The sequence below is a fragment of the Dendrobates tinctorius genome, unplaced genomic scaffold (genome assembly GCF_039654945.1).
Source record: "Dendrobates tinctorius isolate UK_male_01 unplaced genomic scaffold, ASM3965494v1 ptg000300l, whole genome shotgun sequence".
Lineage (NCBI taxonomy): Eukaryota > Metazoa > Chordata > Amphibia > Anura > Dendrobatidae > Dendrobates > Dendrobates tinctorius.
Genome location: NW_027361967.1, coordinates 775,622 through 903,461, shown reverse-complemented (window position 1 = coordinate 903,461; position 127,840 = coordinate 775,622). Strand labels below are relative to the sequence as shown.

At 35.4% G+C, this 127,840-nt stretch overlaps 28 non-coding genes across 28 annotated transcripts; all 28 read right to left on the bottom strand.

The window, feature by feature from the left end:
* Nucleotides 1-15,346: 15,346 nt before the first annotated feature.
* On the bottom strand, nucleotides 15,347-15,419 carry TRNAF-GAA (transfer RNA phenylalanine (anticodon GAA)). The gene has a single exon. It is a non-coding gene; the product is annotated as a tRNA-Phe (tRNA).
* A 1,919-nt stretch (nucleotides 15,420-17,338) lies between these two features.
* TRNAF-GAA (transfer RNA phenylalanine (anticodon GAA)) lies at nucleotides 17,339-17,411 on the bottom strand. The gene has a single exon. It is a non-coding gene; the product is annotated as a tRNA-Phe (tRNA).
* Nucleotides 17,412-20,326: 2,915 nt separating this feature from the next.
* TRNAF-GAA (transfer RNA phenylalanine (anticodon GAA)) lies at nucleotides 20,327-20,399 on the bottom strand. The gene has a single exon. It is a non-coding gene; the product is annotated as a tRNA-Phe (tRNA).
* A 3,849-nt stretch (nucleotides 20,400-24,248) lies between these two features.
* On the bottom strand, nucleotides 24,249-24,321 carry TRNAF-GAA (transfer RNA phenylalanine (anticodon GAA)). The gene has a single exon. It is a non-coding gene; the product is annotated as a tRNA-Phe (tRNA).
* Nucleotides 24,322-27,236: 2,915 nt separating this feature from the next.
* TRNAF-GAA (transfer RNA phenylalanine (anticodon GAA)) lies at nucleotides 27,237-27,309 on the bottom strand. The gene has a single exon. It is a non-coding gene; the product is annotated as a tRNA-Phe (tRNA).
* Nucleotides 27,310-52,065: 24,756 nt separating this feature from the next.
* On the bottom strand, nucleotides 52,066-52,138 carry TRNAF-GAA (transfer RNA phenylalanine (anticodon GAA)). Its single transcript has one exon. It is a non-coding gene; the product is annotated as a tRNA-Phe (tRNA).
* Nucleotides 52,139-57,013: 4,875 nt separating this feature from the next.
* Nucleotides 57,014-57,096, bottom strand: TRNAL-UAG (transfer RNA leucine (anticodon UAG)). The gene has a single exon. It is a non-coding gene; the product is annotated as a tRNA-Leu (tRNA).
* Nucleotides 57,097-58,998: 1,902 nt separating this feature from the next.
* On the bottom strand, nucleotides 58,999-59,081 carry TRNAL-UAG (transfer RNA leucine (anticodon UAG)). The gene has a single exon. It is a non-coding gene; the product is annotated as a tRNA-Leu (tRNA).
* Nucleotides 59,082-60,074: 993 nt separating this feature from the next.
* Nucleotides 60,075-60,147, bottom strand: TRNAF-GAA (transfer RNA phenylalanine (anticodon GAA)). The gene has a single exon. It is a non-coding gene; the product is annotated as a tRNA-Phe (tRNA).
* Nucleotides 60,148-60,982: 835 nt separating this feature from the next.
* On the bottom strand, nucleotides 60,983-61,065 carry TRNAL-UAG (transfer RNA leucine (anticodon UAG)). Its single transcript has one exon. It is a non-coding gene; the product is annotated as a tRNA-Leu (tRNA).
* A 1,903-nt stretch (nucleotides 61,066-62,968) lies between these two features.
* Nucleotides 62,969-63,051, bottom strand: TRNAL-UAG (transfer RNA leucine (anticodon UAG)). Its single transcript has one exon. It is a non-coding gene; the product is annotated as a tRNA-Leu (tRNA).
* Nucleotides 63,052-66,987: 3,936 nt separating this feature from the next.
* On the bottom strand, nucleotides 66,988-67,070 carry TRNAL-UAG (transfer RNA leucine (anticodon UAG)). The gene has a single exon. It is a non-coding gene; the product is annotated as a tRNA-Leu (tRNA).
* A 3,935-nt stretch (nucleotides 67,071-71,005) lies between these two features.
* Nucleotides 71,006-71,088, bottom strand: TRNAL-UAG (transfer RNA leucine (anticodon UAG)). The gene has a single exon. It is a non-coding gene; the product is annotated as a tRNA-Leu (tRNA).
* Nucleotides 71,089-72,989: 1,901 nt separating this feature from the next.
* On the bottom strand, nucleotides 72,990-73,072 carry TRNAL-UAG (transfer RNA leucine (anticodon UAG)). Its single transcript has one exon. It is a non-coding gene; the product is annotated as a tRNA-Leu (tRNA).
* A 1,901-nt stretch (nucleotides 73,073-74,973) lies between these two features.
* Nucleotides 74,974-75,056, bottom strand: TRNAL-UAG (transfer RNA leucine (anticodon UAG)). The gene has a single exon. It is a non-coding gene; the product is annotated as a tRNA-Leu (tRNA).
* Nucleotides 75,057-76,959: 1,903 nt separating this feature from the next.
* TRNAL-UAG (transfer RNA leucine (anticodon UAG)) lies at nucleotides 76,960-77,042 on the bottom strand. The gene has a single exon. It is a non-coding gene; the product is annotated as a tRNA-Leu (tRNA).
* A 3,922-nt stretch (nucleotides 77,043-80,964) lies between these two features.
* Nucleotides 80,965-81,047, bottom strand: TRNAL-UAG (transfer RNA leucine (anticodon UAG)). Its single transcript has one exon. It is a non-coding gene; the product is annotated as a tRNA-Leu (tRNA).
* A 1,890-nt stretch (nucleotides 81,048-82,937) lies between these two features.
* TRNAL-UAG (transfer RNA leucine (anticodon UAG)) lies at nucleotides 82,938-83,020 on the bottom strand. The gene has a single exon. It is a non-coding gene; the product is annotated as a tRNA-Leu (tRNA).
* Nucleotides 83,021-84,013: 993 nt separating this feature from the next.
* On the bottom strand, nucleotides 84,014-84,086 carry TRNAF-GAA (transfer RNA phenylalanine (anticodon GAA)). The gene has a single exon. It is a non-coding gene; the product is annotated as a tRNA-Phe (tRNA).
* An 835-nt stretch (nucleotides 84,087-84,921) lies between these two features.
* Nucleotides 84,922-85,004, bottom strand: TRNAL-UAG (transfer RNA leucine (anticodon UAG)). The gene has a single exon. It is a non-coding gene; the product is annotated as a tRNA-Leu (tRNA).
* Nucleotides 85,005-88,939: 3,935 nt separating this feature from the next.
* Nucleotides 88,940-89,022, bottom strand: TRNAL-UAG (transfer RNA leucine (anticodon UAG)). The gene has a single exon. It is a non-coding gene; the product is annotated as a tRNA-Leu (tRNA).
* Nucleotides 89,023-90,912: 1,890 nt separating this feature from the next.
* On the bottom strand, nucleotides 90,913-90,995 carry TRNAL-UAG (transfer RNA leucine (anticodon UAG)). The gene has a single exon. It is a non-coding gene; the product is annotated as a tRNA-Leu (tRNA).
* Nucleotides 90,996-92,896: 1,901 nt separating this feature from the next.
* Nucleotides 92,897-92,979, bottom strand: TRNAL-UAG (transfer RNA leucine (anticodon UAG)). Its single transcript has one exon. It is a non-coding gene; the product is annotated as a tRNA-Leu (tRNA).
* Nucleotides 92,980-94,881: 1,902 nt separating this feature from the next.
* On the bottom strand, nucleotides 94,882-94,964 carry TRNAL-UAG (transfer RNA leucine (anticodon UAG)). The gene has a single exon. It is a non-coding gene; the product is annotated as a tRNA-Leu (tRNA).
* Nucleotides 94,965-102,744: 7,780 nt separating this feature from the next.
* Nucleotides 102,745-102,827, bottom strand: TRNAL-UAG (transfer RNA leucine (anticodon UAG)). Its single transcript has one exon. It is a non-coding gene; the product is annotated as a tRNA-Leu (tRNA).
* Nucleotides 102,828-110,978: 8,151 nt separating this feature from the next.
* Nucleotides 110,979-111,051, bottom strand: TRNAF-GAA (transfer RNA phenylalanine (anticodon GAA)). The gene has a single exon. It is a non-coding gene; the product is annotated as a tRNA-Phe (tRNA).
* Nucleotides 111,052-112,970: 1,919 nt separating this feature from the next.
* Nucleotides 112,971-113,043, bottom strand: TRNAF-GAA (transfer RNA phenylalanine (anticodon GAA)). Its single transcript has one exon. It is a non-coding gene; the product is annotated as a tRNA-Phe (tRNA).
* Nucleotides 113,044-119,808: 6,765 nt separating this feature from the next.
* On the bottom strand, nucleotides 119,809-119,891 carry TRNAL-CAG (transfer RNA leucine (anticodon CAG)). The gene has a single exon. It is a non-coding gene; the product is annotated as a tRNA-Leu (tRNA).
* Between the last annotated feature and the right edge of the window lie 7,949 nt (nucleotides 119,892-127,840).

Sequence of the window (127,840 nt, the reverse complement as noted above, 5' to 3'; positions counted from 1 at the left end):
TTTTCAAAACCACATTACATGCCTCCAGGGGAGACTGCGACCTGAACGCAGCGCCTTAGACCGCTCGGCCATCCTGACTTCGATATGCAATTGGAACTTAACTCCTTCCATGCTAGTCAGCAGAAATGTTACCATTCCTTGTGATTAAAAACTTGTCACACCACCCCAAAAAAGTCAATAAATAACATTTTTTATATGCGTACTTTTCGTCTGCATTAATTTTTAAACCTCCATTTATTTTGTTTGGATATTAGAAATGTTAGATTTCTCACAAATGCGGTGATGCACATCTCCTTAAAATGTAAATGGTGAAGAAAAAGCATTTTGCCAAAACCCGGGACCTTTAGATCTTCAGTCTAATGCTCTCCCAACTGAGCTATTTCGGCCATATCTATACATTTTCTGGGGGGTATGACACTCTGCAAATGTCAAGTGTCACACCTGGAGGGATATATTATAATTTTTCATTTGAGTGTTTTTTGAAGCATGATTTCTATTTGAAACGCCTTCCATTTTGCTGTACATATTTAATAACATTCATTAACTATTTGTGAATGAGTAGAAAAAGACAGCAATTTTGCCATTGAATTTTTACATTTTCAGTTTGTCTCCATGCACCAGTATAATTCTGACCCTGTGCTTCTAGAATAGGTCATGGTCGCACATAAAACACAATTTGCATGCATAATGTTACATCAAGTTTTATTTTTTATGAGATGCAAACAATTGGAGCAAAAAAGAGACAAAAATTTAGAGAAAATATTTTATTGATTGTTAAAAGTGAGACCATTTGTCCCAAAATGTGCTGAAACATGTCAGAATGATATGGGCATTTCACATTTTTTAAACTATGATTACCTACTTGTTAAGTTTTTGTTTATTAAGTATCGTTATGGTCTATTGATGTATGAGGTGAAAACTATGAAAGTAGACTTACCAGCAAATCCGTTTCTAGATATATTTCATGACAGCACTGTAGAAGGTTGATTCCCTACCCTAATAGGGACAGAGAACACAAAGAGGTGAAATAGTCCCTCCTCATTGACTGTCCAAAGGATTTTTCTAGTGCCAAAAGAACAACAGACATATGCACAAAAAATGTGTTTGATGTTCCTAGAGTTCTTTTTTGAGAGGACAAATTCAGATTCACTCCAAAGACTCTCAGGAAATTTTTCAAAACCACATTACTAAGTTTTGTTTGACCTCATCTAATCAATAAATGAAGATAAAGTTTCTTGAAATTAAATGTTGATGTCAGAAGTGGGATTTGAACCCACTCCTCCAGGGGAGACTGCGACCTGAACGTTGCGCCTTAGACCGCTCGGCCATCCTGACTTTGATATGCAATTGGAACTTAACTCCTTCCATGCTAGTCAGCAGAAATGTTACCATTCCTTGTGATTACAAACTTGTCACACCACCCCAAAAAAGTCAATAAATAACATTTTTTATATGCGTACTTTTCGTCTGCATTAATTTTTAAACCTCCATTTATTTTGTTTGGATATTAGAAATGTTAGATTTCTCACAAATACGGTGATGCACCACATTTCTTCAGAAACTACTGTTTGGCCACACAGCAGGGCTTTGAAAGGAAGAGCCCTATTTGGGTTTTGCAATGCAGATTTTGCAGGAATACCTTGCAGATGAAATTTGCAGAGTACCAAAATAGCAGAAAACCTCCCAAAGTGACCACATTTTAGAAATTATTTTGCACAATGAGTTAATCAACACCTGCAATTACTATTGTCAGCCTATAGGTGTTTTCACTCTGAACCATCCAGCATTGCAAGTATGCCAGTTTAGTGCCCAGCTTTTGCTTGCAGAGGCAAGCAACCCATACATTTTTAAGTGGGCTCTACTCACTGGAGCAATGTCAAATATGTAGATGCTTTGTCTCACCATTAAAGTAGAAACCTCCTATATTTCAAATTAAAGATGACGGACCTGTGTGGAGCTTGTGTTTTTTGCCTTTTTGACTTTGTCCACAGCATATTTTTTAAGGACATTTGTCTCAGTAATGCCTCAGTGTTTCAAAGTCAAACAAGCTGACTATAATCATTCAGCTAGTGTCTGATAAGTGCTGTCTGTTTCAGCTATCAGGTTACCTTTTAATCCTCTTACAGCTAAGTCAATCTGAAATAAAACAAAATAGAGGAAAAATTACTAAAAAACATTCATGTGTTCAAAAGGAAAAAGTTACCGTTTCTCAAATTTTTAACATTTTGTTTTCTGTAGATAGTTAAGATTTTTAGGCCTTTTGATCATGATCAGTCCATGTGCTTTGTTTAATATCTCCTTAAAATGTAAATGGTGAAGAAAAAGCATTTTGCCGAAACCCGGGACCTTTAGATATTCAGTCTAACGCTCTCCCAACTGAGCTATTTCGGCCATATCTATACATTTTCTGGGGGGTTTGACACTCTGCAAATGTCAAGTGTCACACCTGGAGGGATATATTATAATTTTTCATTTGACTGTTTTTTGAAGCATGATTTCTATTTGAAACGCCTTCCATTTTGCTGTACATATTTAATAACATTCATTAACTATTTGTGAATGAGTAGAAAAAGACAGCAATTTTGCCATTGAATTTTTACATTTTCAGTTTGTCTCCATGCACCAGTATAATTCTGACCCTGTGCTTCTAGAATAGGTCATGGTCGCACATAAAACACAATTTGCATGCATAATGTTACATCAAGTTTTATTTTTTATGAGATGCAAACAATTGGAGCAAAAAAGAGACAAAAATTTAGAGAAAATATTTTATTGATTGTTAAAAGTGAGACCATTTGTCCCAAAATGTGCTGAAACATGTCAGAATGACATGGGCATTTCACATTTTTTAAACTATGATTACCTACTTGTTAAGTTTTTGTTTATTAAGTATCGTTATGGTCTATTGATGTATGAGGTGAAAACTATGAAAGTAGACTTACCAGCAAATCCGTTTCTAGATATATTTCATGACAGCACTGTAGAAGGTTGATTCCCTACCCTAATAGGGACAGAGAACACAAAGAGGTGAAATAGTCCCTCCTCATTGACTGTCCAAAGGATTTTTCTAGTGCCAAAAGAACAACAGACATATGCACAAAAAATCTGTTTGATGTTCCTAGAGTTCTTTTTTGAGAGGACAAATTCAGATTCACTCCAAAGACTCTCAGGAAATTTTTCAAAACCACATTACTAAGTTTTGTTTGACCTCATCTAATCAATAAATGAAGATAAAGTTTCTTGAAATTAAATGTTGATGTCAAAAGTGGGATTTGAACCCACGCCTCCAGGGGAGAATTCGACCTGAACGCTGCGCCTTTGACCGCTCGGCCATCCTGACTTCGATATGCAATTGGAACTTAACTCCTTCCATGCTAGTCAGCAGAAATGTTACCATTCCTTGTGATTACAAACTTGTCACACCACCCCAAAAAAGTCAATAAATAACATTTTTTATATGCGTACTTTTCGTCTGCATTAATTTTTAAACCTCCATTTATTTTGTTTGGATATTAGAAATGTTAGATTTCTCACAAATACGGTGATGCACCACATTTCTTCAGAAACTACTGTTTGGCCACACAGCAGGGCTTTGAAAGGAAGAGCCCTATTTGGGTTTTGCAATGCAGATTTTGCAGGAATACCTTGCAGATGAAATTTGCAGAGTACCAAAACAGCAGAAAACCTCCCAAAGTGACCACATTTTAGAAATTATTTTGCACAATGAGTTAATCAACACCTGCAATTACTATTGTCAGCCTATAGGTGTTTTCACTCTGAACCATCCAGCATTGCAAGTATGCCAGTTTAGTGCCCAGCTTTTGCTTGCAGAGGCAAGCAACCCATACATTTTTAAGTGGACTCTACTCACTGGAGCAATGTCAAATATGTAGATGCTTTGTCTCACCATTAAAGTAGAAACCTCCTATATTTCAAATTAAAGATGACGGACCTGTGTGGAGCTTGTGTTTTTTGCCTTTTTGACTTTGTCCACAGCATATTTTTTAAGGACATTTGTCTCAGTAATGCCTCAGTGTTTTAAAGTCAAACAAGCTGACTATAATCATTCAGCTAGTGTCTGATAAGTGCTGTCTGTTTCAGCTATCAGGTTACCTTTTAATCCTCTTACAGCTAAGTCAATCTGAAATAAAACAAAATAGAGGAAAAATTACTAAAAAACATTCATGTGTTCAAAAGGAAAAAGTTACCATTTCTCAAATTTTTAACATTTTGTTTTCTGTAGACAGTTAAGATTTTTAGGCCTTTTGATCATGATCAGTCCATGTGCTTTGTTTAATATCTCCTTAAAATGTAAACGGTGAAGAAAAAGCATTTTGCCGAAACCCGGGATTGGACCAGCGACCTTGAGATCTTCAGTCTAACGCTCTCCCAACTGAGCAATTTCGGCCATATCTATACATTTTCTGGGGGGTTTGACACTCTGCAAATGTCAAGTGTCACACCTGGAGGGATATATTATAATTTTTCATTTGACTGTTTTTTGAAGCATGATTTCTATTTGAAACGCCTTCCATTTTGCTGTACATATTTAATAACATTCATTAACTATTTGTGAATGAGTAGAAAAAGACAGCAATTTTGCCATTGAATTTTTACATTTTCAGTTTGTCTCCATGCACCAGTATAATTCTGACCCTGTGCTTCTAGAATAGGTCATGGTCGCACATAAAACACAATTTGCATGCATAATGTTACATCAAGTTTTATTTTTTATGAGATGCAAACAATTGGAGCAAAAAAGAGACAAAAATTTAGAGAAAATATTTTATTGATTGTTAAAAGTGAGACCATTTGTCCCAAAATGTGCTGAAACATGTCAGAATGACATGGGCATTTCACATTTTTTAAACTATGATTACCTACTTGTTAAGTTTTTGTTTATTAAGTATCGTTATGGCCTATTGATGTATGAGGTGAAAACTATGAAAGTAGACTTACCAGCAAATCCGTTTCTAGATATATTTCATGACAGCACTGTAGAAGGTTGATTCCCTACCCTAATAGGGACAGAGAACACAAAGAGGTGAAATAGTCCCTCCTCATTGACTGTCCAAAGGATTTTTCTAGTGCCAAAAGAACAACAGACATATGCACAAAAAATCTGTTTGATGTTCCTAGAGTTCTTTTTTGTGAGGACAAATTCAGATTCACTCCAAAGACTCTCAGGAAATTTTTCAAAACCACATTACTAAGTTTTGTTTGACCTCATCTAATCAATAAATGAAGAAAAAAGTTTCTTGAAATTAAAAGTTGATGTCAGAGGTGGGATTTGAACCACTTGTAAACGGTGAAGAAAAAGCATTTTGCCGAAACCCGGGATTGGAACAGGGACCTTTAGATCTTCAGTCTAACGCTCTCCCAACTGAGCTATTTCGGCCATATCTATACCTTTTCTGGGGGGTTTGACACTCTGCAAATGTCAAGTGTCACACCTGGAGGGATATATTATAATTTTTCATTTGACTGTTTTTTGAAGCATGATTTCTATTTGAAACGCCTTCCATTTTGCTGTACATATTTAATAACATTCATTAACTATTTGTGAATGAGTAGAAAAAGACAGCAATTTTGCCATTGAAGTTTTACATTTTCAGTTTGTCTCCATGCACCAGTATAATTCTAACCCTGTGCTTCTAGAATAGGTCATGGTCGCACATAAAACACAATTTGCATGCATAATGTTACATCAAGATTTATTTTTTATGAGATGCAAACAATTGGAGCAAAATAGAGACAAAAATTTAGAGAAAATATTTTATTGATTGTTAATGTTAAAAGTGAGACCATTTGTCCCAAAATGTGCTGAAACATGTCAGAATGACATGGGCATTTCACATTTTTTAAACTATGATTACCTACTTGTTAAGTTTTTGTTTATTAAGTATCGTTATGGTCTATTGATGTATGAGGTGAAAACTATGAAAGTAGACTTACCAGCAAATCCGTTTCTAGATATATTTCATGACAGTACTGTAGAAGGTTGATTCCCTACCCTAATAGGGACAGAGAACACAAAGAGGTGAAATAGTCCCTCCTCATTGACTGTCCAAAGGATTTTTCTAGTGCCAAAAGAACAACAGACATATGCACAAAAAATCTGTTTGATGTTCCTAGAGTACTTTTTTGAGAGGACAAATTCAGATTCACTCCAAAGACTCTCAGGAAATTTTTCAAAACCACATTACTAAGTTTTGTTTGACCTCATCTAATCAATAAATGAAGATAAAGTTTCTTGAAATTAAATGTTGATGTCAAAAGTGGGATTTGAACACACAACTCCACCTGAATGCAGCGCCTTAGACCGCTCGGCCATCCTGACTTTGATATGCAATTGGAACTTAACTCCTTCCATGCTAGTCAGCAGAAATGTTACCATTCCTTGTGATTAAAAACTTGTCACACCACCCCAAAAAGTCAATAAATAACATTTTTTATATGCGTACTTTTCGTCTGCATTAATTTTTAAACCTCCATTTATTTTGTTTGGATATTAGAAATGTTAGATTTCTCACAAATGCGGTGATGCACCACATTTCTTCAGAAACTACTGTTTGGCCACACAGCAGGGATTTGAAAGGAAGAGCCCTATTTGGGTTTTGCAATGCAGATTTTGCAGGAATACCTTGCAGATGAAATTTGCAGAGTACCAAAACAGCGGAAAACCTCCCAAAGTGACCACATTTTAGAAATTATTTTGCACAATGAGTTAATCAACACCTGCAATTACTATTGTCAGCCTATAGGTGTTTTCACTCTGAACCATCCAGCATTGCAAGTATGCCAGTTTAGTGCCCAGCTTTTGCTTGCAGAGACAAGCAACCCATACATTTTTAAGTGGGCTCTACTCACTGGAGCAATGTCAAATATGTAGATGCTTTGTCTCACCATTAAAGTAGAAACCTCCTATATTTCAAATTGAAGATGACGGACCTGTGTGGAGCTTGTGTTTTTTGCCTTTTTGACTTTGTCCACAGCATATTTTTTAAGGACATTTGTCTCAGTAATGCCTCAGTGTTTCAAAGTCAAACAAGCTGACTATAATCATTCAGCTAGTGTCTGATAAGTGCTGTCTGTTTCAGCTATCAGGTTACCTTTTAATCCTTTTACAGCTAAGTCAATCTGAAATAAAACAAAATAGAGGAAAAATTACTAAAAAACATTCATGTGTTCAAAAGGAAAAAGTTACCGTTTCTCAAATTTTTAACATTTTGTTTTCTGTAGATAGTTAAGATTTTTAGGCCTTTTGATCATGATCAGTCCATGTGCTTTGTTTAATATCTCCTTAAAATGTAAACGGTGAAGAAAAAGCATTTTGCCAAAACCCGGGATTGGACCAGGGACCTTTAGATCTTCAGTCTAACACTCTCCCAACTGAGCTATTTCGGCCATATCTATACATTTTCTGGGGGGTTTGACACTCTGCAAATGTCAAGTGTCACACCTGGAGGGATATATTATAATTTTTCATTTGACTGTTTTTTGAAGCATGATTTCTATTTGAAACGCCTTCCATTTTGTTGTACATATTTAATAACATTCATTAACTATTTGTGAATGAGTAGAAAAAGACAGCAATTTTGCCATTGAATTTTTACATTTTCAGTTTGTCTCCATGCACCAGTATAATTCTGACCCTGTGCTTCTAGAATAGGTCATGGTCGCACATAAAACACAATTTGCATGCATAATGTTACATCAAGTTTTATTTTTTATGAGATGCAAACAATTGGAGCAAAAAAGAGACAAAAATTTAGAGAAAATATTTTATTGATTGTTAATGTTAAAAGTGAGACCATTTGTCCCAAAATGTGCTGAAACATGTCAGAAGGACATGGGCATTTCACATTTTTTAAACTATGATTACCTACTTGTTAAATTTTTGTTTATTAAGTATCGTTATGGTCTATTGATGTATGAGGTGAAAACTATGAAAGTAGACTTACCAGCAAATCCGTTTCTAGATATATTTCATGACAGCACTGTAGAAGGTTGATTCCCTACCCTAATAGGGACAGAGAACACAAAGAGGTGAAATAGTCCCTCCTCATTGACTGTCCAAAGGATTTTTCTAGTGCCAAAAGAACAACAGACATATGCACAAAAAATCTGTTTGATGTTCCTACAGTTCTTTTTTGAGAGGACAAATTCAGATTCACTCCAAAGACTCTCAGGAAATTTTTCAAAACCACATTACTAAGTTTTGTTTGACCTCATCTAATCAATAAATGAAGAAAAAAGTTTCTTGAAATTAAAAGTTGATGTCAGAGGTGGGATTTGAACCACTTGTAAACGGTGAAGAAAAAGCATTTTGCCGAAACCCGGGATTGGACCAAGGACCTTTAGATCTTCAGTCTAACGCTCTCCCAACTGAGCTATTTCAGCCATATCTATACATTTTCTGGGGGGTTTGACACTCTGCAAATGTCAAGTGTCACACCTGGAGGGATATATTATAATTTTTCATTTGACTGTTTTTTGAAGCATGATTTCTATTTGAAACACCTTCCATTTTGCTGTACATATTTAATAACATTCATTAACTATTTGTGAATGAGTAGAAAAAGACAGCAATTTTGCCATTGAATTTTTACATTTTCAGTTTGTCTCCATGCACCAGTATAATTCTGACCCTGTGCTTCTAGAATAGGTCATGGTCGCACATAAAACACAATTTGCATGCATAATGTTACATCAAGTTTTATTTTTTATGAGATGCAAACAATTGGAGCAAAAAAGAGACAAAAATTTAGAGAAAATATTTTATTGATTTTTAATGTTAAAAGTGAGACCATTTGTCCCAAAATGTGCTGAAACATGTCAGAATGACATGGGCATTTCACATTTTTTAAACTATGATTACCTACTTGTTACGTTTTTGTTTATTAAGTATCGTTATGGTCTATTGATGTATGAGGTGAAAACTATGAAAGTAGACTTACCAGCAAATCCGTTTCTAGATATATTTCATGACAGCACTGTAGAAGGTTGATTCCCTACCCTAATAGGGACAGAGAACACAAAGAGGTGAAATAGTCCCTCCTCATTGACTGTCCAAAGGATTTTTCTAGTGCCAAAAGAACAACAGACATATGCACAAAAAATCTGTTTGATGTTCCTACAGTTCTTTTTTGAGAGGACAAATTCAGATTCACTCCAAAGACTCTCAGGAAATTTTTCAAAACCACATTACTAAGTTTTGTTTGACCTCATCTAATCAATAAATGAAGAAAAAAGTTTCTTGAAATTAAAAGTTGATGTCAGAGGTGGGATTTGAACCACTTGTAAACGGTGAAGAAAAAGCATTTTGCCGAAACCCGGGATTGGACCAGGGACCTTTAGATGTTCAGTCTAACGCTCTCCCAACTGAGCTATTTCGGCCATATCTATACAATTTCTGGGGGTTTTGACACTCTGCAAATGTCAAGTGTGACACCTGGAGGGATATATTATAATTTTTCATTTGACTGTTTTTTGAAGCATGATTTCTATTTGAAACGCCTTCCATTTTGCTGTACATATTTAATAACATTCATTAACTATTTGTGAATGAGTAGAAAAAGACAGCAATTTTGCCATTGAAGTTTTACATTTTCAGTTTGTCTCCATGCACCAGTATAATTCTGACCCTGTGCTTCTAGAATAGGTCATGGTCGCACATAAAACACAATTTGCATGCATAATGTTACATCAAGTTTTATTTTTTATGAGATGCAAACAATTGGAGCAAAAAAGAGACAAAAATTTAGAGAAAATATTTTATTGATTTTTAATGTTAAAAGTGAGACCATTTGTCCCAAAATGTGCTGAAACATGTCAGAATGACATGGGCATTTCACATTTTTTAAACTATGATTACCTACTTGTTACGTTTTTGTTTATTAAGTATTGTTATGGTCTATTGATGTATGAGGTGATAACTATGAAAGTAGACTTACCAGCAAATCCGTTTCTAGATATATTTCATGACAGCACTGTAGAAGGTTGATTCCCTACCCTAATAGGGACAGAGAACACAAAGAGGTGAAATAGTCCCTCCTCATTGACTGTCCAAAGGATTTTTCTAGTGCCAAAAGAACAACAGACATATGCACAAAAAATCTGTTTGATGTTCCTAGAGTTCTTTTTTGAGAGGACAAATTCAGATTCACTCCAAAGACTCTCAGGAAATTTTTCAAAACCACATTACTAAGTTTTGTTTGACCTCATCTAATCAATAAATGAAGATAAAGTTTCTTGAAATTAAATGTTGATGTCAGAAGTGGGATTTGAACCCACGCCTCCAGGGGAGACTGCTACCTGAACGCAGCGCCTTAGACCGCTCTGCCATCCTGACTTCGATATGCAATTGGAACTTAACTCCTTCCATGCTAGTCAGCAGAAATGTTACCATTCCTTGTGATTAAAAACTTGTCACACCACCCCAAAAAAGTCAATAAATAACATTTTTTATATGCGTACTTTTCGTCTGTATTAATTTTTAAACCTCCATTTATTTTGTTTGGATATTAGAAATGTTTGATTTCTCACAAATGCGGTGATGCACCACATTTCTTCAGAAACTACTGTTTGGCCACACAGCAGGGCTTTGAAAGGAAGAGCCCTATTTGGGTTTTGCAATGCAGATTTTGCAGGAATACCTTGCAGATGAAATTTGCAGAGTACAAAAACAGCAGAAAACCTCCCAAAGTGACCACATTTTAGAAATTATTTTGCACAATGAGTTAATCAACACCTGCAATTACTATTGTCAGCCTATAGGTGTTTTCACTCTGAACCATCCAGCATTGCAAGTATGCCAGTTTAGTGCCCAGCTTTTGCTTGCAGAGGCAAGCAACCCATACATTTTTAAGTGGGCTCTACTCACTGGAGCAATGTCAAATATGTAGATGCTTTGTCTCACCATTAAAGTAGAAACCTCCTATATTTCAAATTAAAGATGACGGACCTGTGTGGAGCTTGTGTTTTTTGCCTTTTTGACTTTGTCCACAGCATATTTTTTAAGGACATTTGTCTCAGTAATGCCTCAGTGTTTCAAAGTCAAACAAGCTGACTATAATCATTCAGCTAGTGTCTGATAAGTGCTGTCTGTTTCAGCTATCAGGTTACCTTTTAATCCTCTTACAGCTAAGTCAATCTGAAATAAAACAAAATAGAGGAAAAATTACTAAAAAACATTCATGTGTTCAAAAGGAAAAAGTTACCGTTTCTCAAATTTTTAACATTTTGTTTTCTGTAGATAGTTAAGATTTTTAGGCCTTTTGATCATGATCAGTCCATGTGCTTTGTTTAATATCTCCTTAAAATGTAAATGGTGAAGAAAATGCATTTTGCCGAAACCCGGGACCTTTAGATCTTCAGTCTAACGCTCTCCCAACTGAGCTATTTCGGCCATATCTATACATTTTCTGGGGGGTTTGACACTCTGCAAATGTCAAGTGTCACACCTGGAGGGATATATTATAATTTTTCATTTGACTGTTTTTTGAAGCATGATTTCTATTTGAAACGCCTTCCATTTTGCTGTACATATTTAATAACATTCATTAACTATTTGTGAATGAGTAGAAAAAGACAGCAATTTTGCCATTGAATTTTTACATTTTCAGTTTGTCTCCATGCACCAGTATAATTCTGACCCTGTGCTTCTAGAATAGGTCATGGTCGCACATAAAACACAATTTGCATGCATAATGTTACATCAAGTTTTATTTTTTATGAGATGCAAACAATTGGAGCAAAAAAGAGACAAAAATTTAGAGAAAATATTTTATTGATTGTTAAAAGTGAGACCATTTGTCCCAAAATGTGCTGAAACATGTCAGAATGACATGGGCATTTCACATTTTTTAAACTATGATTACCTACTTGTTAAGTTTTTGTTTATTAAGTATCGTTATGGTCTATTGATGTATGAGGTGAAAACTATGAAAGTAGACTTACCAGCAAATCCGTTTCTAGATATATTTCATGACAGCACTGTAGAAGGTTGATTCCCTACCCTAATAGGGACAGAGAACACAAAGAGGTGAAATAGTCCCTCCTCATTGACTGTCCAAAGGATTTTTCTAGTGCCAAAAGAACAACAGACATATGCACAAAAAATCTGTTTGATGTTCCTAGAGTTCTTTTTTGAGAGGACAAATTCAGATTCACTCCAAAGACTCTCAGGAAATTTTTCAAAACCACATTACTAAGTTTTGTTTGACCTCATCTAATCAATAAATGAAGATAAAGTTTCTTGAAATTAAATGTTGATGTCAGAAGTGGGATTTGAACCCACGCCTCCAGGGGAGACTGCTACCTGAACGCAGCGCCTTAGACCGCTCTGCCATCCTGACTTCGATATGCAATTGGAACTTAACTCCTTCCATGCTAGTCAGCAGAAATGTTACCATTCCTTGTGATTAAAAACTTGTCACACCACCCCAAAAAAGTCAATAAATAACATTTTTTATATGCGTACTTTTCGTCTGTATTAATTTTTAAACCTCCATTTATTTTGTTTGGATATTAGAAATGTTAGATTTCTCACAAATGCGGTGATGCACCACATTTCTTCAGAAACTACTGTTTGGCCACACAGCAGGGCTTTGAAAGGAAGAGCCCTATTTGGGTTTTGCAATGCAGATTTTGCAGGAATACCTTGCAGATGAAATTTGCAGAGTACAAAAACAGCAGAAAACCTCCCAAAGTGACCACATTTTAGAAATTATTTTGCACAATGAGTTAATCAACACCTGCAATTACTATTGTCAGCCTATAGGTGTTTTCACTCTGAACCATCCAGCATTGCAAGTATGCCAGTTTAGTGCCCAGCTTTTGCTTGCAGAGACAAGCAACCCATACATTTTTAAGTGGGCTCTACTCACTAGAGCAATGTCAAATATGTAGATGCTTTGTCTCACCATTAAAGTAGAAACCTCCTATATTTCAAATTTAAGATGACGGACCTGTGTGGAGCTTGTGTTTTTTGCCTTTTTGACTTTGTCCACAGCATATTTTTTAAGGACATTTGTCTCAGTAATGCCTCAGTGTTTCAAAGTCAAACAAGCTGACTATAATCATTCAGCTAGTGTCTGATAAGTGCTGTCTGTTTCAGCTATCAGGTTACCTTTTAATCCTCTTACAGCTAAGTCAATCTGAAATAAAACAAAATAGAGGAAAAATTACTAAAAAACATTCATGTGTTCAAAAGGAAAGTTACCGTTTCTCAAATTTTTAACATTTTGTTTTCTGTAGATAGTTAAGATTTTTAGGCCTTTTGATCAAGATCAGTCCATGTGCTTTGTTTAATATCTCCTTAAAATGTAAACGGTGAAGAAAAAGCATTTTGCCGAAACCCGGGACCTTTAGATCTTCAGTCTAACGCTCTCCCAACTGAGCTATTTCAGCCATATCTATACATTTTCTGGGGGGTTTGACACTCTGCAAATGTCAAGTGTCACACCTGGAGGGATATATTATAATTTTTCATTTGACTGTTTTTTGAAGCATGATTTCTATTTGAAACGCCTTCCATTTTGCTGTACATATTTAATAACATTCATTAACTATTTGTGAATGAGTAGAAAAAGACAGCAATTTTGCCATTGAATTTTTACATTTTCAGTTTGTCTCCATGCACCAGTATAATTCTGACCCTGTGCTTCTAGAATAGGTCATGGTCGCACATAAAACACAATTTGCATGCATAATGTTACATCAAATTTTATTTTTTATGAGATGCAAACAATTGGAGCAAAAAAGAGACAAAATTTTAGAGAAAATATTTTATTGATTGTTAATGTTAAAAGTGAGACCATTTGTCCCAAAATGTGCTGAAACATGTCAGAATGACATGGGCATTTCACATTTTTTAAACTATGATTACCTACTTGTTAAGTTTTTGTTTATTAAGTATCGTTATGGTCTATTGATGTATGAGGTGAAAACTATGAAAGTAGACTTACCAGCAAATCCGTTTCTAGATATATTTCATGACAGCACTGTAGAAGGTTGATTCCCTACCCTAATAGGGACAGAGAACACAAAGAGGTGAAATAGTCCCTCCTCATTGACTGTCCAAAGGATTTTTCTAGTGCCAAAAGAACAACAGACATATGCACAAAAAATCTGTTTGATGTTCCTAGAGTTCTTTTTTGAGAGGACAAATTCAGATTCACTCCAAAGACTCAGGAAATTTTTCAAAACCACATTACTAAGTTTTGTTTGACTCATCTAATCAATAAATGAAGATAAAGTTTCTTGAAATTAAATGTTGATGTCAGAAGTGGGAGAAGTGGGAGTCTGCGACCTGAACGCAGCGCCTTAGACCGCTCGGCCATCCTGACTTCGATATGCAATTGGAACTTAACTCCTTCCATGCTAGTCAGCAGAAATGTTACCATTTCTTGTGATTAAAAACTTGTCACACCACCCCAAAAAAGTCAATAAATAACATTTTTTATATGCGTACTTTTCGTCTGCATTAATTTTTAAATCTCCATTTATTTTGTTTGGATATTAGAAATGTTAGATTTCTCACAAATGCGGTGATGCGCCACATTTCTTCAGAAACTACTGTTTGGCCACACAGCAGGGCTTTGAAAGGAAGAGCCCTATTTGGGTTTTGCAATGCAGATTTTGCAGGAATACCTTGCAGATGAAATTTGCAGAGTACCAAAACAGCAGAAAACCTCCCAAAGTGACCACATTTTAGAAATTATTTTGCACAATGAGTTAATCAACACCTGCAATTACTATTGTCAGCCTATAGGTGTTTTCACTCTGAACCATCCAGCATTGCAAGTATGCCAGTTTAGTGCCCAGCTTTTGCTTGCAGAGACAAGCAACCCATACATTTTTAAGTGGGCTCTACTCACTGGAGCAATGTCAAATATGTAGATGCTTTGTCTCACCATTAAAGTACAAACCTCCTATATTTCAAATTAAAGATGACGGACCTTTGTGGAGCTTGTGTTTTTTGCCTTTTTGACTTTGTCCACAGCATATTTTTTAAGGACATTTGTCTCAGTAATGCCTCAGTGTTTCAAAGTCAAACAAGCTGACTATAATCATTCAGCTAGTGTCTGATAAGTGCTGACTGTTTCAGCTATCATGTTACCTTTTAATCCTCTTACAGCTAAGTCAATCTGAAATAAAACAAAATAGAGGAAAAATTACTAAAAAACATTCATGTGTTCAAAAGGAAAAAGTTACCGTTTCTCAAATTTTTAACATTTTGTTTTCTGTAGATAGTTAAGATTTTTAGGCCTTTTGATCATGATCAGTCCATGTGCTTTGTTTAATATCTCTTTAAAATGTAAACGGTGAAGAAAAAGCATTTTGCCGAAACCCGGGATTGGACCAGGGACCTTTAGATCTTCAGTCTAACGCTCTCCCAACTGAGCTATTTCGGCCATATCTATACATTTTCTGGTGGGTTTGACACTCTGCAAATGTCAAGTGTCACATCTGGAGGGATATATTATAATTTTTCATTTGACTGTTTTTTGAAGCATGATTTCTATTTGAAACGCCTTCCATTTTGCTGCACATATTTAATAACATTCATTAACTATTTGTGAATGAGTAGAAAAAGACAGCAATTTTGCCATTGAATTTTTACATTTTCAGTTTGTCTCCATGCACCAGTATAATTCTGACCCCGTGCTTCTAGAATAGGTCATGGTCGCACATAAAACACAATTTGCATGCATAATGTTACATCAAGTTTTATTTTTTATGAGATGCAAACAATTGGAGCAAAAAAGAGACAAAAATTTAGAGAAAATATTTTATTGATTGTTAATGTTAAAAGTGAGACCATTTGTCCCAAAATGTGCTGAAACATGTCAGAATGACATGGGCATTTCACATTTTTTAAAATATGATTAGCTACTTGTTACGTTTTTGTTTATTAAGTATCGTTATGGTCTATTGATGTATGAGGTGAAAACTATGAAAGTAGACTTACCAGCAAATCCGTTTCTAGATATATTTCATGACAGCACTGTAGAAGGTTGATTCCCTACCCTAATAGGGACAGAGAACACAAAGAGGTGAAATAGTCCCTCCTCATTGACTGTCCAAAGGATTTTTCTAGTGCCAAAAGAACAACAGACATATGCACAAAAAATCTGTTTGATGTTCCTAGAGTTCTTTTTTGAGAGGACAAATTCAGATTCACTCCAAAGACTCTCAGGAAATTTTTCAAAACCACATTACTAAGTTTTGTTTGACCTCATCTAATCAATAAATGAAGAAAAAAGTTTCTTGAAATTAAAAGTTGATGTCAGAGGTGGGATTTGAACCACTTGTAAACGGTGAAGAAAAAGCATTTTGCCGAAACCCGGGATTGGACCAAGGACCTTTAGATCTTCAGTCTAACGCTCTCCCAACTGAGATATTTCAGCCATATCTATACATTTTCTGGGGGGTTTGACACTCTGCAAATGTCAAGTGTCACACCTGGAGGGATATATTATAATTTTTCATTTGACTGTTTTTTGAAGCATGATTTCTATTTGAAACGCCTTCCATTTTGCTGTACATATTTAATAACATTCATTAACTATTTGTGAATGAGTAGAAAAAGACAGCAATTTTGCCATTGAATTTTTACATTTTCAGTTTGTCTCCATGCACCAGTATAATTCTGACCCTGTGCTTCTAGAATAGGTCATGGTTGCACATAAAACACAATTTGCATGCATAATGTTACATCAAGTTTTATTTTTTATGAGATGCAAACAATTGGAGCAAAAAAGAGACAAAAATTTAGAGAAAATATTTTATTGATTTTTAATGTTAAAAGTGAGACCATTTGTCCCAAAATGTGCTGAAACATGTCAGAATGACATGGGCATTTCACATTTTTTAAACTATGATTACCTACTTGTTACGTTTTTGTTTATTAAGTATCGTTATGGTCTATTGATGTATGAGGTGAAAACTATGAAAGTAGACTTACCAGCAAATCCGTTTCTAGATATATTTCATGACAGCACTGTAGAAGGTTGATTCCCTACCCTAATAGGGACAGAGAACACAAAGAGGTGAAATAGTCCCTCCTCATTGACTGTCCAAAGGATTTTTCTAGTGCCAAAAGAACAACAGACATATGCACAAAAAATCTGTTTGATGTTCCTACAGTTCTTTTTTGAGAGGACAAATTCAGATTCACTCCAAAGACTCTCAGGAAATTTTTCAAAACCACATTACTAAGTTTTGTTTGACCTCATCTAATCAATAAATGAAGAAAAAAGTTTCTTGCAATTAAAAGTTGATGTCAGAGGTGGGATTTGAACCACTTGTAAACGGTGAAGAAAAAGCATTTTGCCGAAACCCGGGATTGGACCAGGGACCTTTAGATCTTCAGTCTAACGCTCTCCCAACTGAGCTATTTCGGCCATATCTATACAATTTCTGGGGGGTTTGACACTCTGCAAATGTCAAGTGTGACACCTGGAGGGATATATTATAATTTTTCATTTGACTGTTTTTTGAAGCATGATTTCTATTTGAAACGCCTTCCATTTTGCTGTACATATTTAATAACATTCATTAACTATTTGTGAATGAGTAGAAAAAGACAGCAATTTTGCCATTGAAGTTTTACATTTTCAGTTTGTCTCCATGCACCAGTATAATTCTGACCCTGTGCTTCTAGAATAGGTCATGGTCGCACATAAAACACAATTTGCATGCATAATGTTACATCAAGTTTTATTTTTTATGAGATGCAAACAATTGGAGCAAAAAAGAGACAAAAATTTAGAGAAAATATTTTATTGATTTTTAATGTTAAAAGTGAGACCATTTGTCCCAAAATGTGCTGAAACATGTCAGAATGACATGGGCATTTCACATTTTTTAAACTATGATTACCTACTTGTTACGTTTTTGTTTATTAAGTATCGTTATGGTCTATTGATGTATGAGGTGAAAACTATGAAAGTAGACTTACCAGCAAATCCGTTTCTAGATATATTTCATGACAGCACTGTAGAAGGTTGATTCCCTACCCTAATATGGACAGAGAACACAAAGAGGTGAAATAGTCCCTCCTCATTGACTGTCCAAAGGATTTTTCTAGTGCCAAAAGAACAACAGACATATGCACAAAAAATCTGTTTGATGTTCCTAGAGTTCTTTTTTGAGAGGACAAATTCAGATTCACTCCAAAGACTCTCAGGAAATTTTTCAAAACCACATTACTAAGTTTTGTTTGACCTCATCTAATCAATAAATGAAGAAAAAAGTTTCTTGAAATTAAAAGTTGATGTCAGAGGTGGGATTTGAACCACTTGTAAACGGTGAAGAAAAAGCATTTTGCCGAAACCCGGGATTGGACCAAGGACCTTTAGATCTTCAGTCTAACGCTCTCCCAACTGAGCTATTTCAGCCATATCTATACATTTTCTGGGGGGTTTGACACTCTGCAAATGTCAAGTGTCACACCTGGAGGGATATATTATAATTTTTCATTTGACTGTTTTTTGAAGCATGATTTCTATTTGAAACACCTTCCATTTTGCTGTACATATTTAATAACATTCATTAACTATTTGTGAATGAGTAGAAAAAGACAGCAATTTTGCCATTGAATTTTTACATTTTCAGTTTGTCTCCATGCACCAGTATAATTCTGACCCTGTGCTTCTAGAATAGGTCATGGTCGCACATAAAACACAATTTGCATGCATAATGTTACATCAAGTTTTATTTTTTATGAGATGCAAACAATTGGAGCAAAAAAGAGACAAAAATTTAGAGAAAATATTTTATTGATTTTTAATGTTAAAAGTGAGACCATTTGTCCCAAAATGTGCTGAAACATGTCAGAATGACATGGGCATTTCACATTTTTTAAACTATGATTACCTACTTGTTACGTTTTTGTTTATTAAGTATCGTTATGGTCTATTGATGTATGAGGTGAAAACTATGAAAGTAGACTTACCAGCAAATCCGTTTCTAGATATATTTCATGACAGCACTGTAGAAGGTTGATTCCCTACCCTAATAGGGACAGAGAACACAAAGAGGTGAAATAGTCCTTCCTCATTGACTGTCCAAAGGATTTTTCTAGTGCCAAAAGAACAACAGACATATGCACAAAAAATCTGTTTGATGTTCCTACAGTTCTTTTTTGAGAGGACAAATTCAGATTCACTCCAAAGACTCTCAGGAAATTTTTCAAAACCACATTACTTAGTTTTGTTTGACCTCATCTAATCAATAAATGAAGAAAAAAGTTTCTTGAAATTAAAAGTTGATGTCAGAGGTGGGATTTGAACCACTTGTAAACGGTGAAGAAAAAGCATTTTGCCGAAACCCGGGATTGGACCAAGGACCTTTAGATCTTCAGTCTAACGCTCTCCCAACTGAGCTATTTCAGCCATATCTATACATTTTCTGGGGGGTTTGACACTCTGCAAATGTCAAGTGTCACACCTGGAGGGATATATTATAATTTTTCATTTGACTGTTTTTTGAAGCATGATTTCTATTTGAAACACCTTCCATTTTGCTGTACATATTTAATAACATTCATTAACTATTTGTGAATGAGTAGAAAAAGACAGCAATTTTGCCATTGAATTTTTACATTTTCAGTTTGTCTCCATGCACCAGTATAATTCTGACCCTGTGCTTCTAGAATAGGTCATGGTCGCACATAAAACACAATTTGCATGCATAATGTTACATCAAGTTTTATTTTTTATGAGATGCAAACAATTGGAGCAAAAAAGAGACAAAAATTTAGAGAAAATATTTTATTGATTTTTAATGTTAAAAGTGAGACCATTTGTCCCAAAATGTGCTGAAACATGTCAGAATGACATGGGCATTTCACATTTTTTAAACTATGATTACCTACTTGTTACGTTTTTGTTTATTAAGTATCGTTATGGTCTATTGATGTATGAGGTGAAAACTATGAAAGTAGACTTACCAGCAAATCCGTTTCTAGATATATTTCATGACAGCACTGTAGAAGGTTGATTCCCTACCCTAATAGGGACAGAGAACACAAAGAGGTGAAATAGTCCCTCCTCATTGACTGTCCAAAGGATTTTTCTAGTGCCAAAAGAACAACAGACATATGCACAAAAAATCTGTTTGATGTTCCTACAGTTCTTTTTTGAGAGGACAAATTCAGATTCACTCCAAAGACTCTCAGGAAATTTTTCAAAACCACATTACTAAGTTTTGTTTGACCTCATCTAATCAATAAATGAAGAAAAAAGTTTCTTGAAATTAAAAGTTGATGTCAGAGGTGGGATTTGAACCACTTGTAAACGGTGAAGAAAAAGCATTTTGCCGAAACCCGGGATTGGACCAGGGACCTTTAGATCTTCAGTCTAACGCTCTCCCAACTGAGCTATTTCGGCCATATCTATACAATTTCTGGGGGGTTTGACACTCTGCAAATGTCAAGTGTGACACCTGGAGGGATATATTATAATTTTTCATTTGACTGTTTTTTGAAGCATGATTTCTATTTGAAACGCCTTCCATTTTGCTGTACATATTTAATAACATTCATTAACTATTTGTGAATGAGTAGAAAAAGACAGCAATTTTGCCATTGAAGTTTTACATTTTCAGTTTGTCTCCATGCACCAGTATAATTCTGACCCTGTGCTTCTAGAATAGGTCATGGTCGCACATAAAACACAATTTGCATGCATAATGTTACATCAAGTTTTATTTTTTATGAGATGCAAACAATTGGAGCAAAAAAGAGACAAAAATTTAGAGAAAATATTTTATTGATTTTTAATGTTAAAAGTGAGACCATTTGTCCCAAAATGTGCTGAAACATGTCAGAATGACATGGGCATTTCACATTTTTTAAACTATGATTACCTACTTGTTACGTTTTTGTTTATTAAGTATCGTTATGGTCTATTGATGTATGAGGTGAAAACTATGAAAGTAGACTTACCAGCAAATCCGTTTCTAGATATATTTCATGACAGCACTGTAGAAGGTTGATTCCCTACCCTAATAGGGACAGAGAACACAAAGAGGTGAAATAGTCCCTCCTCATTGACTGTCCAAAGGATTTTTCTAGTGCCAAAAGAACAACAGACATATGCACAAAAAATCTGTTTGATTTTCCTAGAGTTCTTTTTTGAGAGGACAAATTCAGATTCACTCCAAAGACTCTCAGGAAATTTTTCAAAACAACATTACATGAAGATAAAGTTTCTTGAAATTAAATGTTCATGTCAGAAGTGGGATTTGAACCCACGCCTCCAGGGGAGACTGCGACCTGAACGCAGCGCCTTAGACCTCTCGGCCGTCCTGACTTCGATATGCAACTGGAACTTAACTTGTCACACCACCCCAAAAAAGTCAATAAATAACATTTTTTATATGCGTACTTTTCGTCTGCATTAATTTTTAAACCTCCATTTATTTTGTTTGGATATTAGAAATGTTAGATTTCTCACAAATGCGGTGATGCACCACATTTCTTCAGAAACTACTGTTTGGCCACACAGCAGGGCTTTGAAAGGAAGAGCCCTATTTGGGTTTTGCAATGCAGATTTTGCAGGAATACCTTGCAGATGAAATTTGCAGAGTACCAAAACAGCGGAAAATCTCCCAAAGTGACCACATTTTAGAAATTATTTTGCACAATGAGTTAATCAACACCTGCAATTACTATTGTCAGCCTATAGGTGTTTTCACTCTGAACCATCCAGCATTGCAAGTATGCCAGTTTAGTGCCCAGCTTTTGCTTGCAGAGACAAGCAACCCATACAGTTTTAAGTGGGCTCTACTCACTGGAGCAATGTCAAATATGTAGATGCTTTGTCTCACCATTAAAGTAGAAACCTCCTATATTTCAAATTAAAGATGACGGACCTGTGTGGAGCTTGTGTTTTTTGCCTTTTTGACTTTGTCCACAGCATATTTTTTAAGGACATTTGTCTCAGTAATGCCTCAGTGTTTCAAAGTCAAACAAGCTGACTATAATCATTCAGCTAGTGTCTGATAAGTGCTGTCTGTTTCAGCTATCAGGTTACCTTTTAATCCTCTTACAGCTAAGTCAATCTGAAATAAAACAAAATAGAGGAAAAATTACTAAAAAACATTCATGTGTTCAAAAGGAAAAAGTTACCGTTTCTCAAATTTTTAACATTTTGTTTTCTGTAGATAGTTAAGATTTTTAGGCCTTTTGATCATGATCAGTCCATGTGCTTTGTTTAATATCTCCTTAAAATGTAAACGGTGAAGTAAAAGCATTTTGCCGAAACCCGGGACCTTTAGATATTCAGTCTAACGCTCTCCCAACTGAGCTATTTCGGCCATTTGTATACATTTTCTGGGGGGTTTGACACTCTGCAAATGTCAAGTGTCACACCTGGAGGGATATATTATAATTTTTCATTTGACTGTTTTTTGAAGCATGATTTCTATTTGAAACGCCTTCCATTTTGCTGCACATATTTAATAACATTCATTAACTATTTGTGAATGAGTAGAAAAAGACAGCAATTTTGCCATTGAATTTTTACATTTTCAGTTTGTCTCCATGCACCAGTATAATTCTGACCCCGTGCTTCTAGAATAGGTCATGGTCGCACATAAAACACAATTTGCATGCATAATGTTACATCAAGTTTTATTTTTTATGAGATGCAAACAATTGGAGCAAAAAAGAGACAAAAATTTAGAGAAAATATTTTATTGATTGTTAATGTTAAAAGTGAGACCATTTGTCCCAAAATGTGCTGAAACATGTCAGAATGACATGGGCATTTCACATTTTTTAAAATATGATTAGCTACTTGTTACGTTTTTGTTTATTAAGTATCGTTATGGTCTATTGATGTATGAGGTGAAAACTATGAAAGTAGACTTACCAGCAAATCCGTTTCTAGATATATTTCATGACAGCACTGTAGAAGGTTGATTCCCTACCCTAATAGGGACAGAGAACACAAAGAGGTGAAATAGTCCCTCCTCATTGACTGTCCAAAGGATTTTTCTAGTGCCAAAAGAACAACAGACATATGCACAAAAAATCTGTTTGATGTTCCTAGAGTTCTTTTTTGAGAGGACAAATTCAGATTCACTCCAAAGACTCTCAGGAAATTTTTCAAAACCACATTACTAAGTTTTGTTTGACCTCATCTAATCAATAAATGAAGAAAAAAGTTTCTTGAAATTAAAAGTTCATGTCAGAGGTGGGATTTGAACCACTTGTAAACGGTGAAGAAAAAGCATTTTGCCGAAACCCGGGATTGGACCAAGGACCTTTAGATCTTCAGTCTAACGCTCTCCCAACTGAGCTATTTCAGCCATATCTATACATTTTCTGGGGGGTTTGACACTCTGCAAATGTCAAGTGTCACACCTGGAGGGATATATTATAATTTTTCATTTGACTGTGTTTTGAAGCATGATTTCTATTTGAAACACCTTCCATTTTGCTGTACATATTTAATAACATTCATTAACTATTTGTGAATGAGTAGAAAAAGACAGCAATTTTGCCATTGAATTTTTACATTTTCAGTTTGTCTCCATGCACCAGTATAATTCTGACCCTGTGCTTCTAGAATAGGTCATGGTCGCACATAAAACACAATTTGCATGCATAATGTTACATCAAGTTTTATTTTTTATGAGATGCAAACAATTGGAGCAAAAAAGAGACAAAAATTTAGAGAAAATATTTTATTGATTTTTAATGTTAAAAGTGAGACCATTTGTCCCAAAATGTGCTGAAACATGTCAGAATGACATGGGCATTTCACATTTTTTAAACTATGATTACCTACTTGTTACGTTTTTGTTTATTAAGTATCGTTATGGTCTATTGATGTATGAGGTGAAAACTATGAAAGTAGACTTACCAGCAAATCCGTTTCTAGATATATTTCATGACAGCACTGTAGAAGGTTGATTCCCTACCCTAATAGGGACAGAGAACACAAAGAGGTGAAATAGTCCCTCCTCATTGACTGTCCAAAGGATTTTTCTAGTGCCAAAAGAACAACAGACATATGCACAAAAAATCTGTTTGATGTTCCTACAGTTCTTTTTTGAGAGGACAAATTCAGATTCACTCCAAAGACTCTCAGGAAATTTTTCAAAACCACATTACTAAGTTTTGTTTGACCTCATCTAATCAATAAATGAAGAAAAAAGTTTCTTGAAATTAAAAGTTGATGTCAGAGGTGGGATTTGAACCACTTGTAAACGGTGAAGAAAAAGCATTTTGCCGAAACCCGGGATTGGACCAGGGACCTTTAGATCTTCAGTCTAACGCTCTCCCAACTGAGCTATTTCGGCCATATCTATACAATTTCTGGGGGGTTTGACACTCTGCAAATGTCAAGTGTGACACCTGGAGGGATATATTATAATTTTTCATTTGACTGTTTTTTGAAGCATGATTTCTATTTGAAACGCCTTCCATTTTGCTGTACATATTTAATAACATTCATTAACTATTTGTGAATGAGTAGAAAAAGACAGCAATTTTGCCATTGAAGTTTTACATTTTCAGTTTGTCTCCATGCACCAGTATAATTCTGACCCTGTGCTTCTAGAATAGGTCATGGTCGCACATAAAACACAATTTGCATGCATAATGTTACATCAAGTTTTATTTTTTATGAGATGCAAACAATTGGAGCAAAAAAGAGACAAAAATTTAGAGAAAATATTTTATTGATTTTTAATGTTAAAAGTGAGACCATTTGTCCCAAAATGTGCTGAAACATGTCAGAATGACATGGGCATTTCACATTTTTTAAACTATGATTACCTACTTGTTACGTTTTTGTTTATTAAGTATCGTTATGGTCTATTGATGTATGAGGTGAAAACTATGAAAGTAGACTTACCAGCAAATCCGTTTCTAGATATATTTCATGACAGCACTGTAGAAGGTTGATTCCCTACCCTAATATGGACAGAGAACACAAAGAGGTGAAATAGTCCCTCCTCATTGACTGTCCAAAGGATTTTTCTAGTGCCAAAAGAACAACAGACATATGCACAAAAAATCTGTTTGATGTTCCTAGAGTTCTTTTTTGAGAGGACAAATTCAGATTCACTCCAAAGACTCTCAGGAAATTTTTCAAAACCACATTACTAAGTTTTGTTTGACCTCATCTAATCAATAAATGAAGAAAAAAGTTTCTTGAAATTAAAAGTTGATGTCAGAGGTGGGATTTGAACCACTTGTAAACGGTGAAGAAAAAGCATTTTGCCGAAACCCGGGATTGGACCAAGGACCTTTAGATCTTCAGTCTAACGCTCTCCCAACTGAGCTATTTCAGCCATATCTATACATTTTCTGGGGGGTTTGACACTCTGCAAATGTCAAGTGTCACACCTGGAGGGATATATTATAATTTTTCATTTGACTGTTTTTTGAAGCATGATTTCTATTTGAAACACCTTCCATTTTGCTGTACATATTTAATAACATTCATTAACTATTTGTGAATGAGTAGAAAAAGACAGCAATTTTGCCATTGAATTTTTACATTTTCAGTTTGTCTCCATGCACCAGTATAATTCTGACCCTGTGCTTCTAGAATAGGTCATGGTCGCACATAAAACACAATTTGCATGCATAATGTTACATCAAGTTTTATTTTTTATGAGATGCAAACAATTGGAGCAAAAAAGAGACAAAAATTTAGAGAAAATATTTTATTGATTTTTAATGTTAAAAGTGAGACCATTTGTCCCAAAATGTGCTGAAACATGTCAGAATGACATGGGCATTTCACATTTTTTAAACTATGATTACCTACTTGTTACGTTTTTGTTTATTAAGTATCGTTATGGTCTATTGATGTATGAGGTGAAAACTATGAAAGTAGACTTACCAGCAAATCCGTTTCTAGATATATTTCATGACAGCACTGTAGAAGGTTGATTCCCTACCCTAATAGGGACAGAGAACACAAAGAGGTGAAATAGTCCCTCCTCATTGACTGTCCAAAGGATTTTTCTAGTGCCAAAAGAACAACAGACATATGCACAAAAAATCTGTTTGATGTTCCTACAGTTCTTTTTTGAGAGGACAAATTCAGATTCACTCCAAAGACTCTCAGGAAATTTTTCAAAACCACATTACTAAGTTTTGTTTGACCTCATCTAATCAATAAATGAAGAAAAAAGTTTCTTGAAATTAAAAGTTGATGTCAGAGGTGGGATTTGAACCACTTGTAAACGGTGAAGAAAAAGCATTTTGCCGAAACCCGGGATTGGACCAAGGACCTTTAGATCTTCAGTCTAACGCTCTCCCAACTGAGCTATTTCAGCCATATCTATACATTTTCTGGGGGGTTTGACACTCTGCAAATGTCAAGTGTCACACCTGGAGGGATATATTATAATTTTTCATTTGACTGTTTTTTGAAGCATGATTTCTATTTGAAACACCTTCCATTTTGCTGTACATATTTAATAACATTCATTAACTATTTGTGAATGAGTAGAAAAAGACAGCAATTTTGCCATTGAATTTTTACATTTTCAGTTTGTCTCCATGCACCAGTATAATTCTGACCCTGTGCTTCTAGAATAGGTCATGGTCGCACATAAAACACAATTTGCATGCATAATGTTACATCAAGTTTTATTTTTTATGAGATGCAAACAATTGGAGCAAAAAAGAGACAAAAATTTAGAGAAAATATTTTATTGATTTTTAATGTTAAAAGTGAGACCATTTGTCCCAAAATGTGCTGAAACATGTCAGAATGACATGGGCATTTCACATTTTTTAAACTATGATTACCTACTTGTTACGTTTTTGTTTATTAAGTATCGTTATGGTCTATTGATGTATGAGGTGAAAACTATGAAAGTAGACTTACCAGCAAATCCGTTTCTAGATATATTTCATGACAGCACTGTAGAAGGTTGATTCCCTACCCTAATAGGGACAGAGAACACAAAGAGGTGAAATAGTCCCTCCTCATTGACTGTCCAAAGGATTTTTCTAGTGCCAAAAGAACAACAGACATATGCACAAAAAATCTGTTTGATGTTCCTACAGTTCTTTTTTGAGAGGACAAATTCAGATTCACTCCAAAGACTCTCAGGAAATTTTTCAAAACCACATTACTAAGTTTTGTTTGACCTCATCTAATCAATAAATGAAGAAAAAAGTTTCTTGAAATTAAAAGTTGATGTCAGAGGTGGGATTTGAACCACTTGTAAACGGTGAAGAAAAAGCATTTTGCCGAAACCCGGGATTGGACCAGGGACCTTTAGATCTTCAGTCTAACGCTCTCCCAACTGAGCTATTTCGGCCATATCTATACAATTTCTGGGGGGTTTGACACTCTGCAAATGTCAAGTGTGACACCTGGAGGGATATATTATAATTTTTCATTTGACTGTTTTTTGAAGCATGATTTCTATTTGAAACGCCTTCCATTTTGCTGTACATATTTAATAACATTCATTAACTATTTGTGAATGAGTAGAAAAAGACAGCAATTTTGCCATTGAAGTTTTACATTTTCAGTTTGTCTCCATGCACCAGTATAATTCTGACCCTGTGCTTCTAGAATAGGTCATGGTCGCACATAAAACACAATTTACATGCATAATGTTACATCAAGTTTTATTTTTTATGAGATGCAAACAATTGGAGCAAAAAAGAGACAAAAATTTAGAGAAAATATTTTATTGATTTTTAATGTTAAAAGTGAGACCATTTGTCCCAAAATGTGCTGAAACATGTCAGAATGACATGGGCATTTCACATTTTTTAAACTATGATTACCTACTTGTTACGTTTTTGTTTATTAAGTATCGTTATGGTCTATTGATGTATGAGGTGAAAACTATGAAAGTAGACTTACCAGCAAATCCGTTTCTAGATATATTTCATGACAGCACTGTAGAAGGTTGATTCCCTACCCTAATAGGGACAGAGAACACAAAGAGGTGAAATAGTCCCTCCTCATTGACTGTCCAAAGGATTTTTCTAGTGCCAAAAGAACAACAGACATATGCACAAAAAATCTGTTTGATGTTCCTACAGTTCTTTTTTGAGAGGACAAATTCAGATTCACTCCAAAGACTCTCAGGAAATTTTTCAAAACCACATTACTAAGTTTTGTTTGACCTCATCTAATCAATAAATGAAGAAAAAAGTTTCTTGAAATTAAATGTTGATGTCAGAAGTGGGATTTGAACCCACGCCTCCAGGGGAGACTGCGACCTGAACGCAGCGCCTTAGACCTCTCGGCCGTCCTGACTTCGATATGCAACTGGAACTTAACTTGTCACACCACCCCAAAAAAGTCAATAAATAACATTTTTTATATGCGTACTTTTCGTCTGCATTAATTTTTAAACCTCCATTTATTTTGTTTGGATATTAGAAATGTTAGATTTCTCACAAATGCGGTGATGCACCACATTTCTTCAGAAACTACTGTTTGGCCACACAGCAGGGCTTTGAAAGGAAGAGCCCTATTTGGGTTTTGCAATGCAGATTTTGCAGGAATACCTTGCAGATGAAATTTGCAGAGTACCAAAACAGCGGAAAATCTCCCAAAGTGGCCACATTTTAGAAATTATTTTGCACAATGTGTTAATCAACACCTGCAATTACTATTGTCAGCCTATAGGTGTTTTCACTCTGAACCATCCAGCATTGCAAGTATGCCAGTTTAGTGCCCAGCTTTTGCTTGCAGAGACAAGCAACCCATACAGTTTTAAGTGGGCTCTACTCACTGGAGCAATGTCAAATATGTAGATGCTTTGTCTCACCATTAAAGTAGAAACCTCCTATATTTCAAATTAAAGATGACGGACCTGTGTGGAGCTTGTGTTTTTTGCCTTTTTGACTTTGTCCACAGCATATTTTTTAAGGACATTTGTCTCAGTAATGCCTCAGTGTTTCAAAGTCAAACAAGCTGACTATAATCATTCAGCTAGTGTCTGATAAGTGCTGTCTGTTTCAGCTATCAGGTTACCTTTTAATCCTCTTACAGCTAAGTCAATCTGAAATAAAACAAAATAGAGGAAAAATTACTAAAAAACATTCATGTGTTCAAAAGGAAAAAGTTACCGTTTCTCAAATTTTTAACATTTTGTTTTCTGTAGATAGTTAAGATTTTTAGGCCTTTTGATCATGATCAGTCCATGTGCTTTGTTTAATATCTCCTTAAAATGTAAACGGTGAAGTAAAAGCATTTTGCCGAAACCCGGGACCTTTAGATGTTCAGTCTAACGCTCTCCCAACTGAGCTATTTCGGCCATTTGTATACATTTTCTGGGGGGTTTGACACTCTGCAAATGTCAAGTGTCACACCTGGAGGGATATATTATAATTTTTCATTTGACTGTTTTTTGAAGCATGATTTCTATTTGAAACGCCTTCCATTTTGCTGCACATATTTAATAACATTCATTAACTATTTGTGAATGAGTAGAAAAAGACAGCAATTTTGCCATTGAATTTTTACATTTTCAGTTTGTCTCCATGCACCAGTATAATTCTGACCCCGTGCTTCTAGAATAGGTCATGGTCGCACATAAAACACAATTTGCATGCATAATGTTACATCAAGTTTTATTTTTTATGAGATGCAAACAATTGGAGCAAAAAAGAAACAAAAATTTAGAGAAAATATTTTATTGATTGTTAATGTTAAAAGTGAGACCATTTGTCCCAAAATGTGCTGAAACATGTCAGAATGACATGGGCATTTCACATTTTTTAAAATATGATTAGCTCCTTGTTACGTTTTTGTTTATTAAGTATCGTTATGGTCTATTGATGTATGAGGTGAAAACTATGAAAGTAGACTTACCAGCAAATCCGTTTCTAGATATATTTCATGACAGCACTGTAGAAGGTTGATTCCCTACCCTAATAGGGACAGAGAACACAAAGAGGTGAAATAGTCCCTCCTCATTGACTGTCCAAAGGATTTTTCTAGTGCCAAAAGAACAACAGACATATGCACAAAAAATCTGTTTGATGTTCCTAGAGTTCTTTTTTGAGAGGACAAATTCAGATTCACTCCAAAGACTCTCAGGAAATTTTTCAAAACCACATTACTAAGTTTTGTTTGACCTCATCTAATCAATAAATGAAGAAAAAAGTTTCTTGAAATTAAAAGTTGATGTCAGAGGTGGGATTTGAACCACTTGTAAACGGTGAAGAAAAAGCATTTTGCCGAAACCCGGGATTGGACCAAGGACCTTTAGATCTTCAGTCTAACGCTCTCCCAACTGAGCTATTTCAGCCATATCTATACATTTTCTGGGGGGTTTGACACTCTGCAAATGTCAAGTGTCACACCTGGAGGGATATATTATAATTTTTCATTTGACTGTTTTTTGAAGCATGATTTCTATTTGAAACACCTTCCATTTTGCTGTACATATTTAATAACATTCATTAACTATTTGTGAATGAGTAGAAAAAGACAGCAATTTTGCCATTGAATTTTTACATTTTCAGTTTGTCTCCATGCACCAGTATAATTCTGACCCTGTGCTTCTAGAATAGGTCATGGTCGCACATAAAACACAATTTGCATGCATAATGTTACATCAAGTTTTATTTTTTATGAGATGCAAACAATTGGAGCAAAAAAGAGACAAAAATTTAGAGAAAATATTTTATTGATTTTTAATGTTAAAAGTGAGACCATTTGTCCCAAAATGTGCTGAAACATGTCAGAATGACATGGGCATTTCACATTTTTTAAACTATGATTACCTACTTGTTACGTTTTTGTTTATTAAGTATCGTTATGGTCTATTGATGTATGAGGTGAAAACTATGAAAGTAGACTTACCAGCAAATCCGTTTCTAGATATATTTCATGACAGCACTGTAGAAGGTTGATTCCCTACCCTAATAGGGACAGAGAACACAAAGAGGTGAAATAGTCCCTCCTCATTGACTGTCCAAAGGATTTTTCTAGTGCCAAAAGAACAACAGACATATGCACAAAAAATCTGTTTGATGTTCCTACAGTTCTTTTTTGAGAGGACAAATTCAGATTCACTCCAAAGACTCTCAGGAAATTTTTCAAAACCACATTACTAAGTTTTGTTTGACCTCATCTAATCAATAAATGAAGAAAAAAGTTTCTTGAAATTAAAAGTTGATGTCAGAGGTGGGATTTGAACCACTTGTAAACGGTGAAGAAAAAGCATTTTGCCGAAACCCGGGACCTTTAGATCTTCAGTCTAACGCTCTCCCAACTGAGCTATTTCGGCCATATCTATACAATTTCTGGGGGGTTTGACACTCTGCAAATGTCAAGTGTGACACCTGGAGGGATATATTATAATTTTTCATTTGACTGTTTTTTGAAGCATGATTTCTATTTGAAACGCCTTCCATTTTGCTGTACATATTTAATAACATTCATTAACTATTTGTGAATGAGTAGAAAAAGACAGCAATTTTGCCATTGAAGTTTTACATTTTCAGTTTGTCTCCATGCACCAGTATAATTCTGACCCTGTGCTTCTAGAATAGGTCATGGTCGCACATAAAACACAATTTGCATGCATAATGTTACATCAAGTTTTATTTTTTATGAGATGCAAACAATTGGAGCAAAAAAGAGACAAAAATTTAGAGAAAATATTTTATTGATTTTTAATGTTAAAAGTGAGACCATTTGTCCCAAAATGTGCTGAAACATGTCAGAATGACATGGGCATTTCACATTTTTTAAACTATGATTACCTACTTGTTACGTTTTTGTTTATTAAGTATCGTTATGGTCTATTGATGTATGAGGTGATAACTATGAAAGTAGACTTACCAGCAAATCCGTTTCTAGATATATTTCATGACAGCACTGTAGAAGGTTGATTCCCTACCCTAATAGGGACAGAGAACACAAAGAGGTGAAATAGTCCCTCCTCATTGACTGTCCAAAGGATTTTTCTAGTGCCAAAAGAACAACAGACATATGCACAAAAAATCTGTTTGATGTTCCTAGAGTTCTTTTTTGAGAGGACAAATTCAGATTCACTCCAAAGACTCTCAGGAAATTTTTCAAAACAACATTACATGAAGATAAAGTTTCTTGAAATTAAATGTTGATGTCAGAGGTGGGATTTGAACCACTTGTAAACGGTGAAGAAAAAGCATTTTGCCGAAACCCGGGATTGGACCAAGGACCTTTAGATCTTCAGTCTAACGCTCTCCCAACTGAGCTATTTCAGCCATATCTATACATTTTCTGGGGGGTTTGACACTCTGCAAATGTCAAGTGTCACACCTGGAGGGATATATTATAATTTTTCATTTGACTGTTTTTTGAAGCATGATTTCTATTTGAAACACCTTCCATTTTGCTGTACATATTTAATAACATTCATTAACTATTTGTGAATGAGTAGAAAAAGACAGCAATTTTGCCATTGAATTTTTACATTTTCAGTTTGTCTCCATGCACCAGTATAATTCTGACCCTGTGCTTCTAGAATAGGTCATGGTCGCACATAAAACACAATTTGCATGCATAATGTTACATCAAGTTTTATTTTTTATGAGATGCAAACAATTGGAGCAAAAAAGAGACAAAAATTTAGAGAAAATATTTTATTGATTTTTAATGTTAAAAGTGAGACCATTTGTCCCAAAATGTGCTGAAACATGTCAGAATGACATGGGCATTTCACATTTTTTAAACTATGATTACCTACTTGTTACGTTTTTGTTTATTAAGTATCGTTATGGTCTATTGATGTATGAGGTGAAAACTATGAAAGTAGACTTACCAGCAAATCCGTTTCTAGATATATTTCATGACAGCACTGTAGAAGGTTGATTCCCTACCCTAATAGGGACAGAGAACACAAAGAGGTGAAATAGTCCCTCCTCATTGACTGTCCAAAGGATTTTTCTAGTGCCAAAAGAACAACAGACATATGCACAAAAAATCTGTTTGATGTTCCTACAGTTCTTTTTTGAGAGGACAAATTCAGATTCACTCCAAAGACTCTCAGGAAATTTTTCAAAACCACATTACTAAGTTTTGTTTGACCTCATCTAATCAATAAATGAAGAAAAAAGTTTCTTGAAATTAAAAGTTGATGTCAGAGGTGGGATTTGAACCACTTGTAAACGGTGAAGAAAAAGCATTTTGCCGAAACCCGGGACCTTTAGATCTTCAGTCTAACGCTCTCCCAACTGAGCTATTTCGGCCATATCTATACAATTTCTGGGGGGTTTGACACTCTGCAAATGTCAAGTGTGACACCTGGAGGGATATATTATAATTTTTCATTTGACTGTTTTTTGAAGCATGATTTCTATTTGAAACGCCTTCCATTTTGCTGTACATATTTAATAACATTCATTAACTATTTGTGAATGAGTAGAAAAAGACAGCAATTTTGCCATTGAAGTTTTACATTTTCAGTTTGTCTCCATGCACCAGTATAATTCTGACCCTGTGCTTCTAGAATAGGTCATGGTCGCACATAAAACACAATTTGCATGCATAATGTTACATCAAGTTTTATTTTTTATGAGATGCAAACAATTGGAGCAAAAAAGAGACAAAAATTTAGAGAAAATATTTTATTGATTTTTAATGTTAAAAGTGAGACCATTTGTCCCAAAATGTGCTGAAACATGTCAGAATGACATGGGCATTTCACATTTTTTAAACTATGATTACCTACTTGTTACGTTTTTGTTTATTAAGTATCGTTATGGTCTATTGATGTATGAGGTGATAACTATGAAAGTAGACTTACCAGCAAATCCGTTTCTAGATATATTTCATGACAGCACTGTAGAAGGTTGATTCCCTACCCTAATAGGGACAGAGAACACAAAGAGGTGAAATAGTCCCTCCTCATTGACTGTCCAAAGGATTTTTCTAGTGCCAAAAGAACAACAGACATATGCACAAAAAATCTGTTTGATGTTCCTAGAGTTCTTTTTTGAGAGGACAAATTCAGATTCACTCCAAAGACTCTCAGGAAATTTTTCAAAACAACATTACATGAAGATAAAGTTTCTTGAAATTAAATGTTGATGTCAGAAGTGGGATTTGAACCCACGCCTCCAGGGGAGACTGCGACCTGAACGCAGCGCCTTAGACCTCTCGGCCGTCCTGACTTCGATATGCAACTGGAACTTAACTTGTCACACCACCCCAAAAAAGTCAATAAATAACATTTTTTATATGCGTACTTTTCGTCTGCATTAATTTTTAAACCTCCATTTATTTTGTTTGGATATTAGAAATGTTAGATTTCTCACAAATGCGGTGATGCACCACATTTCTTCAGAAACTACTGTTTGGCCACACAGCAGGGCTTTGAAAGGAAGAGCCCTATTTGGGTTTTGCAATGCAGATTTTGCAGGAATACCTTGCAGATGAAATTTGCAGAGTACCAAAACAGCGGAAAATCTCCCAAAGTGACCACATTTTAGAAATTATTTTGCACAATGAGTTAATCAACACCTGCAATTACTATTGTCAGCCTATAGGTGTTTTCACTCTGAACCATCCAGCATTGCAAGTATGCCAGTTTAGTGCCCAGCTTTTGCTTGCAGAGACAAGCAACCCATACAGTTTTAAGTGGGCTCTACTCACTGGAGCAATGTCAAATATGTAGATGCTTTGTCTCACCATTAAAGTAGAAACCTCCTATATTTCAAATTAAAGATGACGGACCTGTGTGGAGCTTGTGTTTTTTGCCTTTTTGACTTTGTCCACAGCATATTTTTTAAGGACATTTGTCTCAGTAATGCCTCAGTGTTTCAAAGTCAAACAAGCTGACTATAATCATTCAGCTAGTGTCTGATAAGTGCTGTCTGTTTCAGCTATCAGGTTACCTTTTAATCCTCTTACAGCTAAGTCAATCTGAAATAAAACAAAATAGAGGAAAAATTACTAAAAAACATTCATGTGTTCAAAAGGAAAAAGTTACCGTTTCTCAAATTTTTAACATTTTGTTTTCTGTAGATAGTTAAGATTTTTAGGCCTTTTGATCATGATCAGTCCATGTGCTTTGTTTAATATCTCCTTAAAATGTAAATGGTGAAGAAAAAGCATTTTGCCGAAACCCGGGACCTTTAGATCTTCAGTCTAACGCTCTCCCAACTGAGCTATTTCGGCCATATCTATACATTTTCTGGGGGGTTTGACACTCTGCAAATGTCAAGTGTCACACCTGGAGGGATATATTATAATTTTTCATTTGACTGTTTTTTGAAGCATGATTTCTATTTGAAACGCCTTCCATTTTGCTGTACATATTTAATAACATTCATTAACTATTTGTGAATGAGTAGAAAAAGACAGCAATTTTGCCATTGAATTTTTACATTTTCAGTTTGTCTCCATGCACCAGTATAATTCTGACCCTGTGCTTCTAGAATAGGTCATGGTCGCACATAAAACACAATTTGCATGCATAATGTTACATCAAGTTTTATTTTTTATGAGATGCAAACAATTGGAGCAAAAAAGAGACAAAAATTTAGAGAAAATATTTTATTGATTGTTAATGTTAAAAGTGAGACCATTTGTCCCAAAATGTGCTGAAACATGTCAGAAGGACATGGGCATTTCACATTTTTTAAACTATGATTACCTACTTGTTAAGTTTTTGTTTATTAAGTATCGTTATGGTCTATTGATGTATGAGGTGAAAACTATGAAAGTAGACTTACCAGCAAATCCTTTTCTAGATATATTTCATGACAGCACTGTAGAAGGTTGATTCCCTATCCTAATAGGGACAGAGAACACAAAGAGGTGAAATAGTCCCTCCTCATTGACTGTCCAAAGGATTTTTCTAAAGAACAACAGACATATGCACAAAAAATCTGTTTGATGTTCCTAGAGTTCTTTTTTGAGAGGACAAATTCAGATTCACTCCAAAGACTCTCAGGAAATTTTTCAAAACCACATTACTAAGTTTTGTTTGACCTCATCTAATCAATAGATGAAGATAAAGTTTCTTGAAATTAAATGTTGATGTCAGAAGTGGGATTTGAAACCACGCCTCCAGGAGAGACTGCGACCTGAACGCAGCGCCTTAGACCGCTCGGCAATCCTGACTTCGATATGCAATTGGAACTTAACTCCTTCCATGCTAGTCAGCAGAAATGTTACCATTCCTTGTGATTAAGAACTTGTCACACCACCCCAAAAAAGTCAATAAATAACATTTTTTATATGCGTACTTTTCGTCTGCATTAATTTTTAAACCTCCATTTATTTTGTTTGGATATTAGAAATGTTAGATTTCTCACAAATGCGGTGATGCACCACATTTCTTCAGAAACTACTGTTTGGCCACACAGCAGGGCTTTGAAAGGAAGAGCCCTATTTGGGTTTTGCAATGCAGATTTTGCAGGAATACCTTGCAGATGAAATTTGCAGAGTACCAAAACAGCAGAAAACCTCCCAAAGTGACCACATTTTAGAAATTATTTTGCACAATGAGTTAATCAACACCTGCAATTACTATTGTCAGCCTATAGGTGTTTTTACTCTGAACCATCCAGCATTGCAAGTATGCCAGTTTAGTGCCCAGCTTTTGCTTGCAGAGACAAGTAACCCATACAGTTTTAGGTGGGCTCTACTCACTGGAGCAATGTCAAATATGTAGATGCTTTGTTTCACCATTAAAGTAGAAACCTCCTATATTTCAAATTAAAGATGACGGACCTGTGTGGAGCTTGTGTTTTTTGCCTTTTTGACTTTGTCCACAGCATATTTTTTAAGGACATTTGTCTCAGTAATGCCTCAGTGTTTCAAAGTCAAACAAGCTGACTATAATCATTCAGCTAGTGTCTGATAAGTGCTGTCTGTTTCAGCTATCAGGTTACCTTTTAATCCTCTTACAGCTAAGTCAATCTGAAATAAAACAAAATAGAGGAAAAATTACTAAAAAACATTCATGTGTTCAAAAGGAAAAAGTTACCGTTTCTCAAATTTTTAACATTTTGTTTTCTGTAGATAGTTAAGATTTTTAGGCCTTTTGATCATGATCAGTCCATGTGCTTTGTTTAATATCTCCTTAAAATGTAAACGGTGAAGTAAAAGCATTTTGCCGAAACCCGGGACCTTTAGATATTCAGTCTAACGCTCTCCCAACTGAGCTATTTCGGCCATTTGTATACATTTTCTGGGGGGTTTGACACTCTGCAAATGTCAAGTGTCACACCTGGAGGGATATATTATAATTTTTCATTTGACTGTTTTTTGAAGCATGATTTCTATTTGAAACGCCTTCCATTTTGCTGTACATATTTAATAACATTCATTAACTATTTGTGAATGAGTAGAAAAAGACAGCAATTTTGCCATTGAATTTTTACATTTTCAGTTTGTCTCCATGCACCAGTATAATTCTGACCCTGTGCTTCTAGAATAGGTCATGGTCGCACATAAAACACAATTTGCATGCATAATGTTACATCAAGTTTTATTTTTTATGAGATGCAAACAATTGGAGCAAAAAAGAGACAAAAATTTAGAGAAAATATTATATTGATTGTTAATGTTAAAAGTGAGACCATTTGTCCCAAAATGTGCTGAAACATGTCAGAATGACATGGGCATTTCACATTTTTTAAACTATGATTACCTACTTATTAAATTTTTGTTTATTAAGTATCGTTATGGTCTATTGATGTATGAGGTGAAAACTATGAAAGTAGACTTACCAGCAAATCCGTTTCTAGATATATTTCATGACAGCACTGTAGAAGGTTGATACCCTACCCTAATAGGGACAGAGAACACAAAGAGGTGAAATAGTCCCTCCTCATTGACTGTCCAAAGGATTTTTCTAGTGCCAAAAGAACAACAGACATATGAACAAAAAATCTGTTTGATGTTCCTAGAGTTCTTTTTTGAGAGGACAAATTAAGATTCACTCCAAAGACTCTCAGGAAATTTTTCAAAACCACATTACTAAGTTTTGTTTGACCTCATCTAATCAATAAATGAAGATAAAGTTTCTTGAAATTAAATGTTGATGTCAGAAGTGGGATTTGAAAGGAAGACTGCGACCTGAAGGCAGCGCCTTAGACCGCTCAGCCATCCTGACTTTGATATGCAATTGGAACTTAACTCCTTCCATGCTAGTCAGCAGAAATGTTACCATTCCTTGTGATTAAAAACTTGTCACACCACCCCAAAAAGTCAATAAATAACATTTTTTATATGCGTACTTTTCGTCTGCATTAATTTTTAAACCTCCATTTATTTTGTTTGGATATTAGAAATGTTAGATTTCTCACAAATGCGGTGATGCACCACATTTCTTCAGAAACTACTGTTTGGCCACACAGCAGGGCTTTGAAAGGAAGAGCCCTATTTGGGTTTTGCAATGCAGATTTTGCAGGAATACCTTGCAGATGAAATTTGCAGAGTACCAAAACAGCGGAAAATCTCCCAAAGTGACCACATTTTAGAAATTATTTTGCACAATGAGTTAATCAACACCTGCAATTACTATTGTCAGCCTATAGGTGTTTTCACTCTGAACCATCCAGCATTGGAAGTATGCCAGTTTAGTGCCCAGCTTTTGCTTGCAGAGACAAGCAACCCACACAGTTTTAAGTGGGCTCTACTCACTGGAGCAATGTCAAATATGTAGATGCTTTGTCTCACCATTAAAGTAGAAACCTCCTATATTTCAAATTAAAGATGACGGACCTGTGTGGAGCTTGTGTTTTTTGCCTTTTTGACTTTGTCCACAGCATATTTTTTAAGGACATTTGTCTCAGTAATGCCTCAGTGTTTCAAAGTCAAACAAGCTGACTATAATCATTCAGCTAGTGTCTGATAAGTGCTGTCTGTTTCAGCTATCAGGTTACCTTTTAATCCTCTTACAGCTAAGTCAATCTGAAATAAAACAAAATAGAGGAAAAATTACTAAAAAACATTCATGTGTTCAAAAGGAAAGTTACCGTTTCTCAAATTTTTAACATTTTGTTTTCTGTAGATAGTTAAGATTTTTAGGCCTTTTGATCATGATCAGTCCATGTGCTTTGTTTAATATCTCCTTAAAATGTAAACGATGAAGAAAAAGCATTTTGCCGAAACCCGGGACCTTTAGATCTTCAGTCTAACGCTCTCCCAACTGAGCTATTTCAGCCATATCTATACATTTTTTGGGGGGTTTGACACTCTGCAAATGTCAAGTGTCACACCTGGAGGGATATATTATAATTTTTCATTTGACTGTTTTTTGAAGCATGATTTCTATTTGAAACGCCTTCCATTTTGTTGTACATATTTAATAACATTCATTAACTATTTGTGAATGAGTAGAAAAAGACAGCAATTTTGCCATTGAATTTTTACATTTTCAGTTTGTCTCCATGCACCAGTATAATTCTGACCCTGTGCTTCTAGAATAGGTCATGGTCGCACATAAAACACAATTTGCATGCATAATGTTACATCAAGTTTTATTTTTTATGAGATGCAAACAATTGGAGCAAAAAAGAGACAAAAATTTAGAGAAAATATTTTATTGATTGTTAATGTTAAAAGTGAGACCATTTGTCCCAAAATGTGCTGAAACATGTCAGAAGGACATGGGCATTTCACATTTTTTAAACTATGATTACCTACTTGTTAAGTTTTTGTTTATTAAGTATCGTTATGGTCTATTGATGTATGAGGTGAAAACTATGAAAGTAGACTTACCAGCAAATCCGTTTCTAGATATATTTCATGACAGCACTGTAGAAGGTTGATACCCAACCCTAATAGGGACAGAGAGCACAAAGAGGTGAAATAGTCCCTCCTCATTGACTGTCCAAAGGATTTTTCTAGTGCCAAAAGAACAACAGACATATGCACAAAAAAATCTGTTTGATGTTTTTTGAGAGGACAAATTCAGATTCACTCCAAAGACTCTCAGGAAATTTTTCAAAACCACATTACTAAGTTTTGTTTGACCTCATCTAATCAATAAATGAAGATAAAGTTTCTTGAAATGAAATGTTGATGTCAGAAGTGGGATTTGAACCCACGCCTCCAGGGGAGACTGCTACCTGAACGCAGCACCTTAGACCGCTCGGCCATCCTGACTTCGATATGCAATTGGCATTTAACTCCTTCCATGCTAGTCAGCAGAAATGTTACCATTCCTTGTGATTAAAAACTTGTCACACCACCCCAAAAAAGTCAATAAATAACATTTTTTATATGCGTACTTTTCGTCTGCATTAATTTTTAAACCTCCATTTATTTTGTTTGGATATTAGAAATGTTAGATTTCTCACAAATGCGGTGATGCACCACATTTCTTCAGAAACTACTGTTTGGCCACACAGCAGGGCTTTGAAAGGAAGAGCCCTATTTGGGTTTTGCAATGCAGATTTTGCAGGAATACCTTGCAGATGAAATTTGCAGAGTACCAAAACAGCAGAAAACCTCCCAAAGTGACCACATTTTAGAAATTATTTTGCACAATGAGTTAATCAACACCTGCAATTACTATTGTCAGCCTATAGGTGTTTTCACTCTGAACCATCCAGCATTGCAAGTATGCCAGTTTAGTGCCCAGCTTTTGCTTGCAGAGACAAGCAACCCATACATTTTTAAGTGGGCTCTACTCACTGGAGCAATGTCAAATATGTAGATGCTTTGTCTCACCATTAAAGTAGAAACCTCCTATATTTAAAATTTAAGATGACGGACCTGTGTGGAGCTTGTGTTTTTTGCCTTTTTGACTTTGTCCACAGCATATTTTTTAAGGACATTTGTCTCAGTAATGCCTCAGTGTTTCAAAGTCAAACAAGCTGACTATAATCATTCAGCTAGTGTCTGATAAGTGCTGTCTGTTTCAGCTATCAGGTTACCTTTTAATCCTCTTACAGCTAAGTCAATCTGAAATAAAACAAAATAGAGGAAAAATTACTAAAAAACATTCATGTGTTCAAAAGGAAAGTTACCGTTTCTCAAATTTTTAACATTTTGTTTTCTGTAGATAGTTAAGATTTTTAGGCCTTTTGATCATGATCAGTCCATGTGCTTTGTTTAATATCTCCTTAAAATGTAAACGGTGAAGAAAAAGCATTTTGCCGAAACCCGGGACCTTTAGATCTTCAGTCTAACGCTCTCCCAACTGAGCTATTTCAGCCATATCTATACATTTTCTGGGGGGTTTGACACTCTGCAAATGTCAAGTGTCACACCTGGAGGGATATATTATAATTTTTCATTTGACTGTTTTTTGAAGCATGATTTCTATTTGAAACGCCTTCCATTTTGCTGTACATATTTAATAACATTCATTAACTATTTGTGAATGAGTAGAAAAAGACAGCAATTTTGCCATTGAATTTTTACATTTTCAGTTTGTCTCCATGCACCAGTATAATTCTGACCCTGTGCTTCTAGAATAGGTCATGGTCGCACATAAAACACAATTTGCATGCATAATGTTACATCAAGTTTTATTTTTTATGAGATGCAAACAATTGGAGCAAAGAAGAGACAAAAATTTAGAGAAAATATTTTATTGATTGTTAAAAGTGAGACCATTTGTCCCAAAATGTGATGAAACATGTCAGAAGGACATGGGCATTTCACATTTTTTAAACTATGATTACCTACTTGTTAAGTTTTTGTTAATTAAGTATCGTTATGGTCTATTGATGTATGAGGTGAAAACTATGAAAGTAGACTTACCAGCAAATCCGTTTCTAGATATATTTCATGACAGCACTGTAGAAGGTTGATTCCCTACCCTAATAGGGACAGAGAACACAAAGAGGTGAAATTAGTCCCTCCTCATTGACTGTCCAAAGGATTTTTCTAGTGCCAAAAGAACAACAGACATATGCACAAAAAATCTGTTTGATGTTCTTTTTTGAGAGGACAAATTCAGATTGACTCCAAAGACTCCCAGGAAATTTTTCAAAACCACATTACTAAGTTTTGTTTGACCTCATCTCATCAATAAATGAAGATAAAGTTTCTTGAAATTAAATGTTGATGTCAGAAGTGGGATTTGAACCCACGCCTCCAGGGGAGACTGCGACCTGAACGCAGCGCCTTAGACCGCTCTGCCATCCTAACTTCAATATGCCAGTCCTTCCATGCTAGTCAGCAGAAATGTTACCATTCCTTGTGATTAAAAACTTGTCACACCACCCCAAAAAATTCAATAAATAACATTTTTTATATGTGTACTTTTCGTCTGCATTAATTTTTAAACCTCCATTTATTTTGTTTGGATATTAGAAATGTTAGATTTCTCACAAATGCGGTGATGCACCACATTTCTTCAGAAACTACTGTTTGGCCACTCAGCAGGGCTTTGAAAGGAAGAGCCCTATTTGGGTTTTGCAATGCAGATTTTGCAGGAATACCTTGCAGATGAAATTTGCAGAGTACCAAAACAGCAGAAAACCTCCCAAAGTGACCACATTTTAGAAATTATTTTGCACAATGAGTTAATCAACACCTGCAATTACTATTGTCAGCCTATAGGTGTTTTCACTCTGAACCATCCAGCATTGCAAGTATGCCAGTTTAGTGCCCAGCTTTTGCTTGCAGAGACAAGCAACCCATACATTTTTAAGTGGGCTCTACTCACTGGAGCAATGTCAAATATGTAGATGCTTTGTCTCACCATAAAAGTAGAAACCTCCTATATTTCAAATTAAAGATGACGGACCTGTGTGGAGCTTGTGTTTTTTGCCTTTTTGACTTTGTCCACAGCATATTTTTTAAGGACATTTGTCTCAGTAATGCCTCAGTGTTTCAAAGTCAAACAAGCTGACTATAATCATTCAGCTAGTGTCTGATAAGTGCTGTCTGTTTCAGCTATCAGGTTACCTTTTAATCCTCTTACAGCTAAGTCAATCTGAAATAAAACAAAATAGAGGAAAAATTACTAAAAAACATTCATGTGTTCAATAGGAAAAAGTTACCGTTTCTCAAATTTTTAACATTTTGTTTTCTGTAGATAGTTAAGATTTTTAGGCTTTTTGATCATGATCAGTCCATTTGCTTTGTTTAATATCTCCTTAAAATGTAAACGGTGAAGAAAAAGCATTTTGCCGAAAACCGGGATTGGACCAAGGACCTTTAGATCTTCAGTCTAACGCTCTCCCAACTGAGCTATTTCGGCCATATCTATACATTTGCTGGGGGGTTTGACACTCTGCAAATGTCAAGTGTCACACCTGGAGGGATATATTATAATTTTTCATTTGACTGTTTTTTGAAGCATGATTTCTATTTGAAACGCCTTCCATTTTGCTGTACATATTTAATAACATTCATTAACTATTTGTGAATGAGTAGAAAAAGACAGCAATTTTGCCATTGAATTTTTACATTTTCAGTTTGTCTCCATGCACCAGTATAATTCTGACCCTGTGCTTCTAAAATAGGTCATGGTCGCACATAAAACACAATTTGCATGCATAATGTTACATCAAGTTTTATTTTTTAGGAGATGCAAACAATTGGAGCAAAATAGAGACAAAAATTTAGAGAAAATATTTTATTGATTGTTAATGTTAAAAGTGAGACCATTTGTCCCAAAATGTGCTGAAACATGTCAGAATGACATGGGCATTTCACATTTTTTAAACTATGATTACCTACTTGTTAAGTTTTTGTTTATTAAGTATCGTTATGGTCTATTGATGTATGAGGTGAAAACTATGAAAGTAGACTTACCAGCAAATCCGTTTCTAGATATATTTCATGACAGCACTGTAGAAGGTTGATTCCCTACCCTAATAGGGACAGAGAACACAAAGAGGTGAAATAGTCCCTCCTCATTGACTGTCCAAAGGATTTTTCTAGTGCCAAAAGAACAACAGACATATGCACAAAAAATCTGTTTGATGTTCCTAGAGTTCTTTTTTGAGAGGACAAATTCAGATTCACTCCAAAGACTCTCAGGAAATTTTTCAAAACCACATTACTAAGTTTTGTTTGACCTCATCTAATCAATAAATGAAGAAAAAAGTTTCTTGAAATTAAATGTTGATGTCAGAAGTGGGATTTGAACCCACATCTTCAGGGGAGACTGCGACCTGAACGCAGCACCTTAGACCGCTCGGCCATCCTGACTTCGATATGCAATTGGAACTTAACTCCTTCCATGCTAGTCAGCAGAAATGTTACCATTCCTTGTGATTAAAAACTTGTCACACCACCCCAAAAAAGTCAATAAATAACATTTTTTATATGCGTACTTTTCTTTCTGCATTAATTTTTAAACCTCCATTTATTTTGTTTGGATATTAGAAATGTCAGATTTCTCACAAATGCAGTGATGCACCACATTTCTTCAGAAACTACTGTTTGGCCACACAGCAGGGCTTTGAAAGGAAGAGCTCTATTTGGGTTTTGCAATGCAGATTTTGCAGGAATACCTTGCAGATGAAATTTGCAGAGTACCAAAACAGCAGAAAACCTCCCAAAGTGACCACATTTTAGAAATTATTTTGCACAATGAGTTAATCAACACCTGCAATTACTATTGTCAGCCTATAGGTGTTTTCACTCTGAACCATCCAGCATTGCAAGTATGCCAGTTTAGTGCCCAGCTTTTGCTTGCAGAGACAAGCAACCCATACATTTTTAAGTGGGCTCTACTCACTGGAGCAATGTCAAATATGTAGATGCTTTGTCTCACCATTAAAGTAGAAACCTCCTATATTTCAAATTAAAGATGACGGACCTGTGTGGAGCTTGTGTTTTTTGCCTTTTTGACTTTGTCCACAGCATATTTTTTAAGGACATTTGTCTCAGTAATGCCTCAGTGTTTCAAAGTCAAACAAGCTGACTATAATCATTCAGCTAGTGTCTGATAAGTGCTGTCTGTTTCAGCTATCAGGTTACCTTTTAATCCTCTTACAGCTAAGTCAATCTGAAATAAAACAAAATAGAGGAAAAATTACTAAAAAACATTCATGTGTTCAAAAGGAAAAAGTTACCGTTTCTCAAATTTTTAACATTTTGTTTTCTGTAGATAGTTAAGATTTTTAGGCCTTTTGATCATGATCAGTCCATGTGCTTTGTTTAATATCTCCTTAAAATGTAAACGGTGAAGAAAAAGCATTTTGCCGAAACCCGGGACCTTTAGATCTTCAGTCTAACGCTCTCCCAACTGAGCTATTTCAGCCATATCTATACATTTTCTGGGGGGTTTGACACTCTGCAAATGTCAAGTGTCACACCTGGAGGGATATATTATAATTTTTCATTTGACTGTTTTTTGAAGCATGATTTCTATTTGAAACGCCTTCCATTTTGTTGTACATATTTAATAACATTCATTAACTATTTGTGAATGAGTAGAAAAAGACAGCAATTTTGCCATTGAATTTTTACATTTTCAGTTTGTCTCCATGCACCAGTATAATTCTGACCCTGTGCTTCTAGAATAGGTCATGGTCGCACATAAAACACAATTTGCATGCATAATGTTACATCAAGTTTTATTTTTTATGAGATGCAAACAATTGGAGCAAAAAAGAGACAAAAATTTAGAGAAAATATTTTATTGATTGTTAAAAGTGAGACCATTTGTCCCAAAATGTGATGAAACATGTCAGAAGGACATGGGCATTTCACATTTTTTAAACTATGATTACCTACTTGTTATGTTTTTGTTAATTAAGTATCGTTATGGTCTATTGATGTATGAGGTGAAAACTATGAAAGTAGACTTACCAGCAAATCCGTTTCTAGATATATTTCATGACAGCACTGTAGAAGGTTGATTCCCTACCCTAATAGGGACAGAGAACACAAAGAGGTGAAATAGTCCCTCCTCATTGACTGTCCAAAGGATTTTTCTAGTGCCAAAAGAACAACAGACATATGCACAAAAAATCTGTTTGATGTTCCTAGAGTTCTTTTTTGAGAGGACAAATTCAGATTCACTCCAAAGACTCTCAGGAAATTTTTCAAAACCACATTACTAAGTTTTGTTTGACCTCATCTAATCAATAAATGAAGATAAAGTTTCTTGAAATTAAATGTTGATGTCAGAAGTGGGAGTCTGCGACCTGAACGCAGCGCCTTAGACCGCTCGGCCATCCTGACTTCGATATGCAATTGGAACTTAACTCCTTCCATGCTAGTCAGCAGAAATGTTACCATTTCTTGTGATTAAAAACTTGTCACACCACCCCAAAAAAGTCAATAAATAACATTTTTTATATGCGTTCTTTTCGTCTGCATTAATTTTTAAACCTCCATTTATTTTGTTTGGATATTAGAAATGTTAGATTTCTCACAAATGCGGTGATGCACCACATTTCTTCAGAAACTACTGTTTGGCCACACAGCAGGGCTTTGAAAGGAAGAGCCCTATTTGGGTTTTGCAATGCAGATTTTGCAGGAATACCTTGCAGATGAAATTTGCAGAGTACCAAAACAGCAGAAAACCTCCCAAAGTGACCACATTTTAGAAATTATTTTGCACAATAAGTTAATCAACACCTGCAATTACTATTGTCAGCCTATAGGTGTTTTCACTCTGAACCATCCAGCATTGCAAGTATGCCAGTTTAGTGCCCAGCTTTTGCTTGCAGAGACAAGCAACCCATACATTTTTAAGTGGGCTCTACTCACTGGAGCATTGTCAAATATGTAGATGCTTTGTCTCACCATTAAAGTAGAAACCTCCTATATTTCAAATTAAAGATGACGGACCTGTGTGGAGCTTGTGTTTTTTGCCTTTTTGACTTTGTCCACAGCATATTTTTTAAGGACATTTGTCTCAGTAATGCCTCAGTGTTTCAAAGTCAAACAAGCTGACTATAATCATTCAGCTAGTGTCTGATAAGTGCTGACTGTTTCAGCTATCAGGTTACCTTTTAATCCTCTTACGGCTAAGTCAATCTGAAATAAAACAAAATAGAGGAAAAATTACTAAAAAACATTCATGTGTTCAAAAGGAAAAAGTTACCGTTTCTCAAATTTTTAACATTTTGTTTTCTGTAGATAGTTAAGATTTTTAGGCCTTTTGATCATGATCAGTCCATGTGCTTTGTTTAATATCTCCTTAAAATGTAAACGGTGAAGAAAAAGCATTTTGCCGAAACCCGGGATCTTTAGATCTTCAGTCTAACACTCTCCCAACTGAGCTATTTCGGCCATATCTATACATTTTCTGGTGGGTTTGACACTCTGCAAATGTCAAGTGTCACACCTGGAGGGATATATTATAATTTTTCATTTGACTGTTTTTTGAAGCATGATTTCTATTTGAAACGCCTTCCATTTTGCTGCACATATTTAATAACATTCATTAACTATTTGTGAATGAGTAGAAAAAGACAGCAATTTTGCCATTGAATTTTTACATTTTCAGTTTGTCTCCATGCACCAGTATAATTCTGACCCCGTGCTTCTAGAATAGGTCATGGTCCCACATAAAACACAATTTGCATGCATAATGTTACATCAAGTTTTATTTTTTATGAGATGCAAACAATTGGAGCAAAAAAGAGACAAAAATTTAGAGAAAATATTTTATTGATTGTTAATGTTAAAAGTGAGACCATTTGTCCCAAAATGTGCTGAAACATGTCAGAATGACATGGGCATTTCACATTTTTTAAACTATGATTAACTACTTGTTAAGTTTTTGTTTATTAAGTATCGTTATGGTCTATTGATGTATGAGGTGAAAACTATGAAAGTAGACTTACCAGCAAATCCGTTTCTAGATATATTTCATGACAGCACTGTAGAAGGTTGATTCCCTACCCTAATAGGGACAGAGAACACAAAGAGGTGAAATAGTCTCTCCTCATTGACTGTCCAAAGGATTTTTCTAGTGCCAAAAGAACAACAGACATATGCACAAAAAATCTGTTTGATGTTCCTAGAGTTCTTTTTTGAGAGGACAAATTCAGATTCACTCCAAAGACTCTCAGGAAATTTTTCAAAACCACATTACTAAGTTTTGTTTGACCTCATCTAATCAATAAATGAAGATAAAGTTTCTTGAAATTAAATGTTGATGTCAGAAGTGGGATTTGAACACACAACTCCACCTGAATGCAGCGCCTTAGACCGCTCGGCCATCCTGACTTGGATATGCAATTGGAACTTAACTCCTTCCATGCTAGTCAGCAGAAATGTTACCATTCCTTGTGATTAAAAACTTGTCACACCACCCCAAAAAAGTCAATAAATAACATTTTTTATATGCGTACTTTTCGTCTGCATTAATTTTTAAACCTCCATTTATTTTGTTTGGATATTAGAAATGTTATATTTCTCACAAATGCAGTGATGCACCACATTTCTTCAGAAACTACTGTTTGGCCACACAGCAGGGCTTTGAAAGGAAGAGCCCTATTTGGGTTTTGCAATGCAGATTTTGCAGGAATACCTTGCAGATGAAATTTGCAGAGTACCAAAACAGCAGAAAACCTCCCAAAGTGACCACATTTTAGAAATTATTTTGCCCAATGAGTTAATCAACACCTGCAATTACTATTGTCAGCCTATAGGTGTTTTCACTCTGAACCATCCAGCATTGCAAGTATGCCAGTTTAGTGCCCAGCTTTTGCTTGCAGAGACAAGCAACCCATACATTTTTAAGTGGGCTCTACTCACTGGAGCAATGTCAAATATGTAGATGCTTTGTCTCACCATTAAAGTAGAAACCTCCTATATTTCAAATTAAAGATGACGGACCTGTGTGGAGCTTGTGTTTTTTGCCTTTTTGACTTTGTCCACAGCATATTTTTTAAGGACATTTGTCTCAGTAATGCCTCAGTGTTTCAAAGTCAAACAAGCTGACTATAATCATTCAGCTAGTGTCTAATAAGTGCTGTCTGTTTCAGCTATCAGGTTACCTTTTAATCCTCTTACAGCTAAGTCAATCTGAAATAAAACAAAATAGAGGAAAAATTACTAAAAAACATTCATGTGTTCAAAAGGAAAAAGTTACCGTTTCTCAAATTTTTAACATTTTGTTTTCTGTAGATAGTTAAGATTTTTAGGCCTTTTGATCATGATCAGTCCATGTGCTTTGTTTAATATCTCCTTAAAATGTAAACGGTGAAGAAAAAGCATTTTGCCGAAACCCGGGACCTTTAGATATTCAGTCTAACGCTCTCCCAACTGAGCTATTTCGGCCATATCTATACATTTTCTGGGGGGTTTGACACTCTGCAAATGTCAAGTGTCACACCTGGAGGGATATATTATAATTTTTCATTTGACTGTTTTTTGAAGCATGATTTCTATTTGAAACGCCTTCCATTTTGCTGTACATATTTAATAACATTCATTAACTATTTGTGAATGAGTAGAAAAAGACAGCAATTTTGCCATTGAATTTTTACATTTTCAGTTTGTCTCCATGCACCAGTATAATTCTGACCCTGTGCTTCTAGAATAGGTCATGGTCGCACATAAAACACAATTTGCATGCATAATGTTACATCAAGTTTTATTTTTTATGAGATGCAAACAATTGGAGCAAAAAAGAGACAAAAATTTAGAGAAAATATTATATTGATTGTTAATGTTAAAAGTGAGACCATTTGTCCCAAAATGTGCTGAAACATGTCAGAATGACATGGGCATTTCACATTTTTTAAACTATGATTACCTACTTGTTAAATTTTTGTTTATTAAGTATCGTTATGGTCTATTGATGTATGAGGTGAAAACTATGAAAGTAGACTTACCAGCAAATCCGTTTCTAGATATATTTCATGACAGCACTGTAGAAGGTTGATTCCCTACCCTAATAGGGACAGAGAACACAAAGAGGTGAAATAGTCCCTCCTCATTGACTGTCCAAAGGATTTTTCTAGTGCCAAAAGAACAACAGACATATGCACAAAAAATCTGTTTGATGTTCCTAGAGTTCTTTTTTGAGAGGACAAATTCAGATTCACTCCAAAGACTCTCAGGAAATTTTTCAAAACCACATTACTAAGTTTTGTTTGACCTCATCTAATCAATAAATGAAGGTAAAGTTTCTTGAAATTAAATGTTGATGTCAGAAGTGGGATTTGAGCCCACACCTCAAGGGAAGACTGCGACTTAAAGGCAGCGCCTAAGACCGCTCGGCCATCCTGACTTCGATATGCAAATGGAACTTAACTACTTCCATGGTAGTCAGCAGAAATGTTATCATTTCTTGTGATTAAAAACTTGTCACACCACCCTAAAAAAGTTAATAAACAACATTTTTTATATGCGTACTTTTCGTCTGCATTAATTTTTAAACCTCCATTTATTTTGTTTTGATATTAGAAATGTTAGATTTCTCACAAATGCGGTGATGCACCACATTTCTTCAGAAACTACTGTTTGGCCACACAGCAGGGCTTTGAAAGGAAGAGCCCTATTTGGGTTTTGCAATGCAGATTTTGCAGGAATACCTTGCAGATGAAATTTGCAGAGTACCAAAACAGCAGAAAACCTCCCAAAGTGACCACATTTTAGAAATTATTTTGCACAATGAGTTAATCAACACCTGCAATTACTATTGTCAGCCTATAGGTGTTTTCACTCTGAACCATCCAGCATTGCAAGTATGCCAGTTTAGTGCCCAGCTTTTGCTTGCAGAGACAAGCAACCCATACAGTTTTAAGTGGGCTCTACTCACTGGAGCAATGTCAAATATGTAGATGCTTTGTCTCACCATTAAAGTAGAAACCTCCTATATTTCAAATTAAAGATGACGGTCCTGCGTGGAGCTTGTGTTTTTTGCCTTTTTGACTTTGTCCACAGCATATTTTTTTAAGGACATTTGTCTCAGTAATGCCTCAGTGTTTCAAAGTCAAACAAGCTGACTATAATCATTCAGCTAGTGTCTGATAAGTGCTGTCTGTTTCAGCTATCAGGTTACCTTTTAATCCTCTTACAGCTAAGTCAATCTGAAATAAAACAAAATAGAGGAAAAATTACTAAAAAACATTCATGTGTTCAAAAGGAAAAAGTTACCGTTTCTCAAATTTTTAACATTTTGTTTTCTGTAGATAGTTAAGATTTTTAGGCCTTTTGATCATGATCAGTCCATGTGCTTTGTTTAATATCTCCTTAAAATGTAAACGGTGAAGAAAAAGCATTTTGCCGAAACGCGGGATTGGACCAAGGACCTTTAGATCTTCAGTCTAACGCTCTCCCAACTGAGCTATTTTGGCCATATCTATACATTTTCTGGTGGGTTTGACACTCTGCAAATGTCAAGTGTCACACCTGGAGGGATATATTATAATTTTTCATTTGACTGTTTTTTGAAGCATGATTTCTATTTGAAATGCCTTCCATTTTGCTGCACATATTTAATAACATTCATTAACTATTTGTGAATGAGTAGAAAAAGACAGCAATTTTGCCATTGAATTTTTACATTTTCAGTTTGTCTCCATGCACCAGTATAATTCTGACCCCCTGCTTCTAGAATAGGTCATGGTCGCACATAAAACACAATTTGCATGCATAATGTTACATCAAGTTTTATTTTTTATGAGATGCAAACAATTGGAGCAAAAAAGAGACAAAAATTTAGAGAAAATATTTTATTGATTGTTAATGTTAAAAGTGAGACCATTTGTCCCAAAATGTGCTGAAACATGTCAGAATGACATGGGCATTTCACATTTTTTAAACTATGATTAGCTACTTGTTACGTTTTTGTTTATTAAGTATCGTTATGGTCTATTGATGTATGAGGTGAAAACTATGAAAGTAGACTTACCAGCAAATCCGTTTCTAGATATATTTCATGACAGCACTGTAGAAGGTTGATTCCCTACCCTAATAGGGACAGAGAACACAAAGAGGTGAAATAGTCCCTCCTCATTGACTGTCCAAAGGATTTTTCTAGTGCCAAAAGAACAACAGACATATGCACAAAAAATCTGTTTGATGTTCCTAGAGTTCTTTTTTGAGAGGACAAATTCAGATTCACTCCAAAGACTCTCAGGAAATTTTTCAAAACCACATTACTAAGTTTTGTTTGACCTCATCTAATCAATAAATGAAGAAAAAAGTTTCTTGAAATTAAAAGTTGATGTCAGAGGTGGGATTTGAACCACTTGTAAACGGTGAAGAAAAAGCATTTTGCCAAAACCCGGGATTGGACCAGGGACCTTTAGATCTTCAGTCTAACGCTCTCCCAACTGAGCTATTTCGGCCATATCTATACATTTTCTGAGGGGTTTGACACTCTGCAAATGTCAAGTGTCACACCTGGAGGGATATATTATAATTTTTCATTTGACTGTTTTTTGAAGCATGATTTCTATTTGAAACGCCTTCCATTTTGCTGTACATATTTAATAACATTCATTAACTATTTGTGAATGAGTAGAAAAAGACAGCAATTTTGCCATTGAATTTTTACATTTTCAGTTTGTCTCCATGCACCAGTATAATTCTGACCCTGTGCTTCTAGAATAGGTCATGGTCGCACATAAAACACAATTTGCATGCATAATGTTACATCAAGTTTTATTTTTTATGAGATGCAAACAATTGGAGCAAAAAAGAGACAAAAATTTAGAGAAAATATTATATTGATTGTTAATGTTAAAAGTGAGACCATTTGTCCCAAAATGTGCTGAAACATGTCAGAATGACATGGGCATTTCACATTTTTTAAACTATGATTACCTACTTGTTAAATTTTTGTTTATTAAGTATCGTTATGGTCTATTGATGTATGAGGTGAAAACTATGAAAGTAGACTTACCAGCAAATCCGTTTCTAGATATATTTCATGACAGCACTGTAGAAGGTTGATTCCCTACCCTAATAGGGACAGAGAACACAAAGAGGTGAAATAGTCCCTCCTCATTGACTGTCCAAAGGATTTTTCTAGTGCCAAAAGAACAACAGACATATGCACAAAAAATCTGTTTGATGTTCCTAGAGTTCTTTTTTGAGAGGACAAATTCAGATTCACTCCAAAGACTCTCAGGAAATTTTTCAAAACCACATTACTAAGTTTTGTTTGACCTCATCTAATCAATAAATGAAGATAAAGTTTCTTGAAATTAAATGTTGATGTCACCTCCAGGGGAGACTGCGACCTGAACGCAGCGCCTTAGACCGCTCGGCCATCCTGACTTGGATATGCAATTGGAACTTAACTCCTTCCATGCTAGTCAGCAGAAATGTTACCATTCCTTGTGATTAAAAACTTGTCACACCACCCCAAAAAAGTCAATAAATAACATTTTTTATATGCGTACTTTTCGTCTGCATTAATTTTTAAACCTCCATTTATTTTGTTTGGATATTAGAAATGTTATATTTCTCACAAATGCAGTGATGCACCACATTTCTTCAGAAACTACTGTTTGGCCACACAGCAGGGCTTTGAAAGGAAGAGCCCTATTTGGGTTTTGCAATGCAGATTTTGCAGGAATACCTTGCAGATGAAATTTGCAGAGTACCAAAACAGCAGAAAACCTCCCAAAGTGACCACATTTTAGAAATTATTTTGCCCAATGAGTTAATCAACACCTGCAATTACTATTGTCAGCCTATAGGTGTTTTCACTCTGAACCATCCAGCATTGCAAGTATGCCAGTTTAGTGCCCAGCTTTTGCTTGCAGAGACAAGCAACCCATACATTTTTAAGTGGGCTCTACTCACTGGAGCAATGTCAAATATGTAGATGCTTTGTCTCACCATTAAAGTAGAAACCTCCTATATTTCAAATTAAAGATGACGGACCTGTGTGGAGCTTGTGTTTTTTGCCTTTTTGACTTTGTCCACAGCATATTTTTTAAGGACATTTGTCTCAGTAATGCCTCAGTGTTTCAAAGTCAAACAAGCTGACTATAATCATTCAGCTAGTGTCTAATAAGTGCTGTCTGTTTCAGCTATCAGGTTACCTTTTAATCCTCTTACAGCTAAGTCAATCTGAAATAAAACAAAATAGAGGAAAAATTACTAAAAAACATTCATGTGTTCAAAAGGAAAAAGTTACCGTTTCTCAAATTTTTAACATTTTGTTTTCTGTAGATAGTTAAGATTTTTAGGCCTTTTGATCATGATCAGTCCATGTGCTTTGTTTAATATCTCCTTAAAATGTAAACGGTGAAGAAAAAGCATTTTGCCGAAACCCGGGATTGGACCAGGGACCTTTAGATCTTCAGTCTAACGCTCTCCCAACTGAGCTAGTTCGGCCTTATCTATACATTTTCTGGGGGGTTTGACACTCTGCAAATGTCAAGTGTCACACCTGGAGGGATATATTATAATTTTTCATTTGACTGTTTTTTGAAGCATGATTTCTATTTGAAACGCCTTCCATTTTGCTGTACATATTTAATAACATTCATTAACTATTTGTGAATGAGTAGAAAAAGACAGCAATTTTGCCATTGAATTTTTACATTTTCAGTTTGTCTCCATGCACCAGTATAATTCTGACCCTGTGCTTCTAGAATAGGTCATGGTCGCACATAAAACACAATTTGCATGCATAATGTTACATCAAGTTTTATTTTTTATGAGATGCAAACAATTGGAGCAAAAAAGAGACAAAAATTTAGAGAAAATATTTTATTGATTGTTAATGTTAAAAGTGAGACCATTTGTCCCAAAATGTGCTGAAACATGTCAGAATGACATGGGCATTTCACATTTTTTAAACTATGATTACCTACTTGTTAAGTTTTTGTTTATTAAGTATCGTTATGGTCTATTGATGTATGAGGTGAAAACTATGAAAGTAGACTTACCAGCAAATCCGTTTCTAGATATATTTCATGACAGCGCTGTAGAAGGTTGATTCCCTACCCTAATAGGGACAGAGAACACAAAGAGGTGAAATAGTCCCTCCTCATTGACTGTCCAAAGGATTTTTCTAGTGCCAAAAGAACAACAGACATATGCACAAAAAATCTGTTTGATGTTCCTAGAGTTCTTTTTTGAGAGGACAAATTCAGATTCACTCCAAAGACTCTCAGGAAATTTTTCAAAACCACATTACTAAGTTTTGTTTGACCTCATCTAATCAATAAATGAAGATAAAGTTTCTTGAAATTAAATATTGATGTCAGAAGTGGGATTTGAACCCACGCCTCCAGGGGAGACTGCGACCTGAACGCAGCACCTTAGAACGCTCGGTATTAGACCGCTCGCCTTAGACAGCTTCGATATGCAATTGGAACTTAACTCCTTCCATGCTAGTCAGCAGAAATGTTACCATTCCTTGTGATTAAAAACTTGTCACACCACCCCAAAAAAGTCAATAAATAACATTTTTTATATGCGTACTTTTCGTCTGCATTAATTTTTAAACCTCCATTTATTTTATTTGGATATTAGAAATGTTAGATTTCTCACAAATGCGGTGATGCACCACATTTCTTCAGAAACTACTGTTTGGCCACACAGCAGGGCTTTGAAAGGAAGAGCCCTATTTGGGTTTTGCAATGCAGATTTTGCAGGAATACCTTGCAGATGAAATTTGCAGAGTACCAAAACAGCAGAAAACCTCCCAAAGTGACCACATTTTAGAAATTATTTTGCACAATGAGTTAATCAACACCTGCAATTACTATTGTCAGCCTATAGGTGTTTTCACTCTGAACCATCCAGCATTGCAAGTATGCCAGTTTAGTGCCCAGCTTTTGCTTGCAGAGACAAGCAACCCATACATTTTTAAGTGGGCTCTACTCACTGGAGCAATGTCAAATATGTAGATACTTTGTCTCACCATTAAAGTAGAAACCTCCTATATTTCAAATTAAAGATGACGGACCTGTGTTCAACTTGTGTTTTTTGCCTTTTTGACTTTGTCCACAGCATATTTTTTAAGGACATTTGTCTCAGTAATGCCTCAGTGTTTCAAAGTCAAACAAGCTGACTATAATCATTCAGCTAGTGTCTGATAAGTGCTGTCTGTTTCAGCTATCAGGTTACCTTTTAATCCTCTTACAGCTAAGTCAATCTGAAATAAAACAAAATAGAGGAAAAATTACTAAAAAACATTCATGTGTTCAAAAGGAAAAAGTTACCGTTTCTCAAATTTTTAACATTTTGTTTTCTGTAGATAGTTAAGATTTTTAGGCCTTTTGATCATGATCAGTCCATGTACTTTGTTTAATATCTCCTTAAAATGTAAACGGTGAAGAAAAAGCATTTTGCCGAAACCCGGGATTGGACCAGGGACCTTTAGATCTTCAGTCTAACGCTCTCCCAACTGAGATATTTCTGCCATATCTATACATTTTCTCGGGGGTTTGACACTCTGCAAATGTCAAGTGTCATACCTGGAGGGATATATTATAATTTTTCATTTGACTGTTTTTTGAAGCATGATTTCTATTTGAAACGCCTTCCATTTTGCTGTACATATTTAATAACATTCATTAACTATTTGTGAATGAGTAGAAAAAGACAGCAATTTTGCCATTGAATTTTTACATTTTCAGTTTGTCTCCATGCACCAGTATAATTCTGACCCTGTGCTTCTAGAATAGGTCATGGTCGCACATAAAACACAATTTGCATGCATAATGTTACATCAAGTTTTATTTTTTATGAGATGCAAACAATTGGAGCAAAAAAGAGACAAAAATTTAGAGAAAATATTTTATTGATTGTTAAAAGTGAGACCATTTGTCCCAAAATGTGCTGAAACATGTCAGAAGGACATGGGCATTTCACATTTTTTAAACTATGATTACCTACTTGTTAAGTTTTTGTTAATTAAGTATCATTATGGTCTATTGATGTATGAGGTGAAAACTATGAAAGTAGACTTACCAGCAAATCCGTTTCTAGATATATTTCATGACAGCACTGTAGAAGGTTGATTCCCTACCCTAATAGGGACAGAGAACACAAAGAGGTGAAATAGTCCCTCCTCATTGACTGTCCAAAGGATTTTTCTAGTGCCAAAAGAACAACAGACATATGCACAAAAAATCTGTTTGATGTTCCTAGAGTTCTTTTTTGAGAGGACAAATTCAGATTCACTACAAAGACTCTCAGGAAATTTTTCAAAACCACATTACATGAAGATAAAGTTTCTTGAAATTAAATGTTGATTTCAGAAGTGGGATTTGAACCCACGCCTCCAGGGGAAACTGCAACCTAAACGCAGCGCCTTAGACCACTCGGCCATCCTGACTTCGAAATGCAATTGGAACTTAACTCCTTCCATGCTAGTCAGCAGAAATGTTACCATTCCTTGTGATTAAAAACTTGTCACACCACCCCAAAAAAGTCAATAAATAACATTTTTTATATGCGTACTTTTCGTCTGCATTAATTTTTAAACCTCCATTTATTTTGTTTGGATATTAGAAATGTTAGATTTCTCACAAATGCGGTGATGCACCACATTTCTTCAGAAACTACTGTTTGGCCACACAGCAGGGCTTTGAAAGGAAGAGCCCTATTTGGGTTTTGCAATGCAGATTTTGCAGGAATACCTTGCAGATGAAATTTGCAGAGTACCAAAACAGCAGAAAACCTCCCAAAGTGACCACATTTTAGAAATTATTTTGCACAATGAGTTAATCAACACCTGCAATTACTATTGTCAGCCTATAGGTGTTTTCACTCTGAACCATCCAGCATTGCAAGTATGCCAGTTTAGTGCCCAGCTTTTGCTTGCAGAGACAAGCAACCCATACATTTTTAAGTGGGCTCTACTCACTGGAGCAATGTCAAATATGTAGATGCTTTGTCTCACCATTAAAGTAGAAACCTCCTATATTTCAAATTAAAGATGACGGACCTGTGTGGAGCTTGTGTTTTTTGCCTTTTTGACTTTGTCCACAGCATATTTTTTAAGGACATTTGTCTCAGTAATGCCTCAGTGTTTCAAAGTCAAACAAGCTGACTATAATCATTCAGCTAGTGTCTGATAAGTGCTGTCTGTTTCAGCTATCAGGTTACCTTTTAATCCTCTTACAGCTAAGTCAATCTGAAATAAAACAAAATAGAGGAAAAATTACTAAAAAACATTCATGTGTTCAAAAGGAAAAAGTTACCGTTTCTCAAATTTTTAACATTTTGTTTTCTGTAGATAGTTAAGATTTTTAGGCCTTTTGATCATGATCAGTCCATGTGCTTTGTTTAATATCTCCTTAAAATGTAAACGGTGAAGAAAAAGCATTTTGCCGAAACCCGGGATTAGACCAGGGACCTTTAGATCTTCAGTCTAACGCTCTCCCAACTTTGCTATTTCGGCCATATCTATACATTTTCTGGGGGGTTTGACACTCTGCAAATGTCAAGTGTCACACCTGGAGGGATATATTATAATTTTTCATTTGACTGTTTTTTGAAGCATGATTTCTATTTGAAACGCCTTCCATTTTGCTGTACATATTTAATAACATTCATTAACTATTTGTGAATGAGTAGAAAAAGACAGCAATTTTGCCATTGAATTTTTACATTTTCAGTTTGTCTCCATGCACCAGTATAATTCTGACCCTGTGCTTCTAGAATAGGTCATGGTCGCACATAAAACACAATTTGCATGCATAATGTTACATCAAGTTTTATTTTTTATGAGATGCAAACAATTGGAGCAAAAAAGAGACAAAAATTTAGAGAAAATATTTTATTGATTGTTAAAAGTGAGACCATTTGTCCCAAAATGTGCTGAAACATGTCAGAATGACATGGGCATTTCACATTTTTTAAACTATGATTACCTACTTGTTAAGTTTTTGTTTATTAAATATCGTTATGGTCTATTGATGTATGAGGTGAAAACTATGAAAGTAGACTTACCAGCAAATCCGTTTCTAGATATATTTCATGACAGCACTGTAGAAGGTTGATTCCCTACCCTAATAGGGACAGAGAACACAAAGAGGTGAAATAGTCCCTCCTCATTGACTGTCCAAAGGATTTTTCTAGTGCCAAAAGAACAACAGACATATGGACAAAAATCTGTTTGATGTTCCTAGAGTTCTTTTTTGAGAGGACAAATTCAGATTCACTCCAAAGACTCTCAGGAAATTTTTCAAAACCACATTACATGAAGATAAAATTTCTTGAAATTAAATGTTGATGTCAGAAGTGGGATTTGAACCCACGCCTCCAGGGGAAACTGCAACCTAAACGCAGCGCCTTAGACCACTCTGCCATCTTGACTTCGATATGCAATTGGAACTTAACTCCTTCCATGCTAGTCAGCAGAAATGTTACCATTCCTTGTGATTAAAAACTTGTCACACCACCCCAAAAAAGTCAATAAATAACATTTTTTATATGCGTACTTTTCGTCTGCATTAATTTTTAAACCTCCATTTATTTTTTTTGAATATTAGGAATGTTAGATTTCTCACAAATGCGGTGATGCACCACATTTCTTCAGAAACTACTGTTTGGCCACACAGCAGGGCTTTGAAAGGAAGAGCCCTATTTGGGTTTTGCAATGCAGATTTTGCAGGAATACCTTGCAGATGAAATTTGCAGAGTACCAAAACAGCAGAAAACCTCCCAAAGTGACCACATTTTAGAAATTATTTTGCACAATGAGTTAATCAACACCTGCAATTACTATTGTCAGCCTATAGGTGTTTTCACTCTGAACCATCCAGCATTGCAAGTATGCCAGTTTAGTGCCCAGCTTTTGCTTGCAGAGACAAGCAACCCATACATTTTTAAGTGGGCTCTACTCACTGGAGCAATGTCAAATATGTAGATGCTTTGTCTCACCATTAAAGTAGAAACCTCCTATATTTCAAATTAAAGATGACGGACCTGTGTGGAGCTTGTGTTTTTTGCCTTTTTGACTTTGTCCACAGTATATTTTTTAAGGACATTTGTCTCAGTAATGCCTCAGTGTTTCAAAGTCAAACAAGCTGACTAATCATTCAGCTAGTGTCTGATAAGTGCTGTCTGTTTCAGCTATCAGGTTACCTTTTAATCCTCTTACAGCTAAGTCAATCTGAAATAAAACAAAATAGAGGAAAAATTACTAAAAAACATTCATGTGTTCAAAAGGAAAAAGTTACCGTTTCTCAAATTTTTAACATTTTGTTTTCTGTAGATAGTTAAGATTTTTAGGCCTTTTGATCATGATCAGTCCATGTGCTTTGTTTAATATCTCCTTAAAATGTTAACGGTGAAGAAAAAGCATTTTGCCGAAACCCGGGATTGGACCAGGGACCTTTAGATCTTCAGTCTAACGCTCTCCCAACTGAGCTATTTCGGCCATATCTATACATTTTCTGGGGGGTTTGACACTCTGCAAATGTCAAGTGTCACACCTGGAGGGATATATTATAATTTTTCATTTGACTGTTTTTTGAAGCATGATTTCTATTTGAAACGCCTTCCATTTTGCTGTACATATTTAATAACATTCATTAACTATTTGTGAATGAGTAGAAAAAGACAGCAATTTTGCCATTGAATTTTTACATTTTCAGTTTGTCTCCATGCACCAGTATAATTCTGACCCTGTGCTTCTAGAATAGGTCATGGTCGCACATAAAACACAATTTGCATGCATAATGTTACATCAAGTTTTATTTTTTATGAGATGCAAACAATTGGAGCAAAAAAGAGACAAAAATTTAGAGAAAATATTTTATTGATTGTTAAAAGTGAGACCATTTGTCCCAAAATGTGCTGAAACATGTCAGAATGACATGGGCATTTCACATTTTTTAAACTATGATTACCTACTTGTTAAGTTTTTGTTTATTAAATATCGTTATGGTCTATTGATGTATGAGGTGAAAACTATGAAAGTAGACTTACCAGCAAATCCGTTTCTAGATATATTTCATGACAGCACTGTAGAAGGTTGATTCCCTACCCTAATAGGGACAGAGAACACAAAGAGGTGAAATAGTCCCTCCTCATTGACTGTCCAAAGGATTTTTCTAGTGCCAAAAGAACAACAGACATATGCACAAAAAATCTGTTTGATGTTCCTAGAGTTCTTTTTTGAGAGGACAAATTCAGATTCACTCCAAAGACTCTCAGGAAATTTTTCAAAACCACATTACATGATGATAAAGTTTCTTGAAATTAAATGTTGATGTCAGAAGTGGGATTTGAACCCACGCCTCCAGGGGAAACTGCAACCTAAACGCAGCGCCTTAGACCACTCGGCCATCTTGACTTCGATATGCAATTGGAACTTAACTCCTTCCATGCTAGTCAGCAGAAATGTTACCATTCCTTGTGATTAAAAACTTGTCACACCACCCCAAAAAAGTCAATAAATAACATTTTTTATATGCGTACTTTTCGTCTGCATTAATTTTTAAACCTCCATTTATTTTGTTTGGATATTAGAAATGTTAGATTTCTCACAAATGCGGTGATGCACCACATTTTTTCAGAAACTACTGTTTGGCCACACAGCAGGGCTTTGAAAGGAAGAGCCCTATTTGGGTTTTGCAATGCAGATTTTGCAGGAATACCTTGCAGATGAAATTTGCAGAGTACCAAAACAGCAGAAAACCTCCCAAAGTGACCACATTTTAGAAATTATTTTGCACAATGAGTTAATCAACACCTGCAATTACTATTGTCAGCCTATAGGTGTTTTCACTCTGAACCATCCAGCATTGCAAGTATGCCAGTTTAGTGCCCAGCTTTTGCTTGCAGAGACAAGCAACCCATACATTTTTAAGTGGGCTCTACTCACTGGAGCAATGTCAAATATGTAGATGCTTTGTCTCACCATTAAAGTAGAAACCTCCTATATTTCAAATTAAAGATGACGGACCTGTGTGGAGCTTGTGTTTTTTGCCTTTTTGACTTTGTCCACAGCATATTTTTTAAGGACATTTGTCTCAGTAATGCCTCAGTGTTTCAAAGTCAAACAAGCTGACTATAATCATTCAGCTAGTGTCTGATAAGTGCTGTCTGTTTCAGCTATCAGGTTACCTTTTAATCCTCTTACAGCTAAGTCAATCTGAAATAAAACAAAATAGAGGAAAAATTACTAAAAAACATTCATGTGTTCAAAAGGAAAAAGTTACCGTTTCTCAAATTTTTAACATTTTGTTTTCTGTAGATAGTTAAGATTTTTAGGCCTTTTGATCATGATCAGTCCATGTGCTTTGTTTAATATCTCCTTAAAATGTAAACGGTGAAGAAAAAGCATTTTGCCGAAACCCGGGATTGGACTAGGGACCTTTAGATCTTCAGTCTAACGCTCTCCCAACTGAGCTATTTCGGCCATATCTATACATTTTCTGGGGGGTTTGACACTCTGCAAATGTCAAGTGTCACACCTGGAGGGATATATTATAATTTTTCATTTGACTGTTTTTTGAAGCATGATTTCTATTTGAAACGCCTTCCATTTTGCTGTACATATTTAATAACATTCATTAACTATTTGTGAATGAGTAGAAAAAGACAGCAATTTTGCCATTGAATTTTTACATTTTCAGTTTGTCTCCATGCACCAGTATAATTCTGACCCTGTGCTTCTAGAATAGGTCATGGTCGCACATAAAACACAATTTGCATGCATAATGTTACATCAAGTTTTATTTTTTATGAGATGCAAACAATTGGAGCAAAAAAGAGACAAAAATTTAGAGAAAATATTTTATTGATTGTTAAAAGTGAGACCATTTGTCCCAAAATGTGCTGAAACATGTCAGAATGACATGGGCATTTCACATTTTTTAAACTATGATTACCTACTTGTTAAGTTTTTGTTTATTAAATATCGTTATGGTCTATTGATGTGTGAGGTGAAAACTATGAAAGTAGACTTACCAGCAAATCCGTTTCTAGATATATTTCATGACAGCACTGTAGAAGGTTGATTCCCTACCCTAATAGGGACAGAGAACACAAAGAGGTGAAATAGTCCCTCCTCATTGACTGTCCAAAGGATTTTTCTAGTGCCAAAAGAACAACAGACATATGCACAAAAAATCTGTTTGATGTTCCTAGAGTTCTTTTTTGAGAGGACAAATTCAGATTCACTCCAAAGACTCTCAGGAAATTTTTCAAAACCACATTACATGAAGATAAAGTTTCTTGAAATTAAATGTTGATGTCAGAAGTGGGATTTGAACCCACGCCTCCAGGGGAAACTGCAACCTAAACGCAGCGCCTTAGACCACTCGGCCATCTTGACTTCGATATGCAATTGGAACTTAACTCCTTCCATGCTAGTCAGCAGAAATGTTACCATTCCTTGTGATTAAAAACTTGTCACACCACCCCAAAAAAGTCAATAAATAACATTTTTTATATGCGTACTTTTCGTCTGCATTAATTTTTAAACCTCCATTTATTTTGTTTGGATATTAGAAATGTTAGATTTCTCACAAATGCGGTGATGCACCACATTTCTTCAGAAACTACTGTTTTGGCCACACAGCAGGGCTTTGAAAGGAAGAGCCCTATTTGGGTTTTGCAATGCAGATTTTGCAGGAATACCTTGCAGATGAAATTTGCAGAGTACCAAAACAGCAGAAAACCTCCCAAAGTGACCACATTTTAGAAATTATTTTGCACAATGAGTTAATCAACACCTGCAATTACTATTGTCAGCCTATAGGTGTTTTCACTCTGAACCATCCAGCATTGCAAGTATGCCAGTTTAGTGCCCAGCTTTTGCTTGCAGAGACAAGCAACCCATACATTTTTAAGTGGGCTCTACTCACTGGAGCAATGTCAAATATGTAGATGCTTTGTCTCACCATTAAAGTAGAAACCTCCTATATTTCAAATTAAAGATGACGGACCTGTGTGGAGCTTGTGTTTTTTGCCTTTTTGACTTTGTCCACAGCATATTTTTTAAGGACATTTGTCTCAGTAATGCCTCAGTGTTTCAAAGTCAAACAAGCTGACTATAATCATTCAGCTAGTGTCTGATAAGTGCTGTCTGTTTCAGCTATCAGGTTACCTTTTAATCCTCTTACAGCTAAGTCAATCTGAAATAAAACAAAATAGAGGAAAAATTACTAAAAAACATTCATGTGTTCAAAAGGAAAAAGTTACCGTTTCTCAAATTTTTAACATTTTGTTTTCTGTAGATAGTTAAGATTTTTAGGCCTTTTGATCATGATCAGTCCATGTGCTTTGTTTAATATCTCCTTAAAATGTAAGCGGTGAAGAAAAAGCATTTTGCCGAAACCCGGGATTGGACTAGGGACCTTTAGATCTTCAGTCTAACGCTCTCCCAACTGAGATATTTCGGCCATATCTATACATTTTCTGGGGGGTTTGACACTCTGCAAATGTCAAGTGTCACACCTGGAGGGATATATTATAATTTTTCATTTGACTGTTTTTTGAAGCATGATTTCTATTTGAAACGCCTTCCATTTTGCTGTACATATTTAATAACATTCATTAACTATTTGTGAATGAGTAGAAAAAGACAGCAATTTTGCCATTGAATTTTTACATTTTCAGTTTGTCTCCATGCACCAGTATAATTCTGACCCTGTGCTTCTAGAATAGGTCATGGTCGCACATAAAACACAATTTGCATGCATAATGTTACATCAAGTTTTATTTTTTATGAGATGCAAACAATTGGAGCAAAAAAGAGACAAAAATTTAGAGAAAATATTTTATTGATTGTTAAAAGTGAGACCATTTGTCCCAAAATGTGCTGAAACATGTCAGAATGACATGGGCATTTCACATTTTTTAAACTATGATTACCTACTTGTTAAGTTTTTGTTTATTAAGTATCGTTATGGTCTATTGATGTATGAGGTGAAAACTATGAAAGTAGACTTACCAGCAAATCCGTTTCTAGATATATTTCATGACAGCGCTGTAGAAGGTTGATTCCCTACCCTAATAGGGACAGAGAACACAAAGAGGTGAAATAGTCCCTCCTCATTGACTGTCCAAAGGATTTTTCTAGTGCCAAAAGAACAACAGACATATGCACAAAAAATCTGTTTGATGTTCCTAGAGTTCTTTTTTGAGAGGACAAATTCAGATTCACTCCAAAGACTCTCAGGAAATTTTTCTAAACCACATTACTAAGTTTTGTTTGACCTCATCTAATCAATAAATGAAGATAAAGTTTCTTGAAATTAAATATTGATGTCAGAAGTGGGATTTGAACCCACGCCTCCAGGGGAGACTGCGACCTGAACGCAGCGCCTTAGAACGCTCGGTATTAGACCGCTCGCCTTAGACAGCTTCGATATGCAATTGGAACTTAACTCCTTCCATGCTAGTCAGCAGAAATGTTACCATTCCTTGTGATTAAAAACTTGTCACACCACCCCAAAAAAGTCAATAAATAACATTTTTTATATGCGTACTTTTCGTCTGCATTAATTTTTAAACCTCCATTTATTTTGTTTGGATATTAGAAATGTTAGATTTCTCACAAATGCGGTGATGCACCACATTTCTTCAGAAACTACTGTTTGGCCACACAGCAGGGCTTTGAAAGGAAGAGCCCTATTTGGGTTTTGCAATGCAGATTTTGCAGGAATACCTTGCAGATGAAATTTGCAGAGTACCAAAACAGCAGAAAACCTCCCAAAGTGACCACATTTTAGAAATTATTTTGCACAATGAGTTAATCAACACCTGCAATTACTATTGTCAGCCTATAGGTGTTTTCACTCTGAACCATCCAGCATTGCAAGTATGCCAGTTTAGTGCCCAGCTTTTGCTTGCAGAGACAAGCAACCCATACATTTTTAAGTGGGCTCTACTCACTGGAGCAATGTCAAATATGTAGATGCTTTGTCTCACCATTAAAGTAGAAACCTCCTATATTTCAAATTAAAGATGACGGACCTGTGTGGAGCTTGTGTTTTTTGCCTTTTTGACTTTGTCCACAGCATATTTTTTAAGGACATTTGTCTCAGTAATGCCTCAGTGTTTCAAAGTCAAACAAGCTGACTATAATCATTCAGCTAGTGTCTGATAAGTGCTGTCTGTTTCAGCTATCAGGTTACCTTTTAATCCTCTTACAGCTAAGTCAATCTGAAATAAAACAAAATAGAGGAAAAATTACTAAAAAACATTCATGTGTTCAAAAGGAAAAAGTTACCGTTTCTCAAATTTTTAACATTTTGTTTTCTGTAGATAGTTAAGATTTTTAGGCCTTTTGATCATGATCAGTCCATGTGCTTTGTTTAATATCTCCTTAAAATGTAAACGGTGAAGAAAAAGCATTTTGCCGAAACCCGGGATTGGACTAGGGACCTTTAGATCTTCAGTCTAACGCTCTCCCAACTGAGCTATTTCGGCCATATCTATACATTTTCTGGGGGGTTTGACACTCTGCAAATGTCAAGTGTCACACCTGGAGGGATATATTATAATTTTTCATTTGACTGTTTTTTGAAGCATGATTTCTATTTGAAACGCCTTCCATTTTGCTGTACATATTTAATAACATTCATTAACTATTTGTGAATGAGTAGAAAAAGACAGCAATTTTGCCATTGAATTTTTACATTTTCAGTTTGTCTCCATGCACCAGTATAATTCTGACCCTGTGCTTCTAGAATAGGTCATGGTCGCACATAAAACACAATTTGCATGCATAATGTTACATCAAGTTTTATTTTTTATGAGATGCAAACAATTGGAGCAAAAAAGAGACAAAAATTTAGAGAAAATATTTTATTGATTGTTAAAAGTGAGACCATTTGTCCCAAAATGTGCTGAAACATGTCAGAATGACATGGGCATTTCACATTTTTTAAACTATGATTACCTACTTGTTAAGTTTTTGTTTATTAAATATCGTTATGGTCTATTGATGTGTGAGGTGAAAACTATGAAAGTAGACTTACCAGCTAATCCGTTTCTAGATATATTTCATGACAGCACTGTAGAAGGTTGATTCCCTACCCTAATAGGGACAGAGAACACAAAGAGGTGAAATAGTCCCTCCTCATTGACTGTCCAAAGGATTTTTCTAGTGCCAAAAGAACAACAGACATATGCACAAAAAATCTGTTTGATGTTCCTAGAGTTCTTTTTTGAGAGGACAAATTCAGATTCACTCCAAAGACTCTCAGGAAATTTTTCAAAACCACATTACATGAAGATAAAGTTTCTTGAAATTAAATGTTGATGTCAGAAGTGGGATTTGAACCCACGCCTCCAGGGGAAACTGCAACCTAAACGCAGCGCCTTAGACCACTCGGCCATCTTGACTTCGATATGCAATTGGAACTTAACTCCTTCCATGCTAGTCAGCAGAAATGTTACCATTCCTTGTGATTAAAAACTTGTCACACCACCCCAAAAAAGTCAATAAATAACATTTTTTATATGCGTACTTTTCGTCTGCATTAATTTTTAAACCTCCATTTATTTTGTTTGGATATTAGAAATGTTAGATTTCTCACAAATGCGGTGATGCACCACATTTCTTCAGAAACTACTGTTTGGCCACACAGCAGGGCTTTGAAAGGAAGAGCCCTATTTGGGTTTTGCAATGCAGATTTTGCAGGAATACCTTGCAGATGAAATTTGCAGAGTACCAAAACAGCAGAAAACCTCCCAAAGTGACCACATTTTAGAAATTATTTTGCACAATGAGTTAATCAACACCTGCAATTACTATTGTCAGCCTATAGGTGTTTTCACTCTGAACCATCCAGCATTGCAAGTATGCCAGTTTAGTGCCCAGCTTTTGCTTGCAGAGACAAGCAACCCATACATTTTTAAGTGGGCTCTACTCACTGGAGCAATGTCAAATATGTAGATGCTTTGTCTCACCATTAAAGTAGAAACCTCCTATATTTCAAATTAAAGATGACGGACCTGTGTGGAGCTTGTGTTTTTTGCCTTTTTGACTTTGTCCACAGCATATTTTTTAAGGACATTTGTCTCAGTAATGCCTCAGTGTTTCAAAGTCAAACAAGCTGACTATAATCATTCAGCTAGTGTCTGATAAGTGCTGTCTGTTTCAGCTATCAGGTTACCTTTTAATCCTCTTACAGCTAAGTCAATCTGAAATAAAACAAAATAGAGGAAAAATTACTAAAAAACATTCATGTGTTCAAAAGGAAAAAGTTACCGTTTCTCAAATTTTTAACATTTTGTTTTCTGTAGATAGTTAAGATTTTTAGGCCTTTTGATCATGATCAGTCCATGTGCTTTGTTTAATATCTCCTTAAAATGTAAGCGGTGAAGAAAAAGCATTTTGCCGAAACCCGGGATTGGACTAGGGACCTTTAGATCTTCAGTCTAACGCTCTCCCAACTGAGATATTTCGGCCATATCTATACATTTTCTGGGGGGTTTGACACTCTGCAAATGTCAAGTGTCACACCTGGAGGGATATATTATAATTTTTCATTTGACTGTTTTTTGAAGCATGATTTCTATTTGAAACGCCTTCCATTTTGCTGTACATATTTAATAACATTCATTAACTATTTGTGAATGAGTAGAAAAAGACAGCAATTTTGCCATTGAATTTTTACATTTTCAGTTTGTCTCCATGCACCAGTATAATTCTGACCCTGTGCTTCTAGAATAGGTCATGGTCGCACATAAAACACAATTTGCATGCATAATGTTACATCAAGTTTTATTTTTTATGAGATGCAAACAATTGGAGCAAAAAAGAGACAAAAATTTAGAGAAAATATTTTATTGATTGTTAAAAGTGAGACCATTTGTCCCAAAATGTGCTGAAACATGTCAGAATGACATGGGCATTTCACATTTTTTAAACTATGATTACCTACTTGTTAAGTTTTTGTTTATTAAGTATCGTTATGGTCTATTGATGTATGAGGTGAAAACTATGAAAGTAGACTTACCAGCAAATCCGTTTCTAGATATATTTCATGACAGCGCTGTAGAAGGTTGATTCCCTACCCTAATAGGGACAGAGAACACAAAGAGGTGAAATAGTCCCTCCTCATTGACTGTCCAAAGGATTTTTCTAGTGCCAAAAGAACAACAGACATATGCACAAAAAATCTGTTTGATGTTCCTAGAGTTCTTTTTTGAGAGGACAAATTCAGATTCACTCCAAAGACTCTCAGGAAATTTTTCTAAACCACATTACTAAGTTTTGTTTGACCTCATCTAATCAATAAATGAAGATAAAGTTTCTTGAAATTAAATATTGATGTCAGAAGTGGGATTTGAACCCACGCCTCCAGGGGAGACTGCGACCTGAACGCAGCGCCTTAGAACGCTCGGTATTAGACCGCTCGCCTTAGACAGCTTCGATATGCAATTGGAACTTAACTCCTTCCATGCTAGTCAGCAGAAATGTTACCATTCCTTGTGATTAAAAACTTGTCACACCACCCCAAAAAAGTCAATAAATAACATTTTTTATATGCGTACTTTTCGTCTGCATTAATTTTTAAACCTCCATTTATTTTGTTTGGATATTAGAAATGTTAGATTTCTCACAAATGCGGTGATGCACCACATTTCTTCAGAAACTACTGTTTGGCCACACAGCAGGGCTTTGAAAGGAAGAGCCCTATTTGGGTTTTGCAATGCAGATTTTGCAGGAATACCTTGCAGATGAAATTTGCAGAGTACCAAAACAGCAGAAAACCTCCCAAAGTGACCACATTTTAGAAATTATTTTGCACAATGAGTTAATCAACACCTGCAATTACTATTGTCAGCCTATAGGTGTTTTCACTCTGAACCATCCAGCATTGCAAGTATGCCAGTTTAGTGCCCAGCTTTTGCTTGCAGAGACAAGCAACCCATACATTTTTAAGTGGGCTCTACTCACTGGAGCAATGTCAAATATGTAGATACTTTGTCTCACCATTAAAGTAGAAACCTCCTATATTTCAAATTAAAGATGACGGACCTGTGTTCAACTTGTGTTTTTTGCCTTTTTGACTTTGTCCACAGCATATTTTTTAAGGACATTTGTCTCAGTAATGCCTCAGTGTTTCAAAGTCAAACAAGCTGACTATAATCATTCAGCTAGTGTCTGATAAGTGCTGTCTGTTTCAGCTATCAGGTTACCTTTTAATCCTCTTACAGCTAAGTCAATCTGAAATAAAACAAAATAGAGGAAAAATTACTAAAAAACATTCATGTGTTCAAAAGGAAAAAGTTACCGTTTCTCAAATTTTTAACATTTTGTTTTCTGTAGATAGTTAAGATTTTTAGGCCTTTTGATCATGATCAGTCCATGTACTTTGTTTAATATCTCCTTAAAATGTAAACGGTGAAGAAAAAGCATTTTGCCGAAACCCGGGATTGGACCAGGGACCTTTAGATCTTCAGTCTAACGCTCTCCCAACTGAGATATTTCTGCCATATCTATACATTTTCTCGGGGGTTTGACACTCTGCAAATGTCAAGTGTCATACCTGGAGGGATATATTATAATTTTTCATTTGACTGTTTTTTGAAGCATGATTTCTATTTGAAACGCCTTCCATTTTGCTGTACATATTTAATAACATTCATTAACTATTTGTGAATGAGTAGAAAAAGACAGCAATTTTGCCATTGAATTTTTACATTTTCAGTTTGTCTCCATGCACCAGTATAATTCTGACCCTGTGCTTCTAGAATAGGTCATGGTCGCACATAAAACACAATTTGCATGCATAATGTTACATCAAGTTTTATTTTTTATGAGATGCAAACAATTGGAGCAAAAAAGAGACAAAAATTTAGAGAAAATATTTTATTGATTGTTAAAAGTGAGACCATTTGTCCCAAAATGTGCTGAAACATGTCAGAAGGACATGGGCATTTCACATTTTTTAAACTATGATTACCTACTTGTTAAGTTTTTGTTAATTAAGTATCATTATGGTCTATTGATGTATGAGGTGAAAACTATGAAAGTAGACTTACCAGCAAATCCGTTTCTAGATATATTTCATGACAGCACTGTAGAAGGTTGATTCCCTACCCTAATAGGGACAGAGAACACAAAGAGGTGAAATAGTCCCTCCTCATTGACTGTCCAAAGGATTTTTCTAGTGCCAAAAGAACAACAGACATATGCACAAAAAATCTGTTTGATGTTCCTAGAGTTCTTTTTTGAGAGGACAAATTCAGATTCACTACAAAGACTCTCAGGAAATTTTTCAAAACCACATTACATGAAGATAAAGTTTCTTGAAATTAAATGTTGATTTCAGAAGTGGGATTTGAACCCACGCCTCCAGGGGAAACTGCAACCTAAACGCAGCGCCTTAGACCACTCGGCCATCCTGACTTCGAAATGCAATTGGAACTTAACTCCTTCCATGCTAGTCAGCAGAAATGTTACCATTCCTTGTGATTAAAAACTTGTCACACCACCCCAAAAAAGTCAATAAATAACATTTTTTATATGCGTACTTTTCGTCTGCATTAATTTTTAAACCTCCATTTATTTTGTTTGGATATTAGAAATGTTAGATTTCTCACAAATGCGGTGATGCACCACATTTCTTCAGAAACTACTGTTTGGCCACACAGCAGGGCTTTGAAAGGAAGAGCCCTATTTGGGTTTTGCAATGCAGATTTTGCAGGAATACCTTGCAGATGAAATTTGCAGAGTACCAAAACAGCAGAAAACCTCCCAAAGTGACCACATTTTAGAAATTATTTTGCACAATGAGTTAATCAACACCTGCAATTACTATTGTCAGCCTATAGGTGTTTTCACTCTGAACCATCCAGCATTGCAAGTATGCCAGTTTAGTGCCCAGCTTTTGCTTGCAGAGACAAGCAACCCATACATTTTTAAGTGGGCTCTACTCACTGGAGCAATGTCAAATATGTAGATGCTTTGTCTCACCATTAAAGTAGAAACCTCCTATATTTCAAATTAAAGATGACGGACCTGTGTGGAGCTTGTGTTTTTTGCCTTTTTGACTTTGTCCACAGCATATTTTTTAAGGACATTTGTCTCAGTAATGCCTCAGTGTTTCAAAGTCAAACAAGCTGACTATAATCATTCAGCTAGTGTCTGATAAGTGCTGTCTGTTTCAGCTATCAGGTTACCTTTTAATCCTCTTACAGCTAAGTCAATCTGAAATAAAACAAAATAGAGGAAAAATTACTAAAAAACATTCATGTGTTCAAAAGGAAAAAGTTACCGTTTCTCAAATTTTTAACATTTTGTTTTCTGTAGATAGTTAAGATTTTTAGGCCTTTTGATCATGATCAGTCCATGTGCTTTGTTTAATATCTCCTTAAAATGTAAACGGTGAAGAAAAAGCATTTTGCCGAAACCCGGGATTAGACCAGGGACCTTTAGATCTTCAGTCTAACGCTCTCCCAACTTTGCTATTTCGGCCATATCTATACATTTTCTGGGGGTTTGACACTCTGCAAATGTCAAGTGTCACACCTGGAGGGATATATTATAATTTTTCATTTGACTGTTTTTTGAAGCATGATTTCTATTTGAAACGCCTTCCATTTTGCTGTACATATTTAATAACATTCATTAACTATTTGTGAATGAGTAGAAAAAGACAGCAATTTTGCCATTGAATTTTTACATTTTCAGTTTGTCTCCATGCACCAGTATAATTCTGACCCTGTGCTTCTAGAATAGGTCATGGTCGCACATAAAACACAATTTGCATGCATAATGTTACATCAAGTTTTATTTTTTATGAGATGCAAACAATTGGAGCAAAAAAGAGACAAAAATTTAGAGAAAATATTTTATTGATTGTTAAAAGTGAGACCATTTGTCCCAAAATGTGCTGAAACATGTCAGAATGACATGGGCATTTCACATTTTTTAAACTATGATTACCTACTTGTTAAGTTTTTGTTTATTAAATATCGTTATGGTCTATTGATGTATGAGGTGAAAACTATGAAAGTAGACTTACCAGCAAATCCGTTTCTAGATATATTTCATGACAGCACTGTAGAAGGTTGATTCCCTACCCTAATAGGGACAGAGAACACAAAGAGGTGAAATAGTCCCTCCTCATTGACTGTCCAAAGGATTTTTCTAGTGCCAAAAGAACAACAGACATATGGACAAAAATCTGTTTGATGTTCCTAGAGTTCTTTTTTGAGAGGACAAATTCAGATTCACTCCAAAGACTCTCAGGAAATTTTTCAAAACCACATTACATGAAGATAAAATTTCTTGAAATTAAATGTTGATGTCAGAAGTGGGATTTGAACCCACGCCTCCAGGGGAAACTGCAACCTAAACGCAGCGCCTTAGACCACTCTGCCATCTTGACTTCGATATGCAATTGGAACTTAACTCCTTCCATGCTAGTCAGCAGAAATGTTACCATTCCTTGTGATTAAAAACTTGTCACACCACCCCAAAAAAGTCAATAAATAACATTTTTTATATGCGTACTTTTCGTCTGCATTAATTTTTAAACCTCCATTTATTTTGTTTGGATATTAGAAATGTTAGATTTCTCACAAATGCGGTGATGCACCACATTTCTTCAGAAACTACTGTTTGGCCACACAGCAGGGCTTTGAAAGGAAGAGCCCTATTTGGGTTTTGCAATGCAGATTTTGCAGGAATACCTTGCAGATGAAATTTGCAGAGTACCAAAACAGCAGAAAACCTCCCAAAGTGACCACATTTTAGAAATTATTTTGCACAATGAGTTAATCAACACCTGCAATTACTATTGTCAGCCTATAGGTGTTTTCACTCTGAACCATCCAGCATTGCAAGTATGCCAGTTTAGTGCCCAGCTTTTGCTTGCAGAGACAAGCAACCCATACATTTTTAAGTGGGCTCTACTCACTGGAGCAATGTCAAATATGTAGATGCTTTGTCTCACCATTAAAGTAGAAACCTCCTATATTTCAAATTAAAGATGACGGACCTGTGTGGAGCTTGTGTTTTTTGCCTTTTTGACTTTGTCCACAGTATATTTTTTAAGGACATTTGTCTCAGTAATGCCTCAGTGTTTCAAAGTCAAACAAGCTGACTAATCATTCAGCTAGTGTCTGATAAGTGCTGTCTGTTTCAGCTATCAGGTTACCTTTTAATCCTCTTACAGCTAAGTCAATCTGAAATAAAACAAAATAGAGGAAAAATTACTAAAAAACATTCATGTGTTCAAAAGGAAAAAGTTACCGTTTCTCAAATTTTTAACATTTTGTTTTCTGTAGATAGTTAAGATTTTTAGGCCTTTTGATCATGATCAGTCCATGTGCTTTGTTTAATATCTCCTTAAAATGTAAACGGTGAAGAAAAAGCATTTTGCCGAAACCCGGGATTGGACCAGGGACCTTTAGATCTTCAGTCTAACGCTCTCCCAACTGAGATATTTCGGCCATATCTATACATTTTCTGGGGGGTTTGACACTCTGCAAATGTCAAGTGTCACACCTGGAGGGATATATTATAATTTTTCATTTGACTGTTTTTTGAAGCATGATTTCTATTTGAAACGCCTTCCATTTTGCTGTACATATTTAATAACATTCATTAACTATTTGTGAATGAGTAGAAAAAGACAGCAATTTTGCCATTGAATTTTTACATTTTCAGTTTGTCTCCATGCACCAGTATAATTCTGACCCTGTGCTTCTAGAATAGGTCATGGTCGCACATAAAACACAATTTGCATGCATAATGTTACATCAAGTTTTATTTTTTATGAGATGCAAACAATTGGAGCAAAAAAGAGACAAAAATTTAGAGAAAATATTTTATTGATTGTTAAAAGTGAGACCATTTGTCCCAAAATGTGCTGAAACATGTCAGAATGACATGGGCATTTCACATTTTTTAAACTATGATTACCTACTTGTTAAGTTTTTGTTTATTAAATATCGTTATGGTCTATTGATGTGTGAGGTGAAAACTATGAAAGTAGACTTACCAGCAAATCCGTTTCTAGATATATTTCATGACAGCACTGTAGAAGGTTGATTCCCTACCCTAATAGGGACAGAGAACACAAAGAGGTGAAATAGTCCCTCCTCATTGACTGTCCAAAGGATTTTTCTAGTGCCAAAAGAACAACAGACATATGCACAAAAAATCTGTTTGATGTTCCTAGAGTTCTTTTTTGAGAGGACAAATTCAGATTCACTCCAAAGACTCTCAGGAAATTTTTCAAAACCACATTACATGAAGATAAAGTTTCTTGAAATTAAATGTTGATGTCAGAAGTGGGATTTGAACCCACGCCTCCAGGGGAAACTGCAACCTAAACGCAGCGCCTTAGACCACTCGGCCATCTTGACTTCGATATGCAATTGGAACTTAACTCCTTCCATGCTAGTCAGCAGAAATGTTACCATTCCTTGTGATTAAAAACTTGTCACACCACCCCAAAAAAGTCAATAAATAACATTTTTTATATGCGTACTTTTCGTCTGCATTAATTTTTAAACCTCCATTTATTTTGTTTGGATATTAGAAATGTTAGATTTCTCACAAATGCGGTGATGCACCACATTTCTTCAGAAACTACTGTTTGGCCACACAGCAGGGCTTTGAAAGGAAGAGCCCTATTTGGGTTTTGCAATGCAGATTTTGCAGGAATACCTTGCAGATGAAATTTGCAGAGTACCAAAACAGCAGAAAACCTCCCAAAGTGACCACATTTTAGAAATTATTTTGCACAATGAGTTAATCAACACCTGCAATTACTATTGTCAGCCTATAGGTGTTTTCACTCTGAACCATCCAGCATTGCAAGTATGCCAGTTTAGTGCCCAGCTTTTGCTTGCAGAGACAAGCAACCCATACATTTTTAAGTGGGCTCTACTCACTGGAGCAATGTCAAATATGTAGATGCTTTGTCTCACCATTAAAGTAGAAACCTCCTATATTTCAAATTAAAGATGACGGACCTGTGTGGAGCTTGTGTTTTTTGCCTTTTTGACTTTGTCCACAGCATATTTTTTAAGGACATTTGTCTCAGTAATGCCTCAGTGTTTCAAAGTCAAACAAGCTGACTATAATCATTCAGCTAGTGTCTGATAAGTGCTGTCTGTTTCAGCTATCAGGTTACCTTTTAATCCTCTTACAGCTAAGTCAATCTGAAATAAAACAAAATAGAGGAAAAATTACTAAAAAACATTCATGTGTTCAAAAGGAAAAAGTTACCGTTTCTCAAATTTTTAACATTTTGTTTTCTGTAGATAGTTAAGATTTTTAGGCCTTTTGATCATGATCAGTCCATGTGCTTTGTTTAATATCTCCTTAAAATGTAAACGGTGAAGAAAAAGCATTTTGCCGAAACCCGGGATTGGACTAGGGACCTTTAGATCTTCAGTCTAACGCTCTCCCAACTGAGCTATTTCGGCCATATCTATACATTTTCTGGGGGGTTTGACACTCTGCAAATGTCAAGTGTCACACCTGGAGGGATATATTATAATTTTTCATTTGACTGTTTTTTGAAGCATGATTTCTATTTGAAACGCCTTCCATTTTGCTGTACATATTTAATAACATTCATTAACTATTTGTGAATGAGTAGAAAAAGACAGCAATTTTGCCATTGAATTTTTACATTTTCAGTTTGTCTCCATGCACCAGTATAATTCTGACCCTGTGCTTCTAGAATAGGTCATGGTCGCACATAAAACACAATTTGCATGCATAATGTTACATCAAGTTTTATTTTTTATGAGATGCAAACAATTGGAGCAAAAAAGAGACAAAAATTTAGAGAAAATATTTTATTGATTGTTAAAAGTGAGACCATTTGTCCCAAAATGTGCTGAAACATGTCAGAATGACATGGGCATTTCACATTTTTTAAACTATGATTACCTACTTGTTAAGTTTTTGTTTATTAAATATCGTTATGGTCTATTGATGTGTGAGGTGAAAACTATGAAAGTAGACTTACCAGCAAATCCGTTTCTAGATATATTTCATGACAGCACTGTAGAAGGTTGATTCCCTACCCTAATAGGGACAGAGAACACAAAGAGGTGAAATAGTCCCTCCTCATTGACTGTCCAAAGGATTTTTCTAGTGCCAAAAGAACAACAGACATATGCACAAAAAATCTGTTTGATGTTCCTAGAGTTCTTTTTTGAGAGGACAAATTCAGATTCACTCCAAAGACTCTCAGGAAATTTTTCAAAACCACATTACATGAAGATAAAGTTTCTTGAAATTAAATGTTGATGTCAGAAGTGGGATTTGAACCCACGCCTCCAGGGGAAACTGCAACCTAAACGCAGCGCCTTAGACCACTCGGCCATCTTGACTTCGATATGCAATTGGAACTTAACTCCTTCCATGCTAGTCAGCAGAAATGTTACCATTCCTTGTGATTAAAAACTTGTCACACCACCCCAAAAAAGTCAATAAATAACATTTTTTATATGCGTACTTTTCGTCTGCATTAATTTTTAAACCTCCATTTATTTTGTTTGGATATTAGAAATGTTAGATTTCTCACAAATGCGGTGATGCACCACATTTCTTCAGAAACTACTGTTTGGCCACACAGCAGGGCTTTGAAAGGAAGAGCCCTATTTGGGTTTTGCAATGCAGATTTTGCAGGAATACCTTGCAGATGAAATTTGCAGAGTACCAAAACAGCAGAAAACCTCCCAAAGTGACCACATTTTAGAAATTATTTTGCACAATGAGTTAATCAACACCTGCAATTACTATTGTCAGCCTATAGGTGTTTTCACTCTGAACCATCCAGCATTGCAAGTATGCCAGTTTAGTGCCCAGCTTTTGCTTGCAGAGACAAGCAACCCATACATTTTTAAGTGGGCTCTACTCACTGGAGCAATGTCAAATATGTAGATGCTTTGTCTCACCATTAAAGTAGAAACCTCCTATATTTCAAATTAAAGATGACGGACCTGTGTGGAGCTTGTGTTTTTTGCCTTTTTGACTTTGTCCACAGCATATTTTTTAAGGACATTTGTCTCAGTAATGCCTCAGTGTTTCAAAGTCAAACAAGCTGACTATAATCATTCAGCTAGTGTCTGATAAGTGCTGTCTGTTTCAGCTATCAGGTTACCTTTTAATCCTCTTACAGCTAAGTCAATCTGAAATAAAACAAAATAGAGGAAAAATTACTAAAAAACATTCATGTGTTCAAAAGGAAAAAGTTACCGTTTCTCAAATTTTTAACATTTTGTTTTCTGTAGATAGTTAAGATTTTTAGGCCTTTTGATCATGATCAGTCCATGTGCTTTGTTTAATATCTCCTTAAAATGTAAGCGGTGAAGAAAAAGCATTTTGCCGAAACCCGGGATTGGACTAGGGACCTTTAGATCTTCAGTCTAACGCTCTCCCAACTGAGCTATTTCGGCCATATCTATACATTTTCTGGGGGGTTTGACACTCTGCAAATGTCAAGTGTCACACCTGGAGGGATATATTATAATTTTTCATTTGACTGTTTTTTGAAGCATGATTTCTATTTGAAACGCCTTCCATTTTGCTGTACATATTTAATAACATTCATTAACTATTTGTGAATGAGTAGAAAAAGACAGCAATTTTGCCATTGAATTTTTACATTTTCAGTTTGTCTCCATGCACCAGTATAATTCTGACCCTGTGCTTCTAGAATAGGTCATGGTCGCACATAAAACACAATTTGCATGCATAATGTTACATCAAGTTTTATTTTTTATGAGATGCAAACAATTGGAGCAAAAAAGAGACAAAAATTTAGAGAAAATATTTTATTGATTGTTAAAAGTGAGACCATTTGTCCCAAAATGTGCTGAAACATGTCAGAATGACATGGGCATTTCACATTTTTTAAACTATGATTACCTACTTGTTAAGTTTTTGTTTATTAAGTATCGTTATGGTCTATTGATGTATGAGGTGAAAACTATGAAAGTAGACTTACCAGCAAATCCGTTTCTAGATATATTTCATGACAGCGCTGTAGAAGGTTGATTCCCTACCCTAATAGGGACAGAGAACACAAAGAGGTGAAATAGTCCCTCCTCATTGACTGTCCAAAGGATTTTTCTAGTGCCAAAAGAACAACAGACATATGCACAAAAAATCTGTTTGATGTTCCTAGAGTTCTTTTTTGAGAGGACAAATTCAGATTCACTCCAAAGACTCTCAGGAAATTTTTCTAAACCACATTACTAAGTTTTGTTTGACCTCATCTAATCAATAAATGAAGATAAAGTTTCTTGAAATTAAATATTGATGTCAGAAGTGGGATTTGAACCCACGCCTCCAGGGGAGACTGCGACCTGAACGCAGCGCCTTAGAACGCTCGGTATTAGACCGCTCGCCTTAGACAGCTTCGATATGCAATTGGAACTTAACTCCTTCCATGCTAGTCAGCAGAAATGTTACCATTCCTTGTGATTAAAAACTTGTCACACCACCCCAAAAAAGTCAATAAATAACATTTTTTATATGCGTACTTTTCGTCTGCATTAATTTTTAAACCTCCATTTATTTTGTTTGGATATTAGAAATGTTAGATTTCTCACAAATGCGGTGATGCACCACATTTCTTCAGAAACTACTGTTTGGCCACACAGCAGGGCTTTGAAAGGAAGAGCCCTATTTGGGTTTTGCAATGCAGATTTTGCAGGAATACCTTGCAGATGAAATTTGCAGAGTACCAAAACAGCAGAAAACCTCCCAAAGTGACCACATTTTAGAAATTATTTTGCACAATGAGTTAATCAACACCTGCAATTACTATTGTCAGCCTATAGGTGTTTTCACTCTGAACCATCCAGCATTGCAAGTATGCCAGTTTAGTGCCCAGCTTTTGCTTGCAGAGACAAGCAACCCATACATTTTTAAGTGGGCTCTACTCACTGGAGCAATGTCAAATATGTAGATGCTTTGTCTCACCATTAAAGTAGAAACCTCCTATATTTCAAATTAAAGATGACGGACCTGTGTGGAGCTTGTGTTTTTTGCCTTTTTGACTTTGTCCACAGCATATTTTTTAAGGACATTTGTCTCAGTAATGCCTCAGTGTTTCAAAGTCAAACAAGCTGACTATAATCATTCAGCTAGTGTCTGATAAGTGCTGTCTGTTTCAGCTATCAGGTTACCTTTTAATCCTCTTACAGCTAAGTCAATCTGAAATAAAACAAAATAGAGGAAAAATTACTAAAAAACATTCATGTGTTCAAAAGGAAAAAGTTACCGTTTCTCAAATTTTTAACATTTTGTTTTCTGTAGATAGTTAAGATTTTTAGGCCTTTTGATCATGATCAGTCCATGTGCTTTGTTTAATATCTCCTTAAAATGTAAACGGTGAAGAAAAAGCATTTTGCCGAAACCCGGGACCTTTAGATCTTCAGTCTAACGCTCTCCCAACTTTGCTATTTCGGCCATATCTATACATTTTCTGGGGGGTTTGACACTCTGCAAATGTCAAGTGTCACACCTGGAGGGATATATTATAATTTTTCATTTGACTGTTTTTTGAAGCATGATTTCTATTTGAAACGCCTTCCATTTTGCTGTACATATTTAATAACATTCATTAACTATTTGTGAATGAGTAGAAAAAGACAGCAATTTTGCCATTGAATTTTTACATTTTCAGTTTGTCTCCATGCACCAGTATAATTCTGACCCTGTGCTTCTAGAATAGGTCATGGTCGCACATAAAACACAATTTGCATGCATAATGTTACATCAAGTTTTATTTTTTATGAGATGCAAACAATTGGAGCAAAAAAGAGACAAAAATTTAGAGAAAATATTTTATTGATTGTTAAAAGTGAGACCATTTGTCCCAAAATGTGCTGAAACATGTCAGAATGACATGGGCATTTCACATTTTTTAAACTATGATTACCTACTTGTTAAGTTTTTGTTTATTAAATATCGTTATGGTCTATTGATGTATGAGGTGAAAACTATGAAAGTAGACTTACCAGCAAATCCGTTTCTAGATATATTTCATGACAGCACTGTAGAAGGTTGATTCCCTACCCTAATAGGGACAGAGAACACAAAGAGGTGAAATAGTCCCTCCTCATTGACTGTCCAAAGGATTTTTCTAGTGCCAAAAGAACAACAGACATATGGACAAAAATCTGTTTGATGTTCCTAGAGTTCTTTTTTGAGAGGACAAATTCAGATTCACTCCAAAGACTCTCAGGAAATTTTTCAAAACCACATTACATGAAGATAAAATTTCTTGAAATTAAATGTTGATGTCAGAAGTGGGATTTGAACCCACGCCTCCAGGGGAAACTGCAACCTAAACGCAGCGCCTTAGACCACTCTGCCATCTTGACTTCGATATGTAATTGGAACTTAACTCCTTCCATGCTAGTCAGCAGAAATGTTACCATTCCTTGTGATTAAAAACTTGTCACACCACCCCAAAAAAGTCAATAAATAACATTTTTTATATGCGTACTTTTCGTCTGCATTAATTTTTAAACCTCCATTTATTTTGTTTGGATATTAGAAATGTTAGATTTCTCACAAATGCGGTGATGCACCACATTTCTTCAGAAACTACTGTTTGGCCACACAGCAGGGCTTTGAAAGGAAGAGCCCTATTTGGGTTTTGCAATGCAGATTTTGCAGGAATACCTTGCAGATGAAATTTGCAGAGTACCAAAACAGCAGAAAACCTCCCAAAGTGACCACATTTTAGAAATTATTTTGCACAATGAGTTAATCAACACCTGCAATTACTATTGTCAGCCTATAGGTGTTTTCACTCTGAACCATCCAGCATTGCAAGTATGCCAGTTTAGTGCCCAGCTTTTGCTTGCAGAGACAAGCAACCCATACATTTTTAAGTGGGCTCTACTCACTGGAGCAATGTCAAATATGTAGATGCTTTGTCTCACCATTAAAGTAGAAACCTCCTATATTTCAAATTAAAGATGACGGACCTGTGTGGAGCTTGTGTTTTTTGCCTTTTTGACTTTGTCCACAGCATATTTTTTAAGGACATTTGTCTCAGTAATGCCTCAGTGTTTCAAAGTCAAACAAGCTGACTATAATCATTCAGCTAGTGTCTGATAAGTGCTGTCTGTTTCAGCTATCAGGTTACCTTTTAATCCTCTTACAGCTAAGTCAATCTGAAATAAAACAAAATAGAGGAAAAATTACTAAAAAACATTCATGTGTTCAAAAGGAAAAAGTTACCGTTTCTCAAATTTTTAACATTTTGTTTTCTGTAGATAGTTAAGATTTTTAGGCCTTTTGATCATGATCAGTCCATGTGCTTTGTTTAATATCTCCTTAAAATGTAAACGGTGAAGAAAAAGCATTTTGCCGAAACCCGGGACCTTTAGATCTTCAGTCTAACGCTCTCCCAACTTTGCTATTTCGGCCATATCTATACATTTTCTGGGGGGTTTGACACTCTGCAAATGTCAAGTGTCACACCTGGAGGGATATATTATAATTTTTCATTTGACTGTTTTTTGAAGCATGATTTCTATTTGAAACGCCTTCCATTTTGCTGTACATATTTAATAACATTCATTAACTATTTGTGAATGAGTAGAAAAAGACAGCAATTTTGCCATTGAATTTTTACATTTTCAGTTTGTCTCCATGCACCAGTATAATTCTGACCCTGTGCTTCTAGAATAGGTCATGGTCGCACATAAAACACAATTTGCATGCATAATGTTACATCAAGTTTTATTTTTTATGAGATGCAAACAATTGGAGCAAAAAAGAGACAAAAATTTAGAGAAAATATTTTATTGATTGTTAAAAGTGAGACCATTTGTCCCAAAATGTGCTGAAACATGTCAGAATGACATGGGCATTTCACATTTTTTAAACTATGATTACCTACTTGTTAAGTTTTTGTTTATTAAATATCGTTATGGTCTATTGATGTATGAGGTGAAAACTATGAAAGTAGACTTACCAGCAAATCCGTTTCTAGATATATTTCATGACAGCACTGTAGAAGGTTGATTCCCTACCCTAATAGGGACAGAGAACACAAAGAGGTGAAATAGTCCCTCCTCATTGACTGTCCAAAGGATTTTTCTAGTGCCAAAAGAACAACAGACATATGGACAAAAATCTGTTTGATGTTCCTAGAGTTCTTTTTTGAGAGGACAAATTCAGATTCACTCCAAAGACTCTCAGGAAATTTTTCAAAACCACATTACATGAAGATAAAATTTCTTGAAATTAAATGTTGATGTCAGAAGTGGGATTTGAACCCACGCCTCCAGGGGAAACTGCAACCTAAACGCAGCGCCTTAGACCACTCTGCCATCTTGACTTCGATATGTAATTGGAACTTAACTCCTTCCATGCTAGTCAGCAGAAATGTTACCATTCCTTGTGATTAAAAACTTGTCACACCACCCCAAAAAAGTCAATAAATAACATTTTTTATATGCGTACTTTTCGTCTGCATTAATTTTTAAACCTCCATTTATTTTGTTTGGATATTAGAAATGTTAGATTTCTCACAAATGCGGTGATGCACCACATTTCTTCAGAAACTACTGTTTGGCCACACAGCAGGGCTTTGAAAGGAAGAGCCCTATTTGGGTTTTGCAATGCAGATTTTGCAGGAATACCTTGCAGATGAAATTTGCAGAGTACCAAAACAGCAGAAAACCTCCCAAAGTGACCACATTTTAGAAATTATTTTGCACAATGAGTTAATCAACACCTGCAATTACTATTGTCAGCCTATAGGTGTTTTCACTCTGAACCATCCAGCATTGCAAGTATGCCAGTTTAGTGCCCAGCTTTTGCTTGCAGAGACAAGCAACCCATACATTTTTAAGTGGGCTCTACTCACTGGAGCAATGTCAAATATGTAGATGCTTTGTCTCACCATTAAAGTAGAAACCTCCTATATTTCAAATTAAAGATGACGGACCTGTGTGGAGCTTGTGTTTTTTGCCTTTTTGACTTTGTCCACAGTATATTTTTTAAGGACATTTGTCTCAGTAATGCCTCAGTGTTTCAAAGTCAAACAAGCTGACTAATCATTCAGCTAGTGTCTGATAAGTGCTGTCTGTTTCTGCTATCAGGTTACCTTTTAATCCTCTTACAGCTAAGTCAATCTGAAATAAAACAAAATAGAGGAAAAATTACTAAAAAACATTCATGTGTTCAAAAGGAAAAAGTTACCGTTTCTCAAATTTTTAACATTTTGTTTTCTGTAGATAGTTAAGATTTTTAGGCCTTTTGATCATGATCAGTCCATGTGCTTTGTTTAATATCTCCTTAAAATGTAAACGGTGAAGAAAAAGCATTTTGCCGAAACCCGGGATTGGACCAGGGACCTTTAGATCTTCAGTCTAACGCTCTCCCAACTGAGCTATTTCGGCCATATCTATACATTTTCTGGGGGGTTTGACACTCTGCAAATGTCAAGTGTCACACCTGGAGGGATATATTATAATTTTTCATTTGACTGTTTTTTGAAGCATGATTTCTATTTGAAACGCCTTCCATTTTGCTGTACATATTTAATAACATTCATTAACTATTTGTGAATGAGTAGAAAAAGACAGCAATTTTGCCATTGAATTTTTACATTTTCAGTTTGTCTCCATGCACCAGTATAATTCTGACCCTGTGCTTCTAGAATAGGTCATGGTCGCACATAAAACACAATTTGCATGCATAATGTTACATCAAGTTTTATTTTTTATGAGATGCAAACAATTGGAGCAAAAAAGAGACAAAAATTTAGAGAAAATATTTTATTGATTGTTAAAAGTGAGACCATTTGTCCCAAAATGTGCTGAAACATGTCAGAATGACATGGGCATTTCACATTTTTTAAACTATGATTACCTACTTGTTAAGTTTTTGTTTATTAAATATCGTTATGGTCTATTGATGTATGAGGTGAAAACTATGAAAGTAGACTTACCAGCAAATCCGTTTCTAGATATATTTCATGACAGCACTGTAGAAGGTTGATTCCCTACCCTAATAGGGACAGAGAACACAAAGAGGTGAAATAGTCCCTCCTCATTGACTGTCCAAAGGATTTTTCTAGTGCCAAAAGAACAACAGACATATGCACAAAAAATCTGTTTGATGTTCCTAGAGTTCTTTTTTGAGAGGACAAATTCAGATTCACTCCAAAGACTCTCAGGAAATTTTTCAAAACCACATTACATGATGATAAAGTTTCTTGAAATTAAATGTTGATGTCAGAAGTGGGATTTGAACCCACGCCTCCAGGGGAAACTGCAACCTAAACGCAGCGCCTTAGACCACTCGGCCATCTTGACTTCGATATGCAATTGGAACTTAACTCCTTCCATGCTAGTCAGCAGAAATGTTACCATTCCTTGTGATTAAAAACTTGTCACACCACCCCAAAAAAGTCAATAAATAACATTTTTTATATGCGTACTTTTCGTCTGCATTAATTTTTAAACCTCCATTTATTTTGTTTGGATATTAGAAATGTTAGATTTCTCACAAATGCGGTGATGCACCACATTTCTTCAGAAACTACTGTTTGGCCACACAGCAGGGCTTTGAAAGGAAGAGCCCTATTTGGGTTTTGCAATGCAGATTTTGCAGGAATACCTTGCAGATGAAATTTGCAGAGTACCAAAACAGCAGAAAACCTCCCAAAGTGACCACATTTTAGAAATTATTTTGCACAATGAGTTAATCAACACCTGCAATTACTATTGTCAGCCTATAGGTGTTTTCACTCTGAACCATCCAGCATTGCAAGTATGCCAGTTTAGTGCCCAGCTTTTGCTTGCAGAGACAAGCAACCCATACATTTTTAAGTGGGCTCTACTCACTGGAGCAATGTCAAATATGTAGATGCTTTGTCTCACCATTAAAGTAGAAACCTCCTATATTTCAAATTAAAGATGACGGACCTGTGTGGAGCTTGTGTTTTTTGCCTTTTTGACTTTGTCCACAGCATATTTTTTAAGGACATTTGTCTCAGTAATGCCTCAGTGTTTCAAAGTCAAACAAGCTGACTATAATCATTCAGCTAGTGTCTGATAAGTGCTGTCTGTTTCAGCTATCAGGTTACCTTTTAATCCTCTTACAGCTAAGTCAATCTGAAATAAAACAAAATAGAGGAAAAATTACTAAAAAACATTCATGTGTTCAAAAGGAAAAAGTTACCGTTTCTCAAATTTTTAACATTTTGTTTTCTGTAGATAGTTAAGATTTTTAGGCCTTTTGATCATGATCAGTCCATGTGCTTTGTTTAATATCTCCTTAAAATGTAAACGGTGAAGAAAAAGCATTTTGCCGAAACCCGGGATTGGACTAGGGACCTTTAGATCTTCAGTCTAACGCTCTCCCAACTGAGCTATTTCGGCCATATCTATACATTTTCTGGGGGGTTTGACACTCTGCAAATGTCAAGTGTCACACCTGGAGGGATATATTATAATTTTTCATTTGACTGTTTTTTGAAGCATGATTTCTATTTGAAACGCCTTCCATTTTGCTGTACATATTTAATAACATTCATTAACTATTTGTGAATGAGTAGAAAAAGACAGCAATTTTGCCATTGAATTTTTACATTTTCAGTTTGTCTCCATGCACCAGTATAATTCTGACCCTGTGCTTCTAGAATAGGTCATGGTCGCACATAAAACACAATTTGCATGCATAATGTTACATCAAGTTTTATTTTTTATGAGATGCAAACAATTGGAGCAAAAAAGAGACAAAAATTTAGAGAAAATATTTTATTGATTGTTAAAAGTGAGACCATTTGTCCCAAAATGTGCTGAAACATGTCAGAATGACATGGGCATTTCACATTTTTTAAACTATGATTACCTACTTGTTAAGTTTTTGTTTATTAAATATCGTTATGGTCTATTGATGTGTGAGGTGAAAACTATGAAAGTAGACTTACCAGCAAATCCGTTTCTAGATATATTTCATGACAGCACTGTAGAAGGTTGATTCCCTACCCTAATAGGGACAGAGAACACAAAGAGGTGAAATAGTCCCTCCTCATTGACTGTCCAAAGGATTTTTCTAGTGCCAAAAGAACAACAGACATATGCACAAAAAATCTGTTTGATGTTCCTAGAGTTCTTTTTTGAGAGGACAAATTCAGATTCACTCCAAAGACTCTCAGGAAATTTTTCTAAACCACATTACTAAGTTTTGTTTGACCTCATCTAATCAATAAATGAAGATAAAGTTTCTTGAAATTAAATATTGATGTCAGAAGTGGGATTTGAACCCACGCCTCCAGGGGAGACTGCGACCTGAACGCAGCGCCTTAGAACGCTCGGTATTAGACCGCTCGCCTTAGACAGCTTCGATATGCAATTGGAACTTAACTCCTTCCATGCTAGTCAGCAGAAATGTTACCATTCCTTGTGATTAAAAACTTGTCACACCACCCCAAAAAAGTCAATAAATAACATTTTTTATATGCGTACTTTTCGTCTGCATTAATTTTTAAACCTCCATTTATTTTGTTTGGATATTAGAAATGTTAGATTTCTCACAAATGCGGTGATGCACCACATTTCTTCAGAAACTACTGTTTGGCCACACAGCAGGGCTTTGAAAGGAAGAGCCCTATTTGGGTTTTGCAATGCAGATTTTGCAGGAATACCTTGCAGATGAAATTTGCAGAGTACCAAAACAGCAGAAAACCTCCCAAAGTGACCACATTTTAGAAATTATTTTGCACAATGAGTTAATCAACACCTGCAATTACTATTGTCAGCCTATAGGTGTTTTCACTCTGAACCATCCAGCATTGCAAGTATGCCAGTTTAGTGCCCAGCTTTTGCTTGCAGAGACAAGCAACCCATACATTTTTAAGTGGGCTCTACTCACTGGAGCAATGTCAAATATGTAGATACTTTGTCTCACCATTAAAGTAGAAACCTCCTATATTTCAAATTAAAGATGACGGACCTGTGTTCAACTTGTGTTTTTTGCCTTTTTGACTTTGTCCACAGCATATTTTTTAAGGACATTTGTCTCAGTAATGCCTCAGTGTTTCAAAGTCAAACAAGCTGACTATAATCATTCAGCTAGTGTCTGATAAGTGCTGTCTGTTTCAGCTATCAGGTTACCTTTTAATCCTCTTACAGCTAAGTCAATCTGAAATAAAACAAAATAGAGGAAAAATTACTAAAAAACATTCATGTGTTCAAAAGGAAAAAGTTACCGTTTCTCAAATTTTTAACATTTTGTTTTCTGTAGATAGTTAAGATTTTTAGGCCTTTTGATCATGATCAGTCCATGTACTTTGTTTAATATCTCCTTAAAATGTAAACGGTGAAGAAAAAGCATTTTGCCGAAACCCGGGATTGGACCAGGGACCTTTAGATCTTCAGTCTAACGCTCTCCCAACTGAGATATTTCTGCCATATCTATACATTTTCTCGGGGGTTTGACACTCTGCAAATGTCAAGTGTCATACCTGGAGGGATATATTATAATTTTTCATTTGACTGTTTTTTGAAGCATGATTTCTATTTGAAACGCCTTCCATTTTGCTGTACATATTTAATAACATTCATTAACTATTTGTGAATGAGTAGAAAAAGACAGCAATTTTGCCATTGAATTTTTACATTTTCAGTTTGTCTCCATGCACCAGTATAATTCTGACCCTGTGCTTCTAGAATAGGTCATGGTCGCACATAAAACACAATTTGCATGCATAATGTTACATCAAGTTTTATTTTTTATGAGATGCAAACAATTGGAGCAAAAAAGAGACAAAAATTTAGAGAAAATATTTTATTGATTGTTAAAAGTGAGACCATTTGTCCCAAAATGTGCTGAAACATGTCAGAAGGACATGGGCATTTCACATTTTTTAAACTATGATTACCTACTTGTTAAGTTTTTGTTAATTAAGTATCATTATGGTCTATTGATGTATGAGGTGAAAACTATGAAAGTAGACTTACCAGCAAATCCGTTTCTAGATATATTTCATGACAGCACTGTAGAAGGTTGATTCCCTACCCTAATAGGGACAGAGAACACAAAGAGGTGAAATAGTCCCTCCTCATTGACTTTCCAAAGGATTTTTCTAGTGCCAAAAGAACAACAGACATATGCACAAAAAATCTGTTTGATGTTCCTAGAGTTCTTTTTTGAGAGGACAAATTCAGATTCACTACAAAGACTCTCAGGAAATTTTTCAAAACCACATTACATGAAGATAAAGTTTCTTGAAATTAAATGTTGATTTCAGAAGTGGGATTTGAACCCACGCCTCCAGGGGAAACTGCAACCTAAACGCAGCGCCTTAGACCACTCGGCCATCCTGACTTCGAAATGCAATTGGAACTTAACTCCTTCCATGCTAGTCAGCAGAAATGTTACCATTCCTTGTGATTAAAAACTTGTCACACCACCCCAAAAAAGTCAATAAATAACATTTTTTATATGCGTACTTTTCGTCTGCATTAATTTTTAAACCTCCATTTATTTTGTTTGGATATTAGAAATGTTAGATTTCTCACAAATGCGGTGATGCACCACATTTCTTCAGAAACTACTGTTTGGCCACACAGCAGGGCTTTGAAAGGAAGAGCCCTATTTGGGTTTTGCAATGCAGATTTTGCAGGAATACCTTGCAGATGAAATTTGCAGAGTACCAAAACAGCAGAAAACCTCCCAAAGTGACCACATTTTAGAAATTATTTTGCACAATGAGTTAATCAACACCTGCAATTACTATTGTCAGCCTATAGGTGTTTTCACTCTGAACCATCCAGCATTGCAAGTATGCCAGTTTAGTGCCCAGCTTTTGCTTGCAGAGACAAGCAACCCATACATTTTTAAGTGGGCTCTACTCACTGGAGCAATGTCAAATATGTAGATGCTTTGTCTCACCATTAAAGTAGAAACCTCCTATATTTCAAATTAAAGATGACGGACCTGTGTGGAGCTTGTGTTTTTTGCCTTTTTGACTTTGTCCACAGCATATTTTTTAAGGACATTTGTCTCAGTAATGCCTCAGTGTTTCAAAGTCAAACAAGCTGACTATAATCATTCAGCTAGTGTCTGATAAGTGCTGTCTGTTTCAGCTATCAGGTTACCTTTTAATCCTCTTACAGCTAAGTCAATCTGAAATAAAACAAAATAGAGGAAAAATTACTAAAAAACATTCATGTGTTCAAAAGGAAAAAGTTACCGTTTCTCAAATTTTTAACATTTTGTTTTCTGTAGATAGTTAAGATTTTTAGGCCTTTTGATCATGATCAGTCCATGTGCTTTGTTTAATATCTCCTTAAAATGTAAACGGTGAAGAAAAAGCATTTTGCCGAAACCCGGGACCTTTAGATCTTCAGTCTAACGCTCTCCCAACTTTGCTATTTCGGCCATATCTATACATTTTCTGGGGGGTTTGACACTCTGCAAATGTCAAGTGTCACACCTGGAGGGATATATTATAATTTTTCATTTGACTGTTTTTTGAAGCATGATTTCTATTTGAAACGCCTTCCATTTTGCTGTACATATTTAATAACATTCATTAACTATTTGTGAATGAGTAGAAAAAGACAGCAATTTTGCCATTGAATTTTTACATTTTCAGTTTGTCTCCATGCACCAGTATAATTCTGACCCTGTGCTTCTAGAATAGGTCATGGTCGCACATAAAACACAATTTGCATGCATAATGTTACATCAAGTTTTATTTTTTATGAGATGCAAACAATTGGAGCAAAAAAGAGACAAAAATTTAGAGAAAATATTTTATTGATTGTTAAAAGTGAGACCATTTGTCCCAAAATGTGCTGAAACATGTCAGAATGACATGGGCATTTCACATTTTTTAAACTATGATTACCTACTTGTTAAGTTTTTGTTTATTAAATATCGTTATGGTCTATTGATGTATGAGGTGAAAACTATGAAAGTAGACTTACCAGCAAATCCGTTTCTAGATATATTTCATGACAGCACTGTAGAAGGTTGATTCCCTACCCTAATAGGGACAGAGAACACAAAGAGGTGAAATAGTCCCTCCTCATTGACTGTCCAAAGGATTTTTCTAGTGCCAAAAGAACAACAGACATATGGACAAAAATCTGTTTGATGTTCCTAGAGTTCTTTTTTGAGAGGACAAATTCAGATTCACTCCAAAGACTCTCAGGAAATTTTTCAAAACCACATTACATGAAGATAAAATTTCTTGAAATTAAATGTTGATGTCAGAAGTGGGATTTGAACCCACGCCTCCAGGGGAAACTGCAACCTAAACGCAGCGCCTTAGACCACTCTGCCATCTTGACTTCGATATGTAATTGGAACTTAACTCCTTCCATGCTAGTCAGCAGAAATGTTACCATTCCTTGTGATTAAAAACTTGTCACACCACCCCAAAAAAGTCAATAAATAACATTTTTTATATGCGTACTTTTCGTCTGCATTAATTTTTAAACCTCCATTTATTTTGTTTGGATATTAGAAATGTTAGATTTCTCACAAATGCGGTGATGCACCACATTTCTTCAGAAACTACTGTTTGGCCACACAGCAGGGCTTTGAAAGGAAGAGCCCTATTTGGGTTTTGCAATGCAGATTTTGCAGGAATACCTTGCAGATGAAATTTGCAGAGTACCAAAACAGCAGAAAACCTCCCAAAGTGACCACATTTTAGAAATTATTTTGCACAATGAGTTAATCAACACCTGCAATTACTATTGTCAGCCTATAGGTGTTTTCACTCTGAACCATCCAGCATTGCAAGTATGCCAGTTTAGTGCCCAGCTTTTGCTTGCAGAGACAAGCAACCCATACATTTTTAAGTGGGCTCTACTCACTGGAGCAATGTCAAATATGTAGATGCTTTGTCTCACCATTAAAGTAGAAACCTCCTATATTTCAAATTAAAGATGACGGACCTGTGTGGAGCTTGTGTTTTTTGCCTTTTTGACTTTGTCCACAGTATATTTTTTAAGGACATTTGTCTCAGTAATGCCTCAGTGTTTCAAAGTCAAACAAGCTGACTAATCATTCAGCTAGTGTCTGATAAGTGCTGTCTGTTTCTGCTATCAGGTTACCTTTTAATCCTCTTACAGCTAAGTCAATCTGAAATAAAACAAAATAGAGGAAAAATTACTAAAAAACATTCATGTGTTCAAAAGGAAAAAGTTACCGTTTCTCAAATTTTTAACATTTTGTTTTCTGTAGATAGTTAAGATTTTTAGGCCTTTTGATCATGATCAGTCCATGTGCTTTGTTTAATATCTCCTTAAAATGTAAACGGTGAAGAAAAAGCATTTTGCCGAAACCCGGGATTGGACCAGGGACCTTTAGATCTTCAGTCAAACGCTCTCCCAACTGAGCTATTTCGGCCATATCTATACATTTTCTGGGGGGTTTGACACTCTGCAAATGTCAAGTGTCACACCTGGAGGGATATATTATAATTTTTCATTTGACTGTTTTTTGAAGCATGATTTCTATTTGAAACGCCTTCCATTTTGCTGTACATATTTAATAACATTCATTAACTATTTGTGAATGAGTAGAAAAAGACAGCAATTTTGCCATTGAATTTTTACATTTTCAGTTTGTCTCCATGCACCAGTATAATTCTGACCCTGTGCTTCTAGAATAGGTCATGGTCGCACATAAAACACAATTTGCATGCATAATGTTACATCAAGTTTTATTTTTTATGAGATGCAAACAATTGGAGCAAAAAAGAGACAAAAATTTAGAGAAAATATTTTATTGATTGTTAAAAGTGAGACCATTTGTCCCAAAATGTGCTGAAACATGTCAGAATGACATGGGCATTTCACATTTTTTAAACTATGATTACCTACTTGTTAAGTTTTTGTTTATTAAATATCGTTATGGTCTATTGATGTATGAGGTGAAAACTATGAAAGTAGACTTACCAGCAAATCCGTTTCTAGATATATTTCATGACAGCACTGTAGAAGGTTGATTCCCTACCCTAATAGGGACAGAGAACACAAAGAGGTGAAATAGTCCCTCCTCATTGACTGTCCAAAGGATTTTTCTAGTGCCAAAAGAACAACAGACATATGCACAAAAAATCTGTTTGATGTTCCTAGAGTTCTTTTTTGAGAGGACAAATTCAGATTCACTCCAAAGACTCTCAGGAAATTTTTCAAAACCACATTACATGATGATAAAGTTTCTTGAAATTAAATGTTGATGTCAGAAGTGGGATTTGAACCCACGCCTCCAGGGGAAACTGCAACCTAAACGCAGCGCCTTAGACCACTCGGCCATCTTGACTTCGATATGCAATTGGAACTTAACTCCTTCCATGCTAGTCAGCAGAAATGTTACCATTCCTTGTGATTAAAAACTTGTCACACCACCCCAAAAAAGTCAATAAATAACATTTTTTATATGCGTACTTTTCGTCTGCATTAATTTTTAAACCTCCATTTATTTTGTTTGGATATAGAAATGTTAGATTTCTCACAAATGCGGTGATGCACCACATTTCTTCAGAAACTACTGTTTGGCCACACAGCAGGGCTTTGAAAGGAAGAGCCCTATTTGGGTTTTGCAATGCAGATTTTGCAGGAATACCTTGCAGATGAAATTTGCAGAGTACCAAAACAGCAGAAAACCTCCCAAAGTGACCACATTTTAGAAATTATTTTGCACAATGAGTTAATCAACACCTGCAATTACTATTGTCAGCCTATAGGTGTTTTCACTCTGAACCATCCAGCATTGCAAGTATGCCAGTTTAGTGCCCAGCTTTTGCTTGCAGAGACAAGCAACCCATACATTTTTAAGTGGGCTCTACTCACTGGAGCAATGTCAAATATGTAGATGCTTTGTCTCACCATTAAAGTAGAAACCTCCTATATTTCAAATTAAAGATGACGGACCTGTGTGGAGCTTGTGTTTTTTGCCTTTTTGACTTTGTCCACAGCATATTTTTTAAGGACATTTGTCTCAGTAATGCCTCAGTGTTTCAAAGTCAAACAAGCTGACTATAATCATTCAGCTAGTGTCTGATAAGTGCTGTCTGTTTCAGCTATCAGGTTACCTTTTAATCCTCTTACAGCTAAGTCAATCTGAAATAAAACAAAATAGAGGAAAAATTACTAAAAAACATTCATGTGTTCAAAAGGAAAAAGTTACCGTTTCTCAAATTTTTAACATTTTGTTTTCTGTAGATAGTTAAGATTTTTAGGCCTTTTGATCATGATCAGTCCATGTGCTTTGTTTAATATCTCCTTAAAATGTAAACGGTGAAGAAAAAGCATTTTGCCGAAACCCGGGATTGGACTAGGGACCTTTAGATCTTCAGTCTAACGCTCTCCCAACTGAGCTATTTCGGCCATATCTATACATTTTCTGGGGGGTTTGACACTCTGCAAATGTCAAGTGTCACACCTGGAGGGATATATTATAATTTTTCATTTGACTGTTTTTTGAAGCATGATTTCTATTTGAAACGCCTTCCATTTTGCTGTACATATTTAATAACATTCATTAACTATTTGTGAATGAGTAGAAAAAGACAGCAATTTTGCCATTGAATTTTTACATTTTCAGTTTGTCTCCATGCACCAGTATAATTCTGACCCTGTGCTTCTAGAATAGGTCATGGTCGCACATAAAACACAATTTGCATGCATAATGTTACATCAAGTTTTATTTTTTATGAGATGCAAACAATTGGAGCAAAAAAGAGACAAAAATTTAGAGAAAATATTTTATTGATTGTTAAAAGTGAGACCATTTGTCCCAAAATGTGCTGAAACATGTCAGAATGACATGGGCATTTCACATTTTTTAAACTATGATTACCTACTTGTTAAGTTTTTGTTTATTAAATATCGTTATGGTCTATTGATGTGTGAGGTGAAAACTATGAAAGTAGACTTACCAGCAAATCCGTTTCTAGATATATTTCATGACAGCACTGTAGAAGGTTGATTCCCTACCCTAATAGGGACAGAGAACACAAAGAGGTGAAATAGTCCCTCCTCATTGACTGTCCAAAGGATTTTTCTAGTGCCAAAAGAACAACAGACATATGCACAAAAAATCTGTTTGATGTTCCTAGAGTTCTTTTTTGAGAGGACAAATTCAGATTCACTCCAAAGACTCTCAGGAAATTTTTCAAAACCACATTACATGAAGATAAAGTTTCTTGAAATTAAATGTTGATGTCAGAAGTGGGATTTGAACCCACGCCTCCAGGGGAAACTGCAACCTAAACGCAGCGCCTTAGACCACTCGGCCATCTTGACTTCGATATCCAATTGGAACTTAACTCCTTCCATGCTAGTCAGCAGAAATGTTACCATTCCTTGTGATTAAAAACTTGTCACACCACCCCAAAAAAGTCAATAAATAACATTTTCTATATGCGTACTTTTCGTCTGCATTAATTTTTAAACCTCCATTTATTTTGTTTGGATATTAGAAATGTTAGATTTCTCACAAATGCGGTGATGCACCACATTTCTTCAGAAACTACTGTTTGGCCACACAGCAGGGCTTTGAAAGGAAGAGCCCTATTTGGGTTTTGCAATGCAGATTTTGCAGGAATACCTTGCAGATGAAATTTGCAGAGTACCAAAACAGCAGAAAACCTCCCAAAGTGACCACATTTTAGAAATTATTTTGCACAATGAGTTAATCAACACCTGCAATTACTATTGTCAGCCTATAGGTGTTTTCACTCTGAACCATCCAGCATTGCAAGTATGCCAGTTTAGTGCCCAGCTTTTGCTTGCAGAGACAAGCAACCCATACATTTTTAAGTGGGCTCTACTCACTGGAGCAATGTCAAATATGTAGATGCTTTGTCTCACCATTAAAGTAGAAACCTCCTATATTTCAAATTAAAGATGACGGACCTGTGTGGAGCTTGTGTTTTTTGCCTTTTTGACTTTGTCCACAGCATATTTTTTAAGGACATTTGTCTCAGTAATGCCTCAGTGTTTCAAAGTCAAACAAGCTGACTATAATCATTCAGCTAGTGTCTGATAAGTGCTGTCTGTTTCAGCTATCAGGTTACCTTTTAATCCTCTTACAGCTAAGTCAATCTGAAATAAAACAAAATAGAGGAAAAATTACTAAAAAACATTCATGTGTTCAAAAGGAAAAAGTTACCGTTTCTCAAATTTTTAACATTTTGTTTTCTGTAGATAGTTAAGATTTTTAGGCCTTTTGATCATGATCAGTCCATGTGCTTTGTTTAATATCTCCTTAAAATGTAAGCGGTGAAGAAAAAGCATTTTGCCGAAACCCGGGATTGGACTAGGGACCTTTAGATCTTCAGTCTAACACTCTCCCAACTGAGCTATTTCGGCCATATCTATATATTTTCTGGGGGGTTTGACACTCTGCAAATGTCAAGTGTCACACCTGGAGGGATATATTATAATTTTTCATTTGACTGTTTTTTGAAGCATGATTTCTATTTGAAACGCCTTCCATTTTGCTGTACATATTTAATAACATTCATTAACTATTTGTGAATGAGTAGAAAAAGACAGCAATTTTGCCATTGAATTTTTACATTTTCAGTTTGTCTCCATGCACCAGTATAATTCTGACCCTGTGCTTCTAGAATAGGTCATGGTCGCACATAAAACACAATTTGCATGCATAATGTTACATCAAGTTTTATTTTTTATGAGATGCAAACAATTGGAGCAAAAAAGAGACAAAAATTTAGAGAAAATATTTTATTGATTGTTAAAAGTGAGACCATTTGTCCCAAAATGTGCTGAAACATGTCAGAATGACATGGGCATTTCACATTTTTTAAACTATGATTACCTACTTGTTAAGTTTTTGTTTATTAAATATCGTTATGGTCTATTGATGTGTGAGGTGAAAACTATGAAAGTAGACTTACCAGCAAATCCGTTTCTAGATATATTTCATGACAGCACTGTAGAAGGTTGATTCCCTACCCTAATAGGGACAGAGAACACAAAGAGGTGAAATAGTCCCTCCTCATTGACTGTCCAAAGGATTTTTCTAGTGCCAAAAGAACAACAGACATATGCACAAAAAATCTGTTTGATGTTCCTAGAGTTCTTTTTTGAGAGGACAAATTCAGATTCACTCCAAAGACTCTCAGGAAATTTTTCAAAACCACATTACATGAAGATAAAGTTTCTTGAAATTAAATGTTGATGTCAGAAGTGGGATTTGAACCCACTCCTCCAGGGGAAACTGCAACCTAAACGCAGCGCCTTAGACCACTCTGCCATCTTGACTTCGATATGCAATTGGAACTTAACTCCTTCCATGCTAGTCAGCAGAAATGTTACCATTCCTTGTGATTAAAAACTTGTCACACCACCCCAAAAAAGTCAATAAATAACATTTTTTATATGCGTACTTTTCGTCTGCATTAATTTTTAAACCTCCATTTATTTTGTTTGGATATTAGAAATGTTAGATTTCTCACAAAAGCGGTGATGCACCACATTTCTTCAGAAACTACTGTTTGGCCACACAGCAGGGCTTTGAAAGGAAGAGCCCTATTTGGGTTTTGCAATGCAGATTTTGCAGGAATACCTTGCAGATGAAATTTGCAGAGTACCAAAACAGCAGAAAACCTCCCAAAGTGACCACATTTTAGAAATTATTTTGCACAATGAGTTAATCAACACCTGCAATTACTATTGTCAGCCTATAGGTGTTTTCACTCTGAACCATCCAGCATTGCAAGTATGCCAGTTTAGTGCCCAGCTTTTGCTTGCAGAGACAAGCAACCCATACATTTTTAAGTGGGCTCTACTCACTGGAGCAATGTCAAATATGTAGATGCTTTGTCTCACCATTAAAGTAGAAACCTCCTATATTTCAAATTAAAGATGACGGACCTGTGTGGAGCTTGTGTTTTTTGCCTTTTTGACTTTGTCCACAGCATATTTTTTAAGGACATTTGTCTCAGTAATGCCTCAGTGTTTCAAAGTCAAACAAGCTGACTATAATCATTCAGCTAGTGTCTGATAAGTGCTGTCTGTTTCAGCTATCAGGTTACCTTTTAATCCTCTTACAGCTAAGTCAATCTGAAATAAAACAAAATAGAGGAAAAATTACTAAAAAACATTCATGTGTTCAAAAGGAAAAAGTTACCGTTTCTCAAATTTTTAACATTTTGTTTTCTGTAGATAGTTAAGATTTTTAGGCCTTTTGATCATGATCAGTCCATGTGCTTTGTTTAATATCTCCTTAAAATGTAAACGGTGAAGAAAAAGCATTTTGCTGAAACCCGGGACCTTTAGATCTTCAGTCTAACGCTCTCCCAACTGAGCTATTTCGGCCATATCTATACATTTTCTGGGGGGTTTGACACTCTGCAAATGTCAAGTGTCACACCTGGAGGGATATATTATAATTTTTCATTTGACTGTTTTTTGAAGCATGATTTCTATTTGAAACGCCTTCCATTTTGCTGTACATATTTAATAACATTCATTAACTATTTGTGAATGAGTAGAAAAAGACAGCAATTTTGCCATTGAATTTTTACATTTTCAGTTTGTCTCCATGCACCAGTATAATTCTGACCCTGTGCTTCTAGAATAGGTCATGGTCGCACATAAAACACAATTTGCATGCATAATGTTACATCAAGTTTTATTTTTTATGAGATGCAAACAATTGGAGCAAAAAAGAGACAAAATTTTAGAGAAAATATTTTATTGATTGTTAAAAGTGAGACCATTTGTCCCAAAATGTGCTGAAACATGTCAGAATGACATGGGCATTTCACATTTTTTAAACTATGATTACCTACTTGTTAAGTTTTTGTTTATTAAATATCGTTATGGTCTATTGATGTATGAGGTGAAAACTATGAAAGTAGACTTACCAGCAAATCCGTTTCTAGATATATTTCATGACAGCACTGTAGAAGGTTGATTCCCTACCCTAATAGGGACAGAGAACACAAAGAGGTGAAATAGTCCCTCCTCATTGACTGTCCAAAGGATTTTTCTAGTGCCAAAAGAACAACAGACATATGCACAAAAAATCTGTTTGATGTTCCTAGAGTTCTTTTTTGAGAGGACAAATTCAGATTCACTCCAAAGACTCTCAGGAAATTTTTCAAAACCACATTACATGAAGATAAAGTTTCTTGAAATTAAATGTTGCTGTCAGAAGTGGGATTTGAACCCACGCCTCCAGGGGAAACTGCAACCTAAACGCAGCGCATTAGACCACTCAGCCATCTTGACTTCGATATGCAATTGGAACTTAACTCCTTCCATGCTAGTCAGCAGAAATGTTACCATTCCTTGTGATTAAAAACTTGTCACACCACCCCAAAAAAGTCAATAAATAACATTTTTTATATGCGTACTTTTCGTCTGCATTAATTTTTAAACCTCCATTTATTTTGTTTGGATATTAGAAATGTTAGATTTCTCACAAATGCGGTGATGCACCACATTTCTTCAGAAACTACTGTTTGGCCACACAGCAGGGTTTTGAAAGGAAGAGCCCTATTTGGGTTTTGCAATGCAGATTTTGCAGGAATACCTTGCAGATGAAATTTGCAGAGTACCAAAACAGCAGAAAACCTCCCAAAGTGACCACATTTTAGAAATTATTTTGCACAATGAGTTAATCAACACCTGCAATTACTATTGTCAGCCTATAGGTGTTTTCACTCTGAACCATCCAGCATTGCAAGTATGCCAGTTTAGTGCCCAGCTTTTGCTTGCAGAGACAAGCAACCCATACATTTTTAAGTGGGCTCTACTCACTGGAGCAATGTCAAATATGTAGATGCTTTGTCTCACCATTAAAGTAGAAACCTCCTATATTTCAAATTAAAGATGACGGACCTGTGTGGAGCTTGTGTTTTTTGCCTTTTTGACTTTGTCCACAGCATATTTTTTAAGGACATTTGTCTCAGTAATGCCTCAGTGTTTCAAAGTCAAACAAGCTGACTATAATCATTCAGCTAGTGTCTGATAAGTGCTGTCTGTTTCAGCTATCAGGTTACCTTTTAATCCTCTTACAGCTAAGTCAATCTGAAATAAAACAAAATAGAGGAAAAATTACTAAAAAACATTCATGTGTTCAAAAGGAAAAAGTTACCGTTTCTCAAATTTTTAACATTTTGTTTTCTGTAGATAGTTAAGATTTTTAGGCCTTTTGATCATGATCAGTCCATGTGCTTTGTTTAATATCTCCTTAAAATGTAAACGGTGAAGAAAAAGCATTTTGCCAAAACCCAGGATTGGACCAGGGACCTTTAGATCTTCAGTCTAACGCTCTCCCAACTGAGCTATTTCGGCCATATCTATACATTTTCTGGGGGGTTTGACACTCTGCAAATGTCAAGTGTCACACCTGGAGGGATATATTATAATTTTTCATTTGACTGTTTTTTGAAGCATGATTTCTATTTGAAACGCCTTCCATTTTGCTGTACATATTTAATAACATTCATTAACTATTTGTGAATGAGTAGAAAAAGACAGCAATTTTGCCATTGAATTTTTACATTTTCAGTTTGTCTCCATGCACCAGTATAATTCTGACCCTGTGCTTCTAGAATAGGTCATGGTCGCACATAAAACACAATTTGCATGCATAATGTTACATCAAGTTTTATTTTTTATGAGATGCAAACAATTGGAGCAAAAAAGAGACAAAAATTTAGAGAAAATATTTTATTGATTGTTAAAAGTGAGACCATTTGTCCCAAAATGTGCTGAAACATGTCAGAATGACATGGGCATTTCACATTTTTTAAACTATGATTACCTACTTGTTAAGTTTTTGTTTATTAAATATCGTTATGGTCTATTGATGTGTGAGGTGAAAACTATGAAAGTAGACTTACCAGCAAATCCGTTTCTAGATATATTTCATGACAGCACTGTAGAAGGTTGATTCCCTACCCTAATAGGGACAGAGAACACAAAGAGGTGAAATAGTCCCTCCTCATTGACTGTCCAAAGGATTTTTCTAGTGCCAAAAGAACAACAGACATATGCACAAAAAATCTGTTTGATGTTCCTAGAGTTCTTTTTTGAGAGGACAAATTCAGATTCACTCCAAAGACTCTCAGGAAATTTTTCAAAACCACATTACATGCCTCCAGGGGAGACTGCGACCTAAACGCAGCGCCTTAGACCACTCGGCCATCCTGACTTCGATATGCAATTGGAACTTAACTCCTTCCATGCTAGTCAGCAGAAATGTTACCATTCCTTGTGATTAAAAACTTGTCACACCACCCCAAAAAAGTCAATAAATAACATTTTTTATATGCGTACTTTTCGTCTGCATTAATTTTTAAACCTCCATTTATTTTGTTTGGATATTAGAAATGTTAGATTTCTCACAAATGCGGTGATGCACCACATTTCTTCAGAAACTACTGTTTGGCCACACAGCAGGGCTTTGAAAGGAAGAGCCCTATTTGGGTTTTGCAATGCAGATTTTGCAGGAATACCTTGCAGATGAAATTTGCAGAGTACCAAAACAGCAGAAAACCTCCCAAAGTGACCACATTTTAGAAATTATTTTGCACAATGAGTTAATCAACACCTGCAATTACTATTGTCAGCCTATAGGTGTTTTCACTCTGAACCATCCAGCATTGCAAGTATGCCAGTTTAGTGCCCAGCTTTTGCTTGCAGAGACAAGCAACCCATACATTTTTAAGTGGGCTCTACTCACTGGAGCAATGTCAAATATGTAGATGCTTTGTCTCACCATTAAAGTAGAAACCTCCTATATTTCAAATTAAAGATGACGGACCTGTGTGGAGCTTGTGTTTTTTGCCTTTTTGACTTTGTCCACAGCATATTTTTTAAGGACATTTGTCTCAGTAATGCCTCAGTGTTTCAAAGTCAAACAAGCTGACTATAATCATTCAGCTAGTGTCTGATAAGTGCTGTCTGTTTCAGCTATCAGGTTACCTTTTAATCCTCTTACAGCTAAGTCAATCTGAAATAAAACAAAATAGAGGAAAAATTACTAAAAAACATTCATGTGTTCAAAAGGAAAAAGTTACCGTTTCTCAAATTTTTAACATTTTGTTTTCTGTAGATAGTTAAGATTTTTAGGCCTTTTGATCATGATCAGTCCATGTGCTTTGTTTAATATCTCCTTAAAATGTAAACGGTGAAGAAAAAGCATTTTGCCGAAACCCGGGACCTTTAGATCTTCAGTCTAACGCTCTCCCAACTTTGCTATTTCGGCCATATCTATACATTTTCTGGGGGGTTTGACACTCTGCAAATGTCAAGTGTCACACCTGGAGGGATATATTATAATTTTTCATTTGACTGTTTTTTGAAGCATGATTTCTATTTGAAACGCCTTCCATTTTGCTGTACATATTTAATAACATTCATTAACTATTTGTGAATGAGTAGAAAAAGACAGCAATTTTGCCATTGAATTTTTACATTTTCAGTTTGTCTCCATGCACCAGTATAATTCTGACCCTGTGCTTCTAGAATAGGTCATGGTCGCACATAAAACACAATTTGCATGCATAATGTTACATCAAGTTTTATTTTTTATGAGATGCAAACAATTGGAGCAAAAAAGAGACAAAAATTTAGAGAAAATATTTTATTGATTGTTAAAAGTGAGACCATTTGTCCCAAAATGTGCTGAAACATGTCAGAATGACATGGGCATTTCACATTTTTTAAACTATGATTACCTACTTGTTAAGTTTTTGTTTATTAAATATCGTTATGGTCTATTGATGTATGAGGTGAAAACTATGAAAGTAGACTTACCAGCAAATCCGTTTCTAGATATATTTCATGACAGCACTGTAGAAGGTTGATTCCCTACCCTAATAGGGACAGAGAACACAAAGAGGTGAAATAGTCCCTCCTCATTGACTGTCCAAAGGATTTTTCTAGTGCCAAAAGAACAACAGACATATGGACAAAAATCTGTTTGATGTTCCTAGAGTTCTTTTTTGAGAGGACAAATTCAGATTCACTCCAAAGACTCTCAGGAAATTTTTCAAAACCACATTACATGAAGATAAAATTTCTTGAAATTAAATGTTGATGTCAGAAGTGGGATTTGAACCCACGCCTCCAGGGGAAACTGCAACCTAAACGCAGCGCCTTAGACCACTCTGCCATCTTGACTTCGATATGTAATTGGAACTTAACTCCTTCCATGCTAGTCAGCAGAAATGTTACCATTCCTTGTGATTAAAAACTTGTCACACCACCCCAAAAAAGTCAATAAATAACATTTTTTATATGCGTACTTTTCGTCTGCATTAATTTTTAAACCTCCATTTATTTTGTTTGGATATTAGAAATGTTAGATTTCTCACAAATGCGGTGATGCACCACATTTCTTCAGAAACTACTGTTTGGCCACACAGCAGGGCTTTGAAAGGAAGAGCCCTATTTGGGTTTTGCAATGCAGATTTTGCAGGAATACCTTGCAGATGAAATTTGCAGAGTACCAAAACAGCAGAAAACCTCCCAAAGTGACCACATTTTAGAAATTATTTTGCACAATGAGTTAATCAACACCTGCAATTACTATTGTCAGCCTATAGGTGTTTTCACTCTGAACCATCCAGCATTGCAAGTATGCCAGTTTAGTGCCCAGCTTTTGCTTGCAGAGACAAGCAACCCATACATTTTTAAGTGGGCTCTACTCACTGGAGCAATGTCAAATATGTAGATGCTTTGTCTCACCATTAAAGTAGAAACCTCCTATATTTCAAATTAAAGATGACGGACCTGTGTGGAGCTTGTGTTTTTTGCCTTTTTGACTTTGTCCACAGTATATTTTTTAAGGACATTTGTCTCAGTAATGCCTCAGTGTTTCAAAGTCAAACAAGCTGACTAATCATTCAGCTAGTGTCTGATAAGTGCTGTCTGTTTCTGCTATCAGGTTACCTTTTAATCCTCTTACAGCTAAGTCAATCTGAAATAAAACAAAATAGAGGAAAAATTACTAAAAAACATTCATGTGTTCAAAAGGAAAAAGTTACCGTTTCTCAAATTTTTAACATTTTGTTTTCTGTAGATAGTTAAGATTTTTAGGCCTTTTGATCATGATCAGTCCATGTGCTTTGTTTAATATCTCCTTAAAATGTAAACGGTGAAGAAAAAGCATTTTGCCAAAACCCAGGATTGGAACAGGGACCTTTAGATCTTCAGTCTAACGCTCTCCCAACTGAGCTATTTCGGCCATATCTATACATTTTCTGGGGGGTTTGACACTCTGCAAATGTCAAGTGTCACACCTGGAGGGATATATTATAATTTTTCATTTGACTGTTTTTTGAAGCATGATTTCTATTTGAAACGCCTTCCATTTTGCTGTACATATTTAATAACATTCATTAACTATTTGTGAATGAGTAGAAAAAGACAGCAATTTTGCCATTGAATTTTTACATTTTCAGTTTGTCTCCATGCACCAGTATAATTCTGACCCTGTGCTTCTAGAATAGGTCATGGTCGCACATAAAACACAATTTGCATGCATAATGTTACATCAAGTTTTATTTTTTATGAGATGCAAACAATTGGAGCAAAAAAGAGACAAAAATTTAGAGAAAATATTTTATTGATTGTTAAAAGTGAGACCATTTGTCCCAAAATGTGCTGAAACATGTCAGAATGACATGGGCATTTCACATTTTTTAAACTATGATTACCTACTTGTTAAGTTTTTGTTTATTAAATATCGTTATGGTCTATTGATGTGTGAGGTGAAAACTATGAAAGTAGACTTACCAGAAAATCCGTTTCTAGATATATTTCATGACAGCACTGTAGAAGGTTGATTCCCTACCCTAATAGGGACAGAGAACACAAAGAGGTGAAATAGTCCCTCCTCATTGACTGTCCAAAGGATTTTTCTAGTGCCAAAAGAACAACAGACATATGCACAAAAAATCTGTTTGATGTTCCTAGAGTTCTTTTTTGAGAGGACAAATTCAGATTCACTCCAAAGACTCTCGGGAAATTTTTCAAAACCACATTACATGAAGATAAAGTTTCTTGAAATTAAATGTTGATGTCAGAAGTGGGATTTGAACACACGCCTCCAGGGGAAACTGCAACCTAAACGCAGCGCATTAGACCACTCAGCCATCTTGACTTCGATATGCAATTGGAACTTAACTCCTTCCATGCTAGTCAGCAGAAATGTTACCATTCCTTGTGATTAAAAACTTGTCACACCACCCCAAAAAAGTCAATAAATAACATTTTTTATATGCGTACTTTTCGTCTGCATTAATTTTTAAACCTCCATTTATTTTGTTTGGATATTAGAAATGTTAGATTTCTCACAAATGCGGTGATGCACCACATTTCTTCAGAAACTACTGTTTGGCCACACAGCAGGGCTTTGAAAGGAAGAGCCCTATTTGGGTTTTGCAATGCAGATTTTGCAGGAATACCTTGCAGATGAAATTTGCAGAGTACCAAAACAGCAGAAAACCTCCCAAAGTGACCACATTTTAGAAATTATTTTGCACAATGAGTTAATCAACACCTGCAATTACTATTGTCAGCCTATAGGTGATTTCACTCTGAACCATCCAGCATTGCAAGTATGCCAGTTTAGTGCCCAGCTTTTGCTTGCAGAGACAAGCAACCCATACATTTTTAAGTGGGCTCTACTCACTGGAGCAATGTCAAATATGTAGATGCTTTGTCTCACCATTAAAGTAGAAACCTCCTATATTTCAAATTAAAGATGACGGACCTGTGTGGAGCTTGTGTTTTTTGCCTTTTTGACTTTGTCCACAGCATATTTTTTAAGGACATTTGTCTCAGTAATGCCTCAGTGTTTCAAAGTCAAACAAGCTGACTATAATCATTCAGCTAGTGTCTGATAAGTGCTGTCTGTTTCAGCTATCAGGTTACCTTTTAATCCTCTTACAGCTAAGTCAATCTGAAATAAAACAAAATAGAGGAAAAATTACTAAAAAACATTCATGTGTTCAAAAGGAAAAAGTTACCGTTTCTCAAATTTTTAACATTTTGTTTTCTGTAGATAGTTAAGATTTTTAGGCCTTTTGATCATGATCAGTCCATGTGCTTTGTTTAATATCTCCTTAAAATGTAAACGGTGAAGAAAAAGCATTTTGCCGAAACCCGGGATTGGACTAGGGACCTTTAGATGTTCAGTCTAACGCTCTCCCAACTGAGCTATTTCGGCCATATCTATACATTTTCTGGGGGGTTTGACACTCTGCAAATGTCAAGTGTCACACCTGGAGGGATATATTATAATTTTTCATTTGACTGTTTTTTGAAGCATGATTTCTATTTGAAACGCCTTCCATTTTGCTGTACATATTTAATAACATTCATTGACTATTTGTGAATGAGTAGAAAAAGACAGCAATTTTGCCATTGAATTTTTACATTTTCAGTTTGTCTCCATGCACCAGTATAATTCTGACCCTGTGCTTCTAGAATAGGTCATGGTCGCACATAAAACACAATTTGCATGCATAATGTTACATCAAGTTTTATTTTTTATGAGATGCAAACAATTGGAGCAAAAAAGAGACAAAAATTTAGAGAAAATATTTTATTGATTGTTAAAAGTGAGACCATTTGTCCCAAAATGTGCTGAAACATGTCAGAATGACATGGGCATTTCACATTTTTTAAACTATGATTACCTACTTGTTAAGTTTTTGTTAATTAAGTATCGTTATGGTCTATTGATGTATGAGGTGAAAACTATGAAAGTAGACTTACCAGCAAATCCGTTTCTAGATATATTTCATGACAGCACTGTAGAAGGTTGATTCCCTACCCTAATAGGGACAGAGAACACAAAGAGGTGAAATAGTCCCTCCTCATTGACTGTCCAAAGGATTTTTCTAGTGCCAAAAGAACAACAGACATATGCACAAAAAATCTGTTTGATGTTCCTAGAGTTCTTTTTTGAGAGGACAAATTCAGATTCACTCCAAAGACTCTCAGGAAATTTTTCAAAACCACATTACATGCCTCCAGGGGAGACTGCGACCTGAACGCAGCGCCTTAGACCGCTCGGCCATCCTGACTTCGATATGCAATTGGAACTTAACTCCTTCCATGCTAGTCAGCAGAAATGTTACCATTCCTTGTGATTAAAAACTTGTCACACCACCCCAAAAAAGTCAATAAATAACATTTTTTATATGCGTACTTTTCGTCTGCATTAATTTTTAAACCTCCATTTATTTTGTTTGGATATTAGAAATGTTAGATTTCTCACAAATGCGGTGATGCACATCTCCTTAAAATGTAAATGGTGAAGAAAAAGCATTTTGCCAAAACCCGGGACCTTTAGATCTTCAGTCTAATGCTCTCCCAACTGAGCTATTTCGGCCATATCTATACATTTTCTGGGGGGTATGACACTCTGCAAATGTCAAGTGTCACACCTGGAGGGATATATTATAATTTTTCATTTGACTGTTTTTTGAAGCATGATTTCTATTTGAAACGCCTTCCATTTTGCTGTACATATTTAATAACATTCATTAACTATTTGTGAATGAGTAGAAAAAGACAGCAATTTTGCCATTGAATTTTTACATTTTCAGTTTGTCTCCATGCACCAGTATAATTCTGACCCTGTGCTTCTAGAATAGGTCATGGTCGCACATAAAACACAATTTGCATGCATAATGTTACATCAAGTTTTATTTTTTATGAGATGCAAACAATTGGAGCAAAAAAGAGACAAAAATTTAGAGAAAATATTTTATTGATTGTTAAAAGTGAGACCATTTGTCCCAAAATGTGCTGAAACATGTCAGAATGACATGGGCATTTCACATTTTTTAAACTATGATTACCTACTTGTTAAGTTTTTGTTTATTAAGTATCGTTATGGTCTATTGATGTATGAGGTGAAAACTATGAAAGTAGACTTACCAGCAAATCCGTTTCTAGATATATTTCATGACAGCACTGTAGAAGGTTGATTCCCTACCCTAATAGGGACAGAGAACACAAAGAGGTGAAATAGTCCCTCCTCATTGACTGTCCAAAGGATTTTTCTAGTGCCAAAAGAACAACAGACATATGCACAAAAAATGTGTTTGATGTTCCTAGAGTTCTTTTTTGAGAGGACAAATTCAGATTCACTCCAAAGACTCTCAGGAAATTTTTCAAAACCACATTACTAAGTTTTGTTTGACCTCATCTAATCAATAAATGAAGATAAAGTTTCTTGAAATTAAATGTTGATGTCAGAAGTGGGATTTGAACCCACGCCTCCAGGGGAGACTGCGACCTGAACGCTGCGCCTTAGACCGCTCGGCCATCCTGACTTTGATATGCAATTGGAACTTAACTCCTTCCATGCTAGTCAGCAGAAATGTTACCATTCCTTGTGATTACAAACTTGTCACACCACCCCAAAAAAGTCAATAAATAACATTTTTTATATGCGTACTTTTCGTCTGCATTAATTTTTAAACCTCCATTTATTTTGTTTGGATATTAGAAATGTTAGATTTCTCACAAATACGGTGATGCACCACATTTCTTCAGAAACTACTGTTTGGCCACACAGCAGGGCTTTGAAAGGAAGAGCCCTATTTGGGTTTTGCAATGCAGATTTTGCAGGAATACCTTGCAGATGAAATTTGCAGAGTACCAAAATAGCAGAAAACCTCCCAAAGTGACCACATTTTAGAAATTATTTTGCACAATGAGTTAATCAACACCTGCAATTACTATTGTCAGCCTATAGGTGTTTTCACTCTGAACCATCCAGCATTGCAAGTATGCCAGTTTAGTGCCCAGCTTTTGCTTGCAGAGGCAAGCAACCCATACATTTTTAAGTGGGCTCTACTCACTGGAGCAATGTCAAATATGTAGATGCTTTGTCTCACCATTAAAGTAGAAACCTCCTATATTTCAAATTAAAGATGACGGACCTGTGTGGAGCTTGTGTTTTTTGCCTTTTTGACTTTGTCCACAGCATATTTTTTAAGGACATTTGTCTCAGTAATGCCTCAGTGTTTCAAAGTCAAACAAGCTGACTATAATCATTCAGCTAGTGTCTGATAAGTGCTGTCTGTTTCAGCTATCAGGTTACCTTTTAATCCTCTTACAGCTAAGTCAATCTGAAATAAAACAAAATAGAGGAAAAATTACTAAAAAACATTCATGTGTTCAAAAGGAAAGTTACCGTTTCTCAAATTTTTAACATTTTGTTTTCTGTAGATAGTTAAGATTTTTAGGCCTTTTGATCAAGATCAGTCCATGTGCTTTGTTTAATATCTCCTTAAAATGTAAACGGTGAAGAAAAAGCATTTTGCCGAAACCCGGGACCTTTAGATCTTCAGTCTAACGCTCTCCCAACTGAGCTATTTCAGCCATATCTATACATTTTCTGGGGGGTTTGACACTCTGCAAATGTCAAGTGTCACACCTGGAGGGATATATTATAATTTTTCATTTGACTGTTTTTTGAAGCATGATTTCTATTTGAAACGCCTTCCATTTTGCTGTACATATTTAATAACATTCATTAACTATTTGTGAATGAGTAGAAAAAGACAGCAATTTTGCCATTGAATTTTTACATTTTCAGTTTGTCTCCATGCACCAGTATAATTCTGACCCTGTGCTTCTAGAATAGGTCATGGTCGCACATAAAACACAATTTGCATGCATAATGTTACATCAAATTTTATTTTTTATGAGATGCAAACAATTGGAGCAAAAAAGAGACAAAATTTTAGAGAAAATATTTTATTGATTGTTAATGTTAAAAGTGAGACCATTTGTCCCAAAATGTGCTGAAACATGTCAGAATGACATGGGCATTTCACATTTTTTAAACTATGATTACCTACTTGTTAAGTTTTTGTTTATTAAGTATCGTTATGGTCTATTGATGTATGAGGTGAAAACTATGAAAGTAGACTTACCAGCAAATCCGTTTCTAGATATATTTCATGACAGCACTGTAGAAGGTTGATTCCCTACCCTAATAGGGACAGAGAACACAAAGAGGTGAAATAGTCCCTCCTCATTGACTGTCCAAAGGATTTTTCTAGTGCCAAAAGAACAACAGACATATGCACAAAAAATCTGTTTGATGTTCCTAGAGTTCTTTTTTGAGAGGACAAATTCAGATTCACTCCAAAGACTCTCAGGAAATTTTTCAAAACCACATTACTAAGTTTTGTTTGACTCATCTAATCAATAAATGAAGATAAAGTTTCTTGAAATTAAATGTTGATGTCAGAAGTGGGAGTCTGCGACCTGAACGCAGCGCCTTAGACCGCTCGGCCATCCTGACTTCGATATGCAATTGGAACTTAACTCCTTCCATGCTAGTCAGCAGAAATGTTACCATTTCTTGTGATTAAAAACTTGTCACACCACCCCAAAAAAGTCAATAAATAACATTTTTTATATGCGTACTTTTCGTCTGCATTAATTTTTAAATCTCCATTTATTTTGTTTGGATATTAGAAATGTTAGATTTCTCACAAATGCGGTGATGCGCCACATTTCTTCAGAAACTACTGTTTGGCCACACAGCAGGGCTTTGAAAGGAAGAGCCCTATTTGGGTTTTGCAATGCAGATTTTGCAGGAATACCTTGCAGATGAAATTTGCAGAGTACCAAAACAGCAGAAAACCTCCCAAAGTGACCACATTTTAGAAATTATTTTGCACAATGAGTTAATCAACACCTGCAATTACTATTGTCAGCCTATAGGTGTTTTCACTCTGAACCATCCAGCATTGCAAGTATGCCAGTTTAGTGCCCAGCTTTTGCTTGCAGAGACAAGCAACCCATACATTTTTAAGTGGGCTCTACTCACTGGAGCAATGTCAAATATGTAGATGCTTTGTCTCACCATTAAAGTACAAACCTCCTATATTTCAAATTAAAGATGACGGACCTTTGTGGAGCTTGTGTTTTTTGCCTTTTTGACTTTGTCCACAGCATATTTTTTAAGGACATTTGTCTCAGTAATGCCTCAGTGTTTCAAAGTCAAACAAGCTGACTATAATCATTCAGCTAGTGTCTGATAAGTGCTGACTGTTTCAGCTATCAGGTTACCTTTTAATCCTCTTACAGCTAAGTCAATCTGAAATAAAACAAAATAGAGGAAAAATTACTAAAAAACATTCATGTGTTCAAAAGGAAAAAGTTACCGTTTCTCAAATTTTTAACATTTTGTTTTCTGTAGATAGTTAAGATTTTTAGGCCTTTTGATCATGATCAGTCCATGTGCTTTGTTTAATATCTCTTTAAAATGTAAACGGTGAAGAAAAAGCATTTTGCCGAAACCCGGGATTGGACCAGGGACCTTTAGATCTTCAGTCTAACGCTCTCCCAACTGAGCTATTTCGGCCATATCTATACATTTTCTGGTGGGTTTGACACTCTGCAAATGTCAAGTGTCACATCTGGAGGGATATATTATAATTTTTCATTTGACTGTTTTTTGAAGCATGATTTCTATTTGAAACGCCTTCCATTTTGCTGCACATATTTAATAACATTCATTAACTATTTGTGAATGAGTAGAAAAAGACAGCAATTTTGCCATTGAATTTTTACATTTTCAGTTTGTCTCCATGCACCAGTATAATTCTGACCCCGTGCTTCTAGAATAGGTCATGGTCGCACATAAAACACAATTTGCATGCATAATGTTACATCAAGTTTTATTTTTTATGAGATGCAAACAATTGGAGCAAAAAAGAGACAAAAATTTAGAGAAAATATTTTATTGATTGTTAATGTTAAAAGTGAGACCATTTGTCCCAAAATGTGCTGAAACATGTCAGAATGACATGGGCATTTCACATTTTTTAAAATATGATTAGCTACTTGTTACGTTTTTGTTTATTAAGTATCGTTATGGTCTATTGATGTATGAGGTGAAAACTATGAAAGTAGACTTACCAGCAAATCCGTTTCTAGATATATTTCATGACAGCACTGTAGAAGGTTGATTCCCTACCCTAATAGGGACAGAGAACACAAAGAGGTGAAATAGTCCCTCCTCATTGACTGTCCAAAGGATTTTTCTAGTGCCAAAAGAACAACAGACATATGCACAAAAAATCTGTTTGATGTTCCTACAGTTCTTTTTTGAGAGGACAAATTCAGATTCACTCCAAAGACTCTCAGGAAATTTTTCAAAACCACATTACTAAGTTTTGTTTGACCTCATCTAATCAATAAATGAAGAAAAAAGTTTCTTGCAATTAAAAGTTGATGTCAGAGGTGGGATTTGAACCACTTGTAAACGGTGAAGAAAAAGCATTTTGCCGAAACCCGGGATTGGACCAAGAACCTTTAGATCTTCAGTCTAACGCTCTCCCAACTGAGCTATTTCAGCCATATCTATACATTTTCTGGGGGGTTTGACACTCTGCAAATGTCAAGTGTCACACCTGGAGGGATATATTATAATTTTTCATTTGACTGTTTTTTGAAGCATGATTTCTATTTGAAACACCTTCCATTTTGCTGTACATATTTAATAACATTCATTAACTATTTGTGAATGAGTAGAAAAAGACAGCAATTTTGCCATTGAATTTTTACATTTTCAGTTTGTCTCCATGCACCAGTATAATTCTGACCCTGTGCTTCTAGAATAGGTCATGGTCGCACATAAAACACAATTTGCATGCATAATGTTACATCAAGTTTTATTTTTTATGAGATGCAAACAATTGGAGCAAAAAAGAGACAAAAATTTAGAGAAAATATTTTATTGATTTTTAATGTTAAAAGTGAGACCATTTGTCCCAAAATGTGCTGAAACATGTCAGAATGACATGGGCATTTCACATTTTTTAAACTATGATTACCTACTTGTTACGTTTTTGTTTATTAAGTATCGTTATGGTCTATTGATGTATGAGGTGAAAACTATGAAAGTAGACTTACCAGCAAATCCGTTTCTAGATATATTTCATGACAGCACTGTAGAAGGTTGATTCCCTACCCTAATAGGGACAGAGAACACAAAGAGGTGAAATAGTCCCTCCTCATTGACTGTCCAAAGGATTTTTCTAGTGCCAAAAGAACAACAGACATATGCACAAAAAATCTGTTTGATGTTCCTACAGTTCTTTTTTGAGAGGACAAATTCAGATTCACTCCAAAGACTCTCAGGAAATTTTTCAAAACCACATTACTAAGTTTTGTTTGACCTCATCTAATCAATAAATGAAGAAAAAAGTTTCTTGAAATTAAAAGTTGATGTCAGAGGTGGGATTTGAACCACTTGTAAACGGTGAAGAAAAAGCATTTTGCCGAAACCCGGGATTGGACCAGGGACCTTTAGATCTTCAGTCTAACGCTCTCCCAACTGAGCTATTTCGGCCATATCTATACAATTTCTGGGGGGTTTGACACTCTGCAAATGTCAAGTGTGACACCTGGAGGGATATATTATAATTTTTCATTTGACTGTTTTTTGAAGCATGATTTCTATTTGAAACGCCTTCCATTTTGCTGTACATATTTAATAACATTCATTAACTATTTGTGAATGAGTAGAAAAAGACAGCAATTTTGCCATTGAAGTTTTACATTTTCAGTTTGTCTCCATGCACCAGTATAATTCTGACCCTGTGCTTCTAGAATAGGTCATGGTCGCACATAAAACACAATTTGCATGCATAATGTTACATCAAGTTTTATTTTTTATGAGATGCAAACAATTGGAGCAAAAAAGAGACAAAAATTTAGAGAAAATATTTTATTGATTTTTAATGTTAAAAGTGAGACCATTTGTCCCAAAATGTGCTGAAACATGTCAGAATGACATGGGCATTTCACATTTTTTAAACTATGATTACCTACTTGTTACGTTTTTGTTTATTAAGTATCGTTATGGTCTATTGATGTATGAGGTGAAAACTATGAAAGTAGACTTACCAGCAAATCCGTTTCTAGATATATTTCATGACAGCACTGTAGAAGGTTGATTCCCTACCCTAATAGGGACAGAGAACACAAAGAGGTGAAATAGTCCCTCCTCATTGACTGTCCAAAGGATTTTTCTAGTGCCAAAAGAACAACAGACATATGCACAAAAAATCTGTTTGATGTTCCTAGAGTTCTTTTTTGAGAGGACAAATTCAGATTCACTCCAAAGACTCTCAGGAAATTTTTCAAAACCACATTACTAAGTTTTGTTTGACCTCATCTAATCAATAAATGAAGAAAAAAGTTTCTTGAAATTAAAAGTTGATGTCAGAGGTGGGATTTGAACCACTTGTAAACGGTGAAGAAAAAGCATTTTGCCGAAACCCGGGATTGGACCAAGGACCTTTAGATCTTCAGTCTAACGCTCTCCCAACTGAGCTATTTCAGCCATATCTATACATTTTCTGGGGGGTTTGACACTCTGCAAATGTCAAGTGTCACACCTGGAGGGATATATTATAATTTCTCATTTGACTGTTTTTTGAAGCATGATTTCTATTTGAAACACCTTCCATTTTGCTGTACATATTTAATAACATTCATTAACTATTTGTGAATGAGTAGAAAAAGACAGCAATTTTGCCATTGAATTTTTACATTTTCAGTTTGTCTCCATGCACCAGTATAATTCTGACCCTGTGCTTCTAGAATAGGTCATGGTCGCACATAAAACACAATTTGCATGCATAATGTTACATCAAGTTTTATTTTTTATGAGATGCAAACAATTGGAGCAAAAAAGAGACAAAAATTTAGAGAAAATATTTTATTGATTTTTAATGTTAAAAGTGAGACCATTTGTCCCAAAATGTGCTGAAACATGTCAGAATGACATGGGCATTTCACATTTTTTAAACTATGATTACCTACTTGTTACGTTTTTGTTTATTAAGTATCGTTATGGTCTATTGATGTATGAGGTGAAAACTATGAAAGTAGACTTACCAGCAAATTCGTTTCTAGATATATTTCATGACAGCACTGTAGAAGGTTGATTCCCTACCCTAATAGGGACAGAGAACACAAAGAGGTGAAATAGTCCCTCCTCATTGACTGTCCAAAGGATTTTTCTAGTGCCAAAAGAACAACAGACATATGCACAAAAAATCTGTTTGATGTTCCTAGAGTTCTTTTTTGAGAGGACAAATTCAGATTCACTCCAAAGACTCTCAGGAAATTTTTCAAAACCACATTACTAAGTTTTGTTTGACCTCATCTAATCAATAAATGAAGAAAAAAGTTTCTTGAAATTAAATGTTGATGTCAGAAGTGGGATTTGAACCCACGCCTCCAGGGGAGACTGCGACCTGAACGCAGCGCCTTAGACCTCTCGGCCGTCCTGACTTCGATATGCAACTGGAACTTAACTTGTCACACCACCCCAAAAAAGTCAATAAATAACATTTTTTATATGCGTACTTTTCGTCTGCATTAATTTTTAAACCTCCATTTATTTTGTTTGGATATTAGAAATGTTAGATTTCTCACAAATGCGGTGATGCACCACATTTCTTCAGAAACTACTGTTTGGCCACACAGCAGGGCTTTGAAAGGAAGAGCCCTATTTGGGTTTTGCAATGCAGATTTTGCAGGAATACCTTGCAGATGAAATTTGCAGAGTACCAAAACAGCGGAAAATCTCCCAAAGTGACCACATTTTAGAAATTATTTTGCACAATGAGTTAATCAACACCTGCAATTACTATTGTCAGCCTATAGGTGTTTTCACTCTGAACCATCCAGCATTGCAAGTATGCCAGTTTAGTGCCCAGCTTTTGCTTGCAGAGACAAGCAACCCATACAGTTTTAAGTGGGCTCTACTCACTGGAGCAATGTCAAATATGTAGATGCTTTGTCTCACCATTAAAGTAGAAACCTCCTATATTTCAAATTAAAGATGACGGACCTGTGTGGAGCTTGTGTTTTTTGCCTTTTTGACTTTGTCCACAGCATATTTTTTAAGGACATTTGTCTCAGTAATGCCTCAGTGTTTCAAAGTCAAACAAGCTGACTATAATCATTCAGCTAGTGTCTGATAAGTGCTGTCTGTTTCAGCTATCAGGTTACCTTTTAATCCTCTTACAGCTAAGTCAATCTGAAATAAAACAAAATAGAGGAAAAATTACTAAAAAACATTCATGTGTTCAAAAGGAAAAAGTTACCGTTTCTCAAATTTTTAACATTTTGTTTTCTGTAGATAGTTAAGATTTTTAGGCCTTTTGATCATGATCAGTCCATGTGCTTTGTTTAATATCTCCTTAAAATGTAAACGGTGAAGTAAAAGCATTTTGCCGAAACCCGGGACCTTTAGATATTCAGTCTAACGCTCTCCCAACTGAGCTATTTCGGCCATTTGTATACATTTTCTGGGGGGTTTGACACTCTGCAAATGTCAAGTGTCACACCTGGAGGGATATATTATAATTTTTCATTTGACTGTTTTTTGAAGCATGATTTCTATTTGAAACGCCTTCCATTTTGCTGCACATATTTAATAACATTCATTAACTATTTGTGAATGAGTAGAAAAAGACAGCAATTTTGCCATTGAATTTTTACATTTTCAGTTTGTCTCCATGCACCAGTATAATTCTGACCCCGTGCTTCTAGAATAGGTCATGGTCGCACATAAAACACAATTTGCATGCATAATGTTACATCAAGTTTTATTTTTTATGAGATGCAAACAATTGGAGCAAAAAAGAGACAAAAATTTAGAGAAAATATTTTATTGATTGTTAATGTTAAAAGTGAGACCATTTGTCCCAAAATGTGCTGAAACATGTCAGAATGACATGGGCATTTCACATTTTTTAAAATATGATTAGCTACTTGTTACGTTTTTGTTTATTAAGTATCGTTATGGTCTATTGATGTATGAGGTGAAAACTATGAAAGTAGACTTACCAGCAAATCCGTTTCTAGATATATTTCATGACAGCACTGTAGAAGGTTGATTCCCTACCCTAATAGGGACAGAGAACACAAAGAGGTGAAATAGTCCCTCCTCATTGACTGTCCAAAGGATTTTTCTAGTGCCAAAAGAACAACAGACATATGCACAAAAAATCTGTTTGATGTTCCTAGAGTTCTTTTTTGAGAGGACAAATTCAGATTCACTCCAAAGACTCTCAGGAAATTTTTCAAAACCACATTACTAAGTTTTGTTTGACCTCATCTAATCAATAAATGAAGAAAAAAGTTTCTTGAAATTAAAAGTTGATGTCAGAGGTGGGATTTGAACCACTTGTAAACGGTGAAGAAAAAGCATTTTGCCGAAACCCGGGATTGGACCAAGGACCTTTAGATCTTCAGTCTAACGCTCTCCCAACTGAGCTATTTCAGCCATATCTATACATTTTCTGGGGGGTTTGACACTCTGCAAATGTCAAGTGTCACACCTGGAGGGATATATTATAATTTTTCATTTGACTGTGTTTTGAAGCATGATTTCTATTTGAAACACCTTCCATTTTGCTGTACATATTTAATAACATTCATTAACTTTGTGAATGAGTAGAAAAAGACAGCAATTTTGCCATTGAATTTTTACATTTTCAGTTTGTCTCCATGCACCAGTATAATTCTGACCCTGTGCTTCTAGAATAGGTCATGGTCGCACATAAAACACAATTTGCATGCATAATGTTACATCAAGTTTTATTTTTTATGAGATGCAAACAATTGGAGCAAAAAAGAGACAAAAATTTAGAGAAAATATTTTATTGATTTTTAATGTTAAAAGTGAGACCATTTGTCCCAAAATGTGCTGAAACATGTCAGAATGACATGGGCATTTCACATTTTTTAAACTATGATTACCTACTTGTTACGTTTTTGTTTATTAAGTATCGTTATGGTCTATTGATGTATGAGGTGAAAACTATGAAAGTAGACTTACCAGCAAATCCGTTTCTAGATATATTTCATGACAGCACTGTAGAAGGTTGATTCCCTACCCTAATAGGGACAGAGAACACAAAGAGGTGAAATAGTCCCTCCTCATTGACTGTCCAAAGGATTTTTCTAGTGCCAAAAGAACAACAGACATATGCACAAAAAATCTGTTTAATGTTCCTACAGTTCTTTTTTGAGAGGACAAATTCAGATTCACTCCAAAGACTCTCAGGAAATTTTTCAAAACCACATTACTAAGTTTTGTTTGACCTCATCTAATCAATAAATGAAGAAAAAAGTTTCTTGAAATTAAAAGTTGATGTCAGAGGTGGGATTTGAACCACTTGTAAACGGTGAAGAAAAAGCATTTTGCTGAAACCCGGGATTGGACCAAGGACCTTTAGATCTTCAGTCTAACGCTCTCCCAACTGAGCTATTTCAGCCATATCTATACATTTTCTGGGGGGTTTGACACTCTGCAAATGTCAAGTGTCACACCTGGAGGGATATATTATAATTTTTCATTTGACTGTTTTTTGAAGCATGATTTCTATTTGAAACACCTTCCATTTTGCTGTACATATTTAATAACATTCATTAACTATTTGTGAATGAGTAGAAAAAGACAGCAATTTTGCCATTGAATTTTTACATTTTCAGTTTGTCTCCATGCACCAGTATAATTCTGACCCTGTGCTTCTAGAATAGGTCATGGTCGCACATAAAACACAATTTGCATGCATAATGTTACATCAAGTTTTATTTTTTATGAGATGCAAACAATTGGAGCAAAAAAGAGACAAAAATTTAGAGAAAATATTTTATTGATTTTTAATGTTAAAAGTGAGACCATTTGTCCCAAAATGTGCTGAAACATGTCAGAATGACATGGGCATTTCACATTTTTTAAACTATGATTACCTACTTGTTACGTTTTTGTTTATTAAGTATCGTTATGGTCTATTGATGTATGAGGTGAAAACTATGAAAGTAGACTTACCAGCAAATCCGTTTCTAGATATATTTCATGACAGCACTGTAGAAGGTTGATTCCCTACCCTAATAGGGACAGAGAACACAAAGAGGTGAAATAGTCCCTCCTCATTGACTGTCCAAAGGATTTTTCTAGTGCCAAAAGAACAACAGACATATGCACAAAAAATCTGTTTGATGTTCCTACAGTTCTTTTTTGAGAGGACAAATTCAGATTCACTCCAAAGACTCTCAGGAAATTTTTCAAAACCACATTACTAAGTTTTGTTTGACCTCATCTAATCAATAAATGAAGAAAAAGGTTTCTTGAAATTAAAAGTTGATGTCAGAGGTGGGATTTGAACCACTTGTAAACGGTGAAGAAAAAGCATTTTGCCGAAACCCGGGACCTTTAGATCTTCAGTCTAACGCTCTCCCAACTGAGCTATTTCGGCCATATCTATACAATTTCTGGGGGGTTTGACACTCTGCAAATGTCAAGTGTGACACCTGGAGGGATATATTATAATTTTTCATTTGACTGTTTTTTGAAGCATGATTTCTATTTGAAACGCCTTCCATTTTGCTGTACATATTTAATAACATTCATTAACTATTTGTGAATGAGTAGAAAAAGACAGCAATTTTGCCATTGAAGTTTTACATTTTCAGTTTGTCTCCATGCACCAGTATAATTCTGACCCTGTGCTTCTAGAATAGGTCATGGTCGCACATAAAACACAATTTGCATGCATAATGTTACATCAAGTTTTATTTTTTATGAGATGCAAACAATTGGAGCAAAAAAGAGACAAAAATTTAGAGAAAATATTTTATTGATTTTTAATGTTAAAAGTGAGACCATTTGTCCCAAAATGTGCTGAAACATGTCAGAATGACATGGGCATTTCACATTTTTTAAACTATGATTACCTACTTGTTACGTTTTTGTTTATTAAGTATCGTTATGGTCTATTGATGTATGAGGTGATAACTATGAAAGTAGACTTACCAGCAAATCCGTTTCTAGATATATTTCATGACAGCACTGTAGAAGGTTGATTCCCTACCCTAATAGGGACAGAGAACACAAAGAGGTGAAATAGTCCCTCCTCATTGACTGTCCAAAGGATTTTTCTAGTGCCAAAAGAACAACAGACATATGCACAAAAAATCTGTTTGATGTTCCTAGAGTTCTTTTTTGAGAGGACAAATTCAGATTCACTCCAAAGACTCTCAGGAAATTTTTCAAAACATGAAGATAAAGTTTCTTGAAATTAAATGTTGATGTCAGAAGTGGGATTTGAACCCACGCCTCCAGGGGAGACTGCGACCTGAACGCAGCGCCTTAGACCACTCGGCCATCCTGACTTCGATATGCAATTAGAACTTAACTCCTTCCATGCTAGTCAGCAGAAATGTTACCATTCCTTGTGATTAAAAACTTGTCACACCACCCCAAAAAAGTCAATTAATAACATTTTTTATATGCGTACTTTTCGTCTGCATTAATTTTTAAACCTCCATTTATTTTGTTTGGATATTAGAAATGTTAGATTTCTCACAAATGCGGTGATGCACCACATTTCTTCAGAAACTACTGTTTGGCCACACAGCAGGGCTTTGAAAGGAAGAGCCCTATTTGGGTTTTGCAATGCAGATTTTGCAGGAATACCTTGCAGATGAAATTTGCAGAGTACCAAAACAGCGGAAAATCTCCCAAAGTGACCACATTTTAGAAATTATTTTGCACAATGAGTTAATCAACACCTGCAATTACTATTGTCAGCCTATAGGTGTTTTCACTCTGAACCATCCAGCATTGCAAGTATGCCAGTTTAGTGCCCAGCTTTTGCTTGCAGAGACAAGCAACCCATACAGTTTTAAGTGGGCTCTACTCACTGGAGCAATGTCAAATATGTAGATGCTTTGTCTCACCATTAAAGTAGAAACCTCCTATATTTCAAATTAAAGATGACGGACCTGTGTGGAGCTTGTGTTTTTTGCCTTTTTGACTTTGTCCACAGCATATTTTTTAAGGACATTTGTCTCAGTAATGCCTCAGTGTTTCAAAGTCAAACAAGCTGACTATAATCATTCAGCTAGTGTCTGATAAGTGCTGTCTGTTTCAGCTATCAGGTTACCTTTTAATCCTCTTACAGCTAAGTCAATCTGAAATAAAACAAAATAGAGGAAAAATTACTAAAAAACATTCATGTGTTCAAAAGGAAAAAGTTACCGTTTCTCAAATTTTTAACATTTTGTTTTCTGTAGATAGTTAAGATTTTTAGGCCTTTTGATCATGATCAGTCCATGTGCTCTGTTTAATATCTCCTTAAAATGTAAACGGTGAAGAAAAAGCATTTTGCCAAAACCCGGGATTGGACCAGGGACCTTTAGATATTCAGTCTAACGCTCTCCCAACTGAGCTATTTCGGCCATATCTATACATTTTCTGGGGGGTTTGACACTCTGCAAATGTCAAGTGTCACACCTGGAGGGATATATTATAATTTTTCATTTGACTGTTTTTTGAAGCATGATTTCTATTTGAAACGCCTTCCATTTTGCTGTACATATTTAATAACATTCATTAACTATTTGTGAATGAGTAGAAAAAGACAGCAATTTTGCCATTGAATTTTTACATTTTCAGTTTGTCTCCATGCACCAGTATAATTCTGACCCTGTGCTTCTAGAATAGGTCATGGTCGCACATAAAACACAATTTGCATGCATAATGTTACATCAAGTTTTATTTTTTATGAGATGCAAACAATTGGAGCAAAAAAGAGACAAAAATTTAGAGAAAATATTTTATTGATTGTTAATGTTAAAAGTGAGACCATTTGTCCCAAAATGTGCTGAAACATGTCAGAATGACATGGGCATTTCACATTTTTTAAACTATGATTACCTACTTGTTAAGTTTTTGTTTATTAAGTATCGTTATGGTCTATTGATGTATGAGGTGAAAACTATGAAAGTAGACTTACCAGCAAATCCGTTTCTAGATATATTTCATGACAGCACTGTAGAAGGTTGATTCCCTACCCTAATAGGGACAGAGAACACAAAGAGGTGAAATAGTCCCTCCTCATTGTCTGTCCAAAGGATTTTTCTAGTGCTAAAAGAACAACAGACATATGCACAAAAAATCTGTTTGATGTTCCTAGAGTTCTTTTTTGAGAGGACAAATTCAGATTCACTCCAAAGACTCTCAGGAAATTTTTCAAAACCACATTACTAAGTTTTGTTTGACCTCATCTAATCAATAAATGAAGAAAAAAGTTTCTTGAAATTAAATGTTGATGTCAGAAGTGGGATTTGAACCCAGGTCTTCAGGGGAGACTGCGACCTGAACGCAGCACCTTAGACCGCTCGGCCATCCTGACTTCGATATGCAATTGGAACTTAACTCCTTCCATGCTAGTCAGCAGAAATGTTACCATTCCTTGTGATTAAAAACTTGACACACCACCCCAAAAAAGTCAATTAATAACATTTTTTATATGCGTACTTTTCGTCTGCATTAATTTTTAAACCTCCATTTATTTTGTTTGGATATTAGAAATGTTAGATTTCTCACAAATGCGGTGATGCACCACATTTCTTCAGAAACTACTGTTTGGCCACACAGCAGGGCTTTGAAAGGAAGAGCCCTATTTGGGTTTTGCAATGCAGATTTTGCAGGAATACCTTGCAGATGAAATTTGCAGAGTACCAAAACAGCAGAAAACCTCCCAAAGTGACCACATTTTAGAAATTATTTTGCACAATGAGTTAATCAACACCTGCAATTACTATTGTCAGCCTATAGGTGTTTTCACTCTGAACCATCCAGCATTGCAAGTATGCCAGTTTAGTGCCCAGCTTTTGCTTGCAGAGACAAGCAACCCATACATTTTTAAGTGGGCTCTACTCACTGGAGCAATGTCAAATATGTAGATGCTTTGTCTCACCATTAAAGTAGAAACCTCCTATATTTCAAATTAAAGATGACAGACCTGTGTGGAGCTTGTGTTTTTTGCCTTTTTGATTTTGTCCACAGCATATTTTTTAAGGACATTTGTCTCAGTAATGCCTCAGTGTTTCAAAGTCAAACAAGCTGACTATAATCATTCAGCTAGTGTCTGATAAGTGCTGTCTGTTTCAGCTATCAGGTTACCTTTTAATCCTCTTACAGCTAAGTCAATCTGAAATAAAACAAAATAGAGGAAAAATTACTAAAAAACATTCATGTGTTCAAAAGGAAAAAGTTACCGTTTCTCAAATTTTTAACATTTTGTTTTCTGTAGATAGTTAAGATTTTTAGGCCTTTTGATCATGATCAGTCCATGTGCTTTGTTTAATATCTCCTTAAAATGTAAACGATGAAGAAAAAGCATTTTGCCGAAACCCGGGACCTTTAGATCTTCAGTCTAACGCTCTCCCAACTGAGCTATTTCAGCCATATCTATACATTTTTTGGGGGGTTTGACACTCTGCAAATGTCAAGTGTCACACCTGGAGGGATATATTATAATTTTTCATTTGACTGTTTTTTGAAGCATGATTTCTATTTGAAACGCCTTCCATTTTGTTGTACATATTTAATAACATTCATTAACTATTTGTGAATGAGTAGAAAAAGACAGCAATTTTGCCATTGAATTTTTACATTTTCAGTTTGTCTCCATGCACCAGTATAATTCTGACCCTGTGCTTCTAGAATAGGTCATGGTCGCACATAAAACACAATTTGCATGCATAATGTTACATCAAGTTTTATTTTTTATGAGATGCAAACAATTGGAGCAAAAAAGAGACAAAAATTTAGAGAAAATATTTTATTGATTGTTAATGTTAAAAGTGAGACCATTTGTCCCAAAATGTGCTGAAACATGTCAGAAGGACATGGGCATTTCACATTTTTTAAACTATGATTACCTACTTGTTAAGTTTTTGTTTATTAAGTATCGTTATGGTCTATTGATGTATGAGGTGAAAACTATGAAGGTAGACTTACCAGCAAATCCGTTTCTAGATATATTTCATGACAGCACTGTAGAAGGTTGATTCCCTACCCTAATAGGGACAGAGAGCACAAAGAGGTGAAATAGTCCCTCCTCATTGACTGTCCAAAGGATTTTTCTAGTGCCAAAAGAACAACAGACATATGCACAAAAAAATCTGTTTGATGTTTTTTGAGAGGACAAATTCAGATTCACTCCAAAGACTCTCAGGAAATTTTTCAAAACCACATTACTAAGTTTTGTTTGACCTCATCTAATCAATAAATGAAGATAAAGTTTCTTGAAATGAAATGTTGATGTCAGAAGTGGGATTTGAACCCACGTCTCCAGGGGAGACTGCTACCTGAACGCAGCACCTTAGACCGCTCGGCCATCCTGACTTCGATATGCAATTGGAACTTAACTCCTTCCATGCTAGTCAGCAGAAATGTTACCATTCCTTGTGATTAAAAACTTGTCACACCACCCCAAAAAAGTCAATAAATAACATTTTTTATATGCGTACTTTTCGTCTGCATTAATTTTTAAACCTCCATTTATTTTGTTTGGATATTAGAAATGTTAGATTTCTCACAAATGCGGTGATGCACCACATTTCTTCAGAAACTACTGTTTGGCCACACAGCAGGGCTTTGAAAGGAAGAGCCCTATTTGGGTTTTGCAATGCAGATTTTGCAGGAATACCTTGCAGATGAAATTTGCAGAGTACCAAAACAGCAGAAAACCTCCCAAAGTGACCACATTTTAGAAATTATTTTGCACAATGAGTTAATCAACACCTGCAATTACTATTGTCAGCCTATAGGTATTTTCACTCTGAACCATCCAGCATTGCAAGTATGCCAGTTTAGTGCCCAGCTTTTGCTTGCAGAGACAAGCAACCCATACATTTTTAAGTGGGCTCTACTCACTGGAGCAATGTCAAATATGTAGATGCTTTGTCTCACCATTAAAGTAGAAACCTCCTATATTTAAAATTTAAGATGACGGACCTGTGTGGAGCTTGTGTTTTTTGCCTTTTTGACTTTGTCCACAGCATATTTTTTAAGGACATTTGTCTCAGTAATGCCTCAGTGTTTCAAAGTCAAACAAGCTGACTATAATCATTCAGCTAGTGTCTGATAAGTGCTGTCTGTTTCAGCTATCAGGTTACCTTTTAATCCTCTTACAGCTAAGTCAATCTGAAATAAAACAAAATAGAGGAAAAATTACTAAAAAACATTCATGTGTTCAAAAGGAAAGTTACCGTTTCTCAAATTTTTAACATTTTGTTTTCTGTAGATAGTTAAGATTTTTAGGCCTTTTGATCATGATCAGTCCATGTGCTTTGTTTAATATCTCCTTAAAATGTAAACGGTGAAGAAAAAGCATTTTGCCGAAACCCGGGACCTTTAGATCTTCAGTCTAACGCTCTCCCAACTGAGCTATTTCAGCCATATCTATACATTTTCTGGGGGGTTTGACACTCTGCAAATGTCAAGTGTCACACCTGGAGGGATATATTATAATTTTTCATTTGACTGTTTTTTGAAGCATGATTTCTATTTGAAACGCCTTCCATTTTGCTGTACATATTTAATAACATTCATTAACTATTTGTGAATGAGTAGAAAAAGACAGCAATTTTGCCATTGAATTTTTACATTTTCAGTTTGTCTCCATGCACCAGTATAATTCTGACCCTGTGCTTCTAGAATAGGTCATGGTCGCACATAAAACACAATTTGCATGCATAATGTTACATCAAGTTTTATTTTTTATGAGATGCAAACAATTGGAGCAAAGAAGAGACAAAAATTTAGAGAAAATATTTTATTGATTGTTAAAAGTGAGACCATTTGTCCCAAAATGTGATGAAACATGTCAGAAGGACATGGGCATTTCACATTTTTTAAACTATGATTACCTACTTGTTAAGTTTTTGTTAATTAAGTATCGTTATGGTCTATTGATGTATGAGGTGAAAACTATGAAAGTAGACTCACCAGCAAATCCGTTTCTAGATATATTTCATGACAGCACTGTAGAAGGTTGATTCCCTACCCTAATAGGGACAGAGAACACAAAGAGGTGAAATTAGTCCCTCCTCATTGACTGTCCAAAGGATTTTTCTAGTGCCAAAAGAACAACAGACATATGCACAAAAAATCTGTTTGATGTTCTTTTTTGAGAGGACAAATTCAGATTGACTCCAAAGACTCACAGGAAATTTTTCAAAACCACATTACTAAGTTTTGTTTGACCTCATCTCATCAATAAATGAAGATAAAGTTTCTTGAAATTAAATGTTGATGTCAGAAGTGGGATTTGAACCCACGCCTCCAGGGGAGACTGCGACCTGAACGCAGCGCCTTAGACCGCTCTGCCATCCTAACTTCAATATGCTAGTCCTTCCATGCTAGTCAGCAGAAATGTTACCATTCCTTGTGATTAAAAACTTGTCACACCACCCCAAAAAATTCAATAAATAACATTTTTTATATGCGTACTTTTCGTCTGCATTAATTTTTAAACCTCCATTTATTTTGTTTGGATATTAGAAATGTTAGATTTCTCACAAATGCGGTGATGCACCACATTTCTTCAGAAACTACTGTTTGGCCACTCAGCAGGGCTTTGAAAGGAAGAGCCCTATTTGGGTTTTGCAATGCAGATTTTGCAGGAATACCTTGCAGATGAAATTTGCAGAGTACCAAAACAGCAGAAAACCTCCCAAAGTGACCACATTTTAGAAATTATTTTGCACAATGAGTTAATCAACACCTGCAATTACTATTGTCAGCCTATAGGTGTTTTCACTCTGAACCATCCAGCATTGCAAGTATGCCAGTTTAGTGCCCAGCTTTTGCTTGCAGAGACAAGCAACCCATACATTTTTAAGTGGGCTCTACTCACTGGAGCAATGTCAAATATGTAGATGCTTTGTCTCACCCTAAAAGTAGAAACCTCCTATATTTCAAATTAAAGATGACGGACCTGTGTGGAGCTTGTGTTTTTTGCCTTTTTGACTTTGTCCACAGCATATTTTTTAAGGACATTTGTCTCAGTAATGCCTCAGTGTTTCAAAGTCAAACAAGCTGACTATAATCATTCAGCTAGTGTCTGATAAGTGCTGTCTGTTTCAGCTATCAGGTTACCTTTTAATCCTCTTACAGCTAAGTCAATCTGAAATAAAACAAAATAGAGGAAAAATTACTAAAAAACATTCATGTGTTCAATAGGAAAAAGTTACCGTTTCTCAAATTTTTAACATTTTGTTTTCTGTAGATAGTTAAGATTTTTAGGCTTTTTGATCATGATCAGTCCATTTGCTTTGTTTAATATCTCCTTAAAATGTAAACGGTGAAGAAAAAGCATTTTGCCGAAACCCGGGATTGGACCAAGGACCTCTAGATCTTCAGTCTAACGCTCTCCCAACTGAGCTATTTCGGCCATATCTATACATTTGCTGGGGGGTTTGACACTCTGCAAATGTCAAGTGTCACACCTGGAGGGATATATTATAATTTTTCATTTGACTGTTTTTTGAAGCATGATTTCTATTTGAAACGCCTTCCATTTTGCTGTACATATTTAATAACATTCATTAACTATTTGTGAATGAGTAGAAAAAGACAGCAATTTTGCCATTGAATTTTTACATTTTCAGTTTGTCTCCATGCACCAGTATAATTCTGACCCTGTGCTTCTAGAATAGGTCATGGTCGCACATAAAACACAATTTGCATGCATAATGTTACATCAAGTTTTATTTTTTATGAGATGCAAACAATTGGAGCAAAATAGAGACAAAAATTTAGAGAAAATATTTTATTGATTGTTAATGTTAAAAGTGAGACCATTTGTCCCAAAATGTGCTGAAACATGTCAGAATGACATGGGCATTTCACATTTTTTAAACTATGATTACCTACTTGTTAAGTTTTTGTTTATTAAGTATCGTTATGGTCTATTGATGTATGAGGTGAAAACTATGAAAGTAGACTTACCAGCAAATCCGTTTCTAGATATATTTCATGACAGCACTGTAGAAGGTTGATTCCCTACCCTAATAGGGACAGAGAACACAAAGAGGTGAAATAGTCCCTCCTCATTGACTGTCCAAAGGATTTTTCTAGTGCCAAAAGAACAACAGACATATGCACAAAAAATCTGTTTGATGTTCCTAGAGTTCTTTTTTGAGAGGACAAATTCAGATTCACTCCAAAGACTCTCAGGAAATTTTTCAAAACCACATTACTAAGTTTTGTTTGACCTCATCTAATCAATAAATGAAGAAAAAAGTTTCTTGAAATTAAATGTTGA